Source organism: Macrotis lagotis, chromosome 2 (genome assembly GCF_037893015.1).
Source record: "Macrotis lagotis isolate mMagLag1 chromosome 2, bilby.v1.9.chrom.fasta, whole genome shotgun sequence".
Taxonomy (NCBI): Eukaryota; Metazoa; Chordata; class Mammalia; order Peramelemorphia; family Peramelidae; genus Macrotis; species Macrotis lagotis.
In genome coordinates, this window is record NC_133659.1 from 169,526,143 (window position 1) to 169,652,756 (window position 126,614).

Genomic DNA, 126,614 nt, shown 5'->3' on the forward strand with positions numbered 1-126,614 from the left:
TAGGAAACATGCCATCTAGGACCTTAAAGGTTGAGACTCAGTGGTTTTGGGACAAGACAGGTTCTTGAGTTATGAGAACTTGAGACATCAGGACTGTACGAAAATGGGAAAATACTGTCTAAAAAAATTTATAACAAGTAACAGGGTTACACAAAACATGTTGAAGACTGAAAATGGAATGTAAAATTTTTGTAGGAAGAAGTTTCTAGAGAAATGGGGGTGGGAAGAAACAGGAGTAAACACCTCTGTGGATTCTTAGACTTGAGGATTTAAACTTTATAGACACCTTTTCTAAGCTTGCTAGTTTTGCACATTTTTAATGTCTTTGAATAGAAAATAGGAAACCTAAGTTCATGAAAAAGTTCTAACCATGTAGGACTTTGGTGTGCACAATAATGAACAAACTTTAAAAATAATGGCTAGTTGCATTTGGCTTGCAAAAAGCTCTACCTAAGTTACTTCACTAAATCCCCTATAACCCTGTGAGATAGGTGCTAACATCTCCATTTTTCAGATGAAATGAAGTGACTCACATAAGGTTACTCAGCCAGTGAGTCTAAAGTAGGAATTAAACTCAGCTCTTTCTAGGTCCAAGCCCAGTACTATATCCACTGTGTCATCCATCTACCCCTAGAAGTTTCCCATAAGACATTTTCTAAGATTAGCTTCACTTAATTTTGAGAACTAAGGTACACAAAAAGGTGTCTAATTTGTAACTGGTGGGGAAAAATGTGAAGACCTCTTCTACACACTGTCCTCACTATTGCTGTCCCATATTCTTTACCACTAAGGACCTCATGCCCACAGCTCAACTAATAATAACCTTGGGCAAACTCTGAGGTCTTTTTAAGGGTTTGAGGAGAAAAGCACAGAAGAGAAACTTGACATTATAAGACCTAAATAAGATATTTTTTTTAATTTTTGCAAGTCAAATGGGGTTATGTGGCTTGCCCAAGGCCGCACAGGTAATTATTAAGTGTCTGAGACCGGATTTGGACCCAGGTACTCCTGACTCCAGGGCTGGTGCTTTATCCACTACGCCACCTCACACACAAAAGATATTAAAGAATAATATTTCTGATGAAGCTAAAAACAATTTGAATTTACATCTTTTTAATCAATCCATGTCTTGCTACATGTTCTCAATGACAGAGACAAAGTGACAAAGTGCTTGAATTAGGGATCATAGATCTGGAGGAAAGGGGGGAGGGTTTTGCTTTCTTTTTTAAAGAATCTTTCCTATCCTGTGATTTTCATATTTCCATAGAAGAATCATTAAACAGCAAATCAACTGAAATTGCTTCTATATAATTAGAACTGACCTTTAAGAGGACAACCCAACCCACCCATTTCTTCCTGCTAACAGATTTGTGAGTCTGATTGAAGTCAAGGGTCAGACTGAAGTCTCATCCACTGATCTGGGGAGTTCCGTGTATCTGATCTCTAGTTGTACAGCATCTACTAGTATCTTTAAAGCTTCTCCCTTGTTTTCTGGTAAAACTCCAAGGCAGAGAGGAACCAAGTCAAAGCTCTTGAAAAATAAGTGACTGCTATGGCACTGTCAATTTACCTTCAGAGTGTGTATCTCTCCCCTGCAAACAGAAGCGGGAAGATATAGGATATAAAGTCATAAAACAGATGAAAGGAAATACAAAAACTACAAATCATCTACTGTTAAAACAAAGAAGGCAAAATCTGTGTAGAATTTTCTTTTTACCTTGGATAACTAAACTTGATATGGTAATCAATTTATTCAATGCAAAGAAACTCCAAATCTTTATTTTTTTCACTTTTCATTCTCAATCTGAGGGGTAAGCATACACACATCTTTTTGGGGGTGGGGTGGGGGAAGAGGGAGGCAATTAGGTTTAAGTGATTATTACAGTGAAACATTTGTTCTGCTAGGAATTTAAGTGGTTCAATGGAGAGAGCATTGGGCCTGGAGTCAGGAAGGCCTAAATTCAAATCCAGCCTCAGATACTTACTAGATGTGTGTGATCCTGCGCCTGTCATTTAACCTCTACTTGAGTTTGCCCAAATGAAAAGATTGGAATAATAAGTACACCTTCCTTGCAGGGTTGTTGTGAAAATCAAATGAAATGTTATTTGCAAACTGTTTAGCATAAGGCCTAGCATATAGTAGGTGCTTATATCCTCCTTTTCCTTTCCTTCCCCAACCAGCAATCTTCATCCTCTGCTCTTAAATCAAGGGCAGTTTTAAAGTTGAATAATTTGCAGTTTTAAAGTTGAATAATTTACAATGCAGAGACTAGGAAGAAACAGGCACTAGACTTAAAGGCAATTCCCAGATGAAGAAACTACCTCAGCATCCTGTATATAGCTTTTGTTTAGAGAGGTGACTAGGAAACTAAGATGTTAAAGGGGTCAGAGTCTATGTGTCAGAGACAGGATCTGAACATTGACTCAGGCCAACTTTCTACTCACCATATCCATAATCTTCTAAAGTTTGCTGAGGCAGGTCACTCCCTCAGAACAATTAAATATAATAGGGATCCCAACCCAAACCAGACAATCACAACTAAATTGGAAACAGATACTATGAATGCAGGAACACACTATTTATTAGGTCAATAATTCATTTTTAGCAATACAATTACAGAATATCACAATGCTGGTTACAAACATACTCAATATGGTTTGATGGTTACAAATAATGTTGGGCACTACAAGTCTGTGCGAAGTATGATACGAAAGGTTATTCTTGACACAACAAAGAATTGTCTTCAAAATCTAGTAATGACCTAGATATGTCTATATAAATTACTGTGGCACTATTAGTGGGGATTCTCACTTATGGTATTTTTAGTAAGTTGCTTTTAATAGCCAAGCAACTACTTTAATTTTTTTAAAAGAATCCCATTAAATTAAAATCCCCTGTATCAATAAGTATAAAAATAGTACTGAACCTGGTAATATTTAATAAATGTAGCATTCATTCACACCGCAAGAGTAGAACTAAACTGTAAAGTTCTAGTTACCATGGCAACATAGCTTCCCATAAAAGGAATGTACATAAATGAAAAATGTTACACAAATGGTACCTGCAACAGTTATTTAGTGATCCAACACTTAACTTGTGCACCACAAACCAAGTTTGCTAGATATCTATATATATAGCATATATATATATACATATACATATATATATATGGGTATATATATATACTTTTATCATTTTAAAATTTACCTTTGAAAAAAATGTGCACTTCAACAAACTCACTAAGGCCACTCATGCTATCGATACCCAAGATTGCAACTAAAATAGTGTTAAATAGTGTTAAAAACAAAAGCACACTCCTTCAAAATCACCAACAAGGAAAAACTGGTTTCACTGCCTAAAACTTTCCTGAGATTTGAGGACAAATGCATACCTAGTACTCTTCAATGTGGTGATTAATCTAGAATTCAGGTTTTTTTAAACTTCATTTTTTCTTGGCAAGAATTGAGTTTATACAAAGTCAAAGGTTTAAATTTGAGTTCTTTTCTATGACAAGAAAACAAAACCTCAAAAGGAGATCTGGGCTTACAAGTAAGCATTTTTCTGGCAAGAAGTTTTACATGAATATAGTTTGTAGGCAGCACAGGCAACAAAATATAGAAATTTAAAGTCAAGGACCAGGTCATATACTTTGCTGTTCAATGAATCCCTGTTTCAAATTAATCCCAGCACTGGGAAAATAGGAAGTAGAATATGCATCATCTGGTACTTTAGAAGCAGCACAATTCAGCATCTGGGGGAATCATTTTTAGGATATCATAAGCAATGACCCATTTTTTCTAATAAATTAGGCCCAACAAAAATTTTTTAAGTCCTTCCTCCCAACCCCACAAATAAAAATCCACCTTGTGTGCAATAAGTTTAAACAGGTATCTAGATAACAAACAGTAGTGAGTGTCCTTCTACAAAGCAGCGGCAGAGATTTGTTGGTAATAGATGGCAATTCCACAACACCCCCCCCCCAGCCTGGGGGAACCACAACAGCCTACAGCCTAAGAAAACATGTGAAACCCTAATCTTAATGCAGGGCTGAATGGGAATAGGCTAGTGTCTAATGAGTGCTTATCAACACACTCAACTTCAGCAGTGCTAAACTTCAGCAGTGCTAAACCTCAGATGGATGACTGGGGAAGAGCAGGAATAAAATTAGAGAAAAGGTAAGAACCAGGTCCACTCATGAATTCATCCACTCCCCCAAAACCCTAAAGCTTTTGAATACAACATAACCATTAGAGAATTCACAAAAGCGAAATGTTTTCCAAGTACTGAGTGAGCATAACACAATTTTATTTAGTTCATTGAAGTTTTCACTCTTTAAATCATGGTCACATGGTCACATTCATCTCTTTCCATCACATAATGCTCCCCTATTAAAGGAGAAAACTTACACTTACCAGGGATTGTTCCTCATTAACATCAGAAATTACTACAGTAAACTGACAAGTCCCTCTTTTATTTTCACCTTTTCTCTTTCTCTGAAAATGGGAAAGTTTGCATTAAATCATGAAGGTATATGAGTTCATGTAACTTACATCAAAATGATATTAAGGGCTCAGTTTTAATTCCTTGGAGAACAAAGGCAAATACCCCAAGAAATACTAACATTTTTCTGAAAGGAAGTAGTGCTTGGTTATTACCACTTGAAATATAGCCTTCTGAGTTTAGACTTTGGATAACTTACTGTTTTATCACAAAGTTAAGTAAATTCAGAAACTGATAATGAATTTTGGGGAAATTGTCTTTTACTTGATTAAATTCTGAGAGAGAGAGAGAGAGAGAGAGAGAGAGAGAGAGTGTGTGTGTGTGTGTGTGTGTGTGTAACCCTCCCTCTAAACACTCCCCACCAAAAAAATTGGGGAGGGGCGTTAATTTTTATCCTTCATTTTTTTAAAATTACTTTTAAAGGTTTTTGCAAGGCAAATGGGGTCAAGTGACTTGCCCAAGGCCACACAGCTAAGTAATTATTAAGTGTCTGAGGCTGGATTTGAACACAGGTACTCCTGACTCCAGGGCCCATGCTCTATCCGCTGTGCCACCTAGCCACCCCTTGGGGGGTTAATTTTAAAACATAGAAGCATGGAAACACCATGTGGAAAAAAAAAATTATACTAGTCATTCCTATGTTGCCAATACAACAAATGACTCTTTAAAGACCAAAAGAAGGATTAGTCTATCCTGTAAGTTATCTTTGGGGGAATTTAAATAACTACCATTATTCATTAGGACAGAGCTAAACAGCTTGAATACACTACATGGACTACTAGTAGGTTTTTTAAAAAGCTGGCTTTTGACATCAGATTGAATGACTAAAACCAGCTTCACATTTTTTTTGCTGATATGCCAATGCAATCAATTCATAATTTTAAAAAATTAAGATACCTTTGCAATTAGTAAAACCAAATTTCTACATTAAATACCAGTATTAGGAATCTTTCCTGCATTTCTCTTCCCTGCCCCAAGTCCCCTGCAAAACTAATAGACTGCAAAATAGTAACTTAAAATTTTGCTTAGTAATTTAAAGTGTCTGAAATCAATGGTTTTTTGCACTCAACTTGGGAGATAAAGATTTCCACCCCACCCCTAATGTTAAAAACAAAAACACATTCACTCATACAAGTATCACTCCAAGCTTTAGCTAGAAGTAAAATCTCAATAGCCAAATCATGAAAACCCCTGAAAATAGGGGGGAAAACCCAGACTTTTAACTATAGAAGCACAATTTGTGCCACTATAATAAGAATTGAGGTAATAGCAAAAAAACTTTTTGTTTCTAAATTGCTACATAACATAAACATTCTCAAATTTGTATATTACCCAAATATTAAATAATTTGACTGAATTATAAAAAAATCACCTTAAAACCCAATAAACAAAAAAAATTAAGACGAGCTAGTGAAACAGGCATATAGTGTTAGGGGAGCTTTATAATTAACTGATGATTTTCTAGCAAAAGTTTCTGGTCCTATGATTATTCACCACAGAAATGAAGCATCACTAAAAGATCTATTGTACTTTGGGGCCATTCCTCCTCCCTCTATTTCTACCTTTTCTCAAGGACCCCATTCTACTACAAAATGCACAGTACTATAAAGTCCCCATACACAGAACTGGATTTTTCCACAAAATTATTTGCCAGCATACATGTTACTGTCTCAAATACTGGTAAGCTGAGGGGAGTGGCTGCAGTATATATTTAAGCATCTCTATGGTTGCTTATGGCATCAACATTTGTGTACCTTTACTAAAGCCATGCCACTGCCAACTTCATTTCTATTATTTTCAAAAAACTCTATTACATGAATATAATTTTTGTATATCATTGATCATCATACATCTAAATGAAATCACCCTACTGATAAAGCATATATTCAGGGGCAGAAATATTAAATTAAAGCAACTGGTCCAAATAACCTCAGGCTATAAAGACTGGTCCTCTTTAGATCCTCCTGGTCCTTTCATGAAAAACTGTAAGAGTTTCCACTTTGCTGTACCAGAAAAAAAAAAAAACAAACCAAAAAACTCCGAACAAAAATAACACCAAAAAAAACCCAAACAAAAAAAAAAAAACCTAAGATTGCTGATCTACCAGATCTTCTATTACTTACAGATCAACACTGGTCCAGTTCAGATGAATTAACAGTCCTTCCCTTGCAACATAATGTTGTTCACAACACATTTCTGGAATGGTTCTTCTCTACTTCCCTTAATAAGGCAGCCAAACCTAACTCAGGGCATCCTCTTTCATTAGTATTTGTGATTAACTTTTCTATATTGCATATAAAGACTGTTTTCCATAAAATCTTTTTACAATACAGTATTGAATACCTCCACATGGAAGAATTATTTGTTAAAAACAGTTGTTAAAATCATCCTTTCATAATAAGAATGCAACTCTTTTAAACTCTTAAATAGTTTTATTTAGGGTTTTTCTTGCAGGCTCTCTGCAAAATGACTTCCTTTGAAAAAGAAAAAAATAGGATCTTCTAGTGTTTGTTCTACTAGGTTGAAAATGTGAGCCAGACTATTACACATGCTGTACATGCTGATAAGAAATTGATTACGCGCTTATGCCTATGGGCACTCTGTGAGACAGGGGTTACCCAAACAGGGTCTTAAACAGGGTCTTCAATGGACTGGACCAGTGTTTCAACGCAAATTCCAGTCCCAGAAAACTACATGGTTTTGATTTCACAGTATGAATTCCCCTAGAATCTGGGAAAAGGTAAATTGGTTAATTGAAGTTCACCCTCAGCAGCTCTGTCCTTCAATATTCTGAGACATCAGGAAAGATTGAACCACTTCTTCAGTGGACTGTGGGCTGGTGTTTACATCTTCCAGAGCATCTGTCACTGAAAACTGACGATCCCGCAAGCGATTCCAATTGGCAAGAATATTGTGGTATTCAAATACTTTCTCATAATTGCCAATTGAATTATAAAGTTTGATGAGACCTCGATAATCGTACTCTAGTCCACTGTAGCCTTCACCAAAAAGTTTCTTCCCTAAAAAAAGAAAGAAAAGAAACTTGGGCAAAACTATAATTACATATTCAATAAGAACAAATCAGTTTTTAATATCAGGAGCTTTTATCCTTTTGAAAGGAATAAAAACATTTTTTAGGATCTAATCATATCTGTTTCTTTAACTTAAACTGTTTTACATGGTTAGTTTATGAGAGGCAAACTTTTTTGAGAAAGAAGGAAACTATTTAATGGTAATAAGGAACTTAAAGTCTATAAGATAGTTTTAAGCCTATTATTCATTTCATCCAGCCCTTAGAACAAACAACAAGTTGGGATAGTCCTAATTATATCCAGTTAAAAGATGTAAGCTTTTATTGTACAAATATAAAATGGATTCTCCACAAAGGCCTGAAAGTGTATATGTATATGTGGACACATACATACACACACACACACACACATCAACATATACACAACACAGAATCACATTTGTTGCACATATATACAACAGTATGCAAGCAAATTGGGTGCCTATCAATTTACAGAAATCTCTATAGATGAAATTCCAACTAAATTTGTTCTTTAATAACAGGAAATATTTCTAACAGAGGAATCCAAAAGTAAAAAAGGTTAAATTACTTAATTATGCTGACATAGATAGAAAAAAGGTTCTCCAAATTAGCTTTCCTGGTTCTGAAGGATATCATAAAACTACCATTTCACTATAACTCCCAACAATTATTTATCCTACATAGCAAACATACCAAAGGTGTTAGATTTTTTAATGAAGAGTGTCAGCCAATGACCTCACATTTTAATTTTATCTTTCCCCATATGAAGTTCAATACTAATAATGGAGTTAATCTGTCCATCTCATAAAACACTACAAAATGTACAAAGATTTTAAATCTATTATTTTTCACTGAAGCATTATCTAAAAGTGTACTTATATGATTGATTTAAACCAGTCAATTACCTCCTTTGCTAATCTAGAATATTATACAGTTAAAAAGAAACTAGGTCCAAAATTGATGCATACGAGTCCCTTTTAGGCAAATTGTATGATTCGTGTATACTCCAGTGGTAGTTTTTATCCATAGTAGTTCTAAGATGATTAAAATTTTTGTAATGTAATTCTTCTTAGGAAAAATATTGTATGATATGTTGCTTAATTTAGTCAAGTGAACTGGAAAGAAGTTAAATGATGTACCAATTGCTATTGATCTCAAGTAAAGTTTCTCTGCATTTTCGTATTGATTCATGTCATAGTTATACAAAGAAGCCAGATGTCCCACTGAAAGGGCCACTTCATAATCTTCTTGACCAAGAAGTTGCTCCTTAATCTGAATTGCTTTGATGTGCATTTCTTCTGCTTCCTGAAAGACAATTAAGCCAAGATCCATCAAAATTCAGAAACACCCCACATTTCCAGAATTTTAAGGAGTAGAAAGGGCCATCAAGAGGTCTAATCCAAATCCTATCTGAAACAGAAATTCCAGCTATAAAATTTCTGGCAAACTGACATCCAGTTTTCAAATGAAAATTTCTTTGTAAGGAATTAAGTTTTACTTGCTTGGGGCAGGTAGATGGCACAGTGGACAAAGCACCAGCCCTGGAGTCAGGAAGACCTGAGTTCAAATCTGACCTCAGACACTTAATAATAATTGCCTAGCTATGTGATCTTGGGCAAGTCATTTAACCCCACTGCCTTGCAAAATACAACAAAAAAAGTTATACTTGCTCTCAAGTTCAGTAGCTTGTACCCAATAAAGACACTTTCCCTCTCTCAAGAGGAACCATTACACTCAAGAAAAACATTCATTATGAAGCTGGTGAACTGCCAATGATATATGTTGACTATTTCACATGCTTTTCTATGGAGTGATTTAATAGATGCAGGGAAACACAATACATTATATTCTTACACAAAAGTCACTGTTCTACACAAAAGAGGAGATAAATTTTTAGACAAAGACATCTCTACCTTAAATTTTCTCATAGATTGATAAAGTCTTCCAAGGTTGCCATAGTGTTTTGCAGTCTGAACATTAAACTCCCCAAAAGCTTTTTTAGCTAGTTGGAGAGAAGACAGATGCAAATCGTGAGCTTCTTGAAGAAGCCTCTGTTCAGTTTCCTTATTATGACAGTCAATTGCGATTTCCTCCAAAATAAGTGCTGAAAAAAGAAAATTAATGTATTTCACAGCTAGAAATTGAAATTACAACACACAGAAATCTAAACCAGCTATGGAAATCACTCATGCTTTTTAAAAAAAGAACAGCCCCCCCCCCCAAAAAAATAATGGGCCAAAATTAGGGTTATCTAATTTTGGAAGAAGTACCTAATTATCACCATTTAATCTCCATTTCACATTTGGCATTTCAAACAGTGACATATTTGTAATTTATATAGTTGTGCATTAAGTTCTTAGTTTTTACACGAGTTCACAGAATTTTAGTGAATTTTACTTGATTGAAAATTTGTGAAAGAGATTATTTTAATCAGAAAAGACAAATTTTAAAATATATATTAAAGTACTGGCACAGTTCTAGTAAAAAAAACTGTGAAATCACATGTTGTAACATCCAACCTCTAATCACACATCAATGAAATGAACTAACTTAATTCTCAAACATATATACTATGTGCCTGTTCTAAGATAAACAAAGAAGTCTGCTCTCTGGAGCTACAACAAAAGCTCAAAAACTGAGGTGCAAAGACAAAGTTAGACCCATGTTTAACAATGAGGTCGAGATGACCTAATATTAAGATTAAAGTAGGGTATTTCCAGTGCCTGGCAAGAAATTCTGACAAAATAAAACAATTACATCCATATCACAATATCAATTAGTACAAATAACTTCTCCAACAAAATTTGAAAATATAATCAATAATGCTCACCAACTTTATTAACCACAAGTCCTTTATTAGACTTATAGTCAAATCATTTAAAACATACTATTTTATATTGCCTAGCATATAATCTAAAAAGTATCTACATTAAGTCTATCCAGTCAGACAAAAAGAAATAAATCATTATTCCAATCTTGAATGCCATAAAACCAAATTAGAAAAGATACCTTTCACTCTCTTTGAGGAAGCCAACAGAAGATGATCTTCTGGAAGGATATGATTAATGATTCCAATGGCTCGTTCTGCATGGAATCTGTAATAAGAGTTAAATCATATTTTATGATCAATTAGTTTGTAGCTTAAAAACAAAATCCTCAATCTATAATACCATAACGGTTGCAAAATAGATTTGGCTTTTAAAAGGAGATCAGCAGCACTGTGTTGAATTTTAATTATTTAGCATCAAATTTATAACACTGTCCTTGGGACTCTTCACTAGAGAATCAACCAGTTCATTAACAGAAAAAAATAACTTAATAATTTACTTTTATTCCTATAAAAATCAAACTTTTTGGACAGGATCCAAGAGAAATGCACCTCATAACTTTTGTTACAGCAAAACTCTGTATTATTTGTATTGTACATGTGCCAAGTGAACTTTGAGAAATGTGGATATAAATAACTCACATTAATATTAAAATGCAAAATCTAAATGAAGAACTTGATTATTATTATTCTGTGAAAAATACAACCTTTCTGAGGCTTAGATTCTTATCTGTAAAATAAAGAAGGTTGACCTAGATAGATTTAGACCTAGAAGGGATTTTAGAACCTATGTTATTAAGAACTAAACAATCTATAATGATTCAACTATACTATGTAGTTTCTAACTTTTGGGGAGGAGAGGAGTACAAAGTTATTTTGTAAAGCATATTTATTCCAGTAGCACTAGAGGAAACTACTCCTCCAGGAGGCCTCCAGGACTTTTTCTTCTGCTGGAGAGGAACTGAAGTACTTACAATGCATTGTCAAATTTTCCAGAACTATATTGGTGAACATAAGAAGAATAAGCCAAGTCTTCATGCGCTGTGGCTACATGGATATTTTTTCCTCCAAACACTGACTGTCGAATATCAAGGGCTGTCTGAAATATTTGTTAAAAGAAATTATATTTAATCAAGAATACTTATAGATCATTTCATTTCTAATTTAACCAATCAAAACAGTTATGTGTATACGTTTAAAAAATTATTACTATTCAAATTTTATAAGCTATATAATATGCTAATAGCTTCTTACATTTTAAAACTAAACCTGATGACTATTTTTAAAAACTTAACTGAAGATATATATACATATGTTTAATTTTTTAAGATTTTGTCTTAAAGGGTAAGGAATGGAATTACAAAAATGTTCATGCAGAACTTTTTTTATGAAGCTGACTTCGTCCTGTTAGTGAAGGAGGGCAACTTGGATGCTTTCGCCACTAAATAATAGTTATGTGGTTTTCCCTTGAGCAATTACATTAACCATAATCTTATTGATTTAATATCTCAAAAATGGTAGTTAATATGTAATAATATCAAGGCAAGTAAAAGGAAGATACTTTTATCTAGTCACAATAAAGGCTTAATTATAATGCTGGCTTTTCATCTAACAATAAAAAAAATAAGCTAGCTTTTCAACCTTAATTATTCTAGAAAATTGATAATTATTCATTTAAAGTGGATAAATACCAGTTTGACCAGACCTATTTTTTGCAAACTACATAATGTTACAAAAACAAAATCTTTGTAAACAGATTATAGGTGGGGAATTCAAGGACAAAAAAAAAATGTCAATTTTTAACATACCTGATAAATTGCAACAGACTGGCAGATATTATCTACATTGAGTAAGTAAAATCCATAATCTAGCAGTGTATCTGAATATTTTGGGTGTTTGGCTCCAAAATGTTCCCTGTAAAAATATGCAAAATTAAAATCTAAGGGCTTAAAGGACGTATCTTTAAAATATACTATTTTCCACTCAATCCTTTTAAAAACATAATTACTCAAGTTTTCATTATATGGGAATATAGTTTTAATAATGCTCGCTTACCGTGCTAAGTACACTGCATGTTTTATTAACTGTTCTGCCTTCTTAAATTCACGTTTTACTACACATGCCTAAAGATTAAGGAAGAAAAATCATTAAACATATTCAACACAAATGGTTAGACTAATATTAAAAAGAAAAATTTCAATAATAAAAGTTATTTTTTGTAAATGTAAGCTATATTTCATAAAGAGTATGACACACATTTCTGATATTTAGTAAAGCAAACTATCACTAGGAACACAAACTTATGGAAGAAGGTCAGGAAGGCAAAGCTAGATCCACTAAAGCACTGAATAAAAGTCCATTCTATGCTATCCATCCCAAAGAAAGAGTTGAAAGTGTATGAATACAGACTGAAGAACATTTTTTTCACTTTATGTTTCTCTTTCTTAGTGGAAGGGGGATTATGTTTACTTTTAGAATATGACTATTGTAGTATTGCAGTAATGTGCTTCATGGCTACACATTTTTAACCTATAACAAGTAACTTGCTTTCTCAATGGGGAAGAATGGGGTAGGAGGAAGGGAGAGAATTTGAAACTCAAGGTTTTGGAAAGTAAATGTTGAAACTTTTTGCATGAACCTGGAGTAAAAAATAAATTTAAAAAATTAAAATAAATAAAAGGTCATTCTAAATAATGTCCATAAAATGCAGTTCGATCCTGCAAGATATCTTCAAATTACATTATCTATTTTGGCACTGTATTCCACATATTCTCATTTTGAACTAAGATTTGCTATATTAACTTATTGGTCACCTTCTAAAGTTTTTCCTATTTAATAATTTGTGTTTTGAACTGTGAAAGTAACTTCGTGTGAATCTAGACCTAGTGAACAACTTTGTTTTTTAATTTTTTTTAATTTTTTTTTTGCAAGGCAGATGGGGTTAAGTGGCTTGCCCAAGGCCACACAGCTAGGTAATTATTAAGTGTCTGAGACCGGATTTGAACCCAGGTACTCCTGACTCCAAGGCCGGTGCTTTATCCACTATGCCACCTAGCCGCCCCCCTCCAACTTTGTTTTTTAAAATCATTAATATATCATTTATTTGGATCAAATATACGCTTACATCTTATATTAGTATTTGTCATTTATGTGGAACATAAGAAGTAATTCAGTCTGTTCTGAAAGAAATCATGAGAGACAAGACTTGAGAAAAGTCTGGAAAGACTTGCATGAATTGATGCTGAGTGAAGTAAGCAGAACCAGAAGAATATTGTACACATTAACAACCAAATAGTGAAATGATCAACCACGGAGTTCACAGCTTTTCTCAGAAGTTCAATGATTAAAAACAATCTTGAGAGACTGTTATGGAAAATGACATCCAAATCCAGAGAAAGAATAATGAAGTCTGAATGCAGAGCAAAGCATACCATGTTCACTTTTAAAAATTTATTTTTTGTTTCTTTCTCAAAGTTTTTCCTCCCTTAGTTCTGATTACTCTATCAAAACATGACTAATAGGGAAACATGTTAAAACACAAATATCCATGTACAACCTATATGGTATTGTTCACTGCCATAGGAAGGGGTAAAGAGAAGGGAGTGTTGGTAGTCCTAAACATGGCCATTTTTTTTTTTTTTTTTTAGGTTTTTACAAGGCAATGGGGTTACTTGCCCAAGGCCACACAGCTAGGTAATTATTAAGTGTCTGAGGCCAGATTTGAACTCAGGTACACCTGACTCCAGGTGTACCAGTTTGACCAGACCTATTTTTTGCAAACTACATAATGTTACAAAAACAAAATCTGTCCACTGCACCACCTAGCCACCCCGTAAAGATGAAATTTTAAAAACAGAATCCCTTTTATAGGTTTGAAGAAATTACACAGCGATTTATTGAAAAATGTAACTATTTGAATAAACTATTTCTGGAGAATAATTTTTTTTTATTTAAGGCATTGGGGTTAAGTGACTTGCCCAAGGTCACACAGCTAGGTAATTATTAAGTTTCTGAGGCCACATTTGAACTCAGGTACTCCTGACTCCAGGGCTGGTGGCTTTATCCACTGTGCCACCTAGCTGTCCCATATGAACTGTATTTCTGAAGGAATCTTGTCTTTTTAATAAATTATTAATTTCTTTTCAATTACATGTAAAAACAAATTGTAATACTGATTTTTAAAAAATTTTGAGTTTCAAATTCTCTCTTTCCCCCTTCCCTGATGGTAAGAAATTTAAAACAAAATATTCATATGCTGTCAGACAACACATATTTCATACTGTGAAAGAAAACTCAGACTCACCCTCCCCACTAAAAATTCAACAATGAAAACTTAAAAAAAAGTATTCTTCAGACTGTATTTAGATTCCATCAGTCCTTTCTCTGGAGAACAGCATTTTTTATCCTAAGTTCTTTGAAACTGTCTGATTTATAAAAGTTAAGTCATTCACCATTGATCACTTTGTCAATACTGCTGTTACCATGTACAACGTTCTAGTACTGCTCACTTCACTCAGCATCAGTTCGTGTAAGTCTTTTCAGGTTTTTCTAAAATTCGTCTGCTCATCATTTGATATAGCGTCATAGTATTCCATTACAATTATATACCAGAATTAATTCAGCCATTACTAAATTGGCAGGCATCTACTCAATTTCCAATTCTTTACTACCATAAAAAGAGCTGCTATAAATATTTTTGTACATATTAAGTCCTTTTCTAACATATTAGTCAATCAGATAGATGAGGTAGTATCTCAGAGTTGTTTTAATTTGCATCTCTCTAATTGTGACTTTGATCTGATTTTTTCTTCTGAAAATTGTTCATATTCTGTTCATATTCCCAATAGGGGAATGACTTGTATTCTTATAAATTAACTCTGTTCTATATATAGGTGAGAGATGAGGCCTTTATTAGAGAAACTTGCTGTAAATTCCCCCTTCTGCTTTCCTTCTAAACTGCATCGGTTTTGTTTGTGCAAACCCTTTTTAATTGGGATGCTATATCATTGACTTAATGCAATTGAGTGCTTTACCATTCCATATACCTATGTTTAATGTTGATATGGCACCTTTCAGCAAAATGTAGTTTCCCTGCTTAATTCTTTTAATTAGATCTATTTTATTTTTGTCTGAAATCATGACTGCTACTACAGGCTTTTTTTACTTCAGCTAAACAATATATTCTGCTCTAGCTCTTTACATGTTTATTTTGTGTGTGTTTCTCATAAATTACACATTCTAGGATTCTGGTTTTGAATATACTCACTTATCTGTTTCCATTCTATGAGAGAGTTTATTTCATCCAGTTATAATTATGTCTATTTCCTTCTGTCCTATTTTATTCCTGTTCTCCCCCCCCCTTCTCTCTCTCATCCTTCCTCCATGTGTTCAATGTGTTTGGTTCCTAATCATTACCTCCCCCAAAACTGTCCACCTTGCTATCAGCACCTCTCCTCCCCTCTTCCCTGTAGGGGGTATGTCTTATTAGGGGGTATCTTTATTAGGTAATTTACTCCATTCTATTCATTTCCCCTTCTTGTAGTGCATCTCTCTCATGCCTTAATTTAATTTACTTTTGGATATCATCCTATCAAGTCAAGTCACAGATAAGTGCTCTAATCTATGTACATTCCTAACTGCCCAAATAACTAGAAAGGTCTTAGAAATTATAACTATCATCAAGCATAAACAGTTTAATCTTACTGAATCTCGTTTGTCTTTCATATTTATCTTTTTATGCTTTTCTTGAGTCAGTTTTTGAAAGCCAAACTTTTTCTGTTTAGATCTAGTCTCTTTATCAGCAATGCTTGAAAGTCCATTATTTCCATTAATTATTCATTTTCACCCCAGAAAGATAGTAGGTAAGATTTGTTGGGTAGGTTTTCATTGGCTGCAATCTAAGTTCCTCTGTTCTCCAAAATCCAAAATTCAAGCCCTTTAATCTTTTAATGTAGCAGCTACTAAATCTAATGCTATCCTGATAGTAATTTCATGATATTCGAATTTTTTCTTATGCCTACTTGAAATATTTTCTTCTTAATCTGGGAGCTCTAAAATTTAGCTATAATAGTCCTTGGAGTTTTCATTTGAGAATCTCCTTTAGGAGGTGATCACTTATGTCTTTCCCATTTCCATTTTCATTTTACCTCCTGCTTCTAGATATCAAGGCAGTTTTCTTGACAATTTCTTGAAAGATGCTATCTAGGCCCTTTTTTTTTGATCATGGTTTTCAGCTAATCCAATAATTCTTAAATTATCTCTCTTGGATCTCTTTTCCAAGTCAATTGTAGACATTTCATATTTTTTTCTTATTCACTTAATTTTTGTCTTATGGAATCATTAGTTTCCATTTGCCCGATTTTAATTTTTAAGGAATTATTTTCTTCACTGAATTTTTTAAACTCCTTTTCCATTTGGTCAATTTTACTTTTTAAGAAGTTAATTTCCTAACTGAACTTCTATACATCTTTCTCTAATTGGACAATTCTGATTTTTAAGGAGTTCTCTTTGGTAGATTTTTTTTTGTCTTACTATTAAATACTATTTACTCTTGTATTGCTTTTTTAAGATGCTGTGTATTTTTCCTCTACCTCAAGTTTTTGGGGTTTTTTTAGATTTTTCAAGACAATGGGGTTAAGTGGCTTGCCCAAGGCCACACAGCTAGGTAATTATTAAGTGTCTGAGGTCGGATTTGAACCCAGGTATTCCTGACTCTAAGGCCGGTGCTCTATCCACTGTGCAACCTAGCCAACCCCTCCTCTCTTGAGTTTTAAACCCTTTCTGAAATTTGCCAGGAATTCCTTTTTGGGCCTGAAACTAATTCACATTTTCTTACATGGTTGGCATGTAGATGTTTTGTCATAGTTGCTTTCTGAGCTTGTGTTTTAATCTTTCCTTCCACGCTACTAGCTTTCTATGTTCAGGTTTGTTTGTTTTTTTTTGGTTGTTCTTTGTACATTTCCCCAATCTATTTTTTTATTTCTAATTTTATGTTCAACTTTGGCTGTGATCCTGGGATGAAGAGGCCACTGTCCCAAGCTTCAGAGTTTTGGGACTGTTGTGCTAGTTTGGGGGAAAGGGCAAAGTGTCTACAAATGGTTTTACAGGGTAGTACGATCTAAGGAGAGACATGACTGCTCTCCTGGCCTATGAGTGACCAGAAGCATTCATTTATGCCCTGCAACTATGACCAGGGTCCACCACTCTCACAGGGAAGTATTCTTCCTTTCCCTGGGATGATGACCCAGAACCAAGTAAGGGGTAATGCAACTGAGTCTTGTTCCTGCACCAGGAAAGGGTTCTGTGTAATCTCTTTCTGACCATTTGTCTAATCCCCTTAGCATTTGTGGGCTGAGAGCTCTGGACGTTGCTAGATCTGATTTAATTTCTCCCAAGACTGGCTACTGGCTTGCTGGGGAGCAGCCTGAACTGAACTGTGTATGATCCCAGTGAGACAGAGCTTTCCTGTCAATCTTCTAAGCTGTCATGGACTGGAAAACTGTTTTCAATACATCCTTTTGTTACTATTTCAGAAATTGTTGTGGACTTATTCTAATGGTGTTTAGAAAGGAATTTTGGAGAACTCAGGCACGTGTTTGTTTTTTTGCCTTCTTAGCTCCACCAACCTACACCCCATCTTGCTTTCAAACCTTGATTCTACTCAAAATACCTGTGATTAAAACATACAGGCTTACCCACAGACATGCTAGTTTCATTTCTTCAATGTTTCTATCTCATTCATTTCCTTTTCACTAAGTCCTCTAAAACCCTGTTTTAGTGTAATGAACTATCTTTCTGCTTCCTTGCAATTACTTGAGCCCCAACCATTAGATATACTCCATCCTTGACCTTACTCTCTCTAGCACTTTAATTCCCATTTTGGGCCTTTTGGGGGTAAATATGCTTCTGGTTCCTCACTATCACTTCCAGATGCTCTCACTCTCATTTAGCAACTTTTTCTGCTTTGAGATTCATTTCATTGGATATAAATACGCCATTTGATCCTATATAATCCCTAAATTTCCTTATTCCCTAGTAGTTATTATTTATCAACCATCAGGTAATTCTCTCTCCTTTCTCAAGAAGTACAGTTCTTGGGGAAGCTAAGTGGTGCCCTGGAGACAGGAAGACTGAATTCAAATCTAGTCTCAGTCACTTGATAATCTGCTGTGTGACCTGAGGCAAGTCACTTAGCTCATTGCCTTACCAAAAAAACAAAAAAGAAATACAGCTCTTTTCTCTTCCCCAATTCTCATATTTAGAAGACCCTCAATTTGTCAACCTCCAATTCCTACACTCTACATTTTTTTTTAGGTTTTTGCAAGGCAAATGGGGTTAAGTGGCTTGCCCAAGGCCACACAGCTAGGTAATTACTAAGTGTCTGAAACCAGATTTGAACCCAGGTACTCCTGACTCCAGGGTGGGTGCTTTATCCACTGGCCACCTAGCCACCCCCACTCTACATCTTTCAAAGCAAAAGATGACAAAAAGGGAAAATGATAACTGCTTAGAGGGGCTACTGGAAAATGGGTACATTAATGTGTTGACAAGATTTAAATTAGTCCAGTCATTATGGAAAATAATTTAAAACATGCCCAAAAAGTTAGCATTAGGCATATTTTTTAACCCAGTGATATCACGCTAGGCCCAAACTCCAAATCAAAACAAAAGGAAAAATAACAAATTTATAGCAGCCTTTTTGTCATGAAAAAGAATTGGCAACTAAAGGGATGATGACCTCTCAATTGGATAAATGGAGATAATAGAATAATACTGTGCCAGAAGAAAGGATAGGAAGATTTGCATGAACTAATAATATGGAGCGAAGGAAATGATAAAAGAATTACAATAACAATTTAAAGACAATTTTGAAAGACTTAGGAACTTTGACCAATGCAATGACTAGCATCATTCCAAAGGACCCAAGATGAGAGGTGAAAGATTTAATGCATAGACTGAAACATGTGATTTTGGATATGGCCAAAGAAGAAACAGGTTTAGCTCAACTGTACATATTCTCCTATAAATTTTGCTAACTTGCATTTTTTTTCAATTGGGAGATATAGAATAGAAAAACAATTAAATCTAAATTTTTTTCCCAGGTTCAAGCTATTACCCTCTATTATGAGAGAGGCTCCTGGATGGCTGTCACAGTATTCCTTTTGCAGTTATATTCCAAGTTATATAACACAGTGCCTGGCATACAGGAAGCACTTAATAAAGGCTTATTAAATGAATGAAAGTATTGCTCTAAATAGGATGCCTTTACTTCTTAAGCCATAGTCCACCAAAACATCCTTATCTTTAAAGTGTCAATTCTCCAAGTATTTCATCTTCCCTGGGAAAATCAGCTCATTGGCAAGCTCTAACTGAATAAGATGACACAAGAGTAGGACAAAGGTTATTGGACAAGTACACAAAACCAGTCAAAATAATTTCATTTACATGAAAATTAGAACAGTAACATTCCTTCAAAAGAAAGGAAAGCAGATAACCAAGGAAGGAAGGTAGATAAACAAACCAATTACTTTGGCAAAGAAATCAACCACAATATGTCTTAAGAACCATTTGAAATCTCTTGATCTAGTAGAGGAAGAAAACCATTTTGCTTCTGATTCAGTGATTTAACAGCACTGTCTGGGTGAATTATTTTGCACTTTGTGTAAATACTATAGTAAAAATTAGCATTAGAACTACTCTGCGAAGGTTTGCTAGGAAAAGATACCATGTCACAAAAATATGTACCATGAAGTTAAAAGTCAATAGTGCGTTTTTTATTTTATTTGTATTTAATTTTTTTTTTTAGGTTTTTGCTAGGCAATGGGGTTAAGTGGCTTGCCCAAGGTCACACAGCTGGGTAATTATTAAGTCTCTGAGGCCAGATTTGAACTCAGGTACTCCTGACTCCAGGGCTGGTGCTCTATCCATTACACCACCCAGTCGCCCAGTGTTTTTTGAAGTATGAAAATATGTTTAAATAAACTTTAAATTCACCTTTGAAGCTTGTCGTAAAACATCCACCACTACTTTGACTGGCAGTCCAACAGTAATTTCCTTCATGGCTTCTATGCACCATTTGTAAGCCTAGACAAGATAAATAATTTACATAAGCAGTAAAAATAATATTTACTGAAAATAATATGATTAGCAGAATGAAAACAAATGATATAAAGACAGAGGCAAGAGAGAAAAAAGGGAAATAAAGTACAACTTAAAATTCTAGGATAAAAAAGAATTGCTCCAAGTAATACCCATTTTATTCAGATTTGAATAAATTGCAATCTTAAATTGAAAGAATAGTTGTTCAAAATTAAAGAGGTTATAGGGAAAACAAACTGAATAGGATTATGTCTAATAGCAAGAAGTCAAGATAGTTTGACTACAGGAACAGAAATAAAGCAACTAGTTGATAAATACAATACTGACAAAAACAAAAGATTATTCCTCATAATTTTATTATTTTGATATTAACTTTAAGAATCTATATATTTATATTAAATATATATTCATATTTAATTCCTAGAATTAAATGACTAGTAAAACATGATAACAATGGCACCTCCCAACCTACACAGGCTGATTAGTAATGATTTAAATTTTTAAAATTAAAATTTATCTAAACTTTGACTAGTATTACAAATAGCAATAGCAGCTAACCAAATGAGTTTTTTTGCTTGTCTCACAAGATTGAAAAAAGAATTTGAACATGACATGTGAGTCTGGGCACAATTCTCTCATTAAAAACTATAATAAAAGTCTATCCAAATTGCATCTATAATAAATACAAATTTATTCTAAAGGCAAAATCATCCCCAAAATACAGCCTGTTCCAAATTGCATTTAAATAGAAATCTATCACATTGAAATGCTAATTTTAAATTATAGCAATAAATAAAAAAAGTATCTACAACCTATTTTCCCTATAAAAATTCTATAAAGTAAATTATTACCCCAACTTTACTTGTGAAGAAACTGGAACTTGAAAGAGATTTAACAGTCTTACCTGTGGGTATATACTATTAAGTTTAAGAGCCACAATGTGAACTCACATCTCATGACTCCAAATCCTGTGCTGTTTTCAAAATCATCTTAAGATACACACACACACACACACACACACACACACACACACACACGTAAAACAGCTAAAAATAGGCGTTTTAACTGACTTTCAATATTTCAGCACTATCATAACCAAACTTAATATGTAAAAATCTGAATTTATAAGAAAAGGTGTAATTTGCTTTATGTAATTTTAAAATGTTCTTATGAATTCAAAATGTTCATTTTATTTGTACTAAATTTTTCAGGAACTTCTATTACACAAAGTTGCAGAAAAAGACTAAAGTTATAGTTTATTCAATAATATATAGTTTATTAAATATTTTGCAACCAGTTATTACAAGTACATCTAAACTCCACCCACAACTACCCAAGAATACTTACCTCATCATAATGACTTTTTGCAAAGAGTAATGCACATAATTCTCCATAGAGAGCAGCTTTATTTGCCTGCTGGCCATGTTTTGCAAGCTTGTCCATGTAAGACTGAGCTAATTTGAATGTTTCTTCACCCAAATGATATTTACAGTTTCCATTTCGAACATGTAGCAACCTATTACAGTGGAAACAAACAGTTCCAATGTTTTTTGGAAAACGATATGTATTTAGTCTAGTTTTGTTCTTTAAAATTATGTTACCAAAATGTAGGCAAGAAATCTGATTTATTGCTAAATTAATGCTATGAACCATAAACAAAATTTGAGGACAATAGGTTTTCTTAGGCTAATTTGATGCTATACCACCAATAGCAGCAGTTAACCAAGTTTTTCTCACAAGACAGGAAGGAGAAAAGGACTTAAGTCATTCATAAATCTGGTCATAATTCAGTTTTTTCATTAAAAATTATAATGAATGCAAATCAAGTCAATGTCCTTCAGTTGGGGAATGGCTTAGCAAACTGTGGTATTTATATGTTATAGAACACTATTGTTCTATTAGAAACCAGGAGGAACAGGAATTCAGGAAAGCCTGGAGGGATTTGCACAAACTGATGCTGAATGAGATGAGTAGAATGAGCAAAACACTGTACACCCTAACAGCAACATGGGGGTGATGGTCAACCTTGATGGACTCAATCATTTCATCAGTACAACAATCAGGGACAATTTGGGGCTGTCTGCAATGGAGAATACCATCTGTATCCAGGATAAAGAACCATGGAGTTTGAACAAAGTCCAAGGACTATTTTCTTTAATTTAGGAAAAAAACAAACAAACCTGATATCTTATTGTCTGATTTCTTATACTTTGTGTTTCTTCCTCAAGGATATGATTTCTCAAAAAAAAAAAAAAAAGGATATGACTTCTCAATTTGGATCATGTACAACATAGAAACAATGTAAAGACTGACAAATTACTCTCTGTAGGGGGTGGGGGGAGGGAAGTAAGATTGGGGAAAAATTGTAAAACTCAAAATAAATAAAATCTTTAATAAAAACCCACCCAAATTGCATATATAAGTACAAGTTTATGATAAAGGCAAAATCTTCTCAAGAAATACAGCCTGCGCCAAATAGCATTTAGCCCCAGACACAAGGAAACGCATTGTCACAAATCAATACTGGATTGTATTTAATTTTATAAATAAACATGTGAAATAGTCCTAGTTTTCATTTGAAATACTCTGGTCAATTACATACAATTTTGAAGACTCCCATAATTCTGTATCTGATAGTTATTTTGTCTATCTCATTTTCAATAGTTAAAATTTCTATTAGTTTAAATGTTGCTATAGAATACTGTTAACTGTTTTCATGGGCATCTTTGTTTCCAATGAAGCTCAATGAAATTTTTCTTTTTCTTTCATTTTTATCTCTGCTGCCAAGTGCCATAATCCCAGTAGAGAATGACTAGGAGCTCAAATATTGTTTTTTAAAAGATAAAATTATATAAACCATGATAGATGTTTCACGATGACATTTTAAATAGTCTGTATGGACTGAGACATCAATGACGATCCCATGTATCCAGTTTAATGCAGCATAGAACATAATGTCCATAATTTTGAGGACAGCACCTATTCCTATGGAATGTTCAGAGTTATTGTTAGGGGACTAACACTAGTCATTTAAGGATACTTTCTAGCTTCAAATGGTAATGCATGGATGGCTTGGTAATTCTTGATTAATTGCAAATATAAAGCAAAGGCAAAAGAGGGTATGTTATAATTAACTTTTTTTTTAAAAAACCACCTCAAGAAAATTATCTTAAATCAAAACCCTAAGAAAAAATATATAAAACTAAGTCTTATGTTAGGTTATTCTAGACCAGAACAGATAATCCAGAAGCCTTCCTAAATGCCTCCATTTGGCTCTAATTAATAAACTATAGTTAAAAGAGGCTTAGACATATAAACTTTTTCTAGGGAATAATAAAAATAATAGCAGCTATCACATAGGGTCCCTGGAACAGCATACTGACTTAGAAAACTTCAAATTAATTATATGGAATATCTATTTACTTTGCTAAACATTTCCCAATTATATTTTAATCTAGTACCACTTGGAACTCAGGAATTAACACCTATTATCTAGACATTATATAGCAATACTTTTCATCCATTATTTCATCTGATGGCCTCTAAAGTCTCTTCTTCTAGATCTATAAATTATATGAAGCTCATAAGAATACAGTGAGTTGCATAGTGTAAGTATTACTTTGATTATGAGTAATTTAAGGATTAAGGTAGCAAGCAATTTGCCATGCCTCAAAGTTCGTCTTATTCCCACTACAACACTGTAATGATTTGTACTCAAAATTCTCCAGGACATTTGACCACAACATAAGTGAAATATTCAGAAACATCATCAAATAAAAAGAAAACAAAAAATATAATTATTAACACTGGAGTTTTTAATGAATGACAAATATTTATAACTAGTTTATAGTCAATTATATGCTACAGAGGTTCTAAAATCTCAGTACTTTTTATTAATCAGGGACAATCATAGCTACTCAAAAACATAGCAATTAACATATCATTCTAGCTACACTTAAGTGTGCTTTCTTGCAATAGTTGTCAGCAATAGGATTCACATTTCGGGAAAAATTCCAATAAATATAAAACACTATGACATAACATATTTAAGTATAATATAATAATAATAATAAACTAGAAAACTTAGTAAATGATCTTCCATTAGCAGACATTAGTGAGAAAATCTATTTTCAAAGATAGCAATTCAAATGGTTCTCATATTCAAAAAGCTGCATTATGAGATAAAATACAAACAAATGATGATTTTATACATAACACAAACAAAAGAAACTACTTGAAACATTTAGTACACATAAGAGAACATCTATAATGACCTAGTTATTAGTTATACTGAAAAATGCAAAGACCAAAGAATTTAGCATTGAAGGAAGTATATATCAAGTCAGTGCAAAGTTGGTTACAAAGAAAATGTCTAAAAAAAGGTCACATTTAGAGATGTCTCCCCAAAATTTCCCTCAAATGAAGTAATGTCCATTTAAAAATTAAAGGAAAATATAATTCAGTAAAATAAGCATACTGAAAATATCTGACATTGTATGCAGTTTCCACACTCAAGACCCCACCAATGTAAGGAAGCAGGAGGGGGTACCTTTTCATATCTTCTCTTTGGTTCCATGTTTCAATATTATAACACTGTAGCATTCAATTTTGGTTGTCCTGTTTCCACTGTTGAAGTCATTGTGTCTATTTTGATTGCATTAGTAGAGCTAATTCTCTCCATGCGCTTCTGGATGTCATATACATTGTATTACACAGCACAGTATGGTTCTATTACATTCATGTGCACATGTTTTAGATATTAACTTACTTTTTTTCCCTTCTTAATATCATAATAACTCTGGAGTAGCAAAGTGTTAGTGTGGGGTCTAGTCAGGAAAGTCTGGTGTGAACAAGATACTAATTAGCTATGTGACTTTAGGCAAGTCACTTAAAATCTGTGGGCTTCAGTTCATAAAAGGGGGATAATAATAGCATCTAATTTCCTCCCCTTCCTTTCTTGTGTGGCTGTGAGGATCAAATGTAGACAGTCCCGAATCATTCCTGCTCCATAGAAGGCACTACATAAAATGAGTGCTACTAAACTTTTCTAGGGTACACATTATTTCCTTGGATGGAAAAAAAACGAGCATTTGGTAAACAGGCAAGTCAATCTGTGTCAGTAGGTTTTGCTAAACTGCTTTTCTTTGCTCCACTTTTTTTTTCCAAGTACTGGATACAAGGGAATGATCACAGAATCAGTGAAGGGGAAAGGATATATTCAGGAAAAAAGCAGTAGCAAAAATCATTAATTAAAAAAGGAAAAAAGAGAATTCAATTACTTTAGGAGACTTGTCATAATTCAATTCTAGAATAGTTTGCTCTTTTCGTTTTTATCCAATGTCTATGATCTAATTTATAAAACCATGTCTCAGTTTGGTTGTGGTTTTAAAACAAACTCAAACTTATACAGTCCACCTGAAACATAAATAATATTGATAAAATAAGAAAACTACTGAAAGAATGAGTCCAGAGAATTCTCAATTCTCAACTCTAAGGCATTATACGAATTTTTTGCCTGGTTTTTAATTTTTTTTCATTTTGAAGTACTTTCTCAGTTACATTACTGGCTATGCAATTTTGGGCAATTCTCAGTGCCCCTTGCAACTTTCATGCTATATACACAGAAGAGAAAGTGCTGATTTATGTTGGCTCCTATTAGGAGCTTGATACACTGATGAAATCACAGGTTCAGTTTTGTTTAAAAGAGTAAGAAAAAATATGTGTAGTATACATACATAGACTCTCTCCTCTGTAGAGAAGAAAGGGACCATATTCTTAGCTCCCCTTTAATAGTCATAATTCTATAGCACTGCTGGGATATTCTATTGACATTGTTGTATCTTTATTCATATTCTTTTCACATGTTCTTGTATTTTTCCTAGAATTTCTTTTTTAAAATTTAAAAAAAATTTTTTTTAATGTAAGGCAATGGAATTAAGTGACCCGCCTAGGGTCACACAGCTAGGCAATCATTAGGTGTCTGAGGATGGATTTGAATTCAGATCCTCCTGACTCCAGGGCCGGTGCTCTATCTACTGAACCACCCAGCTGCACCTTTTCCTACTATTTCTTATCCCATAGTAATACTCTATCATAATAATATACCACAATTTGCTGAGAGTATAAGTTGAGTATAAACCAACCTGAAATGTACTTACTACAAATAGAAATGTTTTACTGAAACAAATGTTAAGTTAGTGCATATAGCAAGAGAAGTATAACTAAAGAACTTGCAGCTGACTTGCTTAAGTAGTATTGCCATGTGAGAATGAGAAGACTTAATTGGGTTGAGATCTGAACCCCGGAGGTTCATCAATGAAATTAAAGATTCAGTGGAGTTCCAATGTTAACTCATATTGATATTGTGGATTATCATCCTCCCCTTCCCATATCAGCCCTCTCTCCAATATCATGCCAGTTTATCTTGCAAGGTTTTAATAAAGAAATTACTTAGTAGACCCTAAAACACTATATTAATGAGTTAAGAATAAATTATTTGTTTTCACCCCATCTCCTGCAATAGTTTGACTGGCCTTGGCTACCTTCCCTTTGTCTTCAGATATGTGATGCCTCTGATGAATACTGACTTTATACCATCAAGTACAGACCAAGGAAGGAGTTTTAATTAAAATCAGCAATTTTTCATGTCACAACCAGAATGTGAGCAGTGGGACTGAGTTCATGACACATACTACTTCTAGAGCCTGGCTCAAGTTTGGGGGGGGGGGGAGTTAATTTTTCTGACAAAATTGTGTGAGAACACGACTAGCCTACTGCTATGCTTTTGGAGGGATTCAAGATTCTTCAATTGCTATATTAGAATTCAAGTTCAATTTTAAGTTTCCTCATTTTTGTTTAAGGTATTTGCAAGGCAAATGGAGGTTAAGTGGCTTGCCCAAGGCCACACAGCTAGGTAATTATCAAGTGTCTGAGACTGGATTTGAACCCAGGTACTCCTGACTCCGGGGCCAGTGCTTTATCCACTGTGCCACCTAGCCGCCCCAAGTTTCCTCATTATCAATATTTTAGTTGAGCTCCTCCAATCACCCCAATGGCCTAATCATGTTTGTGTTAAGTTTTCAATGTATAGAATGTCTTCTTTCTTCCTTTATTTATATAGTCAAAGAATTCTTTATACTTAACCCTTCTTATCATGATAGATTTCTTTTTCAATAGCAGTCATAGGAACATCCCTTTCCAAAATGAATGACAAATTATAAATCTTGAACCTCAGGATCAAAATTATTCACTTTATCTTATGGTCCCTTGAAAACTTTATTTTCCCTTTTCTATTGTAGTTGAAGGGTGAAACTGTCATGAAGTGATACATTGGATTATTTAAGAAATTGGTAGATACCACCAGAAACAAATTTAAAATTTGCGATAAAATAAAGAAAAAAAACTTTAAAAAAACCCAAATACTTAACAGCTAAGAAAAAAAAATTCATACATTTAAATCTGGGAGAGACCCTTGGAGATCATCTAATAAAATTTCTGTATTTTATTTTGAAGAAATGGAGGGATTAGTTGACTTGCCCTAAATTCACAAAAACAGACAAGAAGAGAGTTAAATTTTGGATCTAAATCTTCCAAATCCAGTGCTCTTAAGCTGTGCTGGGATAAAATAAAGAGATAAATAAGTCACATGTGATCACCTGAATATGAAATATTACAAAGCAAGTTATATGGTTTTAGAAAAGGCAAAGGTTTTTGCTTCAAATTCTGATTTTGACAAATATAATAAAAAAGGAAATCAATGCTGGAGACGTTGTTGAAAAAAAGGTACACTAACAAATTACTGCTGGAGCTTTCCCAAACAACCTTTTGGGAAAGTATTTTAGAATTATGCTAACAGAGTCACTAAAATGCCTACTACCCTCTAATTCTAAAATTTCACTGTTGAACATATACCATGACCCTGGAGATCATTGACAAAAAGGTTCCACACATACGAAACTATTCATAGCAGCATTTTTTTTTGTAGGAAAAAAGAACCAGAAAGAAAATATATGCTCATTAGCTGGAGAATGTCTAAAAAAGTTGTGCTACATTATTGCATGCTTTAAAAAAAATTACATATATATATATATATATATATATATATATATATATATATATATATATATATATATATATATATGTAATGAATGTATATGTATGTATAATGAATACAGAGGGGCAGGAAGAGACTTAGAGGGGAAAAATCATTCCAAGACAGAGTAAGTCTATATAAATGAAGAGGAGAAGTATACTCTGTTCTCACTTTTGTAATGTTCTTCCACACAATGGAAAGTGTTTTAAGGGGAAAGAGTTTAGCTCTGTAATGCCTTTTGGTAATTATTTTTATTAAGGATTATAACAAACCACAAGAAATATAAAAATTAAAAGGGGAAAAAAGAATATATGATGAGGATAGAAATTTACCTTCCTACTCTATCTTTCTTTAATTAGACCTTTATTTTAAAAATATGTAAAATTTAGGTCACCACACTTTTTAAAAAGTGAGGGTAAATTGTTCATCATAGTCTTTGAACAACAAAAGCTCACTAAAAGGTTAGAAAACAACCTACAAAGAAATGTTAATAGTAATGGGGCTTTATAGGCAGTTAGAGGGTGACTTGAAATTTCATTTGGGTTCTTCATTTACAATATTAGATAGGTGAAAAATGGTGGAATACTTAAAAAAAAGGATGTTGTTTATCAAGAGATCAGTAGATGTTTTGAGTGATTTAGAAAACCTGTATTATAATTTTGATAACTTCCCAGAAGTAGATCAAGAGAATACAACAGATGCTGACTCTTAATAATTCTTCCCAAAAGAAATTTTAAATCCTCACCAAAAATAATGTTGCTAGAAATTCTAAGAAAATAAAATCTCAGGCAAAAAAACGCCCAAAATACAACCCTCCCCAAAAAACCCAAATTTAAGTAGAACCTCAAGCTCAACCCCCCTCCCCAAAACACTAAAAAATAAATAAAAATAAAAAGAATCTTATGGGATTTATAGCTGGAAGGGGCCATAGAGGTCAAATTCAGACCCATCATTTTACAGATGAGAAAAGCAGGCAATAGGCATTTTCCAAGAATTAAAAGAACAGAAAACAGTTCAAAGAAAAAAATTCTTCAGTTATCACTGAAAAAAATCTCATAAGAAATTATAAGAATAAGAACAAATCATCCTTGCTACTCAGGTCTCATTACTACCCTTCTATCCATGTGGTAGGGCAGACATGAACTCCCAAACTATCCATTTAGGGAGGGAGGCCAGAATCAGCCCATTTCCTCATTTCCTAAATACTTATACTACTACTACTGAATTTTTCCATCCTACCTTCCCTCACATACTCTGCCAACCTCACTTTTCAGTTTTTCTTTTTTTGTGTTTTCTTCCTACTACATTGTAAGTTCAGAAGGCAGGGACTTTTTGTTTCATTTGTTTTGCCTTTTTCTATGTTCCCAGTGCCTGGTACATGGTTGACACTTAATAAACTGACTATCTGTAACCGGTAAACTTGCTCTGGTTTATTATATCTATGGTGTCATAAATGGCTAAATCATGGTTAAAAACAAAACACCAAAACCAGTACATGAAAACTAATGAAAATATAATCCCCTCTTATACCCAAAGGATATAATTGAATTTCTGAACTTTCTAATGAACAGAATCTATGTCAAGAACACTTGAAATATACTAAAAATACACTCCAAAATTTTTGTTACAAGTTAAATTTATCTGGGGACAAAGCAGCAAAAGATAGAGAGCAAATATCACAACAATAATTGTATTTGACTGTCAACAAGGACATAGATTTATTTAAACCACACCAGTATTTCAACATCAAAACAGCTAGCCATAGGTCAGTCAAACCTACCTCACACAACATTCTACTGCACGAAACCAATGAAGCATCTCATCATGTAGGGTACACAACTGAAGGCAGGACAGGAAAACTTTCTCTGCATCACTGTACCAACCTGCATCTGAGAGAAAGCCACCTAAAAAATAAGAAAACCAAACTATTTTCAGATAATTCTATAAACAAACATTTTTTCGGCTTCTACAAAAGAAATTAATGACATAGAAAATAGGATATTTTGCATTGTTTTTGAAATAATCTGAAATTAGAAAATAATTTTATATTTTAAGCAATTAATGATACTTTTTATCTAGGAATAAATCTGCATTTTCTAGATACAAAGTAATTAGGTAACATTTTTCATCCTGCAAACTCTTAAGGCCTCACATAAAGGGGAAAAAGTCTTTCAAATAGCATTCTTGGTAAAAGCAAGATAAAATCTGAGAAGGAAAAGCATATCTTTTACATGGAAATTAACCTCCTACCCAATAGTTGCTTGAAGCTTCTTTTCTCTAATTGGATTTACATGGGAAAGATATTTCAGAAGTTATCTGGTTTAATCCTCTAATTTTATTGATGACGAAATTTAAGCACAGTGGTACCAAATGATTTATCTAAAGTCACAGAGGTTAAGGTAAACAACTGGGCTAGGATTTAAGACCTGGCCTTCTGACTCCAAATCCAGTCCATTTTCTCCAATGTTCTTCAATGCTTCTAGCAAGTCCTCGAGAATAACCTCCAATTTCAGCAACACAATTCTAGACCAGGGCAGAGAATGTCTGTCTGTCTCTCCCTCAAATACTCCCTAGCATCTGTGTACTAATGTCTGCCATATGTATCTGATATAAAATTGAGATAAAAGGTGATTGAGAAAGAAAAATATCAAGGAATGATATATAACAATAACAAAATATTAAGCTAGAAAATTGCTTTCAATATAATACTATATATAGATTTATGCAAGTTAACTGAAAATGTTCCATAAATGACAAAGCAGAATGCAAAAAACATTGAATTTGGTAATCAAAAGATATGAGGCTTATATCCTACCTTTGCTTCTCAGAATGGTAAATCAGAACAAATAATTTGGATTATTTTCCTGTTAGGGGTCCTTCATAATAATTAAAATTTAGATAACACTTTAAGGTTTGCAAAGTACTTCATAAATTTTATTTCATTTAATCTTCAACAATGTTGGGATGTATGAGATTCATTTTACAGATGAAAAAATTAAGGTATAAGAGGTTGTGACTTGTCTAGGGTTACATGTCTAGTAAATGTCTGAGGCTGGAATTGACTTGACTGCAGGTCCAATATTCTATCCACCATAGCAGCTGCTAAACTAAATCTGCAAAATGTTTTGTACCTGCAAAGTGATACATTACTGAATGATCCTTTTATGTAACATACTGAAATATAGCAGTTGAGGAAGACTCAGGAAAAAGTTGCAATAATTTGACAAGTCTGATTCTAATACACATTGTTCTATTTTCCACATTATTTACCTAAAACAAAGCCAATCTGGATTGCTTTTTCTTTGACTGTAGCATCTGACTCTGCTATATAAGAGCACCGTCTACTGAATGAATAGGCCAAGACAGAAGCAACTTTCACACCATGATCCATCAATGCCTGGAAACAGTGATGAAGCAAATGTCTAAAAGGGGAAAAAGGTATTCATTAAAATATTATGTCTTAATTTCTTTAAAAAATACTGGCTTAAAAAAAATCCTGGCTTGTTTTTTAAAATAATACTTTTCCTTTTAAGCAGTTTTGAATAAAAAATTAAGTTTCTACTTTCAAAAAATACAAATTTATTATATCATTCATATAACTGTAAGCCGTACATTTAAGGAATATTAAAAGGATAATTTGCAGGCTATCAGTTTAAAATGACAACTTGATTCTGTATATACACCTTATGAATTACTTATAATGATAATGAAATGATAATAACAGTATCAAAGAAAATGTTTGGAATTACAGAATTAAAACTCTTTTTAACAAAAATTAAAGGGAAAAGTATCAAGTTTATTTGTACTTCTCATTCAATATTATTTCACAGATCCATAGATAAGGGTCCTGTTTCAAAAACAGGAGGAATGATTTCACAAAGTAATATTTAGTAAGCACTCTTGGTACTTGACATATGTAATCCAAAGAAATATCAAGGTAACGGATTCCAAAAACAATTTATAATAAGGAGTAAATAATTTGTAATTTGGAAAGGATTCACATGAAAAAAACTATCTTGGAACAACTTCCCACTAAAACATATCATGTAAACAGATAATGCTGCATGCATTTTTTAAAAAAGAAATCACTTGTTTCTTTAATTTATTAAGTTTTGATGTTCATTTTTTAAAAAATTTACAATCAAGGTTTAATATTCTTTTTTTTAAGTTTTTTTTTCCCACAAGGCAGTGGGGTTAAAGTGGCTTGCCCAAGGCCACACAGGTAATTAAGTGTCTGAGGCTGGATTTGAACTCGGGTACTCCTGACTCCAGGGTCGGTGCTCTTTCCACTGTGCCATCTAGCTGCCCCAAGGTTTAGTATTCTAAACAAGCAAAACTTCATTTAGAAAATATTTAATACACTCACCTTTTGTCTAAAGCTCTCAACACTTTAGCAAAAACTTCTAATTCACAAAATTCGCTACCCAGTTGACATAAACGGCCTTGTTGATAAAGCTGAAATAAATCAAATAAAACATTTTTCTACTTCCAGTATTAAAAGTTCATAATAGCTATATAGTCAAATTACAGTTACTTCACAGAGAGTACTTTTTCTGTGAGATAGCAACCCTGCTCCTTTCCAACACCTCCTCTTCCATTACTTATTTTGGTCTTTTCTAAATCCTTATTTCTACATTTCTCATCTCTTTCTAGAATATATAGAATACAAACAAGATCAAAGTTAGTACAGTTTAAAGTAAGGAATATTAATGTTTAAATACAAGAGTAACCTGATTAATTGCAGATAACAAGGAACATTTTTCAGCTGCAGACAGGATTATTTCACTGTCAAATTACAATTGAAATTATAGTCTACATATTAAATAACCATCCATTCCCACTGAGTAGCATTTTATTGGCAAAAGTTTCTTGAATAATATAACACAATAATGAAAATTTTCCTTGTCTGTGATCACTGGAAAACTCATTCCATGTTCCACTTTCATTGTAATATTATTTAGTGGCAAGAAAAACAACCAAAAATCATCAAATCCCTGAGGGAAAAAAACCCAACTGATCTTTATCAGTTAAGTTTATTGTATACCCAGTATAGTGCTTAACATTTATCAAGTAATCAACAAGCATATATTGGGCACCTAATGAAATAATCCCTGCTCTCTAAGTGCTTATAGTCTGCCTTGGGTAACATGCATATAAGTATATACACAGTAATTTTTTTTTAAAGCCAGGCAACTAGTAATTAGGGGAGAAAGGCCTAAACAGTTGGAAGAATCAGGATAGGTTTCTTGTAGTGATGCTGAGATAAATTCCAGAAGAATTTGATGAGGTAGAGTTAAGGAGGGGAGAGTATTCAATACTTTAAGGTTGGATATCTTGTCCAAAAGCAAGTTTAGACTGGAAAAATGTGAAAAAAGGAAATTTGATTTAGATGAATCATAAAATACAGCCACATATACTGTAAAGTTGAAGTAATTTTGACTTTCAATTATTAATTCAGACAACTGGGAAAGTCTACCCAGGTATTTATAAATGCTCTCATGTCCATAAACTGACTGGCTAGGGTCTGAAGCCCAGACATGACTCTCCCACTGATCTACAAGAGCAAATGGATTAAAAAAAAAGAACAATATTTGAAATAACCAAATGATTACTGATAAAACAGGAAAGTAGTCAGCTCCATCACATATGGTATGATAAAACCTGATAAACTAGAAACTGTCTATCTCCAATTGTCTTACAATAGATGGTTGGGATATATACAAATATTCATAGCTATTGTTGTAGTGGAAAAAACTGAAAATTGAGGGGATGTCTATCAATTGGGGAATGGCTGAACAAATTGTGATAGATAGATATAGATATAGATATAGATATGATGGACACTACTGTTCTCTAAGATATCAATGAGGGACAGGATTTCAGAAAAGCCTGTACAGATTTGTTTGAATTGATATGGAGTGAAATAAGCAGAACCAGAAGAACACCATAGACAACAACATCGGGTGATGATCAACTATGGTGGAGTTGTTTATTCCAGCAGTACAATAATCAAAGACAATTTTAAAAGACTTGATAGAAAATACCATCTGTATCCAGAGAAATAACTGTGGAGTTTGAACAAAGACCAAGGACTATCTTCAATTTTTAAAAGTTGTCTTATATATAATTCCATTTTTTTTCTCTCTAATGTTTTCTTTATTCTTTATGGATTTGATTCTTCTCTCATAACATGATCAATATAGAACTATTGTTTAGCATGATTATAAATGTAGAGCCATTATCAGATAGTTTTCTATCGGGGGGGGGAAGAGAAAAATATAAAACTCAAAATCTTGCAAAAAAAAAAAAATGAGTGGTAAAAACTACCAGTGCATTTAGTTGGAAAACCAAATAAATATTTTCTGAAAAAATCAGTGGAAATTCAATCATTCTTAGATTTTATTCAATGTTTACTATGCAATAGGCACTGTGCTAAGTGCTGGGGATACTAAGAAGGGCAAAATCATGGTCCCTGTTATTAGAAAGCTTACAGCTGAAAGAGAGAGACAACATGCAAAAGACCGCACATACAAGATAAACATACAGTAAAAATGGAAAGTAATCTAAGAAGAAATTTATAGGGGGCTTTTTGTTGTTGTTGTTTTTTATTTTGCAAGGCAAATGGGGTTAAATGGCTTGTGCAAGGCCACACAGCTAGGTAATTATTAAGTGTCTGAGACCAGATTTGAACCCAGGTACTTCTGACTCCAGGGCTGGTGCTTTGTCCACTGCACCACCTAGCCACCCAGAAAAAATTTATAGTTAAGGTTAATATAAGAAAGACCAACAGCTACAATATCTGTCCTCAGTAGATGATCTTCAATTATCTGAAATTTGACTTCTGACTCAAATGAAGCTTATTTCCCAGGAGTTAACAATAAAATGTTTAATTGCCAGATATGATGATCATTCCTCAGTCCTCATAATTCTTGATCTAAACATTATTGAAAACCTAAAATTCAGTGCAAAGAACATCAGCCCTGGAGTCAGGAGGCCCTGAGTTCAAATCTAACCTCAGACACTTAATTACCTAGCAGTGTGAACTCAGACAAGTCACTTAACCCCACTGCTTTGCAGGAAAACCCAAAAAACAAAACCAAACCTAAAATTCTTCCTTCCAAGGAGCTAAATATTTTTAATGTACTCACATTGACAGACCTTTGTCAAGTCATACTCACTTCTATTTATAAAATTTAAACATATCTAATTAAGGAGAGCAGACTCAAAACAGTAACTCAAACGAAGCAGTATAAAAAATAAAAATCGTAGCTTCTTATAGTATAATTATAGTTCAAAATTTGTTTGGGATACCAAAAATAGTTCCTACTTTCTTTCAATTAGTATAAATTTTACTAACAAGTTTGCTTGACAGAGGTGAAGCTTGACATGTGAGTTAAGTGAAGGAAGCAGTATTATACCATTTTGTGGTTCCTCCATTTTGGGCAAGTTATGCTGAGAGGTTGGTTGGATAAGGAAGTTTACTTAACTCCAAATGTCCATTTCAGTTTAGTTCAGGAGTTCTTAACCTTGAATCTATGAACTTGCTTTTAAACATGTATATAGATAGAAAAACACACGCACATAAATATATGTATATACAAAACTATTTAGATATATTTTATTTTAGTCATTTAAAATATTATTTGAAGGAAGTCTCTAGGTTTCAACAGACTGCTACCAGGTGCCTGATAAAAAAAAAATTGAGAACCTATGATCAAAATTAGATAAAATGGACACCTAAAACAACCAAAGAATAATAAAAGGTAATAAAATTTTTGTACTGCATATTTTAGATACTTTTAGAAATTCAGTGCAGGGGAAGAATGCTATAGGATTGTACCTTGCAGACATGCTTAAATGTTGAATATTTACCCAACCAAAATATTTAATATGCAATCTGACGGCAGCACATAAATTAATACTTAAGTTTTTAAATCTTTTTTATTCCATAAATATACTGGTTATCAGTCTCAGGTATTATATCATAGAGTAAAATAGGTTGATTTTCATTACTACACAAATGAGATATTCCTTTCATATTCTTATCAAGTTATTCTTTATTCTAAATGCCTCCTCTTAAGAATTTGGTTATCGGGGTGGCTAGGTGGCGCAGTGGATAGTAAGCGGCCCTGGAGTCAGGAGTACCTAAGTTCAAATCCGGCCTCAGAAAATAATTACCTAGCTATGTGGCCTTGGGTAAGCCACTTAACCCCATTTGCCTTGCAAAAAACTAAAAAAAAAAAAAAAAAAAAAAAAACCCAAACAAACAAGCATTTAGTTATCAAATTAAGACAATGCTAGAAAGCTCATACCAGTCTCATAATAATTAAAATCATGGTATCCTTTCCAGTTGATCTACTGCTTCATCTGTTTTACACAGGTGAAAAACCTGTGACTGCCTTCAGTTATGTCTATCAATTTTATCATCACCACCTTGGCCTAAATTTAGATACACTTGTTTTGAACAGTTTATTTAAAATGTTTTGAACAGTTTATCTAAAATTGCAATGAGTCAATACATTTCATGAGAACATGAAGAGCTATCTTGAGATATAAATCTCTATAAAATGAGAATCACTATCATATTCTTTGAAAGTAACATTTGTATCTAGTCATCCTTTTAAATATTAGAACCTTTCAAAAACTAGGAGAAGGGATAGTCAAGTAATACCAAAAACAAGACATGGTCATTTGGTTTCTCTACAAGCTAAATTTAATCAAGCTACCAAGAACTTCTAACACTATGGGTACTACTTCAATATTTCATCAAGGCATGGATGTGTTTGTTGTTGATTTCTCAAAGGCTCTAATTAAGTTTAGAGAAGTGTATATTACCAAGTAAGCCAAAGGGCAACACATTTTTTTCAGACACATACATAGTTTCAAACCAAATTAACTCTGCAAAGTGCAGGGTTCCTAAGAGTCTGCCACAATGAAGGGGTTTAATAAATGCTTTTTGATTGATGTTATATCTAAGACTTGGTGAACTACAAGCTTATCTCTATGAGTTAGATTATCTCTCAGGCAATTTGGTCCAATATTCTTACTTCACAAATAAAGAAATAAAAATACAATATGAAACATGAGAGCTATCATTTTTTAGGCTATATTAACAGAAGTGTAATGTATAAAATCAAGGGAGATGTTTCATTGTACAGTTATAGTTAGACTATATGTGAAATGAAACAATCTGGGGAGTTAACATTTTAGAAGGGATATAGAAAAATTGAAGTTTATCTATCTGGAGTTTGACAATTATGATACTCATCAAATGAAAAACAATTTTTGATTGATATTTTTATTTGTCCAATTACAAGTTTTGAAAGTTTTACAATATTCATCCATATTTATAAGTTAGACATTTTTCTACTCCTTTGCCCTCAGTGGTGAACAGTCTGGTAAAATTTGTACAGGTACATATGTATTTAACAAGTTTACATATTAGTCATTTTGTTTATGAGGAAATAATACTAAGAGAAAGGAAAGAAAATCATTAAGTTTTTAAAAAATGAATATAGGATCCCTCCAGATTCTGTGGATTTTGGGGGTTTTTTTGCCCTTAATAGGACTCCCAAGGTTGCCATAGATCTTTGAACTCTTGAGAGGTGTAGCAATCATCATAGTTGATCAACTCACAATGTTGTTAATGTGTACAGTGTTCTCCTGGTTCTGCTCCTTTTGCTCAACATCAGTTCATCCAAATCTTGCATTCTTCTCTAAAGTCCAACCATTCATGTTTCTTATAGAACAATAATACACCATAACATTCATATACCACAACTTATTCAGCCAGATATCAGTTGATGGACATCCCCTCAATTTTCAATTCTTTGCCACTATAAAGAATTGCCATAAATATTTTTGAACAAGTGAGATTTTTTCCAACTTTTTATGATTTCTTTTATATACACATCTAGTATTGGTATTGCTGGGTCAAAGGGTATGATCAATTTTATTGCTTTGGGGGCACAGTTCCTTTTTGATTTTCAGAATAGTTGGATTAGTCCAACAATGCATTAATGTCTTAATCTTCCCTCAACCTCTCCAACATTGATCATTTCCCCTTAGCCATTCTGATAGGTTGTTTCAATTTGCATTTCTCTTATCAATAATGATTTGGAGCATTTTTTTCCATATGACTATAAATAGCTTTAATCTCTTCATTTGAAAACAGACTGTTCATATCCTTTGACCATTTATCAGTTTGAGGAATGACCCATAATCAGTGGGTAGGATTCAAATAAATTAAGAACCAGTTTGCCAAACTCAATATAAAATTAGGTATGGCTTCTACAGAACTGATGCAAACCAACTGAATCCCACCACTGCTTGTAAACTTATAAATTTGATTCAATTCTCTTTATATTTTGCAAATGAGACCTTTGAAAATTGTTTCCCAGCTTCTAATCTTTTTCCTCCTAATATTGGCTGCATTGGTTCTATTAGTTCAAACTTTTTAATTTAATATAATCAAAATCATACATTTTGCAATTTATAATGTTCGTCATAAATTTCTCCCCTTTCCAAAAATCCAACAGAGGGAGTACATCTTGATCTGTTCATAGGTTTAGGTCTTTATTGACCTTTATATCTAAAACCTGTACCCATTTTGACCTTATTTTGGTATAGGGTGTAAGATGTGGTCTATGCCTAGTTTGTGTTATACTGTTTTCTAGTGAGAAACAATGAGTTAGACAAGAATTGTTTAGACTCTAAAGGCCATGTCAATCTTCAATTATTCAGTCACTTTGGGGAAAAGATTTGCACAGAAGAAGGCACCACCAGGGATGGTGCAAATGAGGAAAATTTCATTTCAACATAAGGAAAACTTAATAATTAAAGATTTAGGGAGCCAAGATGGTAGAGAGAAGCTAGAAAGTTCCCTGAGCTTTTCCCCAGTTTCCCCTTGAAACAACTTTAAATGAAAGCTCTAAACAGACTTGAGAGGAAGAGAACTCATAAAAAGACAGAATGAAATCATTTTCCAGTTGAAGATATCTTGGAAGGACTTCAGGAAATATCTCTCTCACTTCAGTAAAAGGGGAATGTGTAGTCCAACTAAGGCAGAATGCGGGGAAGCCGGAGGGGAGCCTTTAGTAAAAAACACAGATAAATAACTGAGGCTCCTAGGTGCCAGCTCAGCAGGCCAGTGGTTTAGCAGAACAATAATATGGACCCCACTGCCAGCACAGAAAGAATACTGCAAGCCCTGGAGGATACATTGTAGATCATATCCCTGGACCCTTGCACAGGAAGCTTGGGATTGAGCAGAGCTCAACTTTAAAAATGAGCAAAATGTCAAAAAGAGTCCTAACCATAGAAAACAATAATGACGATAGGAAAAATCAAAATGCCATCTCGGAAGAGGAAAGTAGTGATGAAATGTCTGGATGGGAAGTCAAGGGGATTATGAATTTGGCTCCAATGCAAAAAGTACTCACAGAAGAGTTCACAAAGAATTTTAAAAATCAACTAAGAGACAGAAGAAAAACTAGGAAAACAAAATGAGAATTATGCAGGAGAATTATGAAAAATGTGCAACAGTTTGGCAAAGGAAGCAAAAAAATTGACTGAAGAAAACACCAACAACTTTAAAAGTTGAATTGATCAAATGGAAAAGGAGATACAAAACCTAAATGAAGAAAATAAATCCTTAAAAATCGGGACTGAACACTATATGACACTATAAGATATCAAAATGATTTTAGTCCTTCACTCTCAAAGAAGACCAGAGAGTGAATGCCATGACAAGCACAGGAATTGGATTTGAGTGAGGAGGTGTTGTGCTAAGTCACCAATCTCACTTTCTCCTCCAGAGTCATCTGGGTCCAGTGGTCAGACATGAAATCAGGACAATAGGATATGGCCCTGAATTCGAGACAATCAGGTTAAGTGATTTGTCCAAGGTCACACAGTTAGTGTCAGGTATCTGAGATAAGATTTGGAATTCCCATCTTCCTAACTTCAGAGCCAGAGTGTCCTATTCGCTGCACCATCAAGCTGTCCCAAGATATCAAGAACCCATCAAACAAAATCAAAAGACTGAAAAAAATAGAAAAAATATAAAGCACTTCATAGGAAAAACATCGACCTGGACCATAGATCCAGGAGTTTAAGAATTATTGAACTACCTCAAAAAAAAGAGCCTGCAAAATATCTTTCTGGAAATTATCAAGGAAAACCCAAGAGTGTAAATTAGTCCTTGAAAGAATTCATCCATCACCTCCTGAAAGCAATCACCAAATAAAAACAATAAAAGATAACTAGTTTTAAACTATAATACTACTTATGTTTTACTGTATTTTTTATTTGGTTAAATATTTCTCAATTACATTGTAATCTAGTTCAGGGAACATTTGGGAGTGATGTTAAGTCATGTGTTTGATCCCTCTGAGCTACAAAATTTGAATGAAAAGGAAACCATAAGGGTTAGATTAAGCAAAAAAAAAAAGGGACAAAGTGCTAGATTTTCCCAGAGCTTTCTGCTTAAATTATCTTACCTGTAAAATGAAAGGCTTACAGAAAAAAATAATTCTTTCCAGTCCAAAAATTTAGAAACTAGAGGTGGGACAGCAAGTCACTTAATGCCAAAGAAAGCCAAAGACAGAGAGAAATTAATTATAGATGTGCTATATCACCTGGGCCTTAAGGAAAAATATGAGAGTCATGAGGACAGTGGGATAAAAGGAAAATATTCCACCCAATATTCTAGGTAGAAGAAAATAACTTGAGCAATGATAAAGCAATTGATCAGGGTGGAATAGAAGCTTTCTGATAGTTGGAAAAATGAAATATAGTCAGATTGTGAATAAATAGAAAAAGAATGGTATAGACTGAGTATTGTTGTACAGTTAAACATTTCTCATAGTTCTTTTTTTTTTTAATTTAAGGCAATGAGGTTAAGTCACTTGCCCAGCTAGGCAATTATTAAGTGTCTGAGGCCATATTTGAACTCAGGTCTTCCTGACTCCAGGGCCAGTGCTCTATCCACTTCGCCACCTAGCTGCCCACTCATGGTTCTTGAGTAGAAATGAAATAAAGAAAGCAACCTTTTAGGAAGATTAAATATGTCTTGCAGAAATAGCATGGAGAAGACAGAGACCAAGTAAAGACTAAAATAATCAAGCACTGACACTTAGGCTATAGAGTAAAAGAAATATATAGGAGATAAGATTCAAAATAAGAATGGAGAGAACTAGCCAGTGACTAAATAAAAGGATATCTGAGCCAAATGTTGGGATCCAACTTTTAAACTGGGAGGGTCAGAAAGACTGGCAACATTATTGTCAAAAAGACAGGGAAATTAGGAAGGGGGTGCTTGCCTTTTAAGAGATGGGACAGAGGAAGAAAGAAAACAAGAAGTCTAATTTTAGATATATGAACTTTAGTTTCACAACTAGACAGGCAGATACAAAGATTTGGCAGTTATCAACATTAAAGAAAGCACTTAAAGAGGACAACAGCACTAGATTTGAGCCTAAAAACATACACAGTTATGGGGTAAAAGGACGCAGATGATAAAGCAACTACTGAGACAAGAGAACCGGAACAGCAAAGTCAAAAAAGTCAAGGGAAAAGAAAGATTTTAAGAAAATAACTACTGGGGAAGCTAGGTGGCGTAGTGGATAAAGCACGGGCCCTGGAGTCAGGAGTACCTGGGTTCAACTCCGGCCTCAGACACTTAATAATTGCCTAGCTGTGTGGCCTTGGGCAAGCCACTTAACCTTGTTTGCCTTGCAAAAAAAGAAAAAAGAAGAAAAGAAAATAACTACTGACTCTTGAGAGAAAAGGAAAAAAATGCATAAGAGGTATAGACTAGTAATTAGAGAAATAAATCATGAAAAGGAAGTAGAAAAACTAAGATGGTAGTTAGAAGTAGTAGAAAGAAGTATGGCTGTTTTGTTATTTGCATCACTCATTAAAAAAAAAGCAAATGAATAATGCAACCTGGTGAACCAGTTCAACTCTATTTTCTAGACTCCTTTGTTCTCTTGTTCTATTCTACCTAGTTAAATCAAAACTCTGGACTATTCCTACAATCCCTCTCTCTTTCTTCCTCAACTTGCTGCAAAATGGATTGGATTCACTACACATAAATGCTAGCTAATATCAAGTAAGCCCTCAATACAGTAAGTTGATCCTAACCGATCCACTTCTTTATTCACCAAAGGCTGTTCCAATCCTTGATAAGCTACCTCAACTGAGGCCCTTAATTCATGTTAACAAAAAAAAAAGAAAAAGAAAAAAATTAAGCCTATTCTTAAGAAAGCTCCCTCCTTTCCTTCCTCATTTCCTTTTGCTTTGATATTATCCCACAGAATTTCTTGATTAAGGTCCCTCTTCCCATTTAATGTAGATCAATGCCTGCCCCTTGATCTCATCCTGTTCCTTCTGCAGAAAGCAGTCACCATCACTATCATGCCCATTCTATTGGTTCCATTTCATCATGTCAGTGATACTGAGTTAATAACAAGGTAAGAAGAGGGAAAGTTTCATCGAAGTGATAACACCTGAACTCTTATTTTTTTCTGCAGGGATGGAGTTGGGTGGCAGGGAGGCAATAAGAATTAAGAGCCTTGCCCAGGATCACATAACTAAGTAAGTATCTGAGATCAAAAGTCATGTCTTCCTCAGGGTTAATGCTCTACCCACTGCACCACCCAGCTGCTTCCTTCCTTCCTTTCTTTCTTCCCTCTTCTTTCTTTTCATTCTTTCCTAAACCATGGTGTTCAGATCAAAGGAACATAAATTTTGATTGCTGAAATCCCCACAGACATTTTGGGGTGTACCAGTCCCAAAATTTTGGCTCTCATTAATTGGCCAACAATAGGTCCCAGGCCAACCCTACTTGGTTATTAGGAGCCCTGAATAACTCAGAGTTAAAGGAAATAGCAATTGTTTCAGTTTTGACCAGAAACTCTACTCCCAGATTTTTTTGACTACCCAAAAGAGGTCAATCTTTGCTTCATTTCTTTACCTGATTTAATAATTGAATAAGTATTGCATCAGTTAAACAGACTTACAGATTAAAAAAGTCATGGTCTCAAAAAAAAAAGTCATGGTCTCCCACAGCATCCAGGGAATTTCCAGTTATTCTGATCCATATCTAGATGGCTCAAAGGAGAAAGAGAGGTTGATGACTGCGCAGTCTTCCCACACTAAAATACAATTCACTTGCATATCAAGGCTCCATCTTTTATTTTTTTTTGCAAGGCAAACAGGTCACACCGCTAGGTAAATATTTAGTGTCTGAGGCCAGATTTGAACTCCCAAGGCACCATCTCCCTGATGTCATAGTCCTCTTTAAGAATGAAGGAAAAACGCAGTGAATAGAGCACCAGCCTTGGAGTCAGGAGTACTTGGGTTCAAATCCGACCTCAGACACTTAATAATTACCTAGCGGTGTGGCCTTGGGCAAGCCACTTAACCCCATCAATCGCCTTAAAAAAAAAGAATGAAGTTCAAGATCAAGGACTAGTTTACTGGTCAAATCTATGGAAAGGGGAGCAGTTTATGACTAAGGAAGAGTTGGAGAACATCACCAAAAACCAACTAGATGATTTCGATTACATTAAATTAAAAGGCTTTTGCACAGATAAAACCACTGTAACCAAGATCAAAAGAAATGTAGTAAATTGGGAAACAATCTTTACAACTAATGATTCTGACAAAGGACTCATTTCTAAAATATACAGAGAACTGAGTCATATTTTAAAAACAAAAAGCCATTCTCCAATTGACTAATGGTCAAAGGATATGCAAAGGTAATTTACAGATGAGGAGATCAAAGCAATCTATAGCCATATGAAAAATTGCTCTAAATCATTAATTATTAGAGAAATGTAAATTAAAGCTTCTCTGAGGTACCACCTCACAACTCTCAGACTGGCCAATATGATCAGAAAGGATAATGATCATTGTTGGAAGGATTATGGGAAATCTGGGACACTATTACACTGTTGGTGTAGCTGTGAACTCACCCAACCTTTCTGGAGAGCTAGTTGGAACTATGCCCAAAGGGCAACAAAAATGTGCATACCCTTTGACCCAGCAATACTGGGTATATACCCTGAAGATATGATGAAAAAGAGCAAAAACATCACTTGTACAAAAGTATTTATAGCAGCCCTGTTTGTGGTGTCAAAGAATTGGAAATACAGTAAATGTCCTTCAATTGGGGAATGGCTTAGCAAACTGTGGTATATGTATGTCATGGAACACTATTGTTCTTTTAGAAACCAGGAGGGACAGGAATTCAGGGAAGCCTGGAGGGATTTGCATGAATTGATGCTGAGTGAGATGAGCAGAATCAGAAAAACACTGTATACCCTAACAGCAACATGGGGGTGATGATCAATGCTGAAGGACTTGCTCATTCCATCAGTGCAACGATCAGGAACCATTTTGGGCTGTCTGCAAAGGAGAGTGTCATCTGTATCCAGATAAAAGAGCCGTGGAGTTTAAACAAAGTTCAAGGACTATTCCCTTTAATTTTGAAAAACAAAAAAACAAAAACCAGATATCTTATTGTCTGATCTTGTTACCTCTTAGACTTCTTGCCTCTTCCTTAAGGATATGATTTCTCTCTCATCACACTCCATTTGGATCAATGTACAACATGGAAACAAAGTAAAGACTGAGACTGCTTTCCGTGGGGGGGGGGGGGGGGAGTAGGATTGGGGGAGGAAAATTGTAAAACTGAAATAATATCTTTATCAAAAAAAATTTAAAAAAAAAAGAATGAAGGATAGGGGTGGCTAGGTGGCACAGGGAGTCAGGAGTACCTGAGTTCAAACCCGACCTCAGACAATAATCACCTAGCTGTGTGGCCTTGGGCAAGCCATTTAACCCCATTACCTTGCAAAAACTACAAAAAAAAAAATTAGGACAAACAATACTTACATGTCTCACAAGCATACTCCTTGAAATTCCAGTACTTTCCCTAAAGCAGCTCTCCCCATTTTGCAGAAATGAGGTACTAGGGGTGTGCACAATTGCCTCAACTGTAAAAAGTTGGTCGAGGTATTGGAGAGTTTTGCTAATCACTCCATTTTCCTCTTTTTTTTCCCTTTGTTCCAAGGAATAGATAAATCATTCAATGAGAGAAGAAAGAATATTCTGGGCAAGATACATTCCAAAATGAAAAGTGATACAACTGCCCATGAATCTAAATCAGATTCTTACTATCCTAGAGTGGGAGAAGGGAAGGGTGGAAAAGAGAAAACTTTACAAAAATGAATGCTGAAAATTATCTTTACATATATCTATTTTTAAATCCCCCCCCAAATGCAAAAGCAAGTTTCAACACCTGCTTCCAAAACCTTGAGTTTCAAATTCCCTCTTTTCTTTTCACCCCACTCCCCCCCCCATTGAGAAAGCAAGTTACTTGGTGTGCTTAAAACATCATAAAACACATAATTACAATAGTCATGTTGTCAAAATAAACATAACCCCCCCCACACACATACACATACAGAAAGGGAAACCTCAAAAAAAATCAAGTGAGGATCTTTCAGTCTGTATTCAGATACCATTAACTCTGTCTTTGGGATGGATAGTATTCTTTAACATAAGGCCATCAGAGAAATTACTTCAATGTTTTTCCCCCAGGTCCCACTCTCATTTATTCTATTCTCTCTCCTTTCAACCTGTCCCTCCTCAAAAGCACCTGACTACCTTCAACATATTCCCTCTCTTCTATCACCTATCCCACCCCTTCCCTCTCCCTGTTCCCTTTCTCCCATTCCTTTCCTATTTTCCTCTCTAGGGTAAATTAGACTTCTATACCAATTGAGTGAGTATGTTATTCCCACTCTAAGTCACTTCCAATGAGAGTAAGGCTCACCCACTCTACAAAAAAGAAAGCTTTTTCTTATCTCTTTTATGTAAATAACTTACCCCGGGGTGGGTAGGTAGCATAGTGGATAAAGCACCAGCCTTGGAGTCAGGAGTACCTGGGTTCAAATCTGATCTCAGACATTTAATAATTACCTAGCTGTGTGGCCTTGGGCAAGCCACTTAACCCCATTTGCCTTGCAAAAAAAAAAAAAAACTAATAAATAAATAAATGAATGAATGAATAAATAAATAAATAACTTAGCCCATTCAACCTCTCCCTTTCCCTTTCTCCCAGGACATTCCTTTCTTCCCCATTAATTCCATCTTTTTAAAATATATTTATCTTCAAATTCAATCCCCTTCTGTGCCTTACCTAAATATGCTCCTTCTAACTGCCCTAATCAATAAGAAGGTTTACATGAATTATCAGCATTATCTTCCCTTGAAGGAATACAAGTAGTTCAATATCATTAAGTCCCCCTGGATTTGCCCTTCCCTCTCTATGTTTCACTTGAGTTCTGTCCTGGATGATCAAACTTTTTGTTCAGTTCTGTACATTTCATCAGTAAAGTTTCAAATTCCCCTATTTCATTCAATATCCATCTTTTCTCCTGGAAGAAGATGTTCAATTTTGCTGGGTAGATGATTTTGGATTTTAGTCAAACTGTTTGAATTCTTTCTTTTTAGCTGTTTGTAATATTTTCTCCTTGACTTGGGGGTTCTGAAATTTGGCTATAATATTCTTACAAGTTTTCATTTTGGGATCTCTTTCAGGAGGTGATCAGTTGATTCTTTCAATTTTTATTCTACCCTCTGCTTCTAGGTTATCAGGGTAGCTTGAAAAATAATATCTAAGATCTTTTTTTGGTCACGACTTTCAGGTCTTTTTTTATCCTGGAAAAATTTCATCTTTATTTTCTTTAGACCTGGATGATGATTTTAACTCTAAAACTGGACAATGGATTTTCCAAGTACATCAAGTGATCAAAAACAGATTAAGCAAAATTTCAGTTTGATATCTTGATAGAGGTTAAGTTCATCCAATAATTTTTAAATTATCTCTCCTGGATCTGTTTTTTAGGTCAGTTGTTTTTTCCAATGAGATATTTCACATTCTCTCCGAGTTTTTCATTCTTTCGGTTTTGTTTCGTTTCTTTATTTTTCGCAAAGCCATCAGTTTCTCATTGTAAGAAATTATGCTCTTCAGAGGGCTTTTGTATCTCCTTTTACATAATGGCCAATTCTGCTTTTTTAAGGCATTCTTCTCCTCTTCGGTTTTTTGGACTACCTTTTCCATTCGACCCAAATAGTTTTTAAGATGTTATTTTCTTTGTATTTTTTGGTATCTCCTTCACCAAGCTCTCATTTCTCTTCCCATTGTTTCCTCTACCGCTTTTACTTGGGTTTTCAAAATCTCTTTTGAGTTCTTTCTTAGACCTATTCATATTTTTCTTGGAGGCTTTGGATTCAGACGCTTTGAGTTCATAATTTCTGAGTGTGTATTTTGATCCTCCATGGGGACCAAGGTAATTATCTATGGTAGGATTTTTTCTTCTGTGGTTTGCTTATTTACCCAGCCTATGACTGATTTTAACTCTTTGTTAAGGTGGGGCTTTGTGTCCAGGGTAAAGGACACACTGTCCAAAGCTTTTGAGGATTTTGTAGCTGTTTTCAGGGACTCCCTCCTGGGAACCTGAAATTTGTCAATTCCTCCCAAGGTCTTAAGAGAGACCATGACTAATCTCCTGGCCTATGCTCTGGTCTGTGGATGACTACAAGCACTCTTTTCTGTACTGGAACTGTGAGGAGGGTCCCTATTGTAGTACAGGCAGTAAACTCTGTTGTGCTTCTACTCCTTTTCCTGAGAGTGGGGCCAAAGACTGTGACCTGGATCTGCATATGGGCCAAGCAACAGAGTCCTGCAACCCCTTTATCATCTGTGTGGTAAGTGCTCTGGAAACAGCTGCCAGGTGGCTCTGCAGGACTGCCCTTGGTCACTTGGAGGAGGCCAGCATTGCACTGGGTCAGTCTGGCTTGGCAGAGTCCTCCCATCCTCCCACTCCTCCATTCAACCCCCACCCCCAGCAATATTTAGGTTGAGAATCCCGCAGAGGACCAGGAGCCCCACTACCGATTCCTGCATTGTTATAACTGACCTGCTCCAGTCCCATGGCTCAGTCTGTGCTGTGGTTCCAACCCCTTACAACAGACCCTTCCCATGGATCTTCCAAGTTGTCTTGGGTTGTCAGTCTCTTTGTAGGCCCTGCCACTCCAGAATTTGGTTAGTCATTATTTAAAGGTATTTGGAGTGGTTTAAGGGAGAGTGTGTAGAAGTCCCTGCCTTTACTCAGCCATCTTGGCTCAGCCCTCTCAATAAATAATTTTTTAAAAAAGCTAGCTATACCAGATCAAAAACTATATTATAAAGTGGCAATCATCCACACTGTTTATTACTGCCTAAGAAACAAGAGTAATGAATCAAAGGAATGAATTAGGTACAAAAGAAATATTAAAGGACAATAGTAATCTACAGTTTGAAAAACCCAAAAGTCTAGTTTCTGGGGTAAGAACTCACTATTTTACAAAAACTGCTGGGAAAACTAGAAAATAGTATGGAAGAAACCAGACATAGACCAACACCCTCTACCAAAATAAGGAAAAAATGGGTACATGATTAGGCAAAAGATGTACAACCACAAAATAGTTTATCATATCTATGGAAAAGTTAAGAATTTAAGAGCAAATAAGAAACAGAGAATACGATAAAAGGTAAAATGGATAATTTTGATTAAATTAAAAAGTTTTTGCAGAAACAAAACCAAGTCGGGACGGAACCAAGATGGCAGCGTGAAAGCAGCATTTCCCAGGAATTCCTTCCCCCAAAACTCCAAAAGCCAACAAATTATTACTCTTGCCAAAATTTAGAGGGGCAGAACTCACAGAAAGTCTGAGTGATACATTTTCCCAGTCTAAGATAACTTAGAAGTTCTGCGGGAAAAGTCTGTTTCACCAGGAACAGGAGTTGAAAAAAGCCAAGGTTGCAGCACAGCCCTAGAACAGCTTGAAGGGGCAGTAAGAGAATTCTGCTACACCAGAATGAGTGGAGTGAGGGAGCACCAGCCGCAGGTGCAGCCTGAATCTGGAGAAAGCAGCCTGCACCCCCAGAGCAAAGCCCACAGGAGGTAAGGGGGTCAGGAAAGACTGCAAAAATTTCTCTGCTCTCCCTCGGGGTAGGACTCTGCTGTTTGCATACACTCAGATCAAGGTTGCAGTTTGGGTTTCCATACTAAGATAGCCAAGGAGGACCCCTCCTTACAGCTCCAGGGTAGAGGAAGTGAAGCAGTCATCTACATATCAAAGTACAGGCAATAAAGTATAAGACCTTGGAGGAATAAAGGTGTGTGTCCCCCCCCAAAAAAAAACCCAAAGCCTTGGAATTGCTGTAAATGGGCTGAGGAAATGAGTAAACAACAGAAAATGAATCTGAACAGAGAATTACTTTAGTCTCATGGAAGATCAAAACACATAATCAGTTATGACAAAAAAAAGACTTTGAAAAGAAATTAAGGGAAGTGGAGGAAAAATTGGCAGGAGAAATGAGGGAACGATGCAGAAAAATCATGAAAACCAAATCAAAGGCTTGGTGAAAGAAATACAAAAAAATACTGAAGAAAACAATATGTTAAAAACTAGTTTAGGCTTAATGGAAAAAGTAAAACAAAAGGCAAATGAAGAAAAGAATGCCTTAAAAAGCAGAATTGGCCAGCTGGAAAAGGAGATAAAAAAGCTCTTGGAAGAAAATAATTCCCTGGGGAAGCTAGTTCAAATCCAGCCTCAGACACTTAATAATTACCTAGCTGTGTGGCCTTGGGCAAGCCACTTAACCCCATTTGCCTTGCAGAAACCTAAAAAAAAGAAAAAAGAAAAAAAAGGAAATAACTCCTTCAAATGCAGAATGGAACTAAAGGAAGCTAATGACTTTACAAGACAGCAGGAAGAAATACAACTCTTCAAAAAAAAGTCAAAAATTAGAAGAAAATGTGAAATATCTCATTGGAAAAACAACCTACCTCGAAAACAGATCCAGAAGAAATAATTTAAGAATTATTGGATTTGGGACGGCTAGGTGGTGCAGTGGATAGAGTACCGGCTCTGGAGTCAGGAGTACCTGGGTTCAAATCCAGCCTCAGACACTTAATAATTACCTAGCTGTGTGGCCTTGGGCAAGCCACTTATCCCCATCTGCCTTGAAAAAAATCTAAAAAAAAAAAAAACAACCAAAAACTTATTGGGCTGTCTGAAAGCCATGATCAGAAGAGTCTAGACTTTATTTTTCTAGAAATAATACAGCAAAATTGCCCTGAGATCCTAGAAGCTGAGGGTAAAATAGAAATTGAGAGAATTCACTGGTCACCTCTTGAAAGAGATCCCAAAAGGAAAAACTTCCAGGAATATCATAGCCAAATTCCAAAAATCGCAAATCAAAGAGAAATTCTAAAAGCTTCCAGAAACAAACAAATCAACTTACTGAAGTTCCATAGTCAGGATACACAGGATCTGGCAGCATCTACATTAAGGGCTCATAGGGATTGGAATATGATATTCTAGAAGACAAAAGATCTCGGTTTACAACTGAGAATCGACTACCCAGCAAAATGGAACATCCTCTTTCAGGGGAAAAGATGTACTTTCAATGAAACGGGGGCTTTCAAACTTTCCTGTTGAGACAGCCACAGCTGAACAGAAAGTTTGGCTCTGGTGAACCATAGAGGGGGTGGAAGAGAAGGACTAACTATGAGGAACTTAATGATACTGAACTGTTTGTATTCCTGCATGGGAAGAAGATATTGATAACTCATACGAACTTTCTCATTTATAAGAGCTGTTAGAAGGAACATGTATAGACAAGACACAGGAAGGAGCAGAATATAATGGTATGATACAGTAAAGGGATGAAGTCAACGAGCGATAAAGGAAAGTAAGTACTGGGAGGAAGGGAAAAAAGATGAAGCTAAAAAATTTCACAGAAAGAGTCAAGAAAAAGCTTTTTCAATGGAGTGGAAAGGGGGAAGGCAAGGGGGAATGAGTGAGACTTCATTCTCGTCAGAAATGGCTCAGAGAAGAAATAACATAAACACTTACTAAGGTGAGGAAATCTATCTTACCCTAGAGAAAAGGGAAGGGGGGGGTGATAGAAGAGAGGGAAAATCAAGGGATACAACACACTTTTGGACTGGGCCAGGATGAAAGGAGAGAGAGAGAAAAGAATAAATGAGACTGGGGAGGAATAGAGTGGAGGAAAATACAGCTAGCAAGAGGGAAAATATTGAAGCAAATATTCGTGGACTCATGAGAAAGAAAGCAACTCACCCCAGAGACAGAGCCACTGGAATCTGAACACAGACTGAAGTCTCTCTCTCTCTCTCTCTCTCTCTCTCTCTCTCACTATTCTTGAGGTTTCTCATCTTCTGGGGGCGGGGTATGTTTACTCTTATAACACATTCAATTTTGATCAATGGATAGCATGGAAACAATGTAAAGACAATCAGACGGTCTTCTATGGGGGGGATTGTAAAATTCAAAACCTTACAAAAAGTGATAGATAGAAATTAGTATTGTATATAATTGGAAAACAAATAAAATGTTAACGATAAAGAAACAAAACCAAGTCTAGAAGGAAAGCAAAATACTGGGAAACAATTTTTAAGTCAGTGTTTCTAATAAAGGTCTTTCTAAAAGATAATAGAGAACGGAGTCAAATTTGTAAGACGAGTCATTTCTCAAATGATAAATCATCAAAGAATAAAAAGACAGTTTTTCAAATGAAGAAATTAGAACCATCTATAGGCATATAAAATGCTCTAAATCATTATTAAAGAAATTAATACAATTTTGAGGTACCACTCTTCACTTATCAGATTGGCTAATATGACAGGAAAGAAAATAATCAATGCTGGAGAGGATGTGAGAAAACTAGGGAAAATGACATCCACATCCAGGAAAAACACCAACTATAAAATTTGAATGTAGAGCAAAACATACTATGTTCACTTTTTAATATTTCTTTTGTTATTTTTTTCTTTCTCGTGATTTTTCCCCCCTTAATGTTAATTTCTTTCACATTATGACTAAAATGGAAATAAATTAAACATGATTATACATATTCAACTTTTATCCGATTACTTGTTGGGATGGGGAGGAGGAAGAGAAGAGAGGGTGGTAGAAAAATGTGGAACTCATAAACTTGCAAATGAATGGATGCTGAAAACCACTTCTGCATGTACTAGGAAAAATATTTTTTAAAATATACAAGTCATAGGGGTGGCTAGGTGGCCTAGTGGATAAAGCAGCGGCCCTGGAGTCAGGAGTACCTGGGTTCAAATCGGGTCTCAGACCTTAATAATTACCTAGCTGTGTGGCCTTGGGCAAGCCACTTAACCCAGTTTGCTTTGCAAAAAAAAAAAAATACAACTCATTTCCCAATTGATAAACATCACAGGATATGAACAGACAGTTTTCAGATGAAGAATAATTAAAGTTAATTATAGTCATATAAAAAAATTCTAAATCATTTCTCATTAGAGAAATGCAAATTAAAACAACTCTAAGGTACCACTTCACACTTATCTGATTGCCTAAACTGAGAAAAAAAGAAAAATGATCAATGGAGTCTCGGGAAGCTATGAGAAAACCGGGGCACTAAAGTACTGTTGGTAGAGTCGTGAAATGATCCAACCATTCTGGAGAGCACTTTGGAACCATGCCCAAAGGGCAATAAAACCATGTACACACTTTTATTCAGCAATACCACTGCTAGTTCTATACTCCAAGGGGAAAAAAATACAGAAAAGACCCATATGTATAAAAATATTTATAGCAGTTCTTTCTCAAGTAGCAAAGAACTGGAAAATGAGGGTATGTTCATCAACTGGAATATCATTGTTGTTAAGAAAGCATGAGTAGGGGCAGCTAGGTGGCACAGTGGATGGAGCACCAGCCCTGCAGTCAGGAGAACCTGAGTTTAAATCTAACCTCTGATACTTAATAATTACCTAGCTGTGTGGTCTTGGGTAAGTTACTTAACCCCATTGCCTTGCAAAAAAAAAAAAAAGAAGAAATCATGGGTGGTTGGATTTTAGAAAAGTCTGAAAAGGCTTGTATGAACTTATGCTGAATGAAATAAGCAATACTAGGAGAACATCATAAACATTAAGGGCAACACTGTGAGTTGGATCAACTATGCTAGATATAGTTGGATGCATTCCCAAAAGGTAAATGGATAAAGCTACCTTTTACATTGAACTGGAAAAATAAATAAAAAACATATAAAGAGAAATGGAAATTGAAACAACTATGAGGTACCATCTCACTATCAGATTAGCTAATATGACAGAAAACAAGAAAATAATAAATGTTGGAGGGGAAATGGAAAACTGGGACACTAATGCATAATTAGTGGATTTGTGAATTGATCTAACCATTCTGGATAGCAATTTGTAACCTGACAAAAGGCTACGATCTAGCAATACCACAACTAAATCTCCATCCAGAGGAGATCATAAAAAAAAGGGAAAAGGATATCTATGTACAAAAATATTTATAGCAGCTCTTTTCTTGGTGGTAAAGAACTGGAAACTGAGGGGATGTCCATCAATTGGGGAATGGCTGAATAAATTATGGTATATGAATATGATGGAGAACTACTGTTCTGTAAGAAACCGTGAACAGATGGACTTCAGAAAAGTCTGGAAAGATCTGCATGAATTGATAATGAGTTAAATGAGCATAATCATTAACAGCAACATTGTATGATAACGCAGTTCTTCTTAGCAATACGATGGAAAGACCAATCTAAAACACTTGTGATGGAAAATACTACCTGTATTCAAAGAAAGAAGTATGGAGCCTAAATTTTTAGGCCAAAGCATACTATTTTCAATTTTTAAAATTTGTTTTGTTTTTTTTCTCACTCCCCCCACTAATATGGAAATGGGTTAATATAACTGTATATGCATAACTTATATCAGGTTACTTGCTGTCTTAGACAGGAGAAAGGGAAGGGAGAAAAGTTTAGAACTCAAAAACATAAAAGAATGAATGCTAAAAACTACTTTGACATGTCACTGGAAAAAAATAACAATTTCTCTCTATCAGAGAGAGATTTTAAATAAATCTAGATATTAAATTCAGTTTGGAAATTAGAATTGAGAAATTGACATTTAAGATAAATTTATTATTCTTTTAAATCCTTCAACCTTCATTCTCAAGTCTTTACTTGACAGTGGAGAAGTAGATTGCCCAATTCAATTGTTCTCTATATATTTGGTCTCTCCCCAAATAGAATGGAAAAAAGTTTGAGAAAGGTTTTTTTTCCTTACAATTCTCCACCCCCCCCAACATCCAAATTGCAAAGTACAGCATGCTAAAAACTCAAAGTACTAAATAATGCAGTTTCTGACTGATAAGCAGCAATTTGAATGCAAAGTTAAAGAGCCAGGAACACAAAGAACAAGAGTTCCCTGCCCCTCACAGTTATCTTAGGGACAAGGAAAACAGGAAAATCAAGAACAGATTCCAAATACTTGTTATTAAGATTCTCCTGAATTAATTGCTATTTTCCTAAGTTCTTGGTCAAAGTTCCTTTAAAAATTCCTTGGTACAAAAATATTTATAACAGATTTTTTTTGTAGTGGCAAAAGAATTAGAAATTGAGGGAATGCCATTCAATTAGGGGATGGATGAACAAGTTATAGTTTAAGAATGGATACTAATGTTCCATAAGAAATCATGAACATCTGGATTTTAGAACAATGGAATGATTTGCAAGAACTGATGCTGTGTGAAATGAGCAAAATCCAGAGAACATCAGACACATTAACAGCCACATTGTGAGATGGATCAACTATGATGGATACATAGCACCTCTCAGCAGTTCAGCGAAAAAAGAACAACTCTGAGAAACCTGCTATGGAAAATGACATCTTCATATAGGAAAAATAAATGAAAAAACAAAATACTATGAAGTCTAAATGCAGAGAAAAGCATACTATATTCACTTTTATGTTTTCCTGTCTCTTATAACATGATTAACATGGAAATATTCTAAAAACAATTACATGTGCAAATTTTGACAGATTTTTCCACTGTCCTGGGGAGGGTGGTAGAAAAATAAGAAACTCATAAACTTGCAAATGGATAGATGCTGAACACTACCTTTTCATGTAATTGGAAAAAATTAATTGCCAAAAACCCCAAATTCCTTAATATGTTCAACATTTAAAAAAACTAAACTAAAAAGGGTTACTAGAAATAACTTTTTTATAGTCCTCAAAACATCAAAAGTAAAAAATTACCTATTAACTACCCATCAAACTACTTAAACATCTATTTTTTCCCCTATTACATGCCTCGTCATCTCTTCTCTGTACAGTCTTAGGATATGTTCTTACATTCAGTTTATTTACCATCTGTAATGTTCTTTGTAGATTTATATCCATGGCTTTTCTGTCTTTTTAGAATAGGGAAAGATGTGGATAATTCCCTGTGTAAAGTATTTTGCATGTTGTAAATAAGAAACAAATACTTTTAACTGAATATGACCTGTATTTCCATTCCTTCCTAGAAGTTAATATTTTACTTTCTCATTTCTTCATACCTTTCTTTCTTCTTATCATTTCTAAGTACAATTATTCAATTGTTGGTATTCTTTATGTTTAAGGCAGTGATTTCCAAACTTTTATGGAGGATCTCTTTGTATCAAAAAGAATTGTCACATTCCCCAAAAGTGACTTTATGGTAAATTTGTGTAGGAATCTCATTCACTGAAGGTGGGATAAAGGAAGAATTGTAAGAAATAGCAGATTCAGAATCATCTTCAAAGTACTTCACATAAATATATGTTGAGGGGAAAGGAAGAGAGTGAAAAGGTGAGGCAGCATAGGTTTAAGAATACTACAGGCTCTGGCTCCACTCAAGAGCATGGGACTAGTGAGGGACATATGTTTAGCATTCTCAAAAACAAAGTCCATGACATTGCTAAATAGGTCATTAACAGAAATGGACCTGCCTTTACCAGTGGAAATGACATTTTTAAAAAAAATGCATTACCATCTGTTTTGCTGCTGTACCTTAAGAACTAGAAGACCTTTCCATCTGACTCATGGCCAAAATTCCCCAGCAAAAAAAAAAAAGTGAACGTGTAGGAGTGTATATAAAGACAATCACATTAACACCTTGTTGATACAAAACAATTGTGAATTCTATGAGAAAGGTGACAAAATGCTCTTGGGTTTTTTTTTGGTTTTATTTTAGGTTTTTAGGTTTTTGCAAGGCAAATGGAGTTAAGTGGCTTGCCCAAGGCCACACAACAGCTAGGTAATTATTAAGTGTCTGAGACTGGATTTGAACCCAGGTACTCCTGACTCCAAGGCCGGTGCTTTATCCACCTAGCAGGCCCTTGCTCTTGATTTTTGATACTGAAATACCACTGCTAGGTATATACTACAAAGATTTGTCAAAGAAAGGTTCCTATTATATATCAATATTTATAAAGTACTCTTTATGGTAGTAGAGTACTAAAGAGTAGATAGTTGGATACTAAATAAACTATAGTACATTGTTATAATATTACTATGCCATAAGCAATGATAAGAAATTTTAAAAGTAAAAAACTAAAGTAAGAATGAGGCAAAAATGACTACAAAAATGATGACACTGAAATGGCTTAAGCCATGAGGACCAAGTTTAGATCCAGAAAAGAAGGAAAATGTACATTCCTCCTATCTTTGTGGCTCTGTAGCTCTGGAGATGCTAGTACACTGCAAAAAGCCATCAGACTTGTGGCTATGTTATTTAGCTTTTCTAAAATGCTTGTTTTTTTCTTTTTCACTGTTAAAGAGAAGACTGCCTCTATATCAGAGGGAAATATAAAGGTGGCATAAAAACAAAATTAAAATAAAATTAAAAACATTAGTTTTAAGAAGAGTAGTAGGGGGCGGCTAGGTGGCCTCAGACATTTAATAATTACCTAGACAGTAATAATTACCTAGCCGTGTGGCCTTGGACAAGCCACTTAACCTCCTTGACTTGCAAAAAACCTTTAAAAACAAAAAGAGTAGTACTGGGGGCAGCTAAATGGCTAGTGAATAGAGCACCCTGGAGTCAGGAGGTCCCGAATTCAAATCCAACCTCAGATACTTAATAATTGCCTACTGGTCTGACTTTGGACAAGTCACTTAATCCCATTGCCTTAAATAAATTAAAAAAATTTTTTTAAAGAGTAGTACTGAAAAAATGCCCATTGCTTCACTCTAATACCCTTAAAAGGTCTTGTTCTATCCCACAGTCCCAATGGGGCATGTTCCAGTTTTGTTCAACTTTAGCTGAAAACAAGAGAGTACAAGTCTACTTGTCTCTGTACGGTAACACTAAAATATAAAATTGAACTTTACACCTGAAAATAATGGCATGAGGTCACAATCCATAGAAGAAATAATGACTTCTCCCTCCAGTAATAGCAATTTATTCATTCTGATGAACCAACATTCTTGACCCCATCCCAAACATAGGCCATTGGTATAAGTTCTAAAATTAGTTCACTGGATTTAAAGGTTGAATATGTGGCCACAAAAAGTATGAAAATGAAGAAAAAAGAACATTAACCATATAAATTGACCTGATAAAGTAATTGAAGCATTGGGTATACCCCAGGATCCCCCAGACCCAGGAAGGCTAATAGGCCTTACATCTTGCTAACATACTCTCTTACTCCCTTTAAAATACTAGGGAGGTGGGTGCCTAATCCTTAAACAATGTCCCATCCTCCTACCTCAGTTCTTTTTCAGGCCATCATCTCTATAACTAATTCAAATTCGACTTTCCCTAACTCAATTCCATGAGCAAAAAGTTCAATTTTATGACATTCTAATCCCTTGTCTATTTGGCTAATCACTGATCATGCCCTATAACTCAATTTTGGATTACTCCTACCACTTGTCATCTTCATACTATGTGTATGTTGTTGAATAGAACTTGAAAAACCCCCCACAAAACTGTGCTAACTGGGTTCCATAACCAATTATGCTACATTTTTTTTTACACTAGACTAATTAATTCGCTTTCCCTCTCATTACAAAAGCTGATCTAAGCCCCTTGAAATTCCCACAGTACTCCTTCCTTAGCCTCTCATCTCTTCATTCTTTTTTAAAAATTTATTTATTTTGAATTTTACAATCCCCAACTCGATTCCCTAAGCATTCAGTAAGTCTTTCCATTGTTTTCATGCTATACATTGATCTAAGTTGAATGTGATGAGTCATCTCTACATTCTTCACAGAAAATACCAGAAGTCATTCAATAAATGTTCCCTCATCTCAAATCACTTATTTGTCTTCCCCAATTATCACTTCCTTTAAACCTGTGTCTCATGAAGAGGGAGCCTTTCTTGCCAAAGCCAATCCCTCTACATGCATTTCCTCTTCACTCTCTTACCAGTCTTCAATGTCTTCCTATCTGCTGGCTCCTTCACAACTATTACAAACATGCCTGCCCATTTCTCTCTTATTTTTAAAAAACTTTCACTTATCTACCATCCTTTGATACTTGTCAATTTTTGCAATAATTTATTTTACTTTATATTTATATTTATTTATATCTATATTTATTTATTTTCATTTATTTATTTTATTTATTTATTTTCATTTTTTATTTATTTATTATTTATTTATGTTTATTTATATTTATTTTATAAGGTATTTGGGAGTGATTTTTATACCATCTATGACACACAGCTTATATTTGAATCAATATGATATAAGACATACTTCATTCATGTATTCACTTAAGGATAAACAGAAACTTATTAAGCACCTACTGGGTCATCTTGCTAGCTGATCAAGAAGACATGGCCCCTGACCTCAGAGAGCTTAAGAGAGTAATGGGATGGTAAAATCATACAGATTTGTCTCATTCCTATCAGATTAGCAAAGATAAAAAAGAGTAAATGTGGAAGGGATACCTAGTGCACTGTTTGATGGAGCTGTGAAATGGTTCTCATTTTTTCTGGAAAACAATGTGGATTTATACTTTAAAAGTCACTAAGATATAAATAACCTTTGAATCAGAAATGCCACTACTGGGCATATATCTTAATGCCGAATATTCAGTTACATTTTTTGCAGTAGCAAAGAAATGGCTTAGAAGTTGGTGGTTTGATTATGTTAAACTTTTTTTTTAATCTTTGTTATACTGGGAAGGGGAGTGGGAAGAAAATGGAAGTGAAATGATTAAAATTGCTCTTTTTTTAAAATAATGATTGTTTTTACAAGAATAATCATTTTAAAATGTTTAAGATTCAAACACAGATAACAAAAATAACCTAACTATATTAGGGAATTGTAAAACAAAGTACAACATAAAATCCAAAATTAAGTCATAACCAATTTGGCAAAAGGAATGTCCAGGAAAGCTGTATGGAGGTGGCATTTGAATTGCCTTTCAAAGAATGGATAAAAATTCAATAGGGGGAAAAAAAGGACTGGATCATGGGCAAAGAGGTGGAAGGGATGGCAGAGTATGGATCAGTTTGACCATAACATAGAAATATGATCAAAGTCTGGAAAATTTAGTAGTGCCAGACTTTGAAAGGTCGCAAATACTAGGTCTAAATGAACTAGAGGCAATCATTGCTAATTTTAAGTCACGTGATTAACTCTACCTAATCTGGTATATAGATGAATTAGAAGAGCAGTTAAGGAAGCTATTCCTAAAGGGAATAACAGATTGGATAGCAATAAGACAGGTGGGAGAGGTATAGTTAAAGCAGACTCTTCAGGACTTGGAAACCACCTCATTTGATCCTTAATGATTTAAGAAAGATAGATCATTTAACAGATTATAACTTTCCCAAGATCATATAGTTTCTAAATAGTAACCAGAATAAAACAACTAGATGAGCGCTCTTTTTACTATTTGACAAAAACAGTTGCTATGCTCCACAATCTCTTCATCACCATTAACCTTCACCCTATATTCTTAAACAATAGAGATTGGACTCTCCCTCAGGGCTTAAGACTCCTATTGCCAAAATTTCCTTAAGGGGGTGGAGCCAAGATGGTGGGGGCAGAGCAACAATGGCCACAAGAGAGGATCATCTCTTACGCGCTCTCTCATAAAACTTACAAACTAAAGGCTCTAAGTAAATTTTCAAGAGACAGAACCCACAGAGGGATCCAGGGAGGCAGTTCTCCTACTCAAGGTAATCTGGAAAAGAGCAGAAAGGCTCTACTCACCGGGGTTGGAGGAGCGGCCTGCCAGAGGGGTGGCCCACCAGAGCAAAAGAACTTCAGCCTCCCAGACACAGCCCCAGGGTGCTGGGAGCAGCAGCGGGGGGAGTTTCCTGAGCTATGCCCCAGGGAGCACCGGGCACAAAATGGGGGGAACAGCGGGGGACCTCTGCTAGAGTGAGCATGTGAAGCCCAGCCCTCAGGGCACATAGCAAGCAGCCCAGATCCAGGAACCAGAATCAGGCAGAGCCCTAGGCAGGAGCCCCCAGGGCATGAGCCCACTGAACCTGGGGAGGGGGGTGAAGAGAGAGAGACTGCAGAGCTCTGTCCTCTGCCCCTGGAACAGGACTCTGGGGCTCTGACCACATTCAGATCCTGATCGAAGTCTAGGCCCCCCCATACAACAGCAGCAACCCCCACCTCAGCCCCGTGGCAGAGGGGGGCGCTTATTGTCATTCACAGACCAGGAGGGAGGACAGAGCCTCACACACTGAGACCCTTGTGGGAGTGCCCCCAAAAGCTCAGGAATCACCCCAAAACCAGGCCCAGGCTGGGAAAATGAGCAAGCAGAGAAACAAAAGGAAGACTATTGAGAAATATTTTGCAAATGAGCCCAAGAAGGATCAAAATACTCAGTCTGAAGATGAGGAAACACAAGTTCCTGCATCTAAAGATTCCAAAAAAAGCAGAAATTGGGCTCAGGCTATGACAGAGCTCAAAAAAGACTTTGAAAAGCAAATGAGGGAGTCAGAAGAAAAACTGGGCAAAGAAATGAGATGCAGGAAAAACATGAAAATGAAGTCAGCAGCTTAGTCAAGGAGATCCAAAAAAATGCTGAGGAAAATAGAATGTTAAAAAACAGCTTAGGTCAAATGGATAAAACAATTCAAAAAGTTATTGAGGAGATGAATGCTTTAAAGCAGAATTTGCCAGATGGAAAAAGAGATAAGAAAGCTCTCTGAGAAAAACAAATCCTTCAGACAAAGAACAGAACTCAGGGAGATTGATGAATTTACAAGAAATCAGGACTCAATACTTCAAAACCAAAAGAATGAAAAATTAGAAGAAAATGTGAAACATCTCATTGAAAAAAACAACTGATATGGAAAACAGATTTAGGAATGATAATATAAAAATTATTGGAATACCTGAAAGTCATGATCAGGAAAAGAGCCTTGACATCATTTTCAAAGAATTACTACAGGAAAATTGCCCTGATATCCTAGAAGCAAAGGGCAAAATAGAAATGAAGAGAATCCACCGATCTCTCCGAGAAAGAGAGCCAAAAAAAAACAATCCCAAGGAATATTATATCCAAGTTCCAGAACTCCCAAGTCAAAGAGAAAATATTACAAGCAGCCAGAAGGACACAATTCAAATACTGGGGAGCAGCAATCAGGATCTCACAGGACTTAGTACTAACTACATTAAAAGCTCGTAGGGCTTGGAATATAACATTCTGGAAGGCAAAAGAGCTTAGAATGCAACTGAGAATCAACTACCCAGAAAAAATGAATGTCCTCTTCCAGGGAAAAAGATGGATTTTCAATGAACCAGGGGAATTTCAAATGTCCTGTTGGAATGGCCAGAACTGAAGAGAAGGTTTGATCTTCAAATACAGGACTCAGGTGAAGCATAGAGAATGGAGGAGAGGGGCGGCTAGGTGTCCCAGTGCATAAAGCGGGCCCTGGAGTCAGGAGTATGTGGGTTCAAATCCAGTCTCAGAAACTTAATAACTACCTAGCTGTGTGGCCTTGGGCAAGCCACTTAACCCCATTTGCCTTGCAAAAACCTAAATAAAAAAAAAAAAGAGTGGAGGAGAAGGGGAAAATATGAGGGACTTAATGATGATGAACTGCATGTATTCCTGCATAGAAAAATGACACTGATAATACTCATATGAACCTTCTCAGTAAATAGAGCAGGTAGAAGGAGCTTTTATAGATGAAGCACAGGAGAAAGCTGAATTTGAAGATAAAATATGGTGTAAAAATGGAGTCAATAGAAAAAAGAGAAAAGTAACGGGAGAAAGAAAAAGGAGAGGGGGAATAGGCCAAGATATTTCATATAAGATTTTTCTTTATTACAATGAGCTATTGCAATGATATGGAAGGGGGGGAGGCAAGGGGGAATGAGGGAACCTTTGCTCTCATCAGAGATGGCTAGGAGAGGAAACAGTATATATACTCAATGGGGTATAGACATCTGGAGTAAGAAGGAGGGGGGAGCAGGGGGAAGGGGTGGGGATGTGAATGAAGGAGGAAAGGATGGACCATGGGGGGAGAGTTGTCAGATATAACACGTTTTCTTTTTTACTTCTTGCAAGGGGCTGGGATTGGATGGCCTGTCCCGGACCACAGGCCAGGGTGGATGCTGGGTAAGGGGCCTCTTGACCCCAGGGCCAGGGATCTGTCTGCTGTGGGGATCTGTCTGCTGTGCCACTCAACTATCCTACAGCAGAGACAGAGTGAAAGGAGAGAGAAAATATAGTTCATGGTATTAGAGAAGTATGAATGGTGATCAGCAATGGCAACAGTGGAAAAATATGGAAGTAACTTTTGTGATGAACTTATCATAAAGAATGTGATCCACCCGTGACAGAGTTGGTGGTGTTGGAACACAGACTGAAGCAGATTTTTTTCTTATTATTTTTTTTGGGGGGGTGCAGGACAAATGGGGCTGGGTGGCCTGCCTGGAGCCACATAGCACAGTGATCGTTGGGTGTCTGAGGCTGGATTTGGACCTGGGAGCTCCTGGCTCAAGGCCAGTGCTCTGTCCGCCACCCAGCTGCCCCTACTATTTTTTACTATTTTATTTTATTTTGGGTCTTTTTTTTTTTTTTTTTTTTGGTTTTTGCAGGGCAGTGGGGTTGAGGTGGCTTGCATTTTACACAGCTGGATGATTGTTGGGTGTACGGGGCCAGATATGGGCTTGGGTGCTCCTGGCTTCAGGGCTGGTGCTCCGTCCACTGTGCCACCTGGCCATACCTACAATTATTACTATTTTTTTAATTTTAATTTTTTCCTCTCCCCTTTATCATTCAAGCAAGTCTATATTTTGGGGGGAGGGGGTATTTTGTTTACTCTTAAACAAGAATATTTTATTAATGTATAAAAAAATTATTTGTACAAAATGAGAATATTAAATAAAAAAATAACAAAATTTCCTTATGAAACTTAACATTATGGGGCAGCTGGGTGTCTCAGTGGATAGAGCACTGGCCCTGGAGTCAGGAGTACCTGGGTTCAAATTCAGCTTCAGACACTTAATAATTACCTAGCTGTGTGGCCTTGGGCAAGCCAGTTAACCCCATTTGCCTTGCAAAAAAAAGAAAAAAGAAAGAAACTTAACATTATAAATAATACTGCTCCAATAAATGGGCTTTTAATCACCATTTTTAAAAACTTCAAATATTATTTCATTTTCAGTTCCAAATCTCTTTCCTCCCCTCCCTCACTCTTTGAGAAGGCAAGAAAAATGAAACCCAATACAAAAATGTAGAGTCATGCAACACAAATTCACCATATTAATCACATTAAGAAAGAAAAAATACAAAGAAAAGGGACAAGAAAAAAGAAAGAAAAGATGCTTTAATCAATGCTGAGTCCTTCACTTCTCTATCTGGAGATATATATGTTTTGTCAAAAGAGTCCTTTAGAATTGTGGTTAGTCATTGTATCAACTAGAGTTCCTAAGTCTTTCAGAGTTGATTATGTTTACAATGTATTTCTGAGTGGTATATACTTTTCTCTTGGTTCTGTTTACTTCATTCCACATCAATTAATACAAGTCTTCCCAGATTTCTCTTAATTCATCCTCTTTTAACAGGCCAATAGCATTCCAGTTCATTCATATTCCCCTAACTTGTTGAGCCATTCTCCAATTGATAACCATCACCTTATTTTTCAATTTTTTTCTTATGATGATGCTTGCCTTTCATTCTCAAAGAAAATCATGATATCAGGGAGGTGATACCATGATAGGCACATGCATTGAATTTGAGTGAGGGGGTGCTGTGCTATAAGTAAGTAGCCTCACTTTCTTGTCCAGAGTCACGTGGTCAGATATGAATCAGGATAACTGGAGATGGCCTTGGATGTGAGGCAATCAAGGTTAAGTGACTTGTCCAAGGTCACACAGCTAGTACCTGGCAAGTGTCTGAGGCTAGATTCCAACTCCTGTCCTCCTGACTCCAAAGCCAGTGTTCTATATCCTCTGTACCACCTAGCTGCCCAATGGTATGGCTGAGTCAAAGGGCATACAGTTTAATTCCTTTTTAAATGACAATTTATAAGGCATTTTTTTGTGCACAAAAAGGTTTGTTGATTAATACAAAGTCCAATTATGTTAAACAAATGATTTGAAGCAAGACTCTCATTTCTTAGCAGAGAGGTAGGCAAGCAACAGGTTCACAATGAGGCATACACAATTTGGATCAGGGGGTCAGTTTTTTCATATTTTTCATTTGATTATACTTATTGTTATAAGGAAGTTGTTAAGGGGAGTTGTGGGGCAGAGAGAGGGTCACTGAGAAGTGACATTAATATTAACCAAGTCTGCAAAATAGAATCCTAAGAAATTAATAAAGATCACAAAGTAACCTTTAACTTAAAATCTATTCTTATTCCATACCCAATTCGAACAAGCTTAGCATCAAGTTTCCTAATACACTTGAAAATTAGAGGGAAAAAGGAAAAGGAAGAAGTAGTAGCAGATGTCTCCTAAAACATTATAGAAAAATGGAGGTATTCAGTGAAAAGGCAAGCAACCTTATAAAACTAAGACTCACTATATTATGCTTATAATTATGACCCTGTGTAATCAAAAAAAAAAGTTCCTATTCCAACCTGATCTGAGAAAAGGAAAAGAGGATCTATCTGGAGAAAACAATGATAATTACGTTATTTCAGCAGCTAACGTGCTCTATTCACCTAAATGTAGTGCCACAAAATGATAAATGTAAAATCCATGAAAAAAATATGGAAATAGCAATATGAAATTAAGGGATTTGGGGCTTAGATAGCTCAAGGGACATGCTATCCTCCCTTCCTACTGGGTTTATACAATCCAGCAGTCCAATATGGTTCACTTTTAGTTTCCTATCCTTCACCAAGTTTTTCAAGCTGCTGTTTCCTTTGCTTGTAATTTGCATTCCCAGAACTTAACACAATGCCTAGTAAAAGTGCCTAAATAAACGCTTTATCTATATATTTCTAAGTGTCTTGCAATTGTTGTAGTTGGTAAGATCTAAGTTTGCTCCTCTTTATGTCCTTGGATTTTTATTGCATCCTTGACCTTTATTGCTCTTAAAGGTTTTTCCATATGGAGACTTCCCCAGTATCAATACTACTTTTTTAACCAACAGAAGACTTATTCTTAGAGCTCCTTCAATTCATCCTCCAAAAATTACTAGGATGTTTTTCCTCTGCCTTTCCATAGCTGCCATGTCTGTGACAAACAGATTTCCTGGACAAGTCTACTAAGAAAAGAGGCTATAGGCTCCCTCCTTTATTCCTATTCTCAGCTCTGGTCTACTTTAAGTTCCTATTATCATACTTCCAAGGCTCAGATCCACTCCATTCAATCAACTATCCCCATAAATATCAAAATTCGGTCATCTTAAATGTAATTATGTCAATAAACTTGTGCAATATATGTTTGGGAATCAAGAGAAACTAGGCTTGAATACTGGTTCTCCCACTTACTACCTGAGTTACCTTAAAGTCAATCATTTTCCCTTTCTGGGTCTCTTGTTAATTTATCTGTAAAACAAGGGGAGGTAAGATTATATAATACATAAGTCTCTTTCATGTTTAAAACTATACACCTAAATAGTGTATGGTTGGTATTGTCAAAGAAATATCCACACTATGAACATGAAAATATCTTCAAATGTTGAACAAAAATTCTTAACCTTGCTCAACTGACCAGGCTGTTTCTAAATGACTACCAACAACAAGAGTTGTAATTTGGTAAATGTTATAATTGAGAAAAAATTATTGAACTGTTTAAAGGTACTGACACCCAAAAAAAGTCTCATAAATAACCAAAGTCATTAAGTATGAATGAAGTAAGCAAAAACAAGAGAGGAATATATATACAACTATAAAAGACAACTTAATGTCCAATCTTGGTGTTGAAAGAACAGTTAAAACATTTCTCAGCAGAAAGGTAGGGAACTGCAGTAAAGGAATATAGCTTAACTGTTTATTAGAAGGAAGGGAGCCTTCAGGAATGACTGAAGCATAAAAGAATTTTTTTTTAAATTTAAAAACTGAAAGTTTTGCAATTGTAGGGGTCAAACTCTTTATATATGTACATGAGTATTATACTTCAATAGAAAATATCATTATAAGGGCAGCTAGGTGGCGCAATGAATAGAGCATCAGCCCTGGAGTCTGAAGTACCTGAGTTCAAATCCGACCTCAGACACTTAGTAATTACCTAGCTGTATGGCCTTGGGCAAGCCACTTAACCCCATTTGCCCTGCCAAAAAAAAAAAAAGAAAAGAAAAGAAAATATTATACAGTATTGATATTGTATTGATAAAGTAAGGTTTTACTATACAACGTTCCTTACTTTTTTCTCCTCCTCATTTCAATCTCCTACTAAAGAAACTTTAAATACATTAATTTCACAAGAGATGTCTTTGTCAGGTAGAGAGCACTGAAAACCATAACTACAAAACAGAATTAAATGACATGCCATTTTTAATAAATGTTTTTTTGTTAAAACTCAAGATGGACATTAGTACTTAAGACTTGTACAATCTTGGTTTTTTTACAGTCAATCTGCGTATCTTAACTTGTTTAAAACCTGATCCTAACAGGCCATCAATAATTACGGATGTGGGCTATATCAAGAAAGTAAACAGATGTGAAATCAACAATACAAATAAACAATCACATTAAATTTTACTCAAAGATCATTAAATTGATTCCACAAATACTATCTGAAAAGATAACCAGAAAATGACCAAATACAATAAATACTAATGAATGAGGTTGTTAACTGAACTGGGTACAATTCCCAAGTCCCTAAATGCTTTAAAAGTTAGAGAGAAAAGTAGGAAGAAATCTAAAATAGGAAGAACTATCCCTTAGGACTTTTTTCAAATTAAATACGTGACAAACCCAGTGATTTTGTACATGCAACTAAAGTGACCTCTAATTTATTGGGAGCCCCTCCACCAAGAAAACACAGGTCCAGTCCCTATTCCTAATATAATCTCAAAGGCTGTAGATAAAAGGTCTCAGATCTCTCCAGTCCATAGGTATACCAAATGTGAATGAAAACCAGAGAAGTATTAAGAGATGATCAAAAGTTAGTGATATTCCTCTTAAGAAAATTTACTATCTCACAATACTGACTTAAAATTTAATATATCTATTCATGAACTGAGTTGTTTAAACTACATGAATAAACAACATTTTTTCAGCAGCAAATAGTTTTAATTATCAGTGAAGTCTGACAGTATACAACCAAATATTTTTAGAGACTTCCAATGACACACAATCAATCTCTCCCCCTCCCTTGGAGGACAATAAAAAAGTTATTTTTAAAAGGTGACAAGGGTAAATAAAATGATCGAGAGAAATATTCAGTTAAAAATACAGATTTAGTTAGCCAATGCAATAATATGGAGTTAACTATCCTAAACTTCTTTAGTATTATACGATTAGTAAGTGCTATTACGTAGAACCAAAATGCAGCTGTCAAATATTTGGAAAAACTCATCTTTACCTGTGGCAGAAAGCGACTACATTTAGCAGAATGTGTTAAGTCAGTTGCTAGTTAATGGAGAACATTATGAGGGTAAAAAAGAGTACCCCACTTCCCAACTTACCCCGTCGCATCCCCCCCATCCTAACTTTTTTCTTTAATCAATCAGTGAGGGAGTAGGTTGGTTTAGAAAAATGAGAAATTAAGATTACAGGAGTGAAAAAAAAATAAGAAACAAAATAACATTTTCCTACAAATTATGTATGGTTAAATACCACAGAAGAGGGAAAAAAAGTCAATGAAAGAAATTATATTTATTTGCCTGCACTGGAAAGTATAGGTTTTAAATGATCCCAGTAAGAAAGAGATGATGAATAACTCCAGGGGTCACAGTTAAGTTTTGGGGCAAGAACAGGACCACTGGCTGGCAATCCGCAGTCTCTCCAGAACGCTGGGCAAAGGCGTCCTGGCCTTGGGACACTTGGCCTTAAACCCGACGGCAAAAACGGTTTGGGGCGGGAGAGCAGCCTCCGGGGGACCCCTTCCCTCCCGGCCCACCAGTGGATGCCCCTCCTAAACGGCGCGTGGGCCCAAAGGGGGCGCTTCGGGGCTGAAGGCGCGCCAAGCAGCCGAGCCCCCTCGGGCCGGCGGGGGAGGCGGATGGCGCCCGGGCCCGGAGGAGCCGGAGCCGGGGCCGGGGCTGGGGCCGGGGCCGGGGCCGGGGCCGGGGCCGGGCCGGGGCACAGGGCCCGCCGCGGAGGGGGAGGGGCCGCGGGCGCGGGGCCGAGGGGCCGCACTGACCTTGTAGTACACGTCGAACTGGATGTTCTCGGGCAGGGAGCGGATGTCGCGGCGGGAGCGGCTGTAGTTGTCCACCACGGCCGAGATGGCGGTGTTGTAGAGCGTCTCCGGGACCCACTCCAGCTCCACCGCCGCCATCTTCCTTCCCTCCTCCTGCTCGCCCTCCTCCCCCGGCGGCCGCCGCTCCCGCTGCTGCTCCCGCTCCCGCCGCGCCCAAGGCCCGGGCTGCGCCTGCGGCCGCTCCGGCTCCGGCTCCTCCGGGGGCCGCCGCTGCCTGGGCCGCTGCCTGGGCCGCCGCCTCCGCCGCCGCCGCCGGCCCCCGCCTCCCTCCGTGCCGAGCTCCTCCCCTGGCCCCGGAGGACTCGGCTGGGCGGCGGCAGTCACGCGGGAGGACTCGGCCCACAGCGGGAGGGCGAGGGCGGCCCCGGGGGACCAGGCGGCCGCTGCCGGGGGAGGGAGGGGGAGGGAGAGGGCCGGGCCCGGGCGGAGGCCTCACATTCCGGGCTGGAGGGAAACCGGCCGATCCAGAGCGAGTCCGGGCACTGCAGGGGGCGGGGCCGCGGGGCCGGCGTGATGGCGTCACGGCGCCCCGAGGCTCCGGGACCGGGCGGGGGGGGGGCGCGGGGGGGGCGTGATGGCGTCACGGCGCCCTGAGGCTCCGGGACCGGGCGGGGGGGGGGCGCGGGGGGGGGGGCGTGATGGCGTCACGGCGCCCTGAGGCTCCGGGACCGGGCGAGGGGGGGGCGGCGGGGGGGGGGGGGCGTGATGGCGTCACCGAGCCCTGAGGCTCCGGGACCGGGCGAGGGGGGGGGCGCGGGGGGGGGGGCGTGATGGCGTCACCGAGCCCTGAGGCTCCGGGACCGGGCGGGGGGGGGGGGGGGGGGGGGTGGCGCCGCCGCCGGGCCCTTTGCAAGACAGCCCAGGAGAAAACGCGGAGCGCCAAATGCACAGGGTAAGGTTTGTGAGGGGCACAGGGCAGCAGCGTGGCCATTGGGGGACCTCCAACTCAATTTCTGACTTCCGCAAATTTTTTGGCGAAGCCGGAATTGTTTCGTAAAGAAAGACCAGAGGAGTTAGAGCAAAGGTCAAGAGTTATTTCAGGGAGGAAAATACAGAGAAAGAGGGGAGAAGAGAGAAAAATATTTGTCAGGGAGATGGACAGCAGTGCTCGCTCCAAAAGCGAATGAAAAAAGTAAAGCTCCACGGATAAATTCAGGGAAAACTGAGGTGGAGATGAGATTGGGTTTAATGCTGAGGATAAATGAACTTTTCCTGGTGTTGAGCACAGTGCCCGGGCATTTTAGGTAATTAATAAATGTTGATTGATTAATTGAAAAGAATGAATTGTGGTGCAATTCTTAATTTCTTTCCTTGGGTTATAAGCAAACAATTATACAACTGGCCGGCTTTTGCTTTGTTTCTGGTGCCTGCTCATTCAGTAATAGGTATTTGCTATTCTATTATAGGATACCAGACAATATAATTTACATTTTGTTATTTCAAGGCTATGCTCTTCTAGGAATTTTAATGTAAATCTTGGACTGTAAGTAGTATCAGGCATGTGATATTTATCTCAAAATTGTTTTAGAGATAAATAATAAAAAGTTTTACAGAAAAAGGGAGGAAGCAAGTGAATGTAATGCTAAGAAAGAATGCCATTTAAAGAATTAGAAAAATTAGGAACTAAATTTTCTTTGGGAGCAAATGTTACCGAGATATTTAGGAAATTGTAGCTAAAACTTCAGAAAACAAAATTTTGTGTTCATTTCAAAGGGACAGGAAAAGAACAATGCTATTTGACCCTGAGGTAAACACAATTGGGCTATTGTAAGAATGGGGAACATTAGACAAAAAATATAAAATACTTCTGAGTTTACTTACTAAGACACATAAAGGAACTAAGAATACAACTCAGAAAATGCTTTACAAAGAAAGAAGAAAACCAAATTGCTACTGTCATAAATGAAAACAGTGAACTCACCACCAATGAGGAGGAAATTAAAGTAATAATTAAGAATTATTTTGCCCAACTCTATGCCAATAAATTTGACAATCTAAGTGAAATGGATGAATGTTTACAAAAATATAAGTTGCCCAGGTTAAATGAAGAGGAGATTAAATACTTAAACAACCCTATCTCAGAAAAAGGAATTCAACAAGCCATCATTGAATTCCCTAAGAAAAAAATCTCCAGGGCCTGATGCATTCACAAGTGAATTCTACCAAACATTTGAGGAACATTTGGTTCCAATTCTATATGAACTCTTTGCAAAAATAGGTGAAGTTGGAACTCTGCTTAACTTTTTCTATGAAACCAATATGGTACTGAAACCTAAACTAGGAAGAGTTAAAACAGAGAAAGAAAATTATAGACCTATCTCCCTGATGAATATAGATGCAAAAATCTTAAAATCATAGCAAAACAATTAGAAAAAGTTATCACTAGGATTATACATTTTGACCAAGTAGGATTCATTCCAGGAATGCAGGGTTGGTTCAATATTAGGAAAACTGTTAGTGTAATCAATAGCAAACCTATCAGAAATTATATGATCATATCAATAGATGCTGAAAAAGCTTTTTGACAAAATACAGCACCCATTCCTACTAAAAACACTAGAGAGTGTAGGAATGAATGGACTGTTCCTTAGAATAATTAGCAGTATCTATATGAAACTATCAACAAGGATTATATTCAATGGGGAGAGGCTAGAGGCATTCCCAGTAAGATCAAGGTGAAACAAGGGTGCCCATTATCACCACTACTATTCAGTATCATATTAGAAATGTTAGCTTCGGCAATTACTGAAGAAAAATAAATTGAAGGAATTAGAATTGGAAAGGAAGAAATTTAACCCTCATTCTTTGCAGATGACATGATGGTAACCTAGAGAATCCCAAGAAATCATCCAAAAAACTGCTGGAAAAAATTAGCAATATTAGCAAAGCTGCAGGATATAAAATTAACCCTCATAAATCCTCAACTTGTCCATATATGACTAGCAAGATGCAGCAGGAAGAACTAGAAAGAGAAATCCCATTCATAGTAACCTCAGACAATATAAAATACCTGGGATTCTGTTTGCCAAGGCAAACATAGAAACTTTAAAAACAATTATAAAACGCTTCTCACACAAACTAAATCAGACTGGGCAAACATCAACTGATCATGGATAGGTCGAGCTAATATAATGAAAATGACAATTCTACCAAAACTAAACTACCTGTTTAACGCCATACCAATCAAAATTCCAAAAAACTTACTTTAATGAGTTAGAAAAAGTTATAAGTAAATTCGTATGGAGATACAAAAAGTCAAAAATTTCCAGGGATTTAATGAAAAAAAGTGCAAAAGAAGGGGGCTTAGCCCTACCCAATCTAAAATTATACTATACAGCATCAGTCATCAAAACTGTCTGGTATTGGCTAAGAAATAGAGTGGTGGATCAATGGAATAGACTAGGTGCAATAGCAGGAAACGATTATAGTAATCTGCTGTTTGATAAACCAGCTACAGGATAAAAACTCTGATAAAAAGCTTCTGGAAAAATTGGAAGTTAGTATGGAAGAAACTCAGATTAGACCAACACCTTATACCCTATGCCAAGATAAGATCCAAATAGATACAAGATTTAGACATAAAAAAAATACTATAAGCAAATTAGAAGATTAAGGACTAGTTTACCTGTCAGATCTATGGAAAGGGAAGTAGTTTATGACTAAGGAAGAGATGGAGAACATCACTAAAAATAAACTAGATGATTTCGATTACATTAAATTAAAAAACTTTTGCATGGACAAAACCACTGTAACCAAAATCAAAAGAAATGTAGTAAACTGGGAAACAATCTTTACAACTAATATTTCTGACAAAGGACTCATTTCTAAAATATATGGAGAACTGAGTCATATTTTAAACAAAAAGCCATTCCCCATTTGACAAATGGCCAAAGGATATGCAAAAACAATTTACAGATGAGGAGATTAAAGCAATCCATAGTCATATGAAAAATTGCCCTAAATCATTACTTATTAGAGAAATGCAAATTGAAATTTCTCTGAGGTACCACCTCACACCTCTCAGACTGACCAATATGAGCAGAAAGGGCAATGATCAATGTTGGAAGGGTTGCGGGAAATCTGGGACACTATTACACTGTTGGTGGAGCTGTGAACTCATCCAACCTTTCTGGAGAGAAATTTGGAACTACACCCAAAGGGCAATAAAAATGTGTTTATATGGGGGTGGCTAGGTTTCACAGTGGATAAAGCACAAGTACCTGGGTTCCAATCTGGTCTCAGATACTTAAAAATTACCTAGCTGTGTGGCCTTGGGCAAGCCACTTAACCCCATTTGCCATGCAAAAACCTATCATACATACATATATATATATATATATATATATATATATATATGTATGTATGCCACGGAACATTATTGTTCTGTTAGAAACCAGGAGGGATGGAAATTCAGGGAAGCCTGAGGGATTTGCACGAACTGAGGCTGAGTGAGATGAGCAGAACCAGAAAAACACTGTATACCCTAACAACAACATGGAGGCAATGCTCAACCTTGATGAACTCATTCCATCAATGCAACAATCAGGGACAATTTGGAGCGAAGGAGAATACCATCTGTATCCAGAGAAACAACTGTGGAGTTTGAACATAGACCAAGGACTATTACCTTAAATTTAGGAAAAAAACCTGATATCTTATTGTCTGATCTTGCTATCTCTTATACTTTATGTTTCTTCTTTAAGGATATGATTTCTCTCTCATCACACTCAATTTGAATCAATGTATACCATGGAAACAATGTAAAGACTGATAAATTGCCTTCTGTGGGGGGTGGGAGAGGGAAATAAGATTAGGGTAAAAATTGTAAAACTCAAAATAAAGAAAATCTTTAATAAAAAAAAAAAGGGGGGTTGCTAGGTGGCACAGTGGATAAATCACCGGCCCTGGAGTCAGAAGTACCTGGATTCAAATCCGGTCTCAGACACTTAATAATTACCTAGCTGTGTGGCCTTGGGCAAGCCACTTAACCCCATTTGCCTTGCAAAAACCTAAAAAAGAACATTATCTGTACATATAATTTGAAAAGTAAATACAAAGAAAAAATTAATAAAAGAAAAAAGAAAATGCTTTACACAAATATAGACCTAAATAATTGTAGAAATATTCATGATTCATGAGAAACCAATATAATAAAAATTATACTACCTAAATTTACTTATTCAGTGTCATACCATTAGTTTAGAGAGCTACAACAATTAGAGAAATAACACATTAGGGATGGCGAGGTGGCACAGGGGATAGAGCACCGGCCCTGGAGTCAGGAGTACCCGGGTTCAAATGAGGCCTCAGACACTTAATAATTACCTAGCTGTGTGACCTTGGGCAAGCCACTTAACCCCATTCCCTTGCAAAAACCTAAAAAAAAAAATAACACGTTAATTACACCTAGAAGACTTTTTGGTCAAGAATCTCAAAGGAAATAGTGGAAAAAGTGAAAATATGAAAAAGTATTTCCTAGCAATTCCAGATTTCAAACCATACTACAAAGTAATAGTTGTCAAAATAATTTATTACTATTTAAGAAACAAAAAGGTTAATCAATATAACAAGAAGCAAACCAGCATAGCAATTTAGTGTTTCATAATCCCAAAGAATTTACTATTCAACAAAAACTGTTTAGAAGTAGTCTGCTAGAAATTAGGCATAGATCATTCATACAATATGGCAAGATAGGCTCCAAATAGATATGTGCTTTAGACATAAAGGATAGCATCATAGACTAAGAGAAGCAAGAAAAAAATTGTCAATTCAATCTATATATGGAAGAATTTATGACTAAAGAAGAGGTGTAAACAGTCACAAGGTAAAATGAACAATTTTGATAAAATTTAAAAAGATTTCACACAAACAAAACCAGTATAAAGCAGAAATTCAAGATAGCAATGGTCATCTAAAAAATATGCTAAATTAGAGAAATGAAAATTAAAACCACTTTCAAGTTTCTCTTACACCAATCTGATTATCAAAGTTGACAAAAGAAGAAAGTAAATTCTAAGAGGACTGTGGAGACATTAATGCACTGCTAGTGAAACTGAATTGGTTCAAGCCTACTATGCTCTCCAGATTATTAAATTGTATATATCCTTTTCTTTTTTAGGTTTTTGCAAGGCAAATGGGGTTAAGTGGCTTGCCCAAGGCCACACAGCTAGGTAATTATTAAGTGTCTGAGACCGGATTTGAACCCGGGTAGTCCTGACTCCAGGGCCGGTGCTCTATCCACTGCGTCACCTAGCCACCCAGATTGTATATATCCTTTAACATAATGATATCACTACATTTTTGCTCCAAAGGAATCAAAGAAAAAAGAACAGGACCCATATATGCAAAAACATAGTAGTTCTTTTTACAATAGCAACGAATTGAAAATAGGAAATTATGACATCAATTGGAGAATGACAATAAATTGTGGTATATAAATGTGATGTAATACTGTTGTGTCGTAAGAAATGATACTAGTTTCAGAAAGAGACTAGTTTCTGAGAAACATAGAAAGGTTCTATGAGCTGATGCATCATGAAGTGACCAGAAACAGAACAATGTATCTGATAATATAAAGACAAACAAAGATTAGGGTCTCTGATCAAAGTAATTAGGATTCCTAAGGACTTAAATTGAAACATCCTACCTACCTCCTAAAAGGTGATACATTCCTGATACAGATTGACACTTTTGGAAACTGGGGAGAGGGGAAGATATGACCCATGTGGGAATTTGTCTTGTTTAGATATTTGTAATTGTGGTTTTGTTTCTCAATGAAATTAGGGAGAAGTAGGGGAGAGAGAAGACAGATTTTCATTTATTTTTTAAAAATTATTTTCAAAATGAGAGAACATGGAATATTATTAGTAAGGTCCTCTTCTATCCATTTGTTCTTCACCTATGGCTTATTTTCTTTCAGGTATGAAAAATTCATTCAGTTTATACTTGGATGAATGGGCAAAAAACCTGTCTTCTGAGTTCTACTATCATTACTGGTTGTCTAATATTTGTGCACTACTACAGATCTTTATCATCTTAAAAATTTTGTAATTTAAAATAAATCATGACCTAAGTTGAGTTTGAAATGTGTTTTTGACTTAAATTGTTTTTTAGACTCATATAATGTAAAAGCTGAAAAGGACATTAGATCATGTGTTTTGTCCATGTCAGACAAGTAGTAAATAGCATAGCCAAGATTCAAACTAAGGTCTAATTGCACATTTAATGCTTTTTCCTCTGAGCTATGGCTTCAGTGACTTTCTATCATATTTGCTTTTTACCTCAACCCTCAATTTGTGTAATTACAAAAGTTCTAATATATTAAATCATACAATCGAAATTTGTTAAGTAGCTGAGAACCAGTACTAGACTTCTCTGTTCAATCAGTTACTAATGTAAACTAGTTGTGAACAAGGGTGGTAGCATATCAGAAATATGGGACAGCTAGGATAGAACACTGGGGTGTGGAATCAGGAAGACCTGTGTTCAAATGTGATTCCATTCACTAAGTACCTGGGTGACCCTGCTCAAGTCACTTAGTCTCCACCTTAATCCACTACAGAAATGTCAAAACACTACAGTAATGTCAAAACAATACAGTATCTTTGCCAAGCAAACTCCAAGGGAGTCACAAAGAATCACATAACTATAAAACAACAAAGAAGTATCTCAGGGGAAGTGATACACTTAATTAACTTAAATTTGACTTCTGCATTTTTTGGTTTGATTTATTTTTCTATAAATTATCTTGAGTTACTCTGTGAAAGCATTGCTACATTCTAGTTTTTGCTCACTCACATCTATTGAAATTATGCTCCAGCAGCGCAGCTAGATGGTACAGTTGGTAGAGCACAGGCCCTGCAGTCAGGAGGACCTGAGTTCAAATGTGAGCTCAGATGCATAATAATTACCCAGCTGTGTGACCTTGGGCAAGTCAACCCCACTGCCTTGCAAAAAAAAATGTAAAAAAAAAAAAAGAAGCATGATTCAAAAGTTAAAAAAAAAGCAAAACACCCCTACTGTATCATTTGCAGAGGTAAGAAGTCCACATTGTCAGAATATACATATCTTATTTGTGAGTAGTTTGTATATTGTCTCACCTATTAGATTGAGTTTTTCGAGAACTGTGGGGGTCCAGCCTCCATGGGGTTCTTGGAACCTGACAGGAGGGATAGAGTCGGCGAAATGAGTTGAGTCAACAAGTACTTATAGGCAGGAGCAGGTTGACTGACTGTCAGCTGCTTGGATTTATTTTTATAGTTTCAGAATCATGTATGTTTCAAGCAAGCAAGCTGAGATCATTTCCTTGGTTACAAAAGTGTACAATTTTCATCAACAATCATATAGTTCATATGGTTACAAGTTTTAATCATGTGATTACAAGTTTAATAATCATATAGTTAATTGATTTCTTATCCCTACTCAGACTATGATGACCTTAACCTGTCTGTTACCTTATTTATTACTACATTGTATAATTGTTAATTCATTTGAAGTTATTAATTAAGCAATTCTTTTAATGGAAAGTTTTTTATATTTTTTGTGTATGTAATGTTTTTAGATACACTTCCCTAACAATCTGTAGTGAGGCTCTTTATGCTTGTCTAACCATCCATTAACTTTTACAATAACCAATTTTTCCTTCTGGCCTAGTTGGTAGAAGCCACAGTTTCTGTGAATTTTTTATTCTTTCCGATGAAACTAAGGCTGCTGGACTTTACATATCGGTCACCTGTACTATTTTCTCACCATCTTTTTCATATATTCCTGTGTATGGTAAGGGGGGAAAAAAACTATTAATTTCCCTAGAATTCTATCTGACCCATCTTGTATCTGTTTTCCCTGTATATATTCTGGCATCTCCTTGGAATTCCCAGTATTGGGTTTTCCAGAGATTTCATAATGTTGAAGCCTTTTGTATGCCTCAGGGAGAGGCAGTCCTGTTATATTTAGACAGAGTTTACAATCTGTTTTATTCAAGGAATTTTTATGAAATCCTTCCTTTATAGTCATTCCAGTATTAGGGTGAGTAAATATTGTAATCAATAATAAACTTATAAATATTGGTATGCATGAAATCCCTATATATATCGAAGAAGGAAATGTTGTTCCATCAGGCAATGTGACTGCCTTGAATCTTCTTGCTGCAACTGTGTCAAACAGCTTAGTGACCCTGGCTCCCAACAGAGAACGAGTATTGTTTTTTGTATCCTCAAAACTTAGCATAGTGCCTATAGCACTTAATAGGATCTTAATAAATGCTAGTTGACTAACTTGACTTTTTCAATATATTGATTACTTATGCTGATTTTTTACTTGTTTTTTTGTTAGAATAAAAATACTATATGAACTTGTATAAAAATATTCATAGCAGCCCTGTTTGTGGTGGCAAAGAATTGCAAATTAAGTAAATTTCCTTCAATTGGGGAATGACTTAGAAAACTGTGGCATATGTATGTCTTGGAACACTATTGTTCTATTAGAAACCAGGAGGGATGGGAATTCAGGGAAGCCTGAGGGATTTGCATGAACTGATGCTGACTGAGATGAGTAGAACCAGAAAAACACTGTACACCCTAACAGCAACATGGGGGCAATAATCAACCTTGATGAACTCACTCATTCCATCAGTGCAACAATCAGGGACAATTTGGGGTTCTCTGCAATGGAGAATACCATCTGTAACCAGAGAAACAAATGTGGAGTTTGAACAAAGACCAAGGACTATTACCTTTAATTTAGGGAAAAAAAAACTGATATCTTATTGTCTGATCTTGCTATCTCTTTAACTTTATGTTTCTTCCTTAAGGATATGATTTCTCTATCATCACACTCAATTTGGATCAATGTATACCATGGAAACAATGTAAAGATTGGCAAATTGCCTTCCTTGGTGGGGGGGTGGGGAGGAGGGAAGTAAGATGGGGGAAAATTGTAAAACTCAAAATAAATAAAATCTATAATGAAAAAAAATTTAAAAATTTTAAAGGGATTAAAAAAAACATTATCTACCATAGGATAACTCTTGGGGAGGGAGAGGTGAAAGAATACTGGAGGAAATTATGTTGATGTTAAAAAGAATCCTAAATGATAGCATTAAAAATATTTAAAACATAAGAAGTTTGGTACATCACTTTTAAGCTCTTTTAACAGCCTAAAATAATATTTTTTCCAGGAATTATTTTTAAAGGTAACCAGTCACCTAATTATCAAATCCACGTCTGTTTTTCAATCATTCTCCTTGTCTACTCTGCAGCTTTTTTCTCTTATGACATTCTTTTTCTTTTTGAAATTCTATCTTCCTCTGGTCTCTGGGACCTCACTATTTAGATCCTTTTCCTGCTTTCTTTATTGCTTACTATACCTTCTTTGCTTCGTTCCACCTCTGAATTGCCTAGGGGGAGATATTATTATATCTTTCAGGGTTAGTTACAGGTCAGCTAGATATATTTTTTTAATTTACTTATTTATTTTTGAATTTTACTATTTCCCCCAATCTCACTTCCCTACCCCCACCCCCCCCAGAAGGCAGTCTTTTAGTCTTTACATTGTTTCCATGCTATACATTGATCTAAATTAAATGTGTTATGAGAAAGATCATACCCTTAAGGTAAAAAAATAAAATAAAATATAAGAGAAAACAAAATTACATAATAAGATAATTTTTTAAATTAAAGATAATAGTCTTGGTCTTTGTTCAAACTCCACAATTCTTTTTCTGTTACAGATGGTATTCTCCATTGCAGGTCCCCAAATTGTCCCTGATTGTTGTACTTCTGAAATGAACGAGTCCATTAAGATGGATCATTCACCCCCATGTTGCTATTATGGTATACAATGTTTTTCAGGTTCTGCTCATCTTGCTCAGCATTAGTTCATGCAAATCCCTCCAGGCTTATCTGAATTCCCATCCCTCCTGGTTTCTAATAGAACAATAGTATTCCATAATGTACATATATCACAATTTGTTCAACCATTCTCCAATTGATGGACATTCACACAATTTCCAATTCTTTGCCACCATAAACAGAGCTGATATGAATATTTTTGTACAAGTGGTGTTATTTATCCTTTTTCATGATCTCTTCAGGGCATAGAGCCAGTAGTGGTATTGCTGGATCAAAGGGTATGCACATTTTTATTGCCCTTTGAGCATAATTCCAAATTGCTCTCCAGAAAGGTTAGATGAGTTCACAGCTCCACCAACAATGCATTAGTGTCCCATATTTCCCACATCCCATCCAACATTGATCATTGTCCTTTCTGGCCATATTGAGGTGGTACCTCAGACATACAGCTAAATATCTTCATTGAAGTCTGTATGATAGGGAAAATATGGAAGAAGACAAATATGACACTGGCAGATTTATGGTCCTCTTATTAAGTAGCAACGCCTTCTAGATTAGCATTGAAAGGGTATGTGACAAGGCAGAACCTATGATGAACTTACTTGTATCAACTGAAAGGGGAATGAGTAGAAATAGTGAATCTCCTGAGGGAAGAAAAATTAGTTCCTAGAAAATAAAAGAAAAAGTAAATAAGATTAATATAAGATATGAGCCTTGCAAACCAATTCATGGGAGATGAAATATCATGATAAAGAGCAAGCATGTCAAGTTCCTCAAATATTGAATATGGTTTATTATGAACTAGAAAATCACCACACATGGATATTTCCATACATAAGGACTAAAAAGTAGAAAAGTAGGCTGAAACCACATTATAAGAGGATAAAAACTTAATAGAAGAGTATATATTTTATGCTAGAGGTAATAGGGAAGCACTGAAGCTTCTTAAGTATGATAGTGATGTGGTCAGATCTATGTTAAGATATCCAGATGAGAAGTGATGAGAAAATGAACTATGATACTGACCATGTGAATAGAGAAAACAGATAGATATGAAATGTATTATGAAGATAGAATTGATAAGATAGAAATTGATTAAATGTGTAGTATAAAGGAGAATAATAATTTGAGGATAATGCTGAGACTGAAACTTTGGATTCCCGCCCCCCCCCCCCCCCGGGAAAAAGGGATAGTGGAAAGAGAGATAAATTTAAGAGGAAAAATAATGTTCTATTTTAAATAGGAGGAGTTTGGTGTATCTCTGGCCATCCAGTTGAAAATTTCCAATAGGGTAATTGGTGATGCAGGCCTGGAGTTCAAGAGGAAATATAGATATATAGGAAATATATAGATCTGGTAGTATTCTGAATAGTGGTGATAGCTAAACTCATGAGAATTAGATCACCCACAGAGACTGGATTAGAGAGAGAGGAGGGAACTGTATGGAGCCCTGAGATATATTGTACATGAGGAAACTGCTACGAGGGAGTAGCAAGTGAGGCAGAGGTGAGAGGGGGACAAAGCCAAGATGCCAGCCTGAAGGCAGCTTTTCCAGAGAACTCCAACCCCCTAATCCCACAAAAAAACAAAGGATGGCTCTAGCCAAAATTTAGAGGGGCAGAACCCACAGAAAGACTGAGTGATACATTTTCCCAATCCAAGATAACTTACAAGTTCCATGGGAAAGATGTGTTTCACCAGGACCTAGGGTTGGGAAAAAATCTGTGGCACAGCACAGTCCAGCCCAGTCCAGCCCAGCCCAGTCCGGCACAGCCCAGCATAGCTCAGTCCAGAGATCACCAGCAACAGCCAAGGAGAGAACTCTGCTGCGCCTGGCTGAGTGTGGAGTGAGGAGCACGTATAGCAGAATCTGCAGCAAAAATTGGGAGAAAGCAGCCTATACCCCCAGCCTATACCATCGTAAGGCAAGTCTGCAGAGATTTCTCTGCTCTCCCTGGGGTAGGACTCTGCTGTTGGCCTACACTCAGATATTGCAGTTTGGGCTTCCATACTAAATAACCTAGCTGGATATCTCCTTATAGTCCCAGGGCAGAGGGAAGTGCTGTGGTCATCTACATATCAAAGCACAGATAGAGAGCATAAGACCTTGGAGGAATACAGGTCCCAGTGGGGTGTCCCCCCCCAAAAAAAAACAACCCCAAAGCCTTGGAAGTGCTGTAAATTAGTATTCACCTGAGGAAATGAGTAAACAACAGAAAAAGAAGAATCTGACCACAGAGTATTACTTTAGTTCCATGGAAAATCAAAACACATACTCAGATTATGACAAAATCGAAGCTTCAGTATCCAAAACCTCCAAGAGAAATAGAAAATGGGCTCAGACTATGGATAAGCTCAAAAAGATAGACTTTGAAAAGCAATTAAGGGAGGTGGAAAAATTTGAAGGAGAATTGAGAGCAATGCAGAAAAATCATGAAAACCAAATAAAAAGCTTGGTGAAAAATGTACAAAAAATTACTGAAGAGAATAATATGTTAAAAACTAGTTTAGGCCTAATGGAAAAAAGCAAAACAAAAGGCAAATGAGGAGAAAATGCCTTAAAAAAACAGATTTGACCAGCTGGAAAAGGAGATAAAAAAGCTCTCTGAAGAAAATAATTCCTTCAAATGCAAAATGGAATTAAAGGAAGCCAATGACTTTGCAAGAAAGCAGGAAGAAATAAAACACTGCCAAAAAGTAAAAAATTAGAAGAAAATATGAAATATCTCATTGGAAAAACAACCAACCTTGAAAATAGATCCAGAAGAAATAATTTAAAAATTATTGGGCTATCTGAAAGCCATGATCAGGAAAAGAGCCTAGACTAAATTTTTCAAAAAATAATATGGAAAAATTACCCTGAGATCCTAGAAGCTGAGGGTAAAATAGAAATTGAGAGAATTCACAGGTCATCCCCTGAAAGAGATCCCAAAAGAAAAACTTCCAGGAATATTATAGCCAAATTCCAAAACTCCCAAATCAAAGAGAAAATTCCAAAAGCTGCCAGAAACAAACAATTCAAGTACCGAGGCTTCATAGTCAGGATTACACAGGATCTAGCAGCATCTACATTCAGGGCTCATAGGCATTGGAATATGATATTCTGGAAGGCAAAAAATCTTGGTTTACAACTGAGAATCAATTGCTCAGCAAAACTGAACGCCCTCTTTCAGGGGAAAAATGGACGTTTTTTGGGGGGGGGGAGTTTAAATAAATTTTATGAATATTATCTTCAAAAAGAGCTAGGAGGAATCGACTATGACAAGCACCACAATCACACATCATATCCAAAAAAAGCACAACACTTAAAAAAAGAAATTTATGTTTGATTATATAATAAATGACTTCTTGCCAACATAGAAACAAATTCTGAATCATCTATTTACAGTCAAACCAACAATTTAATAAAGCAAAGATAAAATAATACAAAATTCTTTAAAATGTTCTTCAATATCAGATTTATCAAAAAATAAAATTTAATATCAAGGTCTTTAAAATAATATTAAAATATATAAAATGAAAAGGGATGACATGGAATTGAGGTAACTCCTATAAAACTATTTAAGGTCAGCATAGATCACAGGTCAACTAAGCTATTTTAAACAAATTTTTGATGCCAACCAGTTGGAGATAGAATAACTGACATCATCTCAAACTACTATCATTTTCTGTTTTTTTTTTAATTTTTGACTTTTTTATTTATTCTTATTTTTGTACAAATGATTTTTTAACATTACTAAAATATTCTTGTTTAAGAGTAAACATAATATCACCTCCCCCCAAAAAATATAAACCCTCATGAGCAGTAGAGAGAGAAAAAAATTAAAATTAAAAATAATAATAATAGGGGCAGCCAGGTGGCACAGTGAATGGAGTACTGGCCCTGGAGCCAAGAGCACCCAAGCCCAAATCCAGTCCCAGACCCAACAATCACCCAGCTGTGTGACTTAGGGCAAGCCACATCAACACCCCATTGCCCTGCAAAAACCAAAAAATAAAATAAAATAAAATAAAATAATAATAATAATAGTAATAGTAGGGGTGGCCAGGTAGCCCAGCAGGCAGAGCACTGGCCCTGGAGCCACTAGCACCTAGGTCCAAATCTGGCCTCAGACACCCAACAATCACCCAGCTGTGCAGCCCTGGGCTAGTCACCCAACCCCATTTGCCTTGTAAACCCCCCCAAAATAAGAATAAGAATAAAAATGTGCTTCAGTCTGTGTTAACACCTCTCTGTCGCGGGTGGATGACATTCTTTAGGAAAAGTCTGTCACAAACGCTACTTCCATATTTTTCCACCATTGATATTGCTGATCACAACTCCCTCCATTCATACTTCCCCACTAACATACACTATATTTCCTCTCTCCTTTCACTCTGTTCCTCTTCTTAAATGTGCTGTAGAATAGCTGAGTTGCACAGCAGACAGATCACCAGCCCTGGGGCCAAGAGGACCCAAGCCTACATACCCTCCTTAGGCCCAGCAACCACCTGGCCCTGTGGTCCGGGCCAGGCCATCCAATCTCAGCCCCTCACAAGAAGTAAAAAAGAAAATGTTTTATATCCGACTACTCTCCTCCACGGTCCCCCCCCTTCCCCATGTCCCCCTGCTTTCCTTCTTAATCTAGATGTCTCTGCCCCATTAAGTATATATGCTGTTTCCTCTCTGAGCCACCTTTGATGAGAGCAAAGGTTCCCTCATTCTCCCCTGCCTTCCCCCCTTCCATATCATTGCAATAGCTCATTGTAATAAAAAAATCTTATTATATGAAATATCATAGCCTATTCCACCTCTCTTTTTTTCTTTCTCCCATTACATTTCCCTTTTATTTATTGACTCCATTTTTACACCACAATATATCTTCAAATTCAGCTCTCTCCTGTGCTTCATCTATAAAAGCTCCTTCTACCTGCTCTATTAAATGAGAAGTTTCTCATTAGTATTATCAGTATCATTTTTCTATGCAGGAATACATGCAGTTCATCATCATTAAGTCCCTCATATTTCACCCTTCTCCTCCACTCTCTATGCTTCACCTGAGTCCTATATCTGAAGATCAAACCTTCTGTTTGCTCTGGCCATTCCAATGGGAACATTTGAAATTTCCCTGGTTTGCTGAAAGTCCATCTTTTTCCCTGGAAGAGGACATTCAGTTTTGCTGGGTAGTAGATTCTTGGATGCATTCCAAGCTCTTTTGCCTTCCAGAATATTATCTTCCAAGCCCTACAAGTTTTAATGTAGTTGCTGTTAAGCCCTGTGTGATCCTGACTGCAGATCCACAATATTTGAATTGTGTCCTTCTGGCTGCTTGTAATATTTTCTCTTTGACTTGGGAGTTCTGAAACTTGGCTTTAATATTTCTGGGGGTTGTTTTTTTGGATCTCTTTCTGGGGGAGATCAGTGGATTCTCTCTTTTCTATTTTGCCCTCTGCTTCTAGGATATCTGGGCAATTTTCCTTTAGGAATTCTTTAAAAATGATGTCAAGGCTCGAAAAGATGGACTTTCAATGAAACTGGACTTTAAATGAAACAGGGGACTTTCAAACTTTCCTATTGAGATGACTAGAGCTGAACAGAAAGTTTGATCTCCAAGTACAGGAATCTGGTGAACCATAGAGGGAGTGGAAGAGAGGGACTAACTATGAGAAACTTGATGATGTTGAACAGTTTGTATTCCTTAATGGGAAGAAGATATTGATAACTCATACGAACTTTCTCATTTATAAGAGCTGTTAGAAGGAGCATATATATAGACAGGACACAGGAAGAAGCGGAATATAATGGTATGATGTGGTAAAGGGATGGAGTTAATGGGTGATGGGGGAAAGTACTGGGAGGAAGGAAAAGGAGATGAAGAACCTGAGAGATCTCTTATAAGAGTCAAGAAAAAGCTTTTTCAATGGAGTGGAGTGGGGGGGAAGGCAAGGGAAGAATGAGTGAGCCTTCATTCTCATCTGAAATGGCTCAGGGAGGAAATGACATACACACTTAATAGGGTGAGGAAATCTGTCTTGAAGGATGAGCAGAAAGGGATGGGATGAGGGGGAATATGTGATAGAAGAGAGGGAAAATTGAGGGAGAGAGAACTCAGATTCAACACACTTTTGGACAGGGCCAGGATGAAAGGAGAGAGAAAATAGAATAAATGAGAGTGGGGAGAAATAGAGTGGAGGTACCAGCTAGTAACAGCCACTGAGAGAAAAATATTGAAGCAACTTCTCTGGTAGACTTAGGATAAAGAAAGGAACTCACCCCAGAGACAGAGCCATTGAAATCTGAACACAGACTGAAGTACTCTCTCTCTCTCTCTCTCTCTCTCAATCTCTCTCTCTCTCTCTCTCTCTCTCTCCTTGAGGTTTTCCATCTTCTTGGAGCAGAAGGGGGTGTTTATGTTTATTCTTATGTTTACTCTTATAATATTCAATTAACATCAATGTATGCCATGGAAACAATGTAGAGACTGTCAGCCTTATGTGGGGGGAGCGAGGGAAGTGGGGTGATTGCGGAATTCAGAGCCTTTCAAAAAATGATGGGTACATCATATTACTATTGTATATAATAGGAAAACAAATAAAATTAAAACAGAAGTGAGGCTTAGCTCTGCCTCACCTGCTTCCCCCCCCCCCACAACACCTCTCTGATGGATATAGGGATATATCCATAAAAAGGAGTGGATCAAGGATCTGAGTACAGTTCCAGTTATTTAGGAAGAGATATGAATAGCTAGGTGTTGCACTAAGAAAGAGTACAAGACCTGTAGTCAGGAAGATGGGTCTTCCTGAGTTCAAATACAATCTCAGACACTAGCTGTATGATCCTGGGCAAGTCACAGCCCTATTTGTCTTATTTCCTTCATGTTTAAAATGAGCTGGAAAAGGAGATAACAAACAACTCCAGTATCTTTGCCATGAAAACCCCAAATGGGATAATAAAGAGTTGGATGAAATTGAATTGACTGAACAAATACAGGAAAGAATAGTGTCACAAAAGTCTTGGGAAGAAAGAATGTCAAGGAGTGGGTATGATAAAAAGATCAAGAACGAAGAATACAATTCCTCAATTGATAAATGATTAAAGGAAGTGAACAGGCAGTTTTTTAATGAAGAAATCAAAATTATAGAGAATCATATGAAAATATGCTTTAAATCATTATCGAGTAGAAAAATCCAAATAAAGAAACTCTTGAGATAACAATTTACACCTGTCAGATTAGCTAAAAATGATGGAAGGGGAAAGTGAAAAATGATGGTGGGGATGTTGGAAAATTGGGACACTAATTCACTGATGATGGAACTGATCCAGTCATTTGGAATTACATGCCTTTTGACATCAATCATTAGTTCATTGGATCCAGACAAATAATTAGGTAACCTAATCTTACTGACCTTAACATCAGCCCATATTTGTCCACCTTATTCACAAGGATAAAATGAGAGATTTGGACTTATACCTTGTTGAAGTCCAAGCATACTTTATATCTGACCATTCCCCAATTTATGTGTCCTTGCTATATTAGTAGCCTTGTTACAAGAGAACATTAATTTATCCTTGTATGATATAAAGGGAAAATCATGAGTGGGAAATGTCACATAAAACAGGAAGGAAGAAAAAATATCAAGAAATAGGGGGAATGTTCAGCATAGGTAAATGCTGTAGAATGTTTAAGAACTAAGTAAAATTGACTTCCAGCCAAGATGGTGGAGAGAAGACAGGCACAGTTCTGAAGTCTCCTGATCTTTCCCCATCTATCGTATGAAACAAACCTCTTAACAGAAATCCCACCCACAAAACCCAGAAAGAAAAGCCAGGAGAAAGAACATCTACCTCAAGACTTGTTTCCTGCAGCAGCAATGGGCAGATTTGGGCAGGTAAGTCTGAGTGCAGAGGGCGTATCAGCCCCAGATCATCCAGATTAGAAGCTGAATTGGAGCCAGGGAGTCTGAGGGCCCAAGAGCTGGACCTGCTGGATCAGTGGTGGGGCTAGACAGCGGGGGCTTGAGTCAACTAGGGAGCAGAGGCACTGGTATTGGCACTGAACCCTCTGGAGCTTGCCAACAGGGCTGAGGGGAGAGTTTTGGTGCAGGAGAGCTGCTGACACCATCACTGGGCTCCTCCGGTCTGAGGAAATCTGAGTCCACACCTTCATTATGGCTGAGGCCTCTTCTGGGAACAAAAAATTGCAGACTACTTCTCCCTTAGGCACGGCTGTGTGAGCAGAAGTACCAGCCCAGCTGACCATAGGGAAAGGAATGACCTCAACCCAGGGTAAAGCCCACCCTTGATTGAAGGCAAAAGGATTCAATAGCTCCAACCCCTCCCTTCAAGCTAAGGGAGAAGGCCACAATCAAGGTCACAGACACTCCAGAGAAAGCAACCAGTACCTCCTACTGGCCAGCCAGAGAAATTACACTCAGTGAGTAAAGCCTCTAGACATCCCAAGCCAAAGTGAACCAGCCCCTCCCCAACTCAAGGTCTCAACAAAATGAAGAAGGGGCAGCAGAAAGGTGGATCCATAGAAAAATTCTTGGAAGGAAAAGACCCTAACTCAGAGAGACCTAGAACCTCTGAGGAGAATACGATCTGGTCTTCAGCACAAAAAGACTTCCTCAAAGAAATAAGGAAGGAGTTTAAAAATCAACTGGAAAATTTGGGAGAGACAATTAATACTTGCAACAAGAAAACAATTCCTTAGAAAATACAACTGAACAAATATGAAATGAGACTAAATCTCTCAGATCCTCAATTGGACAAATACAAAATGAGAATAAATCTCTCAGATCCTCAACTGGGCAAATGCAAAAAAGAATAAAATTCTCTCAAAACCTCAATTGGGGGTGCGGCTAGGTAGCGTAGTGGATAAAGCACCAGCCTTGGAGTCAGAAGTACCTGGGTTCAAATCCGGTCTCAGACACCTAATAATTACCTAGCTGTGTGGCCTTGGGCAAGCTACTTAAGCCCATTTGCCTTGCAAAAAAAAAACTGAAAAAAATTTAAATAAATAAAATTAAATAAAATATCTCAATTGGTCGAATGGAAAGCTCTTTCAAAAGTAGAATTGATCGAATGGAAAAGGAGTTGCAAAAGGTTAATGGAGAAAATTCCTCCCTAAAAAAAAGAATGGAGTCTGCAGAAACTAATGACTCCATGAGACAGCAATAGCCAGTTAAACAAAATCAAAAAATAGAAGAAAATGTAAAATACCTCATCACCAAAACCACTGACCTCGAAAAACAGATTGAGGAGGGGCAATCTGAGAATTATTGGACTTCCTTAAAACATTGAAGAGAAAAAAAAGCTTGGACTTAATATTACAGGATGTAGTGATGGAAAACTGCCCTGATATCATGAAACCAGAGGGCAAAGTAGTTATTGAAAGAATACATCGATCCCCTCCAGAAAAAGATCCTAAAATGAAAACACCAAGGAATGTTGTGGCCAAATTCCAGAACTATCAGATAAAAGAGAAAATCCTGCAAGCAGCCAGAAAGAAACAATTTAAATATCAAGGAGCCACAGTAAGTATTATGCAGGACCTGGCTGCATCAACACTAAGGGATTGAAGGGACTGGAACGAGATATTTCGAAGAGCAAGGGAGCTTGGAATGCAGCCAAGAATACACTATCTCGCAAAGCTGAGACTTCTCTTCCAGGGAAAAAGATTGACATTTAATGAAATGGAATAATTCCAAAAATTCCTGATGAAAAGACCAGAGCTAAATAGAAAATCTGGACATCAAACAGGAGGTTCAAGAGACACATGAAAAGGTAAAGAAAAAAAAGTTGAAACTGGCTATATCCCAGAATGGGAGGAAAAGATTCTCATAAATTTGAGAATTATAACCCTAACAGAGAGAATATACCTAGCCAGAAGTGATGGACATTCATTACCTATCCATGACACTGCTAAACAATGGGATGTAACTGGTTTTAACTCCAAGTGGGAGAAAGACTCTAATAACTCTCAAGAACTTTAACTCTATTAGAATGTACTTAGCTAGAAGTGACAGATACTCAGAATTTTCTATGATTCAGACAGAATGATCTAGAAAACACTACCTCCTTAAAAAAGGGGGACAGGAAGGAGCCGGGAGGAGGGAGGGGATTGAATGGGGTAAATCTCATTACACTAAGAGGTACAAAATGCCTATGGTAATAGAAGGGAAGAAGGGAGGACATGAGAAACACCTGAATCTTCTTCTCATCAGACTTGGCTTAAAATCAACTTACACATACTTAGTTAACTTAAAAAACACCTAACTTTTCAAGTATTAAAAGGGGAGGGGGGATGGAGAAAGGGAGGGGGAGTGGGGAAATAGGGGAACTAACAAAAGGAAGTGAAGGGAAAAGGGAAAGGGGAAAGAAAGGGGAGGGCGTGATATAGGAGGGCAAACACACTGAAGGGGGTGGTATTCAGAAACAAAATACTGGGGAATACGAATAAAGGGGTGGAGAAAGGGGGGAAATACAAACAGAGGGAAGATAGCATAGAGGGCAATAAAGAATTAGTAATCATAACTTTGAATGTGAATGGGATGAACTCTCCCTTAAAATGTAAGCAAATAGCAGAGTGTATTAAAAACCAGAATCCTACAATATGCTTCTTACAAGAAATTCATTTGAAGCAGACAGATACATATAGAGTAAAGGTAAAAAGTTGGAGCAAAATATATTTTGCTTCAGCTAAAGTAAAAAAAAAGCAGGGGTAGCAATCCTTATCTTAGACAAAGCAGCAGCAAAAATAGATAGCGTTAAAAGAGATAAGGAAGGAAACTTTATCCTCCTAAAAGGTATCATAGACAACAACAACGTTATTTCAATATTGAATATATATATATATATATATATATATATATATATATATATATATATACCCAATGGGATAGCATCCAAATTCTTAGAGGACAAGCTTAAAGAACTACAGGAAGACACAGACAGCAAAACTCTACTAGTGGGAGACCTCAACCTCCCACTATCAGATCTAGATAAATCGAATCATAAAATAAACAAGAAAGAAGTAAAGGAGGTAAATAGATTGTTAGAAAAACTAGATATGGTAGACTTATGGTGGAAATTGAATGGGGATAGAAAGGAATATACCTTTTTTCTCTGCCAGTACATGGAACTTATACAAAAATTGACCATGTACTAGGACATAAAAACCTAATGATCAACTGCAGAAAGGCAGAAATAGTGAATATATCTTTCTCAGATCACAATGCAATAAAAGTTATATGCAATATTGGGCCAAAGAGATATAGACCCAGAACCAACTGGAAACTGAATAACCTCATGTTAAAGAATGAGTGGACCAAAAAACAAACTATAGAAAGAATAAACCATTTTATCCTAGATAATGACAATAATGAAACAACATACCAAAACCTATGGGATTCACTCACAGCAGCTCTCAGGGTATATATTATAGGTTTAAATGCTTACATGAATAAATTGGAGAAAGAGGAAATCAATGAATTAAACATGCAACTAAAAAAAATTAGAGAAAGAACAAATTAAAAATCTATGATTAAATACCAAATTAGAAATTCTAAAAATTAAAGGAAAAATTAATAAAATTGAAAGCAAAAAATTGAATTAATAAATTATTAATTATTAATTAATTAATAATTAATAATTAATAAATAAAATAATACCCCCTTCAGTGTGTTTGCCCTCCTATATCATGCCCTCCCCTTTCTTTCCCCTTTCCCTTTTCCCTTCACTTCCTTTTGTTAGTTCCCCTATTTCCCCACTCCCCCTCCCTTTCTCCATCCCCCCCTCCCCTTTTAATACTTGAAAAGTTAGGTGTTTTTTAAGTTAACTAAGTATGTGTAAGTTGATTTTAAGCCAAGTCTGATGAGAAGAAGATTCAGGTGTTTCTCATGTCCTCCCTTCTTCCCTTCTATTACCATAGGCATTTTGTACCTCTTAGTGTAATGAGATTTACCCCATTCAATCCCCTCCCTCCTCCCGTCTCCTTCCTGTCCCCCTTTTTTAAGGAGGTAGTGTTTTCTAGATCATTCTGTCTAAATCATAGAAAAATCATAGAATCGTAGAAAAAAATTAATAAATAAAAATAAATAAATAAAATATTATGAAAAAAACAATAAAATTGATAAATCTCTGGTTAATTTGATTTAAAAAAAGAAAGAAGAAAACCAAATTGCTAGTATCATAAATGAAAAAGGTGAACTCACCACCAATGAGGAGGAAATTAAACTAATAATTCAAAATTATTTTGCCCAACTCTATGCCAATAAATTTGATACTCTAAGTGAAATGGATAAATATTTACAAAAATATGAATTGCCCAGGTCAAATAAAGAGATTAAATACCTAAACATCCCTATCTCAGAAAAAGGAATTCAACAAGCCATCATTGAACTCCCTAAGAAAAAATCGCCAGGACCTGATAGATTCACAAGTGAATTCTACCAAACATTTAAGGAACAATTAGTTCCAATTCTATATAAACTCTTTGGAAAAATAGGTAAAGATGGAAATCTTCCTAACTCTTTCTATGAAACCAATATGGTGCTGTTACCTAAACCAGAAAGAGATAAAACAGAGAAAGAAAATTATAGACCTATCTCCCTGATGAATATAGATGCAAAAATTTTAAATAAAATCTTAGCAAAACGATTACAACAAGCTATCAGTAGGATAATACATTATGTTCAAGTAGGATTTATCCCAGGAATGCAGGGTTTGTTCAATATTAGGGAAACTGTTAGTATAATCAACTATATCAACAACAAACTTATTAGAAATTATATGATCATATCAATAGATGCTGAAAAAGGCCTTTGACAAAATGCAGCATCCATTACTACTAAAAACAATAGAGAGTAGGAATAAATGGACTGTTCCTTAGAATAATTAGCAAAGTCTATATGAAACCATCAACAAGCATTATATTCAATGGGGAGAGGCTAGAGGCATTTCCAGTAAGATCAGGGGTGAAACAAGGATGCCTATTATTACCACTACTATTCAATATCATATTAGAAATGTTAGCTTCAGCAATTAGAGAAGAAAAAGAAATTGATGGAATTAGAATTGGGAAGTAAGAGACAAAACTCTCACTCTTTGCAGATGACATGATGGTCTCCTTAGAGAATCACAAGAAATCATCCAAAAAACTACTGGAGACAATTAGCAATTTTAGCAAAGTTGTAGGTTATAAAATAAACCCTTATAAATTCTCAGCTTTTCTATATATGTATACCAAGATACAGCAGGAAGAGCTAGAAGGAGAAATCCCATTCAAAGTAACCTCAGACAACATAAAATACCTGGGAGTCTATTTGCTAAGACAGACACAGAAACTTTTTGAAAACAATTATAAAACATTTCTCACACAAATTAAATCAGATTTAAATAACTGGGCAAATATCAACTGTTCATGGATAGGTAGAGCTAATATAATAAAAATGACAATTCTACTAAAACTAAACTACCTGTTTAGTGCCTACCAATAAAAATTCCAAAAACTTGCTTTAATGAGTGAGAAAAAATTGTAAGTAAATTCATATGGAGAAATAAAAAGTCAAGAATTTCCAGGAACTTAATGAAAAAAGTACAAAAGAAGAGGGCTTAGCCCTACCTGATCTAAAATTATATTAAAAAGCATCAGTCATCAAAACTGTTTGATTCTGGCTAAGAAATAATGTGGTGAACCAGTGGAATAGACTAGGTGCAAAATCAGGAGATGATTATAGTAATCTACTGTTTGATAAAAACCAAAGAGTCCAACTATTGGGATTAAAAACTCTCTCTTTGATAAAACTGCTGGGAAAATTGGAAGTTAGAATGAAAGAAACTTAGATTAGACCAACACCTAACACCCTTTACCAAGATAAAATCCAAATAGTTACAGGATTTAGACATAAAAAAACAATACTGTAAGCAAATTAGAACATCAAGGACTAGTTTTCCTGGCAGATCTATGGAAAGGGGAGCAGTTTATGACTAAGGAAGAGTTGGAGAACATCACCAAAAACCAACTAGATGATTTTGATTACATTAAATTAAAAAGCTTTTGCACAGATAAAACCACTGTAACCAAGATCAAAAGAAATGTAGTGATTTGGGAACCAATCTTTACAACTAATGATTCTGACTAAGGACTGATTTCTAAAATATACAGAGAACTGAGTCATATTTTTAAAACAAAAAGCCATTCCCCAATTGACTAATGGTCAAAGGATGTGCAAAGGCAATTTACAGATGAGGAGATCAAAGCAATCCATAGCCATATGAAAAATTGCTCTAAATCATTAATTATTAGAGAAATGCAAATTAAAGCTACTCTGAGGTACCACCTCACACTTCTCAGACTGGCCAGTATGACCAGAAAGGATAATGATCATTGTTGGAAGGATTGTGGGAAGTCTGGGACACTATTACACTGTTGGTGTAGCTGTGAACTCATCCAACCTTTCTGGAGAGCTATTTGGAACTATGTCCAATGGGCAACAAAAATGAGTATACCCTTTTACCCAGGAATACCACTACTGGGTCTATGCCCTGAAGAGATGATGAAAAAGGGTAAAAACATCACTTGTATAAAAATATTTATAGCAGCCCTGTTTGTGGTGGCAAAGAATTGGAAATACAGTAAATGTCCTTCAATTGGGGAACGGCTTAGCAAACTGTGGTATATGTATGTCATGGAACACTATTGTTCTATTAGAAACCAGGAGGGATGGGATTTCATGGAAGCCTGGAGGGATCTGCAAGGACTGATGCTGAGTGAGATGAGCAGAATCAGAAAACACTGTATATCCTATCAGCAACATGGGGGTGATGTTCAACCTTGAAGGACTTACTCATTCCATCAGTACAAAAATTGGGAACAATTTGGGGCTGTCTGCAAAGGAGAATACCATCTGTACCCAGATAAAGAGCTGTGGAATTTGAACAAAGTTCAAGGACTATTCCCTTTAATTTAGAAAAAAAACAGATATCTTATTGCCTGATCTTGTTATCTCTTCCTTAAGGATATGATTTCTCTCTCATCACACTCAATTTGGATCAATGTACAGCATGGAAGCATAGTAAAGACTGACAGATTGCTTTCCATGGGGGTGGGGTGGGGGGAGGAAAGTAAGGTTGGGAGGAAAATTGTAAAACTCAAATAATATCTTTAATTAAAAAAAAAGAACTAAGTAAAATCATTTGATTTAGCAATAAGAAGCTTTCTATGTGACCAAATGGAAAGCATTTTCAGCAGGGAGGTGGGGAGGAAATGAAGATAGTGATTTTTTTTTAATAGAAGTCTTAGGGTAAAGAGACTAGAGAAACTTTTTGAGAAAACAACAAGGAAAAGAATTTTGGTTTCCATTGTTGTTTTTGTTTTTAATTTGTTTTTTAAGGATAGAGGACAATTGCATATTTTTTAAGAACAAGGGGAGCAAGTCAGTAAAAAGAGATTGGAGGAAAAAAAGGAGTGATTAATGGAGCAAGTTCATGCATCTAAAACTGGGTTAGAATGGGAGCACCCCTTAGAGGGTTCCTTGGGGCTGGGTGGTTATTGCCTTTCTCTGTATCTTTAATACTTGGCATGGGGTCTGGCATATGATTAGCACTTAACAAATATTTGTTATAAGCTGATTAGGTGAACCCTTTTTGCTTTAGAGAATCTTTAGAGATTTTTTAATTCTAATTTCATAGATGAGAAAAAAAAAGTGATCTACCCCCAAAAAGAGGTGTATCCAAGACACAATGGTAGAAAGAAATATTAAAAAAGTGGAATAAGTCTGCCCATCCTCATTCTTTCCCTAGAAATAATTTTTCCCCTAAATTGATGCCTACTAATGTGTTCATTATTTTATTGACTCCAACAGGACTCCAGGTAACTAGAAATTCTAGAAATCATTCTTTACATTGCTGGTAGAATAATCTTCTCTATGCCCAGATCTGGATATATCATAGTTCACTCAAAAATCTGTTGACTCCATATATTGCATAGCTAAATTCAAGCTCCTTTTAATGTCATTCAAAATCCTTCACAAGGTCCTATATGAATAGTTTTTTCTTCTATTACTCTCCTTTTGTGTACTTTATACTGCAGCTAGACTGGATTACTCTCCATCCTTAGAACTTATTCTCCACTTTCTTGCATGCATTTCTTTCCATCCAGTATTCTACTTAGCTAGAGGGGCAGTTAGACTGTGCAGTGGACAGAGCACTGACTTTGGAGTCAGGAGGATGGGAGTTCAAATCCAGCCTCAGACATATACTAGCTATGTGACCTTGGGCAAGTCACTTAACTCTGATTGGCTCACATCCAGGGCCATCACCAGTCATCATGATTCATATCTTGTTACCAGATCCAGGTGGCTCTGGAGGAGGAAGTGAGACTGGTGACTTAGTACAGTAATCTCACTCAAATCCTCACTCAAATCCAATTCATGTGCTTGTCATGCCATCACCTCCCTGATATTGTGGTCTTCTTCTGCAGTGAAGGACAAACACTTATCTAGAATTTGACTTTTACCTCTTTGCTTATCAATTTCTTTTCTATAATTAAAGCCCAAGCCAAATGCAGTTTTAATGAACCTTCTTTTGACAGACCCCATTTTGGTGATGATATCTTCTTCTAATCTTACATATACACATTTATTTTGCATCCATCTGATTTACTGTTCATATAATATTGCATGCTGTGATTACCTATGTTTATGCCATATTTTCTTCTTAACTGTAAGTGCTATAGATTAAGGAATGGCTTATCATTTTTTTGTTGTGAATTTCCTTTTTATTCTTCAACACTTTTTTAAGATTTGAGTTCCACATTTTTCTCTTTCCCTACTTTTTCCCTCTCCCCCTTGAGAGAGAGTAATGTGATATAGATTATAAACATATTTCTATATTAATCATATTGTGAAAGAAGAATCAGAACAAAAGGGACAAAAAGTCATGAAAGGAAAAAGATAAAATAACTATTAAAAATTTAAAAGAGTATGCTTTGGTTTGCATTTAGATTCCATAGTTCTTTCTCTGCATGTAGATAGCATTTTCCATCACAATTCTTTTAGAAATATCTTTATATTGTACAACTTCTAACAGGTAAGTCTAGCATTGTTGATTTTCACACATTGTTGATGTTAATGGTACAATGATCTCCTGGTTCTGCTCACTTCACTCAGCATCAGTTCATGCAAGTCTGTCCAGGATTTTCTGAGGTCTGCCTACTCATGATTTCTTTTCTTTGTTTTTTTTAGGTTTTTGCAAGGCAAATGGGGTTAAATGGCTTGCCCAAAGCCACACAGCTAGGTAATTATTAAGTGTCTGAGACCGGATTTGAACCCAGGTACTCCTGACTCCAGGGTTGGTGCTTTATCCACTGCGCCACCTAGCCACCCCCTGCTCATGATTTCTAAAAGAGCAATAGTACTCCATCTCATTCATATACCATAATTTTTTCAGCCAAGAATGAGTTATTTCAATTCTGTATTTCTTCTAGGACCTTGAACAATGCTCTCAACACAGTACACATTTATTAAGTGAATGAACGAGTGAATGAATGAAGTGGAGCTCTCATAATCATCACATTAGTAAAAATGACAAAAGAGAAAACTGACAAATATTGAAGGTTTGGAAAACAAGTCTAGTTACATATTCTTGGTGGAGCTGTGAATTGATCCAAATATAAAGATAGATTTGATGATTGGCTGATAGGATCAAACACATCTCTGGGTCAGGAACCAGTTTAGAATCACTCTATATTCAGCCAGACAACCTTTATATAATATGGTGAATTCCTGGCCCTGGGATAGGAATAGGTCAACAATAAAATACAGAAACATTGTCACATTGAGCTCTTTTGACAAAAGAGCACAGGATATTCTTGCAAGTGCAAAGATAATGGTACAAATCACAAATGATTTGTAACCACCTACTAGGATCCCTGGTGATTCAGCTAAGAGGATTTTCTCTTCTTAAAGTTCTCTGACTGATTGCTATGATAAAACCTTTCAATTTCTGTATTCCATAGTATCCAATGTCCAGAGTGAAAGATATAGAAGATTGTTGGCTAAAACTTCTCCTCTGGGGAGAGAATGACATATTCTTGTAAAGAAGTTATTTGAAATTAGATAAACATAGTAGATAGACATGCTGACTGGGTCTACCACAGATTTATATAATTCAATTTCATTTAGTCCCTCACAGCCTTAGCTAATCCTCTTTCTTCCTTCATTGATTTCCTACTCTACTTCTTACAGAAACTTTTCCAAATTTTCCTTCAGTCTCTCATACCATTTCTCCCCTCAGTTCTCTTAGCTAAGTCCTTAACCTCATATTGATCCATATCATTCTCCCTAATTTGAGTGTCCCTCAAAGCTCTATCTTGGAGTCCTTTTCTCTTTTTTCTCTATAATCTTTCACCTGGTGACCACTTCACCTTTGATGAATTTAATTATCTCTATTCAGATGACTACCAGATCTATGTATCTAACCCTATAATCTCCCATCATAACTGTATATTGGACATTTTAAACTAGATGGCCTAGAGGCATCTCAATGTCCAAAATCGAATTCTTTCTTTTCTGTTTCTTTCCTTCTAGTCATTCAAGTTTGCAATTTTGATGTCATGCTCTATTAATGAAAGGTAGCCTAGGAAACTGGAAGGAACCCATAATGGAATGAGAAGACCCAGCTTCAAATTCTGGCTCTATTATAAGTCATTACCTTTTTTTTTTTTAAAGTGGCTAAGTTACTTAGCCTCTGATGATCTTTTAATGCCTCTGCCAATTCTAAATCTATGATCTTATGGTTATTTGCCCTAACTCTCCATATGCACTCAGTTAACCTATCTAATCTATCCTAACACCTCTCAATCTGTCATTCTAATTGAAGTCATCACTATCTCTTGATTGCATTATTTCAAATCTCCTAATTAGCATCTTGATTTAAATCTCTTCTGGCTCCAATCTATCCTCCATTCAGCTGCCAAAATGATTTTCCTAAAGCACAAATATGACTATGTTATTACCCTACTCTGTACACTTCTGCAGCTGTCTATTGCTTCTAAGATCAAATAGAAATTCTTCTGTTTGGCTTTGAAAATCCTCGAAAATCCAAAAGCCCAACCAACTTTTTAAATTTTTGTTTTTTTTAATTAAATGCAAAGATAGTTTTCAACATTCGTCCTTTTGCAGGCCTTTGAATTCAATGTTTTTCTATTACTCTCCTTTCCTTCCCCCCCCACCATGACAGCTCACAATCTGCTTTAAGTTGTATAAACATATTTCTGTATTAGACATATTGTGAAAGAGGAATTAGAATCAAGGGGAATAACAACCATATGAAACAAAGGAAGAACATAAAAGAAGTATTAAAAAGTGAACACAGTATGCTTTGCTCTATTTGGACTCCATAGTTTTTTTCCTCTGGAAGTTGACAACATTTTCTATAAGGGGTGTCTTTCAGAATTATCCTTGATCACTAAACTGCTGAGAGGAGTGTCCATCATGTTACTCATCTCATAAAGTTGCTTTTAATGGTTCAACGTTTTCCTGATTCTGTTTAATTCACTCAGCATCAAGTTGATGCAAATCTTTCTAGGCTTAAGTCTCCATTCATGATTTCTAGCAGAACAACAGTATTCCATAAATTCATATATCATAACCTGTTTAGTCATTTCCCATTTGTTGGACATCCCTTCAATTTCCAATTCTTTGCCATTACAAAAATAGTTTTAAACATCCAACCAACTTTCCTAACTTTACCATATATTATCCTCCATGTACTCTCTCACCTTACTAGCCTTTTTTATGGTCTTCATTATATGAAACTCCATTTCCTATCAATATGAAGAGAATGAATTCCCTTCTCACCACTATTTCTAAGAAACTCTAGTTTTCTTCAAGACTGAGCTCAAGTAACAAAAATCATATGATGGAGAAAAATCTTGACAAAATACAACACTCATTTCTCTTTAAAAAAAAAAAACAACCAAAATACACACTATCAGAAAACAGGAATAAGACATTTAACACAGAGTTCCAAGTTGTTTTCCAGAATGGCAAGACCAATTCATACAGCCCACCAATAGTACATTAACCTATTTGTTTTCCAGAAGTCCTTCTAACATTTGCTATTTTTCTTTTTTAACATGGTAAACAGTATATCTATAAAACTAAGAGCCAGTGTTATACATGAAAGGAGAATAAAATGAGATCCAATGATTTCCATTATCCCCTCTATTAGTTGATATAGTGCTAACTCATTATACCAAAATAATCTCCAAATGGATATAGGACTGATATGAAAAGCCATTACTCAATAGATAAATGATCAAAAGATATGAACAGACAGCTGTCAATTAAGGAAATTGAAGCTATCTAAAGCCATACAAAAAAAAAAGAAAAATAGCAAATCTTGGAAGGACTTCTAGAAAACAAACAAGATGATGAATTGTTGGGGGCAGGGGCGGTCTGTGAATTAGCTCTGAAAAGCAATTTGGAAATGTCTTTAAACTACACATGTCCTTTTATCCAGCAAAGTATACTAGGCCTATAATACCCCAAAAGACTTATAGTTGCTCTTTTTTGTAGTGGCAGAGAATTGTAGAGCAAGGGGGTGCACATTAATAGGGTATAGCTGAACAAATTGGGATGTTTGATTGTAATAGAATAACATTATTTCATAATTATGAAAAGAATGTTTCAGAGAAACGTAGGAAGATTTGTATGAACAGGATGAAGTAAGCAGAAACAGAAGAACAATTTAAACAGCAACAACAGCAATGAAGAAACAAAGGACTTAACTCTATTCAGTGCAATATACAACTGAGGATGGGTGATGAACTATGTTATTCCCCTCCTGACAAAGAAGTGAGGCATATTTTTGGGGGACCTGGACAATATCAGTTGAAGGATTTGGTTTTATATAACTATAATGGTTTTGGAATTTTCCACATTAAGCTCTTCCTGATGCCCACAGTTATTAGTACTTCTTACATCATCTCCCATGCCTCCATATGTACATGAGGAAGCTAGGTGGGTCAGTGGCTAGAGTGCTGTGCTTGAGTCAGAAAGACCTTCTGAATTCAAATGTAGCTCAGGCATTCACTAGCTGTGTGACCCTGGGCAAGGCATGTAACCTTTGTTTACCTTATTCTCCCTGGAAAAAGAAATGGCAATCTATTCTAATATCTTTACCCAGAAAAACCCCATATAAGGTCTGGAAGAGTTGAATACTACTAACTACCACATATGAAAACATATTTATATGTTTTCAGTCTCATTAGAATATAAGCTTGAGGGCAAGGTCTTTCACTTTTGTCAAGTCAGTAAGCTTTGTTAAATACTTGTCATGTGTTTGTCACTGTGCTAATCTTTTATATTCCTAGCCAAGCATAGGACCTGGCACATTTGGTACTATAAGTAAGTAAAGTTCTTTGTCCCTTATTTTTTAAAGGGACCAATGGCATCATGGATGATATCTTAATTTCTGTGTGAACTGAATTTAAGTGAGGCAAAGCTGTGCATAGTCCTCAGTATCCCTCTTTCTGAGTCATAGAAATTCAATGACAGGACAAAAGTCAGAACAATTGGCAATAGTCTGGGATGCAGTGGATGACCTTGGTGTCTTCAATGCCTCATCAAGCACTAAGCAATACATAATGCCTGCTTCAGCATGGTCACTGGAACAAATTTTTCTCATATGCCCATTCCACCAGGAAAAGACTTCACATGCTTGGGGTAGACATCCCCCTATTTCTTTTTTTTTTACTTTTTTTAATTTAATATTTATTCTCATTTTGTACAAATAATGTTTTTATACATTAATAAAATATTCTTAAATAAATATAAGACTCATAAATATAGACTCACTTGAGTGATAAAGTAAAGGGGAGAGAAAAAAATTAAAATAAAAAAAATAGTAATAATTGTAGGTATGGCCAGGTGGCGCAATGGATGGAACACCAGCCCTGGAACCATGAGCACCCGAGCCCACATCCAGCCCCGTACACCCAACAATCCCCCAGCCGTGTGACATGCAAGCCACCTGAACCCCACTGTCCTGCAAAAAACTAAAAAAAGGAAAAAAAAGACCCAAAATAAAGTAAAATAGTAATAATAGTAGGGGTGGCTGGGTGGCAGACAGAGCATTGGCCCTTGAGCCAGGAGCACCTGGGTCCAAATCCAGCCTCAGACACCCACCGATAACCCTGCTCTGAAGTCCCAGGCAGGCCACCCAGCCCCATTTGCCCTGCATCCCCCCAAAAAATAGTAATAATAAAAAATGTGCTTGAGTTTTTGTTCCAACACCAACAACTCTCATGGGTGGATCACATTCTTTATAAGTTCATCACAAAAGTTACTTCCATATTTTTCCACCATTGCCATTGCTGATTGCAACTCCCTCCTTTCGTATTTCTCCACTACCATGTACTATATTTTTTCTCTCTCCTTTCACTCTGACTGCTATAGGGCAGCTGAGTGGTGCAGAAGACAGATTCCCTGGCTCTGGGGCCAAGAGGCCCTGAGCTCCCCTACCACCCCTTAGGTCCAACATCCACCTGGCCCTATGGTCCCAGACAGGCCTTCCAATCCCAGCCCCTTGAAAGAAGTAAAAAAAGAAAATGTGTTATATCTGACCACTCTCCCCCCATGGTCCATCTTCTCCTCCATCACTCACATCCCTCCCTTCCCCCTACTTCCCCCCTCCTTCTTACTCCAGATGTCTATACTCCATTGTGTATATGTGCTGTTTCCTCTCTTGACCACCTCTAATGTGAGCGAAGATTCCCTTATTCTCCCTTGCCTTCCTCCTTCCATTTCAATGCAATAGCTCATTGTAATAAAGAAAAATCTTATTATATGAAATATCTTGGCCTATTCCCTCTTTCCGTCTCCCATTATATTTCCCTTTTCTCTATTAACTCGATTTTTTACTCCATATTTTATCTTCAAATTCAGCTTTCTCCTGTGCTTCAACTATAAAAGCTCCCTCTACCTGCTCTATTAACTGAGAAGGTTCATATGAGTATTATCAGTGTCATTTTTCTATGCAGGAATACATTCAGTTCATCATCAAGTCCCTCATATTTTCGCCCCTCTCCTCCATTCTCTATCCTTCACCTGAGTCCTGTATCTGAAGATCAAACCTTCTGTTCAGCTCTGGCCATTCCAACAGGAACATTTGAAATTCGCCTGGTTGATTGAAAGTCCATCTTTTTCCCTGGAAGAGGACATACAACCTTGCTGGGTAGTTGATTCTTGGTTGCATTCTAAGCTCTTTTGCCTTCCAGTATATTATATTCCAAGCCCTATGAGCTTCCAATGAAGTTGCTGCTAAGTCCTGTGTGATCCTGACTACAGCTCCATGATATTTGAACTGTGTCCTGGCTGCTTGTAATATTTTCTCTTTGACTTGGAAGTTCTGGAATTTGGCTATAATATTCCTAGGGGTTGACTTTTTGGGATCTCTTTCTCAGGGGGAATGGTAGATTCTCTCCATTTCTATTTTGTCCTCTGCTTCTAGAATATCAGGGCAATTTTCCTGTAGTAATTCTTTGAATATGATGTCAAGGCTCTTTTCCTGATCATGACTTTCAGGTATTCCAATAATTTTGAAATTATCTTTCTTAAGGCTGTTTTCCATATCAATTGTATTTTCAATGAGATGTTTCACATTTTCTTCTAATTTTTCATTTATTTTTGGTTTTGAAGTATTGAGTCCTGGTTTCTCGTAAATTTATCAATCTCCCTGAGTTCTATTCTTTGTCTGAAGGATTTGTTCTCCTCAGAGAGTTTTCTTATCTCTTTTTCCATCTGGCCAGTTTTGCTTTTTAAAGCATTCTTCTCCTCAATAACTTTTTGAACTGTTTTATCCATTTGACCTAAGCTGGTTTTTATCATGCTATTTTCTTCAGCATTTTTTTGGATTTCCTTGACTAGGCCGCTGACTTCATTTTCATGTTTTTCCTGCATCTCTCTCATTTCTTTTCCCAGTTTTTCTTCCAACTTCCTCATTTGATTTACAAAGTCTTTTTTGAGCTCTGTCATAGCCTGAGCCCAATTTCTGTTTTTCTTGGAGTCTTTAGATGCAGGAGCTTGTGCTTCCTCATCTTCAGACTGAGTATTTTGATCCTTCTTGGGATCACAGGAAAAGTATTTCTCAATGGTGTTCCTCTTATTTCACTGCTTGCTCATTTTCCCAGCCTAAGCCTGTTTTGGGGGTGCTTCTTGAGCTTTTGGGACACTCCCACAAGGGTCTCAGTGTGTGAGGCTCTGTCCTCCCTCCTGGTCTGTGAATGACCATAAGTGCCCCCCTCTGCCATGGGGCTGAGGTGGGGGGGGCTGCTGTTCTATAGGGGAGCCTAGACTGGGATCAGGATCTGAATGTGGTCAGAGCCCCAGAGTCCTTTTCTAGGGATAGAGGACAGAGCTTGTTAGTCTTTCTCTCTTCACTCCCCTCCCTAGGTTCAATGGGCTCATGCCCTGGGGGCTCCTGCCTGCTTCTGTTTCCTGAATCTGGACTGCCTTGGCCACCCTGCTCTCTGTGTGCCCTGAGGGCTGGGCTTCACATGCTCGCTCTGGCAGAGGATCCCCCCCTGCTGTTCCCCCAATTTGTGTCTGGTGCTCCCCGAGTTGTAGCTCAGGAAACTCCCCCACTGCTGTGAGCTGGGGATCCCAACACCCTGGGGCTGCCTCCAGGAGGATGAAGTTCTTTCTCTCTGGCGGGCCACCCCTCCGGTGGGTCGCCCCTCCGACCCTGGGGAGCAGAGCCTTTCTTCTCTTTTCCAGGTTAACTTGAGTAAGAGAACTGCCTCATTGGGTCCCTCTGTGGGTTCTGTCTCTCAGAAATTTAGTTTGAGTCGTTAGTATTGAAGTTTTATGAGTGAGCGCCTAAGACATGATCTGTTCTTGTTGCCATCTTGGCTCTGCCCCTCGACATTCTCCCTATTTCACCAAAAGATTTGTGGTCTGGTTGTTACCCTCAATCTGCTTCAGCCCATCAGCTGACATGGTTTACCGGGGTGTGGCTGGTGTGCATGCTACATCTTCTAGGAGCTACAGGTAATGGCAGGATGAAGGTGGACATCAAAAGTGGATAACAGGGGTGGCTAGGTGGCACAGTGGATAGAGCACAGACCCTAGAGTCAGGAGTACCTGAGTTCAAATCCAGCCTCAGACCCTTAATAATTACCTAGCTGTGTGGCCTTGGGAAAGCCGCTTAACTCCATTTGCCTTGCAAAATCCTATAAAAAAAAAGTGGATGAGAGATCCTGAAAAGGACTCAGTAAGCTCTTACTCAAAAAGTACTTAATCTCCTTGAACACCTAATATATCTCAACCTCAGATGCTAGTCATGTACTCATGAACCAGTCCCCTTAACTTCTCTGGGACTCACTTTCTTCATCTCTAAAATGAAGGTGGACTATATGACATTCAGGCTTATTTCCAGCTCGTGGAAAATGATTATTTATGAATTTCACCTTACTTTTCCTAATTTTTTTTCATGCTCATTTGTTTCTTATAGTAAAGATACTCCATTCAGATATCCTTCCTAGAATTTTTTCTGTTATACTGAATCATAGCAGGGAGGTGGACTCAGCATAGTCAAAGAGTATTCCAAGGGAATGGTAGCAGTCATTTTTCAGGTTCTTCAGAAGTAGAGAGGGTTTCTAACAGGGGCTCAGCTACAGAGACTGCTCTGAAAGACTAGCCCAGCTAGGATGAGAAAAATTTAACTTCCATCAAAATGAATTCTGTTCTCACAAAAGCTTCTTGAGCTGTACCTTAAGGCTCAGGAGCCTTATCATTTTAAGAAGTAAGTAGCCTCAAAGATGAAATCATGTGTCCTTGAGGTATTGTTGAAATCAGAGTTGAAATCAAGTGTCCCAAGCCAAATATATGTCTTGGACTTTAGGGGATGTCATCATTTTGCAAAAAAAAAAAAAAAAAAAGGAACTAAAGCTCATGTTTTAGAGAAGGAGCTTTTAGAGTTCATTGTTACCAGTTGAAAATCATTTTATTCAAGATAATATTCCCAGTTGAAATTCAACTTATTCAAGATAGCTTTAAGTAGCTTTTAGAAAGTTTGAATAAGGTAAATACAGTGAGAAGAGTTCGTATAAAGCATGTAACAGATTCTTCCATAAATTCATGCAGCATCCAGAAAAAAAGTAGGTTTCAGCTCAAAGAGCATATCTGGGTAAAGTGATAACTAACTCACAGCTTCCTTGTGGCAAAAAGACTGACCCAGATGGTTCTGGAGGAGAAATTGAAGCTGGTGACTTAAGCACCATACCCTTCAGTCTAATCCAATTCATGCATTTATCATGGCATCACCTCCCTGATGTCATGGTCTTCTTTGAAAATGAAGGATAGGGGTGGCTAGGTGGCATAGTGAATAAAGTACAGGCCTTGGAGTCAGGAGTACCTGGGTTCAAATCCGGTTTCAGACACTTAATAATTACCTAGCTGTGTGGCCTTGGACAAGCCACTTAACCCCATTTGCCTTGAAAAAAAAATGAACGATAGGGGCAGCTAGGTGGCTGAGTGGATAGAGCACCAGCCCTGGAGTCAGGAGTACCTGAGTTCAAATCCAGCCTCAGACACTTAATAATTACCTAGTTGTGTGGCCTTAGGCAAGCCACTTAACCCCATTGCCTTGCAAAAAAAGTATAAAAAAAAAATGAAGGATAAACATCATTTTACCTGGAGATATCCTGTATCTTGAAATCAAAGTGGTTGAAAAAAAAAACCTAACTGATCTCCCCTTGCCTCCATTTCTGGCTTTACTGAAAGTTTTCTAGATTCTGGTAGTCTGATGATACCATGATGGTAGTGCTGGGATCCTTGGATGTAATGTCAGGTCCTAAGCTGTTACTATCATAAATGGTTCTTTTTTCTAATCTATGTAATTTTTTAGTTTGTTTTATTTTTTTTTTAGGTTTTTGCAAGGCAAATGGGGTTAAGTGGCTTGCCCAAGGCCACACAGTTAGGTAATTATTAAGTATCTGAAGTCACATTTGAACTCAGGTACTCCTGACTCCAGAGCCGGCACTCTATCCACTGCACCACCTAGCCACCCCCTAAGCTGTGTAGTTTTGAGATACAAAAAGCATATCTGAAAAGAATGTGCAGGGTGAAACAAACTATTATATGGATTGATCCCAGATATGGCTCTAATAATTGTACTTGAAGACATCTGGTTTCACCAGGATGTGGGTTAGAGTAGATATGATAATGAACTGTCTCAAGTTTCTGGAATGCCTCCTTTACAACTGTGAATCATTGGAACCTTTTAAAGGCAGATTTGTAAGAAGGACTATTAGGGAAGATGATCCAGTGATAACTCACGGTAGTCCATTCTTCACTCAGTTACCAATATCTTTCTAAGCTGTAAATTAGATCATGTGTCACCTTGCATTCTTTCTCAATAAATTCCAACAGCTCCCTATTCCTATGAGGTCAAATATGAAATCCTCTTTTTGGTAAAGTCCTTTATAATTTGGCACCTTCCTGTCTTTCCATTCTTCTTAAACGTAAAGGACCTCCATGTACTTCACAATCCTGCTTTCATGCTGTTGCTCTGAACACTCCATCTCCAGATTCCATACATTTTCACTGACTACCATCCATCCCTGGAATGTTCTCTCTCCTGGTCTTCTTCTGTATTCCCTGAAGTCTTAGCTATAATCTCATCTTTTCTTATCCCCTTTAAATTTAGTATGTTACCTTTGAGATTACATCCAATTTACCCTGTATACATCCTGAATTTATACAGTTTGTACATTGTCACTCTTCCTTTAGAATGGAACAGGTATTGTTTTTGCTTTGCTTTGTATTCTTATTCTAGGTGTCTGGCATGTAGGAAGCATTTAATAAAAGCTTGTTGACTCACTGATTTACTGATGAATCAGTGCTACCTTCTGGCAGCATGTTAAACCAATGGAGTTCATTATATTAGGTTACTTCATTTTGTACAAATACCTTTGCTAATGCTAGTTTATCACAACTGATCTCAAACTTCTCAAACTCTCCAATTTGACCATGTAATCATGTTTAAACTACTGTACTGTTGCACAAAGTCAACCAAGTAAATTGAAATACTTTCCAATTATAATCCTTGATTGAGTAAATTTTAGAAGCTGTTTATGAAAAACTGGGACATAGTCAATGTATTGCAAAGATCAGATAGTATTAGAAATACAAACACTGCCATAACTGCATTGAAAATGTAGTCTTCAATTCATTTGTAGTCTTCAATACAATTTTAATTAGGTTTAGTTTTGTGAAGTTCTAAAGCTCCTCTAATTCATTTAAGAAGTCAGAGATCAGGAGAAGTGAGGTATTAGTCCTGGCTCATGATTGCAGTCAGGGTCAAATAATTAAGGAATAGTAAAAGTTTCCCATTTTTCTTTCCTTTATTCTTCCAAACAGTACCAGGACTTTGTTGGGGGGAATTGGGTGGTCAGGTAAACTGCTACTGAATGTTGATTTCAAGGAACTCCCCAATGACATAGTTCTTGAGTCAGGTCACAAAATATACATGCTCCACAGTAGTATTCATCATAGGAGTAGTCATCATGCCATGTTGTGAGGTCAAGACTTTGGCTTCCCTGGCACTGGATACATCAGTAAAGTCATAAATTTGGAAGAGCAAATGTAGATTGCCTCCACCTTTTAGTTGTTCCAAGTGGATTATGGTTGTTTGGTCAATGGTTTGGTATTTTGGGATGTGGTACTGGTCTTTAGATAAAAGAACTTTGATCTTTGTGTTGTCTGACATTGAACCCCAATTACTACTGGGGAAAATGGAGAAATGATTTAGGTTTAGAATCAATGTAGGTAGCTAATGAACCAATTTCATAAATTACTCTGATTGGGGTTTTTTTATTTTAATTTTTGTCTTCCCAGCACCTAGCTAAGGGCCTTGTACAAAGAAGTTCCTTAACACATTGAATAAAATAGGAATAGAAACAAATATTTATTGGTGTGATGCCAGGACAGATTGAATCCCCCTCCCCTTGGGACAATATATGAGATTAATAGGCATTCTGGAATCTACTAGCCTACCTAGATAACACAAATCAGGGAACTCTAGCTTCACAAAAAGCAGGAGCTAGACTTTGCTGCAGAGGAGGGACCTGGGAAAGGGATCGTTCAGTTAGGTTCTCTGTTTTTAGGGATTCTACTTGTTCAGTTCCCTTCTCTGTTCTTTGTGGCCCATTAGCTTTCCTCATGGAGGTAGAGCTGATGTAATAAAGAGACATAACTGCTTCTAGTTACATTGGTTCTTCCTTGGGAACCAGTAGGAACCAGTTCCTGCCTAATTTCCCAGGGTTTTCATTGACAAGTTTAGGACATTTCTTCAAATAGGAGTCTTCTTTAAATAGTTTGTTGTATTCTATTAGATCTATGGGACTATTTTAAGAAATTAAAGTGAAAAGGCATCATGGAGTCGTGGATAGAGAAGAGGATAGGAAGATCTCTGACACACACTGGCTCTATGACCTCTAACTTAATTGAGCCTTTCACTTCTTCAGGTAATTTTCTTAAAACTAGAAATTATAGAAGAGTTGCTGATTCATATTAATAAAGGGAGTTTCTACTGTGAGAGTTAACTTTTTTTTAAACCAAAGAAATCACAGGTCCAGGCATTAAAAAAAATAGACTGAAAACATTGCTATTTTGATCAAAGAGGAAATTACAATTCTCTCAGTAAACCTTTTTTTAAAAATGCAGTATTGATGAGCAAAAAATATGAATTAATTAAAGAATCATTTGCCCAATTTCATGGGTATTCTGGCAAGTTTTTAAATTGTCTGCTTCAAAGGAAAACATAATTATTCACTTATCAAAATGGGTTTGGGGCCTTAATTCAAGGAGAATAAGAATTCAAGTGAGAAAAATGCTCCTCTTTAGGAAATAAAATTCTGAATAAAGTGTTCAAGAAAGGATAATTAAAGAAACTGATCTCTCTTTCTCTCTCTCTCTCTCTGAATTAATGACTCTGAAGTAATTTCTTTGAAGAAAATATGACAGATTGGGTTTCCATGGCTAATTAAGCATTCTAAAAAAAAAAAAAAAACAGGCACTAGCAACCAGTATTGGTTTGCTACCTTGGGGGCCATGATATATGAATTTCTTAGCTTTGCCATTTCAGTGATTTACATTTATGGACAACAAATGTGAGTGACGGATTAAATTACTATTTTGTTAATTCCTTGGATTGTTAAAAACAAAGTGGTTACAGTAATAATAGGAGCAAGTAAGTTAACTTTGGCTACGCCTGCTAGGATTGTTGCCTCATGTTCTAAATCACACACTGGAGCTATAATTAAAGAGAACTATACTTAATAGATGTTGGTGATATATGACAATCAAGAAGAATGTTTAAGTAGTGTTCTATTTTTACATCTTTTCTCAAGCCTGATTACTTAAACTAAACTCTTCTGATTCCATTAATGCTTTATTGTCAGTCATTACACTGTATTGTCTAAGTCTGGATTTCTAGAATATCCCCAAAGATAGGTGACTGGCATATGGTAGTGATATAATAAATATTTATTGATTGACTTTCACATATTTTGGGTTTTTTGTTGTGACATTCCAGAAGAATTAAATACCTTTATTTATAATCAAACATAAAGTCTTAAGTTAAAGAGAGGTTATCCTCTATAATTAAATTATAAATAGGTCACAGAAACATAGATTTAGAGTGGGAAGATATTTTAAACATTTGTAGTCCAAACTCTGCCTTTTATAGATGAGGAAATGGTAGCTAGAAAGGCTAAATGACTTTTCTAAGGCCTCATTGTTGGTAAAATGGAAGAGCCAGAATATAAACCAAAGATCTCTGACTTCTAATTATTAATATTGTGTATTTATCAATAGTAACTGACATTTATCTAATGATTCATCTGGTATCTGCACATGTATATGGCATCATATGATTATCATAACAATGCTATAAGTTACACAGTATAAATATGAATCCCATTTTATAGATAAGGAAATTGGGGAGAGATGTTAAGTGGCATTTTCAAGGATATCTCTCCTTTATAAATAGAATTTTTTTTTTTTTAGGTTTTTGCAAGGCAAATGGGGTTAAGTGGCTTGCCCAAGGCCACACAGCCAGGTGATTATTAAGTGTCTGAGACCAGATTTGAACCCAGGTACTCCTGACTCCAGGGCCGTGCTTTATCCACTACAACACCTAGCCTCCCCTATAAATAGAATTTTAAGGATTAAAATGCTAGTATTGTTATTATTGTGTTGATTTGAAAGATAAGGATCTGAAACTTAGAGAGGTGCAGTGATTAGTCTGAGGTCTTGGATTTGTCAGGTAAGCCTGGCCTGGGTTTTTCTCACTGCCCAAGCTGTTAACCTCTTCTTTCTGTGAACAGGAGCTCTGGATTTAAATACCTCCTCACTTTGCATATTCCTTCTACTTCTAGAATGTTGAGGAAACTAGACATTCTCTGAGGTTCATTCTTCTAAACAGAGATTCTGTAAGTTCCTATTAAAATAAAATCTAAATTTCAAAATGAAATACATTTTTATTTTTCCTAATTTTAGGAACATATTTTTAGAGCTCAGTCATTCATTCTGTCACCAGAATTTATGATGCTATTATTACTGAGCTAGACTTGTGGAATACAAAGAGAAAACTAAAAATCTCTACCCTTAAGGAACTTAGATTTTATTGAGGAAGTCAACATGTATACCTATATTGTTTATACAAATATGTAGTAACTTTAGAAGGAAGATATTAGCAATTGAGGGAATTAGGAAAAAACACAAGGAATAATGATAAAGAAAACCACAGGGGGTATATGTATGTCATGGAACACTATTGTTCTATTAGAAACCAGGAGGGATGGGAATTCAGGGGAGTTTGGAGGGATTTGCATGAATGATGCTGAGTGAGATGAGCAGAACCAGAAAAACACTGTACACCCTAACAGCAACATGGGGGTGATGATCAACCTTGATGGACTTACTCATTCCACCAGTGCAACAATCAGGGACAATTTGGGGCTGTCTGCAATGGAGAATACCATCTGTATCCAGAGAAAGAATTGTGGAGTTTGAACAAAGTTCAAGGACTATTCCCTTTAATTTAGGAAAAAAACAGATATCTTATTGTCTGATCTTATTATCTCTTGTACTTTTTGTTTTTTCCTTAAGGATATGATTTCTTTGTCATCACACTCAATTTGAATCAATGTACAACATGGAAACAAAGTAAAGAATGACAGATTGCTTTCCGTGGGGGGGGGGTAGGGAAGTAAGATTGGGGGGAAAAGAAAATCTTTAATAAAAGAAAAAAATTCTATCCTCCCACTATTCCCTCCCCTTCCCTGAGGCAATCTGATATAAGTTAAACAGGTGCAGTCATTTTAAATATTTCCATATTAGTCATTTTGTACAAGAAAATTCAAACAAAAGGAAGAAAAAGAGAAAGAAAGAAAAGAGAAAGATAGCATATTTCAATCTGTATTCAGATATCAATTCTTTCTCTGGAGGTGGATATCACTTTTTATTATGAGTTTGTCTTAGATCATGGAATTACTAAAAATAGTTAAATCATTCGTAGTTCATCATATAATAGTATTACTGCATACAAGATTCTCTTGGTTGTGTTCACTTCACTATATCAAGGCACATTGTCTTTCTAGATTTTTCTGAAAGTATCCCATTCATCATTTCTTATAGTACAATAATATTCTATCATAATCATATACCACAACTAGTTCAAACATTACCCACTTGAGGGGCATAACCTCAATTTCCAATTCTTAACCATCAAAAAAAAATTTTGTACAATGTGGTCCTTTCCCCTTTTTAAAAAAAAACTCTTTGTTATATTAGACCCATTGCTTTATCAAAAGGAATGCAGTTTTATAGTCTTTTGAACAAAGTTCCGAATTGCTCTTCAGAATGATTGGATCAGTTCATACCTCTACCAACAGTGTATGACTGTTTCAGTTTTCTTACATCCCTTCCAATATTAATTATTTTTTGTCATATTAGCAAATCTGATAGCTATGAGGTGGTTCCTCAGAGATGATTTAATTTGTATTTCTCTAATCAATAGTGATTTAGAGTATAGCTTTGATTTCTTTGCCTGAAAATTGCGTGTTCACATCCTGTGATCATATTTCAATTGGGGAATGACTTGTATTTTATAAATTTGACTCAGTTCTCTTACTTGAGAAATGAGGCCTTTATCAAAGACATGCTATAAACTTTGCTACCATTTTCTGCTTTCCTTCTAATTTTCATTGCATTGACTTTGTGCAAAAACTTTTAAATTTTACATAATCAAGATTATCCATTTTATATTTTGTAATTCTATGTCTTGTTTGTTAATTCTTCCCTTATTCATAGATCTGACTGGCAAATGATTCCATGGTTTCCTCTTTTGTTTTATGGTATCACCCATTTTTCTTGGTATACATGTGAGATGTTGGTTTATACCTAGTTTCTGCTGTACTGTTTTCTCAGCAGTTTTTGTCAAATGATGAAATTTTGTCCCCAAAGCTTGGATCTTTGAGTTTATTATAAACTTGATTACTATGGTCATTTACTATAATTTTTTATGTAACTAATCTATTCTACCAATCCACTGCTCAGTTTCTTAGACAGTACCAAATTGTTTGATAATTATTGCTTTATAATAGAGATTGAGAACTAGTACTACTGGATTGCTTTCCTTCACATTTTCTTCACTGATTCCCTCAATATTTTTGGCATTTTATTCTTTCAAATGAAAATTATTTTTTTCTAGTTCTATAAAATATTTTTTGTAGTTTGTTGGCACTGAAGAATTAGAATAAGCAATTTTTTTTTGCAAGGCAATGGGGTTAAGTGGCTTGCCCAAGGCCACATAGCTAGGCAAATATTAAGCATCTGAGGCCAGGTTTGAACTCAGGTACTCCTGACTCCAGGACTGGTGCTCTATCCACTGCACCATCTAGCCTCCCCAAGCAATTTTCAAAAGAAGAAATATGTTATTACTAATTATATGGAAAAACATTCCTAAACTCAAATAATTAGATAAATGAAAGTGGAAAAGCAACTCTGAGTTTGCACTTTACATCCTTCAGATTGGCAATGATGACAAGAAAGGAAAATGACACATGTGGGAGGTTTTGAAGGGAGAAAAAGACACATTATTATACTGTTGGTAGAGCTATGAAATTGCCCTGTCATTCTATCAGTTAATAAACATTTACTAAGCATTTGCTATGTGCTAGTATTATGCTAAATTCATACAAAGAAATACAAAGGAATACAAAGAAAAGTTTTGTAAGACAATATGAAAAAATTATGTACAAACAAGATGCAGTCAAATGAAAGGAAACAACAGCAGGGATCCACTAGAATTAAAGGGATGGAGAGATGCTTTCTGTAGAAATTTAAGATTTTTCCTGCATCTTGGAAACTAGGGAAACTAGGAGATGGAAATGAGGACAGAAACTATTACATAAAGGGGGGCAGTCAGTAAAAATGCTACAATTTAGGAGATTTAATATTTTTTGGCTCACAGTACAACAAAAAAACCATTGTCTTTGAATCACTGAACATTTGAGGATGGTATAAGGAGTAAGAAAACTAGAAAAGCATGTGAGTAAGGGTGGGTTAAAAAGGGCTTTGAACACCAATCAAAGAATTTTATATTTGATCCTGTAGATCAGGGTGGTCCTAAATGTGGCCCTGGGGAGGGGGGAGGGCAATTTTATATGGTTGGTCCCTTGTGGGTTTACTAAATGCTTGAGTAAATGAAGCTGAGCTACCACAGAGCTCTCACTAAAATGGCAACTCAAAATATATTGTCTATTATTTCAATAAAAACTTTTAAAAGTGAGGTTGGACAGCCCTGCTATAGATAAAAGGGTGCCACTGGAGTTTATTAAGTAGGGGGGCAGGGTGATATGGTTAGAACTGCACTTTAGGTAGATCCATTTGACAGCTAGTTGAAGGATGGATTATAATAGCAGGGAGGGACTTGTGGTAGGAGCAAGCAAATGTGAAGTGTCAGGGTGGTCTTAGTGTCAGGAAATAGAAGAGAAAGTATTTGAGAGATGCTGTGAAGGTAAAATTGTGAGGCCTTGACAACAGATTACATATTGGAGATGAGAGTGAGGAGTTAAGGATGACCCCCAGATTGTGAGCATAGGTAACTGGGAAGATGGTGTACCTTCATCAGCAATAGAGATATTAGAAAGAGGGGAAGTTTTGGGGGCAGAATGACTTCAGTTTGGACATAGTAAATGTAAGATACCCATAAGACATTCAGTTTATGGTAGGCACTTGGAAGTGTGAGTGTAGAGGTTAAGAGTGAGGTTATAGAAAAGGGAGGGAAGGAAAAAACATTTATATAACACTTACTACATATCAGGCACTGTGCTAAGGAGTTATACAAAAATTCTCTCATTTGATCCTCACAACCCTGTGAGATAGATGTTGTATTGGTGCCATTTTACAGTTGAGGAAGCTGAGGCAATCAGAAGGGAAGGTTAAAACTAGATAAATTAATCTGAGAATCATCAATATGGAGATGATAATTTGGGAAAGTAATTTGGAACTATACCCTAAAAAGTTATTAAACTATTCATATACTTTGACCCAGTGACACTTCTACTTAACCTTACATCCCAAAGAAATCTAAGAGGAACATGACTTGTAAATGCATAAATGTTTATAGCAACAAATAACTGGAAATTAAAGGAAATACCTGTTATTGGTAAATAACTAAGGAAATTATAGCATAGGCCAAGATAAGCTCCAAACGGTTCTGTGAATTCATGAATTTATATTCACAATGGCTTTGTGTTATGAAAAGGTCAGGCAACTAGACAATGGCAAATCGTTTTTCTTTCCTTTATTTTTAGTTTTCCTTTGTTTTGTTTTAATAAGCACTTTTTTCTCCTTCCTACTTCCTTCCATTGGGGGGGGGGGGAAAGAGAAACAAAACCTAATAAAAATTATGTATAATCAAACAAAAACAATTATGTCTAGTCAAGTCTATGATGAAGTCTAAATAAAAGCATTTTTCATTCTTCTTCATGTCTGTCACCTTGCTATCAGAAGTTGAGTAACATGCTTTTATCATCAGTCCTCTAAAATCACAGTCGGTCTCTTCATTGAAGAGATTTCTTAAGTTCTTTAAAGTTATTTGTCTTTACATATTATTCTAAAATTTTTTCTCCTGATTAATTCCAGTGATGTTTTCCCTCTTTATCTCTGCCCTCTCATTTCCCTGGCTTCCTTAAAGTCTGAGATAAATTCCCAAAGATTTATAGGAAGTCATTTGTAGTTCCTTTTAATTCCAATGTCTTACATCTCAATTATTTCCTATTTATCCTATATATGGCTTGTTTGTACATTTTTTGTTGCTGTTCTCTCTCCAAATGAGATCATTGAACTCCTTGAGAAGAGGGTTTATTTTGCTTTCCTTATCCCCAACATTTAGCACAATACCTAGAACATTTAGGTGTTTGTTAAATATTGACTTACTGACTGCTCACTTTTTACTCTTTATCAGTTTGAACATATCTTCTCAGATTTCTTGGAAACCATCCCTTTCCTTCATTTCTTATGGTGCAATAGTATTCTATTACATTCATATGTCATAATTTGTTTAGTCATTCTCCAATGATTTCCAATTCTCCAAACCCCCTTATTGTTCTTTATCATGAGAAAGATATGTAAATATGTCTGTACATATGGGTCCTTCAACTTTTTTGATCATTTTGAAGTATAGAATTAGTTTTACCCTGGGTAAAAACAGATGCACTGTGAATGATGCTTAGGGCATAGCTTCAGATTGTTATTCCAAAACTACTCCGCTAATCATGCATTAACGTGCTAGTTTTCTCTCAATCCCGCAAACATTTGTTATTTTCTTCTTTTTTGGTCACCTCTACCAATTTTATGGATATAATGTAGAACTTCAGTGTTATTTTAATTTGCATTTCATTGTCATTTTAAAAAATAAGGCTGTTTGTTGCTTTTTTTTTTCCATTTTAAACTCTTAATATCCTTTGACCCATTATAAAGTGGGAAATGGGCTTGTCCCTAGAAATTTCACTAACGGGGTTGCTAGGTGGTGCTGGGGCAACTAGGTGGCACAGTGGATAGAGCACCGGCCCTGGAGTCAGGAGTACCTGAGTTCAAATTCAATCTCAGACACTTAATAATTACCTAGTTGTGTGGCCTTGGCAAGCCACTTAACCCCATTGGCTGGCAAAAACCTAAAAAAAAAAAAAAGAAATTTCAATAACTTCCAGATATGTAATATGTATATATTATATATGGAAATGAAACCTTTATTTTTAATAAAGGATTATATAAATTCAATTTAATTCAACAGATTTTATTATCCATCTATGTATAAGACATTGTTTTTAAGAACCTGAATTACAAAGATAAAAAGAAATAAACTCCAGAAGATTATATTCTATGGGAGAGATACTGTAATTATGAGATTAGACTCAAAAAGTAGGTTGGAACCATATGGTGTAGTGCACCCTCAAACTCCAATCTAGGATTTATCTTTGATTTGGTAGTTAAGCATTTGAAAACTCTTGAAGCATTTGAAAATGTTTTTATTTTTAACATTAATTTAAAAAAAGATGTTTGTGTTTCAAATTTTCTCTCACTCTCTTGTTTTTCCCTCACCTATTGAGAAGACAATATGATATCAATTGTACATGTGAAGTCATGCAAAACATATTTCCAAATTAGTTATGTTGCTAAAAAATTTAATAAGAAAAATTAAATGAAAAAACTATGCTTCAATCAGTTTATCAATTCTCTTTCTGAAGGTGGATAGCATTATAGATCCTTAGGAATTGTCTGAGATCAAGAATAGAGCATATCTATCACAGTTGATCATCAAAATATTTCTATTACTGTATACAGTGTTCTCTTGATTCTACTCATTTCACTTTGCATTACTTTATATAAATTTTCCCTGTTTTTTCTGAAAGCATACTATTTGTTATGTTTTATAGCACAATAATCTTTCATCACAATCATCCTATTACTTGTTCAACCTTTCCCAAATTGATGGGTATCCTCTCAGTTTCCAATTCTTTGCCACAACAAAAAGAGCTGGTATGTTTTTGTACAGATAAATCCTTCCCTTTTGATCTCTAGGATATAGTCTTAATACTGGTATTTCTGATTCAAAGAGCTTTTAGAGCATACATCCAAATTGTTCTTGAAGCATTTTCTTTTTTCTTTTTTTTAAGATTTTATTTTAGTTTTACAATTTTTCCCCAATCTTACTTCCCTCCCCCCCCAACAGAAAGCAATTTGCCAGTCTTTACATTGTTTCCATGATATACATTGATCCAAATTGAATGTGATGAGAGAGAAATAATATCCTTAATGAAGAAACATAAGGTATAAGAAACAGCAAGATAAGACAATAAGATATCAGGATTTTTGTTTTTTTTATTAAAGATTTTATTTATTTTTAATTTTACAGTTTTCCCCCATCTTACTTCCCTCCTCCCCCACCCCAGAAAGCAATCAGTCAGTCTATACATTGTTTCTATGTTGTGCATTGATCCAATTTGAGTGTGATGAGAGAGAAATCATATCCTAAAGGAAGAAACAAAGTATAAGAGATAATAAGATCAGAGAATAAGATATCAGGTTTTTTCCCCTAAATTAAAGTCAATAGTCCTTGGTCTTTGTTCAAACTCTACAATTCTTTCTCTGGATATAGATGATATTCTCCATCACAGACAGCCCCAAATTGTCCCTGATTGTTGCACTGATAGAATGAGCGAGTCGATCAAGGTTGATCATTGCCCCCATGTTGCTGTTAGGATGGATGTACAGTGTTTTTCTGGTTCTGCTCAACTCACTCAGCATCAGTTCATATAAATCCCTCCAGGCTTCCCTGAATTCCCATTCCTCCTGGTTTCTAATAGAACAATAGTGTTCGATGACATGCATATGCCACTGTTTGTTAAGCCATTCCCCAATTGAAGGACATTTACTTGATTTCCAATTCTTTGCCATCACAAACAGGGCTGCTATGAATATTTTTGTACAAGTGATGTTTTTACCCTTTTTCATCATCTCTTCAGGGTATAGGCCCAGTAGTGGTATTGCTGGATCAAAGGGTATGTACATTTTTGTTGCCCTTTGGGCATAGTTCCAAATTTCTCTGCAGAAAGGTTGGATGATTTCACAGCTCTTGAAACATTTTCAAACAAGAAGTAATACAATCAGATATTTGTAGTTAGGAAGATTGTATTAGGAAGATTATTGTGAGCAACTGAATGAAAAGAGATGGGAAGAGTACCTACCATGGAGTCAGGAGGATCTGAGTTCGAATTTGATCTCAGACACTTAATCACTTAGTTGTATGAACTTTGGCAAGTCATTTAACCCCATTGCCTTGCAAAAAAAAAAAAAGAGAGAGATGGGAAAGAAGTGCCTGAAGGCAGTCTGGTGATTACTTAAAAGATAATGAACAATATATCAGAAAAATGTTAAAATGTTTTGGCAGTTCATCCTATAATGTTTGGTTTATCACTGCTGTAATCCTGTAATTCTACCAATATTGTATACAAAAAAAAATAAGGTTTTTTAAAATAAAATTTTGATATCTTTTCTTTTTATAACATCAATGTTTTCCTAGTATTTCTCTTCCACATCTGCCAGAGAGCCACTTTATATAAGCAATTTTTTTAAACTGAGCAACATAAAAAGATCTGATAGTCTGTAATCTTCTATGCTTGTGAGTTTCCACCACCACCATTATCTGCAAAGGAGTGGGGAAAGGCAACTTTGATTTCTGACTCCAAATATATTTTTACCTTTCCAACATTGTTTTGTTTTTTAGTGCTTGAGAAATGAAAAATTCAGAGGAGCATGTATCTATCCGTTCACTTATGACAACTGATATAAAAGGAAGTAAAACTAGGAACACTATCTACTTAGTGATGTTCAACAATGTAAATAAAGTTTATGATTTTTGTAAATGTAAGTATTATATCCTTCCTTTATGAATGTGAATATTTGCTCATAATAACTACATATATAAATGCATCATTAGATATGCCCTCTTGATTTGCATAAACTGATGCTGAGTGAGATGAGCAGAACCAGAAAAACACTGTATACCCTAACAGCAACATGGGGACGATGATCAATGTTAATGGACTTGCTCATCTCATCAATGTAACAATCAGGGACAATTTGGGGCTGTCTGCAATGGAAAATGCTATCTGTATCCAGAGAAAGAACTGTGCAGTTTGAACAAAGACCAAGGGCTATTAACTTTAATTTAGGAAAAAAGACCTAATATCTTATTTTCTGATCTTATTATCTCTTATACTTTTTGTTTCTTCCTTAAGGATATGATTTCTCTCTCTCATCACATTCAGTTTGGATCAATGTATACCATGGAAACAATGTAAAGATTGGCAAACTGATTTTTCTGGGGGGTGGGGGGAAGGAAGTAAGATTAGGGGGAAAATTGTAAAACTCAAAATAAATAAAATCTTTAAGAGAAAAAAAGATATTCCCTCTTTAAGGTTTTTTTATATTATTAGATGTAATTTTTTTTACTACTTATTTTGCTAAAATTCTCCAAAATAAAGTAAATATCTAAGCAAGAGGAAATCAGGGTCTGAATTGAGAATAGAAGAGGGTTAGATTGGAAGAGATAACTTGGAGACAGATTTTGTAAGATTTGCAAACTGATTGGATGTGGGAGCTGGAGAGAATGCAAAATGAATGACTACAAAGACTTGTGCCTATGTGACAAGAAATCAATAAAAATAAAGTTTGGAGAATAGGCTAGTTTTGGTTAGGTGTTAGATGAATTTATTTTTGGACAAATGGAATTTGAGTTTTACTATTTATTTCTGGTTGGTCTACCTCCAGTCTTTTCCCCACTCTAGTACATTCTCTACTGGTTATCAAATTGATCTTTCCAGAGTACAGTGGTTCTTTAAAAAGTTTTTTTTTAATTTAATTTTATTTATTTAAGGCAATGGAGTTAAGTGACTTGCCCAAGATCACACAGCTAGGCAATTATTGTCTGAGGCTGGATTTGAACTCAAGATAATCCTGACTACAGGACCCGTATTCTATCCACTGTGCCACCTAGCTGTCCCATACAGTAGTTCTTTATTATTTCCAGGATCAAATATAAAATTCTTTGGTACTTAAAGTCCTTCAAAATTACTCCCCTTCATTTATGCTATTATCCAAAGCACTGAGCTCCTTAGTATTCTTCCAATAATACATTCCATCTCCTGACTGTTTTTTCACCAGGCATGTCCCCCATTCCTGGAACTATCTCCTCTATCCCTTGAAAGAAATGCCAAAGTCACCCATTTAGGCCATCCTGGGGGCATCAACAGTCATTTTGACATATGTCTTGCCTCTGGACTTTCATAATTCTGGAGGAGAGAATGAGACTGAAAGCTTTGCATTGATCTGTCTCACTTAAATCCATTTCATAAACATGTCATCACCTTATTGAAATCACTAGGGGTGGCTAGGTGGTGCAGTGGATAAAGCACATACCCTGGAGTCAGGAGTACCTGGGTTCAAATCTGATCTCAGACACTTAATAATTACCTAGCTGTGTGGCCTTGGGCAAGCCACTTAACCCCATTTGCCTTGCAAAAAATAAACCAAAACCTAAAAAAAAAAAGAAATCACTACTGCTCCACCACCACCACACAATAGTAAATTTCACTAGTATTTCCTAGGGGCAAGTAAGTGGTGCAGTGGATAGAGCACTAGCCCTGGAGTCAGGAATACCTGAGTTCAAAACTAACTTCAGACACTTAATTGCCTAGCAGTGTGATCTTGGGCAAGTCACTTAACCCCATTGCCTTAAATAAAAAAGAAATTTAAAAAAAAGCATTTCCTAATTCCCCTCTAATGTTAGTGCCTTCCCTTGAGATTGTGTCCAATTTATCTTGTCTTTTTTGTACAGGTTCTGTTTTCTTATTAGAGTAACTTCTTAAAAACAGGGATAATTTTTTCCCTTCCTATGTATCCCCAGCATTTAGCACAGTGACTATACATAAATACATGTTGACTTGACATTATTGCATAGAATTGACTTTAAAATTGAAAAAAGTCTCAGAGGAAAAGCACAAAGTGGCAGAAGATTCAGCACTGGGGAACAATTTTGAATAGGAAGGAAAAAAAACCCAGTGAAACAAAGGATCAGAGAGTTAAGAGAATAACTTGGAAAATATCATCTTTCGTGGAATTCAAGGGAAAATAAAGTATCAAAAAGGGGGATTGTCATATTCAAATACTACAGAAAATTGGAAAATGAGGAACAAAATGTCATTGAATTTGGGGATTGAGGCCATTATAGTAGTTTGGTGAAATTTTTCAAGGGTGGCAAAGAGAGAAGCTGGATTATAAAAGTCTAAGGAATATGAAGATACTGTATTAGGAAAGTGAGAAATGTCATATATTTCAAATACTACAGAAAGTTGAAGAATGAAGAATAAATAAAATGTCAGTAAATTTGGAGACTTAAGAGGCTATTAGTGAGGTGAAAAGTTTCAGTAGTTGTAAAGACAGAAGCTAAATTGTAAAGGGCTAAGGAATATGAAGGGTTTAGGAAAGAGGAGCTAGTGATTAGATTACTCTTCTAGAAATTTGGGAATGAAAAGGAGAAATGTAAGATGTTAGTTTAAGTGGATGGCAAAAACCATGAAAGAGTTCTTTTTATTAAAGGACAGGACATTCTTGAGAATATTTTGTTTACAAAGGTAAAATAATATAGGGAAGAAAAATTATGAGGGGTTGATCTTTGGAAGGAATATAGGAAGGGAAAGGATGGGACTGATTAAAGGGACCAGAAGAGAGGTTAAATTTGACAAGGAGGCATTCTATGAATTTCATCTTATGAAATTCAAATATCCCAATAGAGCCACCCCAGGATCCTAAACCCAAGAGTCTTAGAAATGTTTTTTTTTAGGTTTTTGCAAGCCAAATGGAGTTAAGTGGCTTGCCCAAGGCCACACAGCTAGGTAATTATTAAGTGTCTGAGGTCAAATTTGAACTCAGGTGCTCCTGACTCCAAGGCCAGTGCCACCTAGCTGCCCCTTAGAAATGTTTTCAAGAGTCTAGATGAAACCTGGCAAGTGTTCCTACAGGTATTTCAGTCACAAAAGTCCTTGGCACTCGCAATGTAAGATTAGATATTGATAAAATTTTCAGAGAAAATACCTTGAAGAGAATATGATCTGCTGATGGATGAGGGAGCTTTTCCATTTGATTTGTAGCTGAAGCCTTTCACAGGTGTTATCACCTTTATTAGAATGTAAGATTCTTGAGATTAGGGACTATTAGTTTTCTTTTAGATTCCAGTGTTTTAATACAGTATTTTGTAAATAGTAGACACTTAAGTATTTCATTCATGCTTTAATTCAATTAAGAAGAGTATTCTGTGAGGTGGCTTGGTGGCTCAGTGGATAAAGCACTGGCCCTGGAGTCAGGAGTACGTGAGTTCAAATCTGATCTTAATAATTACCTAGCTGTGTGGCCTTGGACAAGCCACTTAACTCCATTTGGCTTGCAAAAACCTAAAAAAAAAAAAAGAGAGTACTCTGGTGCTGCAGTGGGTTGGAAATAGGTTAAAGGAGAGGTAGAAGACTGTGATATCTTAGTGTTTTTTCCTTCATTCTTGAGGAAGACATCTGAGAGGTGATACCATGATAAATAAGTGAATTGTATTTAAGTGAGGCAGGGCTGTGCAAAGTATCCAGCCTCACCATCCCCCAGAGCCATCTGAGTCCAAGGATTAGATATGGATCAGGCTGATTAAGAGGTGGCCCTGAATGCACTGGGAGACCTTAATCTTTTTGAGTTAGGGTCCTTTAACAGGTCTCAGTGAGTAAGACTATGACTGAATGAAGCCTCCCTCATGGTTTCAATGAATCTTCCTTTTTTCCCAAAGCCAAGTCAGCAAAAGTTGCAAAGTTTCCACTTCCCCAAGGTCAGGTGGTAACAGACCTTATTCTTCATGGAAGGATACAGAATTCTCCCTCTTTGATAAATTAAAGTGAATTTGAATAATTATACAAATAGGGCTTGAAAATGCTTTGTGCTGATTGGCTAGATGCTCCAGCTATCTAGCCAATACAGGGCTGGGTGTGTGTTAGAGGTTACTATAAAAAGGGCTTGCATGACTCAGCACTTTGCACTCCTAGAGCTATAACTCAAGTTACTGAGGCTTTGCCTTCTTTTTTTTTTTTTAGGAAGATTTTATTTATTTTGTGTTACAATTTTCCCCCCATTCTTGCTTCCCTCCCCCCACCCCCACAGAAGGCATTGTTAGTCTTTACATTGTTTTCATGTTATTCATTGACCTCAGTTGAATGTGATGACAGAGAAATCATATCCTTAAGGAAGAAAAATAAAGTATGAGATAGCAAAATTACATAAGATAAGGGTTTTTTGTTTGTCTGATTTGAAGGTAATAGTCTTAGGTCTTTGGTTTTCCAAAGTCTACAACTCTTTCTCTGGACACAGATGGTATTCTCCATTGCAGATATCCCAAAATTGTCCCTGGTTGCTGCACTGGTGGAATGAGCAAATCCATCAAGGTTGATCATTACCCTCATGTTGCTGTTAGGATGTACAATGTTCTTCTGGTTCTGCTCATCTCGTGCATCAGTTCATGCACATCCTTCCAGGCTTCCTTGAATTCCCATCCCTCCTGGTTTCTAATAGAACAATAGTGTTCCATGACATACATATACCACAGTTTGTTAAGTCATTCCTCAATTGGACATTCACTTAATTTCCAATTTTTTGCCACCACAAACAGGGTTACTATATTTTTGTACAAATGATGTTTTTACCCTTTTCCATAATCTCTTCAGGGTATAGACCCAGGAGTGGTATTGCTGGATCAAAGGGGAGGCACATTTTTGTTGCCTTTTGGGCATAAGTCCAAACTGCTCTCCAGAAAGGCTGGATGAATTCACAGCTCCACCAACAATGTATTAGTGTACCAGATTTCCCACATCCAACATTGATCTTTGCCCTTTCTGGTCATGTTGTCCAGTCTGATAGGTGTGAAGTGATCTCAGAGATACTTATTTTACATTTCTCTAATAAGTAATGATTTGGAGCAGTTTTTCATATGACTATGGATTGCTTTGATTTCCTCATCTGTCTTTGCATATCCTTTGATCATTTGTCAATTGGGTAACAGCTTGTTGTTTTGAAAATTTGACTCAGTTCTCATTTTAGAAATGAGTCCTTTGTCCGAAATACTAGTTGCAAAAATTGTTTTCCAATTTACAACATTTCTTTTGATCTTGGTTACAGTGGTTTTGTCTGTGCAAATGCTTTTCAATTTAATGTAATCAAAATTGTCTAGTTTGTTTTTAAAGATGTTCTCCATCTCTTCCTTGGTCATAAACTGCTTCCCTTTCCATAAATTTGACAGGTAAACTACTCCTTGATCTTCTAGTTTGCTTATAATATTGTTTTTTATGTCTAAATCCTGTATCCATTTGGATCTTATCTTGGTCTATGGTATGAGGTGTTGGTCTAATCTAAACCTTACCAGATCTAAAATTATATTATAAAGCATCAGTCGTCAAAACTGTCTGGTATTGGCTAAGAAATAGAGTGGTGGATCAGTGGAATAGACTAGGAATCAGTGAAATAGCAGGAAATGATTATAGTAATCTGCTGTTGATAAACTCAAAAGAGTCCAGCTATTGGGATAAAAACTCTCTCTTCAATAAAAACTGTTGGGAAAATTGGTAGTATGGCTGTGCCCTCTTCTTAAGAACAAATAAACTCATTTTTGTTCTCCTGACCAGGTTTTTTGATTATTCCTGTTTAAGGAGAACCAAAGCTACGCTACACAGTTCTGATTCCACACAACAGCTAAACTGAGGCCAAAGCCCATTCAATGATTAGGGCTAGGAAAGAAAATGAGGCAAAGATTGACTTCTTTTCCCTAGTCAAAAAAAAAAATCAATCTGTGGGGAAGACTCTCAGGATTTCTGGTCAAAACAGAAATAATTGCTATTTACATTCACTCTGAGCCAATCAAGGCCCAAATAATGGCCAAGTAGGACTTGACCTGGAACCTGTTAATCAATCAATAAGAGACTAAGTGATTCAGGTTTTAGGCATGGTTCTTGGGGCAACTGGGTGGCAGTGAATAGTGCACTGGCCCTAGTCAGGAGGACCTTGAGTTCAAATATGACCTCAGACAATAATTACCTAGCTGTGTGACCTTGGCCATTAAACCCCATTGCCTTGCAAAAAGCCATAAAAAAAGTCATGGTTTGTAGTAAAAAATCAGGTCAGTAAACCCACAGATATCATGAGTTTTCAGCAATCAACAATTACATTCCTTTGTGCAGTGAACCTACAAGTAAAGGTGTGATATACTTTATAGACAGAGAATAGGAAAGAAGAAAGCACCTCACTGTGCAGCAGCAGCCTTAGCATCTCAGCTGACCTATTGGGAGGCTGGGTTGG

The 126,614-nt window shown here is 36.0% G+C and overlaps 1 protein-coding gene across 1 annotated transcript; it reads right to left on the bottom strand.

Moving 5' to 3' along the window:
• Positions 1-3,956: 3,956 nt before the first annotated feature.
• On the bottom strand, positions 3,957-69,426 carry APPBP2 (amyloid beta precursor protein binding protein 2). The gene is made up of 13 exons (XM_074223540.1): positions 69,214-69,426; positions 32,937-33,025; positions 31,841-31,992; positions 30,351-30,474; positions 21,826-21,994; positions 20,374-20,463; positions 12,436-12,503; positions 12,189-12,294; positions 11,355-11,479; positions 10,563-10,648; positions 9,467-9,657; positions 8,693-8,858; positions 3,957-7,521 (listed from the first exon to the last, which is right to left on the bottom strand). Exons 1-13 carry the CDS (start codon positions 69,349-69,351, stop codon positions 7,268-7,270), a joined length of 1,758 nt encoding a protein of 585 aa, XP_074079641.1. The 5' UTR covers positions 69,352-69,426; the 3' UTR covers positions 3,957-7,267.
• Positions 69,427-126,614: the final 57,188 nt, after the last annotated feature.

Excerpts from the sequence above, each read along its gene's own strand:
- APPBP2 (XM_074223540.1), bottom strand. The coding sequence starts at position 69,351 with ATGGCGGCGGTGGAGCTGGAGTGGGTCCCGGAGACGCTCTACAACACC. Across the intron at positions 30,475-31,840 it reads CCAGATTGGCTTTGTTTTAG|GTGGCTTTCTCTCAGATGCA; the intron begins GTAAATAATGTG and ends CTTATTTTTTAG. Across the intron at positions 10,649-11,354 it reads GGAAAATTTGACAATGCATT|ATTCCATGCAGAACGAGCCA; the intron begins GTAAGTACTTCA and ends CTCTTATTACAG.